Below are 105,861 nucleotides of genomic sequence, written 5' to 3' on the forward strand. Positions count from 1 at the left end.
TGCAATATTAAGGCGTCCAGGTGATGGTTTGACAAACACAGCTTCCCTGTGCATTTGTCTGACAGGCCTACCATACGTATGGGCCCAAGGCAAAAGAGAAGACAAATGTCATTCAGAGGGATGGGGAAAGGTTACAGGGAAGCTAAAAGCTCAGTGCTGTTAATTTGCTCCCTGGGGTTCAAAGAGTGGGTTAGCAAACTCTGGAGATGGTTCCAAAATACCAAATCCTAGAATTGAATGTAGACATTTATGAAGGAAGGCTTACAAAATACATAAGGAGGATTGGAGGAATATTATATAGAACATTTTTGAGTAATAAAAAAATATATATAGTGAAGACGAACTACCTGATGTTTTATTTCTTTGGGGAGACAGTGGCTTTGGAGTTTGCCCTGAAATCGAAATGTGGACAGTTCAAGTTCCGGCTTTCAGTCTCGTTGTGTCCTTGGGCAAGACACTTTATCAACATTGTGTACTTCCTGTATGGTGGTCAGAGGGTCCGGTGGCGCCATTGCATGGCAGCCTCGCTTCTGTTAGTGAGTTCCAGGGCAGCTGTGGCTACAATGTAGTTTGCCATCATCGGTGTGTGCATGAATGGGTGACATACTGATTATAATGTAAAGACCTTTGTTTAAGTCTCCTGACTTGAAAAAGGGCTATATAAGTAGCGGGCCATTTACCATTTTAATTGCTTTCCTTCACACAGTCATCAAAAATGATGACCATCCTTACATTCTTGCCCAAAAGGTATATGACCTAAAGAACACAAAAAATAAATAAATTAAAATAGGAGTTTATTGTATCTTTTCTGCATTATATATTTACTTGTCAAATATTGTATGAGGTTTAATGGTTGTTGGTTTTTTTTGTAATATTTATCTCTCTTGTACTTAGTCTTACTCAATTACCAAAAATTTTTTCTACAAGTGGAACTTTGTTGCAAATCCAGAGAGAGGAAGCATTCAGGGCATCCAACAGACTGCATCATATTCAACAGCATTTATTTGTCATGTTGGTTTTTGACCGACATGCAGAATCACATGGAGGATCAGTAAATCTTTAAGCTTTATTTACAAAAGCAACAAGAATCTGGAGGCGGAGAAGAAGACTAGACAGGTTTGATCTCAGAGACGTGAATTTTACTGACCGCTCCACGTAAGAAATTGGCAGGTTTCAGACCCGTCTGCAATGCCCAATGAGGTGTTTTACAGAGGTAACTGCAATGTCCTACAGATCATTAGAAGAGGAAAAGTGACAATTACGTGCATATTTAACCAATGGAACTGAGTATGCCACGATGATGGGTGTGAAAAGAGCCAGCAGAGGGATGCCTCAAGCTCCTGGTTCATGCGTCCAGATTGATCATTTGTTTGGGGATGAAAACCTCAACTAAGAGCAGCCTTGGCCTCCCTAAGAATTACACAACTCCTTCCAGACCCAGGAGATAAATTGCAGTCCCCTGTCCGACACAATTTCAAAAGGAATTCTGTGAAGGCGAAAACCATGCTTAGTTTGGAGCTGAGCTGTCTCAAGCGAGGATGGAAGTCGATGAAGAGGGATGAGGTGGCATGCTTTGGAGAAGCTGTCAATTACAGTGAGGAGGATGGTGGTGAAACCCTGTGGTAGTCAAGTAATGAAATCCAAGGCAATATGAGAGCACAGATTTTTAGGGATAGGTGGTGGTTGAAGAAGACCACGGGGAAGCTGGTGACTAGCATTTTGAGGGCTCATACTGGACAGAGTAGAACATAACTTTTAACATCCTTATATATTGCAGGCCACTAAAAGCCGGGTACAACCAATCTGCATCAGTTCCTGTAGATCTGGCCTGGAAGAGTCAGAAGTTTGCGAATGATCTCAAAGACGAGATTGGGGAAGAAATCAATTATTTCCTTGTTTTGCCCAAGTTATCTCTCATGTTCTCCTTTCCACTCGCTAGTCCATCCAAGGATTGAAAAAAAAAGCTTCCTTTAATACTTCAGGATTCCAGACTGAGGGTGCTAGAGGTCTAAACTCAATTGCAAAGTCTGATAATGGCTGCTTTTCCTGTTTTAATTCCACATCTTAAGGGAAATGTTAAAAACTGACTTAATTTAAAGATAAACTGGTCAAAGTAAAATTGTAAGTGAAAATCAACCCTAAATCTCGCTTCAGCCCACTAGAGGGCTCAACCTCGAAGTAATCTGATTACTAACGAGATTTTATCCTTATCAAACAAAAAAGACCTGGGTGTCACAAGCTCAGAATTTAGGACCAAATATTCAAGGCAAGACAGACATGGGGAGATTCAAAACATTTACTTAAACAAACAGAACAGAAGCAAACTGTGGATCTACGGATCTGTAGAGGCTGTGTGGTGAGGCGGGGCACCAACTATCACTAACACTCTGGCTGAGGGAGAAACACAGGTAAGTGACCACAATATTCTGACAGAAGATGATTATCCATGTGAGTCACTTACTTACCTGGTTTAACAGTTCAGTTCATCCTCTTGAGTGAGGCAGGATCCAGCCGATGGACTGCCAAACAAGATTTGGCGGGAGCCGCCCAGAGTTAACCAGATCTTGCAGCCCCAGTGAACAGACAGGAAGGCATCCAAGCCTGGTCAGGCAAAGAGCTCAGAACAGTACGGTTCTGCAATCCAGGAGTCGGTAGCACGGTCAGGGGTTCCGTTCAAAAACTGGAACAGACAGATCCAGGGTTCCAGGAATCCACAGAGCATTCAGGTAGATTCAGGATTCCATGTGTCCAACAACGAGTTCAGGCAGAAACGTTCCGATGAAAAACAGGTAGGCTCAGTAGTTGAGAGGCAGAACAAAACACAACACCAGAGAACCATGGAACTTTAAAGTAGCTCCCTCCCCTGAGCCAAAACAGGAACGGAGCACGCTCAGTGGATAAGAGTCAGTACTACAGAACATTAGACTAGCTCCCACCACCAAGCCAAAACAGGAACAGGGCGTGCTCAGCAGACAACAGCCAGAACACGATCAGCAAACACCAAGACGAGAACAAAAAAAACCTCTCTAACCACTGGCCTCCAAGAACGATCTCCAGAACCATGGAAATAAGCCATGATCTCTAACTAAAACTCAAACAAACATACTTGAACTCAAATGAACAACATCATTCATCTGGCCCGGATAGCTGAGCTGAGCCGTATATAAAGCAGCAATTGCAGGTGGATAAGATAAGTGATGATTAACAACCGGAAGAGTTAGGCAGGTGAGTAAAATGAACAATTAGGTCAGGTACCAGGGCTGCGAGCATGACAGTGGGGGATCGACTGAAAACTAGTGAACATTGGAAAAGGAATACATGACATCTTCCAATTTCACCCGTATTAGCCTCAAGTGTGGGGAAATTGGAAAAAGGAAAATGAGAATTTTTGGTACGAGTTAGTTTATGAATAGTGGTTGTGCCGGCTGTTAAGGGAGTAGATCCTTCGGGAGTGGTTCTGTTAAGAAGTTCCTGAAACATTTCTGCAAACAACTCAATCTGCTGATCTGAACGTCTTTTCTGTGCAGCCTAATAGTGGATTAACTGATTGAAGTGATGAAGTAATTCATGTCCAGTGTAAGGATCCAAAGGAGATTCTGCTGGATCCGACTGGCTGGATGATTCTACCATGTTGGTTTGTAGTTTTTTCAACCCACATACAGAATCACATATAGTACCAGTAAATTTTAACATTTTATTAACAATAGCAGCAAGAATCTGGAAGCGGAGAACTGCAGAAAGTCCATTGAACTTTCTGGTTTGCTTGAGTTGAGAAAGCAGACTGACCAGGAAGGAGTTGGTTGATGACAACTGATGACTGGTTAACTTGCTTATTTGAGAGATGAAGAGGAGGTAGCATGGATCTGTAGGGATTTGATTCACCGGCTGTGCAGACTGTACCCCAGAGGTGGAGAAGATTGTGAATGAGATATGAGAGTGTTTGCACTTTCAAAATACATTGTGCTTGAGAGTGGGCAGGTGATGAAGACTGAGAACCGCTGCACACAGGTAAGATCTTGTCCATAAAGATTGGAGATGAGCCCACATTAAGAGATACGTAGAAAGAAACATTTCAACAAGAAGGATATTGCTGGTTTAGGTCTTTGGCTGGAATAACATCAGGGGTATTCATCAGGAAAAAAGAGATGATCCTTCACTGCCTAATATACACGCTAGTCATCTTGATTGAGAGATGTTCTCTGGAGGGCAGAAACATTGCTTTCATGGTCGGCCTATCCACCAGCAAAGATCCTCTCTGTGACAGGAAGCTCACTCACACCAGAGACACTAACATTTATAATCTAAGTGACCAAAACAATAGATGTTGTCCATCTTATTCACTTTTAGCTGTGTTAATAATCTAAACTTTGGGAGTCAAATGAACCACAATGTCAAGTTACCCTAAAGATATAAAAAGGAACACAAAACAAAACATATTTATATATCAAAGAGCTGATGTAAAATAAGATAATTTAAGTTTATAAGTTTGGAATAATCGCACAGCTGTAATATGGTCATGGGTTTTCAGTAAACTACAGTGAAACTAATTACCCATTAATTTAAGTATACAGATAGTGCTACTCCTTCCCAGGATTAAATGGCCACTCAGAAATTACTTACAGATTACCAATGACTCTTCTAGCTCACAAAATAACCAGGAACAAGATCTACAGGTGTTTATGCTTCACTAGCATTATTTAATGTCAATACCGTCAATATCATTGAATGACTAAGAAAACATATTTTTAGGCTAACAAGACAAATGCCCAACTTAACATAACAGCTATTTTTCTGCTTCACAACTTAGAGAGCTTTTTGTTGCTGATGGAGCCATGAATACTGGCCCAAGAGAAAATATATGAAGTATAAATAATAATAAAAACTTTCTTTAGAAAATAAGTTGATATGCACTTATGAGATTTCAGGTAAGGAAAACTTTACTAAATATCATAAAAAGTTTAGGTCCTCTGTAGAGAAACTTCTCTTCTTGAAACACAGAGTTAATTTTGAAAAGAAATACAAGCTACTATAATTAAATATGCAACCGACTGTTTTAATTAAAACCAAAGAATTAATCAGTCACTTACTGCTTTTAAAGGATATAAATACTCAGTTGCGTCCTTCTGCGGATGTATGCAGCGCTAACCCATCCAGACGGCGTGTCTGACTTTCAACATGCCTCACCTCCTCATCTCGCTGAGGTCACCTCGTTTGTATCGCAAGCGCAGCAGTCACATTGTGCTTCAATGCAGACAGATTGCTTATAATAACTGTTGGAGACCTTTCATTTTTCCCTGTCAGCATTCTGCTAGATAATTTTGGCACCCTTTTAGGGATTCTGCTCCCATCCTAATGAGAGGATAAAAATAAACAAGCTATAGTTGTTGCAAGTACTATATTCGGATAGCATAATCCTATTTAACAAGTCAGAGTAAACTGGACCTCTGCCATGATGTGGGATGTAGCAATTTTCACCATTTCTAAAACAAGAAATGACTCAGAGCCAGGCTTTTAGAGCACTAGGTTTTGCTAAAGGGATGAAACGCCACTTCTGAAATTTCATTACAAAAGACCTAGAAAAAAAATGCCTGGTCAATTCATGTCCAATACGTTTATTTTTAGTTTTTTATTGACCGTTAAAGCAACAGATTGCATTATCATTGTGTTTTCATTTTCTATATAGCTGTCTAAAAATAAATTTCAAGATCTGCAGAAGGAAAGTGTATTGATTCCTGCGGTGGCCGAGAGATGTGCTGGAATTTTCTCGTTTGCCAAGGCTATACATATGGTCATATAATGCTGTGAAATACCTTAAGAGCATTAGAAACATTTTAATATCAAACCAAATCAAGACAACCATAGTAAGAGCATTTTTTAAATTATATTCACTAAATATGGATGAAAGGTATATAATCAAATCCTGCCTCTTATAAAATCTGATATCTTAAACATCTCAAAATGACCAAATTGTTTCCAAAACTAAAGCAATTCAAGAAAGATGATGAACTTAGTCACATCAATCTAGCAGACTCAATCTTTTAGACTTCTATACAGGGGCCAATTTTAGATCAGTTTTTGCTGATCAGTTTTTCAGTGTAATACTGAATCAATTTCCTATGATGCTCACAGAAGAGACCATAACTGATCCATCACTTAGACTAATTTAGTATTCTGCCTTTACAATTTACGTTAACGATTATTTAGAAATTAAAGTTAGCTTTGAGCTTCAGTCCTATGAAGGTTACGTCACAGTCTTCCCGTTAAGAGTTAAGAGTCTGCAACCTTGGCTTTGAGGCTTGCTTAATATACTAAGTGGTGTGCTCCTGCCCCGTTTTTGTTTGTTTGGGTTTTTTGGGTTTTTTTATTCTTTTGTTCTGTGGGTGCCCCCATGAAAAACATTGGCCCCACTCTGGCCCTCCTTGTAAATTTCGTTTAGCGCTCCCACTGGTCCCCAGTAAACCACAGTGAGTGGCATCATCCAATAGGGAAAATAAAATGTGGAAAAGCAGTGATCCTTCCCTACAGGGACTCGCTTTTCAAAATTATTTCAAGAGTCTATAAATGACTCATTCAGAAAATCATCTAAAGCACTACAGCACTTGCCTCAAATAAGGTCAGAGTTTATGACATGAAAAATCAACAAGAAAACAGTTTTAGACAGTTGAGAGTTCCAAGACTAAACTCCCTAAAGATCTAAAAGAACAAACAGGCACATGTGATCTTTTTGAATAGGTACCTTACTGACCCTAAGACTTTTGGAAACGTGTGCGGACTGACACCTTGAAAGTTGAACTGTTTTGGAAGGCATATATCCCGTTATATCACAGTAGGGATCAAACATGGGGATGTAAGTGTGATTGTCTGGGTTTTCTTTTTTCTTCAAGGCCATAAAATAGGAACTATTATTTTTTTTCTCTACCAGACAATCCTTAATATTCTGCCATTAAATTGTCCTCCAAGCTCAAGCACACTTGGGTTATGCATAATGTTGCGCCAATGCCATTTTTTGGCCTCGATACCCGATACCTGGCTGTGCAGTATCGGCCGATACCGATACCATAATAATGTAAAATAATGGCCATCATGGCTTTGTCAAGCTGCTGCCTAACAATACTGGTATCGGTATCGGTGCAACACTAGTTATGCACCAGGATGAATCAAACAACACCAACAAGCTCAATTAACAATTCAAATGAAGTGCATCTAACAGTTTATTCTAAATGTTAAAAAAATCTGACTTACAAAAAAAATAAACATGTAAAAAAGCATCAGAAAAGTATAAAATCATAAAAAATGCAGTTAGATAAATACAGCACAATGCAAGCAGCTACTGTAGGGAGTTCTGAGAAAGTGGAATTAGGGATGTGGAATTAGCCTGAAGATTTGAGATTGCTTAGACATTCATCCTGGCTTCGACTGGTGGTTTCTGACTGTTAGCTGTACACTTTCGTATATGGCAATAGTATACTAACCTTGCACTGCAAGCTGGATTGTCGTGAAATCTTAGTTTTCAGTCTCACCACAAATCCATCTTGAAAGATTCCCGCTAATACGTGCTTCTCATAACAACCAGCGGGTCGGACCAATGACATGCCTGCAGTGCTTTTTTGGGTTGGACATGTAGGAATGATGACAGTCAGAAGGGCATGCCTGGGCATTACAAACATGGCTACGCTGCAGGACTCACCTGTCGATACCACAATTGACTCGGTTTTAGCTAAACTTTGTGCATTTGTAGATGGGAAAGGTGTCCGTGCTTTTCTTTCCGATATTCAGATTTACCTGCTTAGGATTCGCTGCTTTGATTGGTTGAAATAGTATTATGGAAGGTGGGTACTAGCTGACACGTCACCCAATCAGCTTGAAGTATTGTGCTAAATGTCACTCCTTTTCACGGACAGACTGATTTTTTTTAAGATTATCTGCCTCATGTGCTACTGTCAAGAACTAGTGATAGTTTTAACAAATGTAAAAAAATCCTTTTTATTCTCAACTGTTTCCCAACGGCACCTTAAAAAAAAAACCCAAAAGAGATCAAACAAGCTAAACAGAGCAGATAACAAAGGTTTATGAGAGTTGAGGGCTCACATCGCATAAAATTAGTACTAATAAGGAATGTGGTATATGAGAATTAATTACTTTTTAACCTGTTGTGGTAGGTAAAATCCCTCTTCCTTTATCTTTAAGTTTTTTTTTTTTTTACAAATGATCACAAAGGCTTGATAACAGCTTCTGCCACTTAAGGTGGTAAAATCAAGGGTCAAGGGGGCAATTACTTTTTCACATGTGGTCAGATTATGTTATGGATACTTTATTCCAATCTATAAATGAAATAATAGTCTTAAAACTGCATTTTTCCCAATAGTCAGGTTATCTTTGATTGAAAATAAAATTAGTCAGAAATATTAAGTGTGACAACAAAGCAAAAACAGAGGAAATCGTTGAGAGGGGTAAATATTTTCTCACAGCACTGTAGTCAATGTTTGGCATCAAGAACTTTGCACTGCCTACTCCCTCCACTTCTCATTTGTTCTAAACTCTTTGATTTTTCATTAAAAGGAGAAATAATATGTGTCAGTTGGTTTTTTGTATGAAATCCAGATACTCTAAGACATTAGGCAGAGTCAAGAGATTAGGTAAATTAATCAAGTGATGAAAGTTTGAGAAAAGAGTGGTACAAAAAGGTGATGTATGGAAAGAGAATACAAAGCATTGTGGGGTGAGATAGAGAGGAGTGGGGTGAATTAATCACCAGAGGATGAAGGACAGAGGTTGAAGGAGTAAAGTAATGTAGGCTCTGCCATGAGTAAGATGGACATTTAAAAAACATTGGCATAGATCAATACACACAAGGCTATCATTGTGGATAAGATCTATCCATTACTGTCTTCAGACTGGAAAGCATTTCATTCTGCTTTCCGATTAAAACAACTCTCGCTGCTCAATCAAACATATCTGTCCCTTTAAAAGATGTTTTAGAAACAATATCCAACCAAGCCTTCTTTGAGGGAATGAATGCTAAGTGTTATCCTCTACACATTACAATATTTAAAAATTGGGTTCATTTAGGGCCAGGGAAGAAGGGAAAATGTAAAATATATTGCAATTTTTGTGGGGGGCCTTATTTTTTTTATTTTATATTCTCCTTTTATGTATCTAATATTTCTAATTTAGCACCGTCCAGGAAAGTGACACAAGAAGCCATAAATTCTCTTCTAATTCCAAATAATTCCGATTACATGGACGAGTAGTTTTCAATCAGAAAGATAATCTGGATGATAGATGGTGGGATAATTGGCTGTCTCTGCCACGTAAATATTGTGTCGTTCTATTAATCTTACCGAATGAAGTGTCAAGCTGTCACTCATTCGTCAAACTGAATTAGGAAATATAACGAATAAATAAATGCACGCGGTTGGCAGAGGAAACCTGTGTTTGGGTGTGTGTGTGTAAATGTGTGTGCGTATGTTTGAGTTTCTTTCTGGAAGAGAGGGAAAGGCGGATGAGAAGAGATAGGAAAAGGCAGCCGCTGTGGTCCTGAGTAAATGGGGGAGACAGGAATGGACAGGGAGGGAGAGGAGTGGGCGGCAACTGAGAGGAGCTAAAAGGCAAAGATGTTTAAAGTAAAACACTGTAGAGAAGGAACAACTGTTCCAAATCTTTATCCACAACTTAAAAAATCAACAATAGAACAACCCACTTTAGAACTCACATTGCTGGGATAAAGTAATTAACCTCATAATTAAACGAGCCATCCTTAGCTATAACAGCTAACATCAGGATTTGCGATAATTGAAGATGAGTCTTTACTATCAACAGTGCTTGGCATAAAAAAAAAAATCTTAAATTCAGCCACTATGGGGGGTTTGATACTATGTGGACATATTATAACCTGTGTAATATTACCATGCATTATGACAAACATGGACATAATTTTGTGTATGTGTGGCAATGCATTGATTTTCTTGTGGGCGCAGAGTAGATGCAGATACTTTTTGCCAATCTTGTGCCAGTTCATAATTAAAAATAACAAGCTCAAAGTTAATTTCAAACGCATGAAAATGAACTAGCTCACATTCATAGTTCACTTTTTCCAAAAATGAACTAATTTCACACACCTATAAATAAACTTGTTCAAGTTCATTTGGTAAATTAAGCCACAATCCTACACAATAGAACCTCGTATTTCACCATTTTAAATATGGCGTTTCTCTCTTCCTGTAGGATTTGTTATGTTCCTTATTCAGTTGCAGATATTCCCCAAAATAGCTTGGATGTTTTACCTCAATGGCTCCCCTTAAATTTGAAGTGGACGTGGCTGACATATGGACTTCTTTGTTAAGTCCCGATGCGCACAGTTTGCACAAAATTTCAGAATCTTCCTTTGTTAGTTCATAAAACTTTGCTTAGCACTCTGCAACACTGGCATCAGAAATACCAGGAGCAGAGTAGAGTAGAAAGAGAGCACATACAGTTCATACAAATTCATACAGCATTCTTGCACAACATTGCTTATAGGGAAGTGGTCCCAATGAGAATAAATTCTCCTCTTATGTTTTTGGTTCGGGTTTTTGTTGTTTTTTTATTAACTGGTGGTTCGGTTTAGGACTAAGGTGTACAGTAAATTAAAGCCTCTAACCTAAACTAAAGCTTTCCCACCAAAATCCCGGGTTTTTGGAAACCTAGTTGACCCGCTAACAATCAGCTTTTGGCTATTTTCCTATTTGAGAGAAAAGCCGAGTCTAATTTGCTTTGTGGAGACTTTTCCCTACCAATGCGTGTCTGACACACCGTGACTGGCAAGGTTTGTTGATGTTCGTATGTTGCGTTCAATGGTGTCACATAATTTAATAGGTAGACCTGATGTTCCTACAGCATTCCAATCAGAGCCAAGGCGATTTTAATATGGGTCGTTGCCGAGTCGTTTGACCAGGTTGACTCATGGGACGCCGAAATGGACTCAGACTGCCACCTAGTGGCTATAGTAGTCACATGTTTTTCACGCAATTCGTGAAACACGGGGAGCGTGAGTGAAGTGTCCATTTCCAACCAGCGCCCACTGTATGGTAAGGGTTAGGCTAAGGGGGCCTGTGCATGTGTTGTCCTGTTCTGGGACTTATAGAAAACCATATGGTGGGTCTGGTTGCCAAAAGGTGTTGGGTGAGATTTGCCATTCAATACATTTAAATTCACAAATACCATATTGATACCAAAGGGAAATTAGATATTGCAGTAAATCATAGGGATTCTTTCAACATGTTGTTATAAGTGCTGATTGGCAGGAAGGAGCTTCCGTAGCGCTCTGCCTTGCAGCAGATCTGGAGAAGCCTTTGGCTAAAGACACTCTGTTGGTGTTTAACATTCCTTTAAAGAAAAGGTTTTACATAATGTTCTTCATTTCATGAACATTTATTTTTTGTGAAATCAGTTCCAGAATTTCAAGAAGAGCTCCTAGAACAGACAGTCTTCTCCATCAGCTTGTGGATGTTGCTGTTATTCCAACAGTTGATCACACTCTTCACAAAAGGTTTATAGAAGATATGAAACAACTTACTACAAAGGCATAAGGACCTAAGCTTTCTTAAAGCTGGGCATACACTGTGCGATTTTTTTGCCCTTTTCGGGACAACTTTCCAGTCGTGCGAGAATATTTAAATCGGGCCGACTTTTAGCCTGATTATGCGTTGTGCATCGTATAGTGTAGTGTACAGGGGGTAACGAAGGGCGATAAGCCACTGACAACCACCTCCTGATCAGGAATTGTGAGTTCGGGAGAAAATCAGTTGGCCGTTGTGGGCAAGTCCCTCAGTGCACATGCGCAAACAGGGATTCTTCCTCTCAGATGAAAATACAGAAGTATGGTAGGGGTCAAGTGAAATGGAGTTCGTTCTGTAAAATTTATAGACCGTAGTAGCCACGTTTGCTCCGCCATGTCTTTGTCCAAATACGTTGCCCTTTATTTTAAGGGCTTTCAGCACACAAATTTGCACAAATTGCCAAGGCAGCGTGCTTCACTCTAGTTAGCTTAATTTTCCTCTTCTACTCGTTTGGCTTCCAGATAGACGAGTCCAAGTAGCACCCTCTCACCGCAGAGCTGAGTCCAAGGTAGTTTTTAGATGTACAGTGTGAACAGGTAGATTGCATCAGAGCGTTGGGTTTCACAGTGTGAGAACATACTACATCGTGAGCCGTAAACTTTTAAACTCTGTGGTTTCATCATACAGTGTGAGCTGTAGCTGAGTGCAACCATTGAAAAAAATCATACAGTGTATGCCTGGCTTAAGAAATGCAGTCTGCTCTGTCCCTTCTTGTAGAGAGCTTCCATTGCATCTTCGGTCAAGTTGGTTGTTCAGGTGAACACCAAGGTATTTATACGCCTCCACTTCTTCTACTATGATGTTATTCAGATTCATCTTGTTCCAGTTTTGTTCTGAAGTCTACAACCATCTGAATTGTTTTATTGACATTCAATATCAGATGATTGTTTCCACACCATGCCACAAAGCTGTTCACCAGCTCACTGTACTCAGATTTTTGTCCATCTTTGATGCACCCAATGACTGCAGTCATTCAAGTACTTCTGCAGGTTTGTCTTGGACTGTAAGTTTGAGGTGTAAAAAATAAAAAATAATTGGTGCGAGTACCATCCCCTGAGATTCTCCTGTGCTGCTGACTTCCTGGTTTGACAGTTGACTCTTTAGTCTCACTGACTGGCTGACTTAACTCTGTTTTTCAGGTAGTCTGAAATGGTTTTGAAATTGTTGATGCCTCCACCTGACTGTTCTGGAGTTTCAGAAAAAGTAACTGTGCTAAAGGGACTAGAGCAGGGGTATCAGCGAGGTCCGAAAAAAGAAAATCAACAACCACTAATGGTCCGGAGACATTTCTAATTAATGAGGTGTTTATGCCTCCATATTATACATTGACTTTTTTAATAAAAATGTTTCCTTATTAAAATGTAAAGTATTTTTTTTTTAAGTAGAGAACAACAATCTTTCAGTTTGGTATATAGACAATTTCCTGATTCACATATTTTATAAAACACCTGAACTGACCGTTTGTTATTTTTTTCTTTTTTTTATGGCTTAATGAGAGCAGTGGTCGTTACGCTGCCCTGCAAGGCAAACCTGAGTTTGAATGGAGACAAAGCCATTCTCAAGCACATATCAAGGTGCTCATTTGTAAGCCTGGATTTATGTTTATTTTTGATTATAGTCATAGTGGGGAATCCTGCTTCACAGCAGTAGGTTGAGCCAAACATAATCAAAATGTGCAGGGTCATCTTTGAGCACGCCATTTCACTTTTCTTTCACCAGTTCACCGCAGTTCTTCCAGCAGTTTACACTTTTTTTCACATCGACTTCTCCTTCTTTCTCATTGCCGGCTTGCCACACGCTGGCCTGATGTGTGTAAAAGTAGCCAGCAGCAGCAACCCTGACTGACACAGCTCATTGGCTAGTTAGTATCACGTGTAGCTGTCGTTGGACAACATGCAGTAATTCATAAATGTTTTAAATCAAGTTGGGTCCGAATTAGGCAGCAGTTGGATTCACAGTGTTGTCTGCCTTGTCCAAATAAAAGTGGGTTTGTTGAAGCAGGTGTATGATGGCATCTTCAACTCCAACTCCACAGCAATAAGCAAACTGCAAGGGGTCCTTATATCTGCTTGTTTGCTTGCTTGGGAGGACAAACAAAACACTTTCCAGGAATTTCATGATGTGGGATGTCAGGACAGCAGATCTATAATAATTGAGGACTGTTGACTGAGTTTTTTTGGGGGGGATGAGAGCAGGCAGGGGGTTTTTACATCACTACAATATGTGTGAACAACTGAGGTAAAACTTAAATATTCGTCCCTAAACATTATTTATTTTAATGATTTCATAGGACAACAGATCTTTCCCAGTGGGGCCTACAAAGTGGACAGCCCAGAATTAAAAAGAAAAAATGATGCCGGGTGGAGCAAGGCAAAAACACTTGGTATAAAAAAGACTCCATTTCATATCCATGTACTAAAACCACAATGTATGGTTTAATAATCTGTTGCAGTCAATGGTGAGAAAATTCTCGGAACTCATCATGACGTGAGCAAATTGTATGTTATTACAGAAAACCATGCACCACACTCTATTTGGGCCAGATGACTCATTAAATGTGACCACATTTAAACCAAGCAAAATTAAAAGACCTTTCACTTATAGATATTTTTTTGAGTTACAGATCAAACCTTAACCAACCAGGTACCTGGTTGGTTAAGGTTTGATCACACATTGTGTGCCATCTAAGAAATCAATCACCTAATTATTATTTAAAATCAATTAATCAGAAATGAATAAATTTTCCAAAAGTTAAAAAATAAAGATAATGACTGAAAAAAAAAAAAAAAAACGGGTAAAAAATAATAACAGTAATGAAGTTCATTTAAAAAAAATATAAAATAGTAGTGTCTACTGTATGCACACACATTTAAGCAGCACATTTCATGCAAATTTCTGTGGTGCTACTTTCTGTGCTGATATGTGAGAGAGAATGGAACTAAATCTCTGACCTTTGGATTACCAGATATATTTCTTTTTTTGCAAAATTATTCATTTTTTTATAATGAACTAAATATAAAAAAGGAAGTCAAATGGGAATTTAATCAAGGTAATTAATATAAAAAGACACCATTTTAAGAGGTGATAAATATCTTATCTACTCTTAAACCTTTGGGACAGAGGGATAAAAAAAAATCCAGCAATGACATCCTTCTAATTTAATTCGTAAAGACCATAATTAACGACCTGCAGGCTGCAGAAGACCCCATTTAAGACTGTGGGCAGAAAGGACCTCAGCTGTAAGAGTAAAAAAAGGAACTTTTTATTGAATTCCAAGTTAAATCGGAAATATCAGTTATTTCAGAGAAAAGGTCAACTCTCATAGAGTTTCTCGGAAATTTTAAATATGGCCGCTGAAAGAGCATACCTGGCATAATGTGGTCCTCTAATTTTTTCTGGTTAATTAATGAAACCATCGTGAATTTGCAAAAGCAAACAAAGAGCCAAGCTCTCCTAAATCATCAGTGCCCTTCGATGTGGTTATTACCAGGCGGCAGGTGAACCCCGGCCTTGACGCATGACAGATTAGATCTTCCCACAGGATGGGCCGTCCATTTATCTGCCTGATAAACTCAGAGCCTCTCTCTATTTTCAATCATCAGAGAGGAAATGAGATCAAGAATCTAATGACGCCAACAACCCTCACACAGATGACTGCATAAAACAATGCTCCCGATCTTGGGTAGCTCTGCTTATGAGCAGAGAAAAAAGGCTCCTATTGTGATCTGTGAGGAAGCGATTATTTACGATATATCAGATAACAGGGAGCTTTCTTTATTTGAAAGAGGAATTTCATAATGTCTGTCTCTATTCTGCCCACTCCAGTGTGTCGCCGTTAAATCACATCACAGGGTTCTTGCTGTTCCACAGAGGTCCGGGCCAGTTATCCGACAGCCTCCTGTTCCCCTGTCAAAAATTTACAGGTGCAGGGCTTGTGCTTCCCCCTGCAGCCCTGCTTGCGGGTCACCCCCTCCCCTACTGTCCCTGACATGCATAGCAAGCATCCTGGCCCTCGTAAAACTGACATCTTCACTAAACTATGCTAACAAGGCCGCAGTGATTTGTATATGCATGCCTGCTGGTATGTGAAATGGTGGCCTGGGTGTAGGTGTGGGGGGGGGTCAGTGGTGGGATCTAAGGAGAGCAAACTCAAAGCATCTGCCATCAGACTGTTCACCTATGTAAAGACTAACCTTATATGGATTAACAAAAATACGTAGATTAGAGTTCATGGGGTTTAATGTGTCAGGAAGGCGAGGTCCAGTGAGCCGCTCCCTGATATCTTTCTGCAGGGATTTATAGACTTCAGCCTGAATGGCTGTACAGGTGCAGAACAGAGACAACCCTGCTCTGCTAATGCAATATATTACAGAGCAACAAACCTCAACCAGGGTGTCAACAAAAACAGACACTATTATTTAAGGGTGTTATTTTTAAAGGTTCAAAGCTTGAATCCCAGGGTGGTATAAAAAGAAAAATAGAGAAAAAAATGTATGATGTAAAATAAACAAGGTAAAAAATATCTATTCAGTAAACATTTATATAAATATTTAAGTATGAATACTTGTTTTTGTTCCCATATTCCTTTGATTTGCTTTGAATGAATCGTGTGCTGCAACAGCTCCAATTCTGATTATTAACTGTATTTCTTCTAGAAAATATCATATATATGTATTATTTTTATACAAAAATGTAATATAAACATTGCAGTAATTTGTAATATAAAAGGAATGCATACATCACAGGTAAATGACACAGTGCATTTCAAATCATCCAAGCCAAATAGGAGAGAGGTCAACCTTTGAAGTTGCATAAAGAACCTTAAAAAATCAGGGTTAGACAGTATTAATATCAAAATTCACATTTTTGATTTTCTGAATTATTGTAAACTCAGTTAACTAGAGTATACGATTTTTAATGCTCCAAGCAAGTTTCTGTATCTGTATTGATTTAAGAAATGTTAAATAGTCTGAATTCCTTAAGGTGGCAATCTTATACAGTAGTAGTAAAACTTGGATGTTTCTAAGAAAGACAGGGTAAAGTTAAGTAAAAAGATCAACCTTGCATTTTAAAATCATGAATGATGAAAAAAAAACGCCCCTTCTTTATGAAAAAAAAAAATTATTGACCCTGCACAAATAAGTGGGTATAGACCATGGATAATTGAGGCATTTTTGCTAGCACATGTTTTTTTGTTTTAAAGCCTTAGTGTGTCAGGTTGTGTGGGGTTTTTTAAGAGGACCCAAATGTAGAGTCGTAGAGGCACTTATTGTTGCTTGCAAAGTTTAATAAAAAAATGTTTTTTTTTAAACTTAGTCCAGAACTGAGAGATGAAAAATCTCAAGAACCAAAAAGCTGAAAAATAATGACAACGATGCAGCAAAGAGTTGCTGAACAGGAGGTATATATATAGGAGACAGAAACAATGGGAGGACTAATTAGCTGATAGGGAGCAGGTGTTGACAGAAGTAACTAGAAGGAGTTAAGGGAAAGGAGAGTGGCACAAGGGGGCAACATACTGTAGATTAACTTAAAAAAATAAAACACAGCTTAAATAAAAAACAAAATGGAAAAGAAACCAATGATCAAGAAAAAAACAGAATAACATAAATCAAAGTGTAACTAAGAACCTAAAAAGAAATAAACAGAAATCCACAAAGGGCACAATCATGACACAAATTATATAAATAAAGACAGATAAAATGTTGAATGTGAAATATTTATTTTATTAGCTATTAACTGACAAATTTAGCCTTTTCAAATGCTTCTTTATTAAGGTTTCGGGAAATCTTACCTTAAATTGATTTAAGTTAGCATGTTGGACTTGAGTAAATTCCTGATAAATATCACATTTTGGCCTTAAACACAATGAGTTAAGAATGAAAATGAAAAAAAAAAAAAACTGCATTAAAATGTTTGTTAGTACAGTTTAGAAGTCAAACGTAAAATGTTTGCCAAAGGGAAAAAGAAACAATACGTTTTATTTATTTGAGTCTTAAGTGCATCAGAAGGCAGTGTCACTGAGAGCAGTTTTGTATTTAGAAAGGGCCGAGGGGATCCATTGTTTTATGGAGCCATGCATTTACATTCAAAGCACTCAAATTATATGTAGCAAGATGGGTGGACTTTTCCACACAGGTGACTCCAATGCTAAGGGTTTTGATGACTGATGGAGTATGTTATGATGAGAAAAATAAGCAAAAAAAATTCAATATTGTTTTCTCAGTTTTTAACTTCACAGAAATAACCCATGCAAATTTGAAAAATTAAAAACACAAGTAAGAATGTAAAGGTAAATCTCCAAAGTAATGCAAAGACGCTGGGGGAGTGTCTCCTAAAGCCACTAAAACCACACCTAAGCGCTATTCCATTTCACTGAAACAGTTAAATATTATATTTCCTTTCTGGGTTTTGATACAAGGAGATCTGTGGAAGCTTCTCCCAAACACCAGATGTCATTTAGATGTTTTTTTAGGCTAAATCTGGTTGGGCCATCATAGCCTTTATCCAGTCCAGAAATAGTTGTTGAAAATTAGGCTTTTTTTTGTTTGGTCAGAGTTTGTCCCACGTTAGTCCAATAGCAGACGATGAAAACTGGGTTTTCAATTTTTTACCTTCACTTTTCAACCAAATGTAGATGCTGTCACCTATTCTATGTCTTTTCAACCAATCTTTGTTGGTTCATTGGGGAAACAGAGGAGAGTTGCCCTGCTTTCTGTTTGCAGACATGGACTACGGTTGCTCACTAACTGTTCGTAGAAGATGGTAAACTTAGAGGAATCGCTGCTCAATATGTTGTCACCAAAGTTTTCAACAAGACAGAAAAAAGTAGCCAGTTAATCACTTTTTTGCAAATAAAGTCTCTAGAGGGATGTGAAAATGTGCTAAATATGGCTGCTGAGCAGGCAACAACTCATTGGTAGCCTTGCTGTTGGCTTTTATCCTGCTAGAGCAGTAGGGGGTGGGCCGATGCTGAAGACAAGTGCATGACAACAAACTGTTGCACACCCCCAGAAATCCAAATTTTATTCTATTACCAAAGTGCAATTGTAAAAGATTGGGAGACTTTTTACACACGTAGAACAACACATTTATGACATAAGAAAATTCTTAAATGATATATTTTTTTATTGCAACAGTCAATAATGCTGCAAAGCATTTTTTTCCAAATATCACACTGCTCTTGCTTTGTTAAATGTAAATGAAATGTATCCGCTTGTCCGTACAATCATGTTCCTACAGCCCCCCCCTCTTTGCTTCGAATCAGCTGGCAGTGACTAAGTAGAAGTGCACACAAGAGCGCCTGATCTCCCTACGAGTGGGGCTGTCAGCAGCACCCTGAGTGGGCTGTGTGGAACTCCTGTCGGACAGTGTCAAATTTCCACAGTACAGACTGAGGCCTTCTTGTCCTGCTCATAGCCGTAGCTCAATGGGGCCTTTGATGGGCCACCCGAGGCCTTTCATCACGCACCCTGGCACAGAGCGCGGAGACCAGGGGGTGGGTGCCACACAACACCTGGCAGGTATGCAAACCCACGTGCCTGACACAAAACAAAAGCTACACTGTGAGGCATTTATTGGAAATTAATTTCCTCTCCCTCATCTTTTCACACTCATAACAGCCCAAACAGGAAGGAACAGGAGGAGCAGGGGCAGGACTCGGTCAAGACAAATCAAGAGGTGGAGGGTTTGTGGGTATTTAATGAAAATACAGGTGCATATTGATCTATAAGTTTATGATTAAAACCCAGTTCATATAAATAACTCAGGCGTTATTGCATACATCTAGATTCACTTCAAATGTCGCAAAGTGGTATATTTCAGCTGCTCTGTTAATTTTAATGAGAACCACTTATAGCTCATGAAAGCCTAAGTTTGTTTTTTGTTTTATTTTAGGACTATATAACTCCAATAGAAAATCTGGTCTACTTAAAAGCACAGCAATGTAGTGGACATTGCCTTTGTCCCTTCTGATGTTCTTACGAATATTTGTCAGGTGCCTTTATTTTGTTTTCCTTAATCTTAATTTTCCTTAACCTTTAGCTTGAGTTTTGAGTCTAGTATTTTACATCTACTTACTGATCTAGGTGGGGTACAATTGGTTGTCAATAAAATGCCGTGATTCTGTGGTGATTAAACAAGGTTTTGCTCCCTTTGCCAGCCTGGGCAGGTTCTGAGTCCTGCAAAAAAAAAAAAAAAAAAAAACAGCATCTTTGTAAAGCTTGTCAGGAGTAGGGAGGCTTGGTATACTCAACTTTTAACCTTTTCAACAAAGTAGACCAGCAGCAGATGACTTTGCTCCAGAAACCTCATACTGGACCTCCAGCTTTTCCTGTCTTCCTCCTCCAGACTCTGGGACCTCAATTTGCAGATAAAATGCAGAATTTATTTTTATTTTAAAAGGGATTTAGCTGAGTAACACATTCCAGCTACACTCAGGGTAGGAGGTGTTAGATGTCTTAAATTATAAACTGACAAGCCACAAATTAAATTAAACTTCATATCCTGGAATCATCTGTGTGTGGTGTCCCTCCTGTTGCAATGCAAACCTTGTCCATCCCATAAGTGTATAAGTGTGCTTTTCCTCCCTTTGTCAAATTGAGATTTTTTTTACATGATTCTGCAAATAATACATTTTTTATCTTAAAGACTTTTTTATTTTCCCATGTTATATTCTAATTTGTGCAAGAAACTAAAATCATCCAAATGAAGTGAAATCTACACCTGAAATATATTACTATGTAATGAATTTTACCTCACTTTACCCTTTTCTAATAAATTGTTTTAAATACACCCATAGTTGTAATAAAAATAGCCTAAAATAGCAGCTATTGACAGCAAGAATAAAACGAGGTGAATATAAGATGACTGTATGTGATTCAGTCTTTATCTTACTTGGCCTTCCCCTGTTCCCATACACCTGCACTATGCACTCCACCTCACCTGTACCCTTCCACTTTTTTCCCCCCTATCCTGTCCCTTGGATCATCCTCTTCCTCCCTTATCTGCAGTTCAAAGTGTGTTGACTGAATTATCTCCAGCCAGTCAGAGAGAAAGGAAGCAACTGTCGACAGCTCTCAGTGAGCGGTAGAAAACTTTTCCCTGTCAGCTGGTTGGTTAACTGCTCTTTACCATCTAATCCTGAGGCAAAGGGTTGAGAACATTGACATCTTCACATGAACAAACGGGTTCAGTGTTTTCTGAGGGACAGAGCGGTGTCATGAGATATTGGATGCTCAAAGCCAGAGAGGAAGTCAAGGTTTCAGGTTTGAGTGGCCACAGAGAGCGGTTGAGCAAAGTGTTGAGAGGACCGGCATGTTGGCCAGGTACGCAGGAGGACAGAGGGAGGATTTTACTGACGTCTAAGCACCTGCATTCCCCAATATAAGGAATCTGCTGCCATATTACTCCCATAATCACATCTACCCAAGAGACTTTAAATTCAAACATCAGCATAAACGTTTTACCACCAAATGACCTGGCCCTTAACTGCAGCATGGCCTGCTGGATTCAGTTGATTTAAAGAAGCCCAAGTCGGCCACTTCCACTCAGATGTCCCCTCTGGCCCCCTCGTCTGTCTTGGTTCTCTGGCACACAAGGTCATCCCTTAGCCAGTCATGACACTCCAATTAAGGCGACTGATAGACACAGCTAATTGGCTGGATTTATAACCTTCTTTTATTATGCTTTATGAGGAAGGCAAGTGGAGGGCATTACCATTTATAGGCCCTAGGCTCAATGCTGGATCACTGTCATCCACGACTGTCCGGCCCCGAATACTGCAGCAAAAGAGCCTCGGCTGGGACTGTTAGGTGTCCCTTTACCCTTTGCAGATTTTTTTTTCTGTCATGTTAAAACAAGATTCTTCATACATACACTGTGTGGTTATTGATTGTATTGTCAAGGAAGCTGACCAGGGTCCTGTGTGCTATGGGCCCCAGTCCATCTGTGGACAATGCAGTCAGTTACACCTCAGTGCTCCGTCTAATAAAGAACAGGCAGATTGATGTCACCAGTATGGTTGAACTCTACCTAACACTCATCAACACCACGTTCGCACATGAACACGCACACACACACCTACACACGTACATGTGCGAGGCGGGACAGCCATGAAACATGAAATCAATTTTATGTCTTCACCTAGAAAAGAAATGAAAGAGCTGTGATGTGAGTTGATAAAAATATTATATATTATATAGACTGGCAAATTACTTGGGCAATTATCAGACAATCCCTCATGTAGCCAACAATTTGTATCACTAGTTTTTAAGTTCAGGGAAAAAAAAAATGCAAAGCCCTTACATTTTTTCAGAGTGAACCCCACTGGAAACCAGAGTGGAATTTTTAAGGCCTGATCAGCCTTGACTGGTAATTGGCCAGCTGGAAGCCTATGAATTTATTCAATAAGGGAGAGCACTATACAATGGCATTACTAACACTCCTAGGTGTGAGTGCAAATACAAAAAAAAGTCAGAATCATTGCATTAAAGATTTGTAAAACATGTAAATCAGGAATAGCCAAAAAAATTGTGATCAATGCATAAATATATGTTTTAGAACGTTTTCAACTCAACATAAAGATGTTGTGTTTGACTGTAATATATAACATTTTGGAGGTTATTTATAAAATAAAATTCATTTTCAAACCCACAATCCATATAATGGGAGAGATAAATTCCATCTGTTATGTTCTCTATGTCTTACATTTGAGAATTTTGATTGCTATGTGAATGAAAAGCTCTGGGGATACACTGGTTTTAGTGCCTGGTGGCGTTTTAGAAACACTCCACCAGAAGCAGCTGGTATTTGTAGCTCCTGACTGACAGTGCATTGAGTCAGAATCTTTATCTAAATTATGGAAAATAATAGAGTTCTGGTGGTTAAACTCCTCTCTTTTAGGAGGAAGTAAGCTCCCTCACCTGAGCATTCAGCTGTGCTCAAGCCTCTTCCAACTTCGCTACGCAGCAACAGCAGGGCGAGTGATTACTGCTGCGCAGCCAGCCAAAACACAAAAATCAATAAACAATCTCAATGTTTCTGAGGGCTTTTCGTCTGACTTAATAAATTTCTCAATCCACTTTTATGACTTCATTTTGCTTTAACGTCTTCTTCATGTGCATCTTTTGCTGATCAATTAGGGAATAGAGTGCCCCCTCTGTCATGACATCTGCCCTCCATCCGCTGCCACAAAATACTTACACACATGCTGACGCACATACCAAAGCACTGATGAGGATCAGGAGTGCATTTGACTTACGTATAATTAGATCACGTTTTTAAACACTGTTTAAATACCTTACCAGACCTGTCTCTCATTAATTACAGTTATATGTAAATCCCTTCTTTGTCCCACGATAGTGGAAATTTGTTTTCTGTATTTTGACCCATCCCCTTGGGTAGAGGTGGGTTGCCATTGTGTGGCACCCGGGGAGCAATCAGGGGTTAAGGGTTTTGCTAAGAAAGTGTAGGATGTGGGGATCAAACCGGTACTTTCAACCTTCTCAGAGCACAAATGCAATGCTATAACCACTAGGCCAGCATGTGTTCACACATGTTCATCTAAACAAAAAGCCTAATATGGGCAAAGGCATTTTTCCACTCATCCATATGTTTTTTTAAGGCAATTTAATCGTTAAAAAATAGCTATAATCTATAAAGTGTTACTTTGGTTTAAACTTTATCTAATCTGAAAATGACAAAAGTGAAAAAGAGATGGCAGTCCCTCACAAAAGATTTTAATATCTTGATAGTTTTCATTCCATATAAACAAGTGCCCAATGCTTACATTGCAGAGGCAAAGACACACACAGACACATATACATATACTTTGCTGTTTTTGGACAATTTGAAAAGGAGGGTTTCATTCACAATAATGCAGATCTTAGCATACCTTTGTTTAAAGAGTATAGTAAGTTGTGGAGATATTGTTGTATTGAACAGTCTTTTATTTTTTACTGTTTTTCTAATTTGACCCAGTCAAATGCAGGACATTTTCACTTCTGTCCCACATTTTTCACATCTGTCCCACAATTCTAATTGTGGGACAGAACTGAATAATGCAGCACTACCCCAAATCTGGTCACCCTCTATGCCATGCTTCCTTGATTTGTGTGAAATGTCTCCCACACTGATTCTGTAGAGTCTCAGATCCATAAAAATGACTTTGCAACCAAGATATGGTGAAAATAAATTCTTCTTCCTGTGTGTTCCTGAAGTTGTTTGGATGGAGCATGATCTTTTACATTTTGACATCTTTAGCCTTCTTAATTTTAAGATTTTTTTTTTTAGTGATTCATTATTTTGTAAATCATGAATTGATTCCATCATTCACCCATGCACACACACACTAACACACTGATGGCGGCAAGCTACACTATATTGCCAAAAGTATTTGCTCACCCATCCAAATTATTGGAATCAGGTGTTCCAATCACTTCCATGGCCACAGGTGTATAAATTCAAGCACCTAGGCATGCAGACTGTTTTTACAAACATTTGTGAAAGAATGGGTCGCTCTCAGGAGCTCAGTGAATTCCAGCGTGGAACTGTGATAGGATGCCACCTGTGCAACAAATCCAGTCGTGAAATTTCCTCGCTCCTAAATATTCCACAGTCAACTGTCAGCTGTATTATAAGAAAATGGAAGTGTTTGGGAACGACAGCAACTCAGCCACGAAGTGGTAGGCCACGTAAACTGACGGAGCGGGGTCAGCGGATGCTGAAGCGCATAGTGCGAAGAGGTCGCCAACTTTCTGCAGAGTCAATCACTACAGACCTCCAAACTTCATGTGGCCTTCAGATTAGCTCAAGAACAGTGCGCAGAGAGCTTCATGGAATGGGTTTCCATGGTCGAGCAGCTGCATCCAAGCCATACATCACCAAGTGCAATGCAAAGCGTCGGATGCGGTGGTGTAAAGCACGCCGCCACTGGACTCTAGAGCAGTGGAGACGCGTTCTCTGGAGTGACGAATCGCGCTTCTCCATCTGGCAATCTGATGGACGGGTCTGGGTTTGGCGGTTGCCAGGAGAACGGTACTTGTCTGACTGCATTGTGCCAAGTGTAAAGTTTGGTGGAGGGGGGATTATGGTGTGGGGTTGTTTTTCAGGAGCTGGGCTTGGCCCCTTAGTTCCAGTGAAAGGAACTCTGAATGCTTCAGCATACCAAGACATTTTGGACAATTCCATGCTCCCAACTTTGTGGGAACAGTTTGGAGCTGGCCCCTTCCTCTTCCAACATGACTGTGCACCAGTGCACAAAGCAAGGTCCATAAAGACATGGATGACAGAGTCTGGTGTGGATGAACTTGACTGGCCTGCACAGAGTCCTGACCTCAACCCGATAGAACACCTTTGGGATGAATTAGAGCGGAGACTGAGAGCCAGGCCTTCTCGTCCAACATCAGTGTGCGACCTCACAAATGCGCTTCTGGAAGAATGGTCCAAAATTCCCATAAACACACTCCTAAACCTTGTGGACAGCCTTCCCAGAAGAGTTGAAGCTGTTCTAGCTGCAAAGGGTGGACCGACGTCATATTGAACCCTATGGATTAGGAACGGGATGTCACTTAAGCTCATATGTGAGTCAAGGCAGGTGAGCAAATACTTTTGGCAATATAGTCTACATTGTAGACACAGCTGCCATGGGGCTCACTGACAGAAACGAGACTGCCATACACTGGCACCACCAGGCCTTTTATCTATTAAAAGAGGAACAGAAAGTGCATAAAAGTTGTTGTGGGTCTCATAGCATCTGCTGATATTGCACTTGTTACCATAATGGGTACAACTAAACCTTGGTAGCCTGGAAGTAGATGTTACTTCACCCAATCAGCTCAAAAGGTTCTGCTGAAAATCCCAAATTTCCTTAAACACATTTAGTAGGAGCTGTTCCAGTTTAACAACATGTAGAACTAAACCTGAGGGCTAGACAATAGTATTCTGGCTCGCCAGGTTACACCTGAAAGGCCACTGGAGACACTACACTGTTGCTATATTTAAACAGTCTGCTCTATCGTTTGGAATTTGATCGCAGATTACCTTGGACAAGCACACTGTAAATTCTAAGCCACGTTTAGCCCTCTATATTAAACATCGGGGGAACCAGAAATATGTCTGATCAGGTAAAGTCTGGGATACACTGTGCAACATTTTCAATTTTTGTTCTCAGCCCCAACTTTCAAAATCGCTTTCAAAATCAGTTCAAAAGTTCAAACTTGCGATGTGTGTCCTCACAATATACAAAGCAATGCTCGGATGCAATCTGACTATTCACACAGTACATCCTCAAAGACTGAACAATCCTGACATCAAACACAGAGAATAGAAATGGCTAGTAATAGAAGAAGAAGAAACTTCCTTTTTACTTTGCCATGAATAATAGGAAAATCTCTGAGGAAAGAGTTCTTGGCTGGTTGTATCAGAGCTTCAACATGCGATTTACTGGTAAGGCGCAACAAAAATACCAAACAGGTTTAATTTACTTGAGACCCACAATTTCTGATCAGGAGCTAGTTATGAGGTGCCAATCGCCTCTCGTGACCCCCTTGTATACAGCATGATGCATAACACATGATTTGGCCAAGAGTCAGCCCAATCCCCAAACTTGTCGCACGACTGGAAAATTGTCTCAGAAATGACCAAACACACACTGTAAGCTGGGCTTAAGTATCATATCTGTTTTAACTTTTAGCTTAGTTAGTTCTTGTGTTTAAGAGAAGCTGCAAAGTGGCGCTGTAGCTCCCATTACTCATTGAGTGACCAGATGTGACCCTCTCGAATTACATAGCTGAGTTTAAGGGAAAGGCAATTCACATGGCACATTGATGCACACCAAGTGCTGTATATTGTCCTGAAAAATCCTTTAATACATTTTAAATTAAACAAATATGTTTGTCAAAAATTACACAGAGATTCATTAATTAAGTATAGGAATATTTAGGGGTTTAATTGTAACTAAAGTTCAAAAGATGCACCACGGCTGGACTGTCAGAACAGAGATGATGACAGCAGTGTCTTTCTCTCCATCAGCTCCTGCTGTGATAGCCTCTAATGCTGGTACTATGGGGATGACAGGTGAGTGTTGCCAAATCTCCTGGTCTGTGACTAGAAGCTCCTGGAGAATTTCACGCACACCCCTTTCTTGTCTCCCATTGATTCTGCCACTTCCCATTATTGTCAATCAGAGCGTCATCGTCTCTGAGGGGGGTAGCTGTATGGCGAACGATTGTCAGGGCAGTGGGGTGCGGAGAGAAGCGTGCAGGATGCCTGCCAGAAAGCCAATATACCAGCACGGGGGCCACCAGGGGCCCCTCTCCAGAGGCTGCCTGGGCAGGATGCCCCACGTACAAGCAAGACCTTTTTGCTTAGCAACACAGAGTGCACAGGACTGAGAAGCAGGGAGACAGATGAAACCTCTTGACAAAAGGAACAGCTAAATCTGAAAACATAGTTTCCGAAGGCTGTCAGCCAAAAAGCAATGCTGCTCTCTCAGATGTGACAGCCTAGTTAGAAAAATGACATAATAACAATGACAGGACAAATGGAACAGCGGAGAAGCATTGTTCTCGGGGTTAAGGAGGGTCTTGGAGCTTACTGTGTAGCATCGCTGACCCTTTTTGGGTCATAGTTGTGTTGCTTTGCAGGCGTTTTGGTAAAGCAAGGCAACCATGCAGCAGCTATAAGCCCTGGAGATTGATGGGAGCGGTCCCCTCCCTCCCTGCACTGTAAAAGATTATCCGCTCACCCGCTGGAAACAAAGCTGTGATGGAAATTCGTCTCGCATCATCAGCAGCAAAATATCTACACAGCATAGCGGGAGTCTCTCATTTTTCATGGGCTATATATTAAATAAAAAAGGGCATTAAAGAAATGGTGAGGGAGGCTGTGTGAGCGATAGTGCTAGTTAGTATTTTTTTCTAAATGGGCCACTTGAATCAGGGAGATTATAAGGTTTTTATTGGCTGTCAGAAAACACAACTTTCTGCGTACTTCACCCGCTGAAGCTCATAATGCTCTGATTAGAATGCCAGCAGAAATGAAAAGGAATGGCTCAGCTCTGAAGGCTCGGAGAGAGGCAGCAGGACAAGCCCTGGAATCTGCCCCCCCTCAAATACACAGGGGAATACAAGACGACCAACACGCAAGCCAATAAAGCACAGAGCGAACGAACAAGCTCCTCGAGAGCTCCTGTCAGAATATATAGAGCCGGTTTCACAGTCGGATCTAGTGTCGCAGACCGGGTCTGGCTCTATTCTCAACCGGATACATGAGACACATCAGGCAGAGCGTTATCTCCCACTAAGTGAATATTGCATTCAGCTGATATGTGATATTTGAATTTCCCATTAAGGGGAGAAAATGTGTCAGAGTGAAAAAGCTCAGTGATGCTTGCTCGTTTCGCAGGAAGCGGCGAACGGACACCTTGCTATGAAGTTGCAGCGTGTCACAGTGATGATAAGGATTAAATGATGGCAGGGGGCACGTGAGAAAACTGATTGCTGTTACTCACAGGGTCACCTACACAGAAGCCTTTGAGACAGTTTGAAGACTAACCATCATTTACTAGGAACTCAACCTGCTCAGCCCAATCACTCTAATCTTCTTCAGTGCCATGAAAGTGTTTTCAGACCTCACCAGTATGGCAATAGACTGAAATCGGTCATTGTATCAACTCAAAAGCATCCGTGTCTGCCAGTTTGTTCATACTGAGCTTTCAATTTCAAGCAGTGTAAGGAAAGCGAGAGAGTCCAACATCAAACTACCAAACATGACAGAGCTGGCTCTTTCTGACGAGAGGAAGTCATTGATTTTTCCTCCATTTCACCATTAATCTGGTAGAGAAGAGGTGGCTCTGGGTGCTCAGACAGTTGATGATGTGATTTGTAACTGTGGACCACCAGCGAGCGGAGAGAATTGCTCCTGACTCTCAACACAAGGCAAAGTGACTATTGCGGTCCTCAGCATTCAGCTGGAAGATTAACAGCAGGGAATCGACTGATAATCTCCAGCGGCCGAGTTGAGTATTTTCTCTGTCAGCCTCACTGCAGCCACGAGCCAAGATTTGTATTCGCCAAGACCACAGTCACTTATCTGAGAAACTTCTTTTAGAACCACAGCTAAAAAATCTATCTTTAATTGAGGGTTTTTAATTATGTGGTGGAGATAAAACAGGGAGATATGTAAAGAAATTAGATTACGTTATACATTCTTGTTGAAATGATGTATATTTCTAAATACTGTAATGCTTACGCAGACTAATCCTACTGTGAGAATCTCTGCCCTGCCAATGCTTGACGTGAACACACCATACCCGCTGTAAATCATGGTGGCAGAAGCATCATGATGTGGGGATGTTATGTTACTAGTCTGAGTGGATTGGAAACCTGAACACTGAGATTGCAGTGGAGTATCTCCTTCCAGCAGAACATGCTCTAGCAAACTGCTTTAATACAACACAAACTGTTTCTGGAACACAAATCAGGTTTTTATTAAACACATTCAGTAGGAACTGTTTTAAAAATATATATGATTTTAGTCAACACTGACAAATGTAAAGGTTTAGAATTATTAGACTTTCAGCAGCCATTGGCAACGCTGATCACACCATCTCAACTTTCTGGAGTTGTTTTAAAGTTTTCTGCCAATCTAATCTATAAAAATTAGAAGAAATAAAGAATATCTTTGATCCCATTTATGCAGGTAACAATCTATACTGCTCCGTACTGCTCTATACTGTCACAATTACTCGAGTTAAAAGAGTGAAGGACTGACTGAAAAGTTAATTTAGTTAAGATCAAGCATCTAATTATTGCAATAGATGGCTTGCCTCCCCTGATCAATCAACAAACTAATCATTTTAGTTCTACAGTCAAGTCAGACAAAAGGAATCTTTTTTTTATATATGTGATCTTAAAGTTACTTTAAAGAACGAGCTAAATATTGCCAAACTAAGAAAGAAGGTGTCAAACAGGACCATGAGATAGTGATTTATGCAAAAGTGCTTGATTTCCTTCAGTCAGCCCAAAACTGCAGTAGAATCTTAACTGAAACAAGGAGATTGGGCTCAGATACTTGCATGTCAAGTATTTCTACACCAGTTGGCTGTTCATTTTGAATCCTTTGTTGCTTTCAGGGCTCTGCACACTCAAGATCCTTCCTATATTATTAAACTGTAAAAAACAAATCGTTCAACTCAAGCCCACTGGTCTGCCCTAAAACCAAAATTTACTGCCATTTCTAAGGACCAGATATACTTTTCTTTTTTCTTGTTTACTTTCAAACTGCAGACTTTGGACTGTGTAGGTTGTCTTTTCATTTATTTTTGTTTTAGTTGTTTTAATTCTTGGTTTATTTCATAACCATTATAGTTTTTTATTTATTGACTGTGCAATATTCTGTGCAATATGCTGAATGTGCAATATATGTGAATAGAATAGTCATACCACTACCTCACCGTTGTTCCTCATCTACTACACTTTAACTTTAAAGTAAATCCACCTGTATATAAGCCATCCGGATTGTACATATTTTTATTTTTTATTTTTATTTTGTTTTTTTCATTGTGTGTGATACATGTACACTTGCACCTTAATCCTTATTTATCTTGATATACTGTATATACCTGTATATACTGTATATATATTGTTTATTCTTAATGCACCTTTTTCCTCCTTGTTTGCACCTTCTTTAACTTCTATGCCAAAATGTGACGAGTGAATTTTTCCGCTGTGAGATCAGTAAAGCTCATCTTATCTTATCTTAACCAGCTAAATGCATTCTTTTTCACACTTGTTTTCTTAAGATCTTTTAAAAATGTCTGCAGTTCTTTGTATTTTGCTTTTTTCCCCATTAGGTTTTCAAATGTATTCTTCCTTTAATAAACACTTAACTTTTGAATTTAATCATTGAAAGGTGGTATGTAAATAGATTAGATTACTCATCATATTTGATGCAGTATCTCTAACAAAGTCAGAGCTATATTGGAATGGCCCAATCGAACTGAATTTGCTTGAATGGGCTAGTTAAAACCAATAAAGGACCATTTGCAAGCCTTAAAAACTGCATTGCATTTAAGCGAAAACTTGTTCTACTAAGTAGTACTATGACCAGCATATGTATACCTGTTCACTTCATATGCACAGCTTTTGGTTGCATAAATCCCCTTTGTAATAAAATATGAAAGGGTCAAAGAGCTAAAAATAATTTTGCACTTTGTTGAGCGTGTTTCATACACAACCATGTAGCTATTTACACAGTTCGAAAAACATATTTATGTCACTGATCAAATTAACAAAACATTAATCATCATTCCAAACCCTTCACATCACCAAAACTAATTTATTACACACAAATTCATTGCATTTAAAAATTCATAAATACTGACATTTATTATACAAAAATCATAATACTTCTGAAGCTGTCAAGCTTCCAAAACATTTAAAATACACGAATAACTTTGTTTTAACTAGAACCTTTCAAAACAATTTTATATGGCTGTACAAAGTTCACTGATGATTATGGAACCAACAAATTCAATTGTTCTACATTAGATCTATGTGATGAAACCAGGAAGGCAGCAACTACATAAATTGGTCAATACTGACTTCTACAATTGTAAAATGTCTTTTAGGTGTCGTAATAGGGCGCAGGTGCTCTCTGAAGGATTAGTAATCCTCTTTAGATAGTTTGCAAAGCAATTAGGCATACCTCCATAAAGATAGCAGCCTTAAGAGATAAGATGCAATTTGCACAACTTTTCAAAAGTGATAGCTGCCTTGGAGCCGTGATATCACAAAGATTTTCTTAAATCCCTGTAATGGCATAAAAGAGTATTAAGTAATGTATCTCCAATGCAATCTATCCTGTAATTCCATTAATACATTTAACGACCTTGTACCTAAATCCTCATTTTTTAGGTTTAAAATGATCACATCATAAACACAAGACATTTTGTGTACATTGCAAACAGCTTAGATACATTAAGTCAGTGATAATACATACATTTTATCTAACAAGGCAAGTATATAATTACAAATAACTACATTAGCTGCCAAGAAACAATAGTATAATGAGAAAAAGAATTACTAGAAAGAGGGGAAAAATGAATCCACACCAGCTTGGATGTTCTCTTTCAAAGCCTGTTTAACCCAACTGAATTTTGTCTAAAATCCAAAGGGACTTTAACAAAGTTGACACCATGAAACGGCTATAGGGAACCAGAGGGATGTTTCTGCATACAATTTTATGATGAGTACACATTAGCCTAAATAGTAGGAACAAACACCGCTAACAAGAAAGAAGCTAAAAAGCAAATTTTCCTTTGACCTACGACCCGTGTCACATAGAGCTTTTACTCTACACACATAGATGAGTTTCCAGCAGAGTTTTTGACAGCATTGTTGCTGCTCTTCCTCATGAGCTCTAAAACCTATCAGTGGACAACAGAAACTGCCGGGCTGGGCCAGACCAACCAGGCATCACTCATTCATTTACCTCCTAGGTGCCTTTGTCAGGTGATTGCTGCCAGAAAAAGGAAAACAGATCAATACATCTCCCATGGGTCTGACAGGTAATCTTTACCTGGGATGAAATATGAGTGCAACCAGCCTGCCGGATTCCTTAACTGTAACAGAACAATTGACTAGCTCCACAGATGCCATTCCCCTATTTCCAGGCCATTGTAAATTAATTTTGAGGTATAAGGTCTGGGCGAGGTCTCATTATGCTGATTGCTTATTATTCCATAGCAGGTGTTCTTTTCCTGCTGCTGACTGATTTACATTTAGAACTGATGCACCTACTGCTCATTTCCGCTGCAGGAACTGGGGCATTTTTAAGAAATAATTATTTGGCCCACTTTGTCTTTTCCTATGCAGGAAACACATACCACATCAGACTACCTAGGTTGAAATCTGCGCCAGAAAAAATGTACCTAGGAGGGGAAGTTGCAATTTTGGATGAACTCTGATCTATTGGTTCAGCTTTGCAAATCAAATTATAGAACGAGAGTTTGTGTATTTTAACCCAAAGTGCATACATTTAATTATTATCACAAAATCAGATGACCTAGTGATGTTTTAGACCCCACTGTAGTTAAGTACACAACTAACAGCCTTGATAGCCATAATTGTAACATTTACATGAATTATGTACATTAATGCCAAGACATTCCTTCTGCTGCTGCATTTTTGTAATTAAAATCAGCAAAATCTGTACAAACACAGCACTGATTCCAGATTTTTTCTTCACTTGCAAAGGCTCCAAACACCATGAAAAGGTCAAACTAAAGCAGATTTTGCAGATTCCTAGTCCAAAGACGAACAAGTGAGAGGAAAAGAGTGAAAGTAAAGGAAATCAAAAACTCCTGTTTTCAGGAATATAGCTAAAATGGTTGAGGATTACATTGCAACAGATTTTAACTTGACCAGAATCATCACTACTCTTATGGAAAGTTGCATCTGCCACAAATTTCAAATGAAATGGGCACTGATTCACTGTGAGTATAGGAAAGGGATGGACGAGATCTAGTCAACTTGACTAGAAGGCTTTCAAACCGAGTTGATTATATCACAGGGGTTACCCTCCAATACAAAAACAAAATCACATTGAAGAGGAAATTCATACATTTTCATCCATGCTCAAAGCTTTAAAGTTTCAAACATGATTGTACACAATTATGGAGGGTTGACCATGTTTAAATTTGTATATGTAAAAGTGGTTTTAATAGGTCTACCTGATCTACCGCTCACACTGAAATTGGACATCAAGGCTTCTGTCAAAACATTGATTTTTATTCAGTTATGTGTCAATGCTGCAATATTCAACGTGAGTGAAAACCTTTAAATGTGGCTTTAAAAAAGAAAACTAATTCCGTTTGCTTATCATCCAGATTATGAAGGGTTTCAACTGATAAAACTTTGGATATAGATCAAAGTTCTTTCTATGAAGGCTGTTTTCTATTATTAGTGTTTACCCTGGTAGTTTGAGTTGCCCCCTGTTCCTGCAAAGGAAAACGTGAAAAAATATCAGACTTGTATCGTTGATGTGAAAAGGAAGGAACCAGAAGTGGCTGTGAGGGTTAGAAAGATCTGAACGCTGACGGATTTCTATGCAGCATGTCTTGCGCTAGACATCCATTTAAAATAGTGTGCCCACACAGCATTTATAAATGTCATCCCACCCCAGCATGATCACATAAATCCTTCTCACATCCACTACTGCAGACATATAACTCACATTAATTAGCAAATCTAATTTTATTAAATGCAATTAATTCTTCTCTTTAAAAATGCTTTACAGTTTCTGAAGACATGTCATGCAGCTGTTGTGTTTATCGGTAAATTTTTATTATGATTAAAAATGTGATTTACTTTTGTTAAAAAAAAAAGCATGTAGTAAACCAAATCCCTTAGACTTGCTTCAACAAAATAAGTTGTTTGCATCTATGACAAGCAATTCATCAGTAACTGGAATCTTTGCTGGTAACCCAGGAAAAGATGTGGTTAATACCTTAGAATCAATTTAGATACAATTGCAGCAGAATTATATCACTGGAAATGTAGGGAAAATTCAACCTTAAATTTAAGTTCTCTTATGTAAAGAGGGGAAAAAATGTGTTTATTGGCAGTGTCATAGATACTTTTGTAATATATAAAATAAATGTAATGAGAGCTTTTTAGATTTAAACTATTTTTAGTAACTCCATATCAGTAATCCATGACTTTGTTTATTTTTGGTATAAATATCATATTTCACAAATGTCAATATCTTTTAGCGCCTGTGGTGCGCTCTACACAGGGACTCATATTACTCTCTTTTTTTTTTCTCTAATCTTTTATTTTTTACCTTTTTGTGTATCTGAATGCAACACTGAGGGGACTAATGGAAGAGCAGTGAAGTGTTGTTCTGGGGAGACTTTGTCTGTTAGACCATCACAAAAAAAAATGAAATGGGTTAAATTTAACTGGGATTCAAAATGAAGATTTGAACTGAGACCAAGTGGCCTGTTGCAAGGCAAAGACAGCGACTCTGCTTGTATGATCGCGTGTCTTGGAGCCATTTCTTGGATGTTCTTTGAGACACTAAAATGTCGTAAAATAGATAACAGCCTATTTATGTACTATCTGGTTATTGGATGCAGTGAGAAGGCCTTTTTTGTAAGTACCACATCTTCACTTATTTTGGCCAGAACAATGTATTTTGTCAGATGATGCCAAGATTTTGTATTTTAGTAACAAACACTTCATCTGGGTATAAAATACGTGAAAAAAAAATTCTTGGCAAATTAAACATTGCAGAGCATCTGTGATTATGTGGGCCTCTTTCCTTTTTAAAGAGGCTGAGAACCATGTTAAGATGAAAGACATTGTCCACAGGGTTGTTAAATACATGTACATTATAAAGCGTTATTTTTATTATTTTAAAGCGTTTGCCCCAAGTGATCTCTTCTCATGGAAAGTACCAGGGAGAGAAAGCTTCAAAGTATAAACACAGAGCTTTCCATAACAGCTTAGGGTGTTTTAATCATGACGAAGCTCTTTGAACAAAGAGCAAAATGTCTTCAAGTCAGAGTTTAAGTCCTTCTTTAAACCTTACTAATTTAGGGATATCAACACAGACATCATTAATTGGACACAAAATCTAAATTTTCGAATGCTATCTTAGTACTGAGACTGATGAAAAGCCTGTAGCCTGGGCTAAAGAGAAAGTAGCAGAAGGGCGGCTTAGTACTATATATCGAATGGGAGAGATTGTGCAGAGAAAATCCAAGAGAGCCCTCTTTCTGTACGATCCAACTTTGTAAAATGTTTGAAACTGACTGTTGCTAAAAGCTGCAACACAAAGTTTGGACACAGCTTTTCCTGCTGAATATATGTACTTAAATTAGAGGGTAGAGGTTTCTACATTTGTCATGTGACATAGTGCTACTGCACTAAAATTAATAAAAAAAAACTGAAGTGTTTTATATCCTTTTTAGGCATATTCATCAACTTAAAATCCTACTTATTTGCTTTTTTATTGTTATTTCCTTGGTTTACTCCATATGCTGCCATTGATATTTTAAAATGCATCCAAATAGTGATAGCACTGGGATATTATATAGCCAAAGGGGTTGTGAAAATACTAAATATAACTCTCTTTCTTTCCATCTCCAGTTCCTCTTTGCTGGAATCCATCAAGCTCTAAATGCAACTCAGCCAGCGCTGCAAAGAAAAAATCGGATTTTTCAAACAGACATGCTGCCAGCCTTAAACTTTAAATCCGTTTGGGGATATTTGAATATAGAAGGTAACCTGAAGAGAACAGAGGCGGCCCTCGGAGGACCGTGACTACGCTCCCTCTGTGTTGTGCTAATGAGCACCTTTGTAGCAACAGTAGCTTTTCAAATCCATGCTAATAGGAGGCCTGTACTTTGTGTGGCTCGCCAGCGGTGGTCGCCTCTCTTAACCCTCCAACAGCATGTGGCAGCTAAACATTGTGATGTTCATCTGCCTCAGAGCTAGCTGCTCTACAGCCATTGTTAGTTGCCTTAAAGTGAAGCAGGCGCCCCCTGGCCATTGAGCCTCAACTGGCTACACTTTTCAAAGTTCCTGCTGACAAGTGCTGTGCTATGGGAGTGGACATAATTACTGGATTATGCAGTGGCGGGTGGCCTGGAGCCTCGGTGTGGAAACAAGAAGAGCAGGAAAGTCTTGAGTCAAACGAGGACCCACTTGAAGCTGCCATGTTCCTTAAGGAGATGGTGGAGGGCTTAACAGGGCTTGATTGCATTAACATTTGTCATGCTTAATATACTACCTGGAATGGCTGAATCGAGCAGGAACATTCTGATTTGAAGACTAATGATGTGCTTTGTATTTTTTCATTCTTTACTGTAAAGTTTGTGGAGGAGAAAGGGGTTGTAGTTATTTCATTCTCAGGCACAATAGCTTTAAGGATTAGATGAGTCTTTCAAACTTTCTTCAAGTGTCCTCATGGTTTCTCTGGAGTAAACATGAACTCGCAGGCTTAGTAGAAGTAGGAGACCCGGGTATAGTTGGTCCTACTGTTTCTTCGTTTGGTGGGTTACTGAACGAACCTTCTTTCGCTCCTTCGTTCTGGTGATCATTATGAAATGGGTTGTTAGCTGTAACGACAGACAAGGAACATAAAACAAAAAGGTTATTCAGAAAAAATAATGTTAAAAAATGAAAAAACAATTAAATATGGATGCATTAGTAAATAATAATAGCGATGAAAGGTGAGATTTAACTGAATTTAGTTGAACAATTAAAGAAAAAGGCTTAAAACTGTGGTTCATATAGATTCAAAATGTGCAAAGTGTATCTGTATACTTTGATGATTTTGGTTTACAGTAAATAAGAACACAAACTTCTGCAGCTCAGAAACATAAAATCTATCTTTACACTTATTCAAGAAAATATTTTAAACACAGTAATGCCAGGCTAGGTTAGGTGTTCAGTTTTCTAGCCTATCAAGCTCGATAAGACCATGATCACTAAAGCAGCTTTCACTACTTCAGGAGTGTGGGAAGGTGGCATGTCCTGCTGGAGGATAAAATCAGCATCTCCATAAAACTTATCACCAAAATAATAAAGTTTATTCAAATTCATAATAGACAGCTATACTGACTTCAGAATTTATAAAAAGCAGTGAACCAACACTAACAGAAGACAGGGTATCCCAAATTATCAATGACATTGGATTTTATGTCCCACTGCTCCTCCTCAGGCTCTGGACCTTTCTGATTTCTGACAGTATCTTAACACCTGAGATGCAAAAGTTGTACCCCATCTCCTTGTGTTGTTTACAGTGGATCTCCCTCCAACGGTAGAATTGGTAGAATTGGTCACTGGGTTCACGTTACACCTGTAACTTGCCCAACTTTTTTCTTCCACTTAAAATTCTAAAAACATAATTCTAGATCTAAATAAATGTCACTCTTTGTTTACTCTCCTTGTGCATGGTATCAACAGCTGTGTTTCCATCTAAATGCAATGCAAATTTTGAGCAACCTTTTAGATAGTCGAGGAAAGAAAATTAGAGCGAATTAACAAGGCAATGTCATCATATGGCTGTAATAAACTGAAAGTGGAGTTATGTAATAAACGTTTTTTGTTTATAAAAGCTTGATTGCATATTTATTGTGTAAGGAATTTGAATGAGATATGGGTTTTATTTGAATTACCAAAATAAATTAACATTTTGATGATATTCTGTTTTTTAAATGCACCTTAAAATCTCCCCTTTGTCCCACTTGAATTAAAATGTTAAAAACTCACGGATAACTGCTTTGAATATGTTGACATAAAACTAAGCCAATCCTCTTCTAATAAGTTAAATATTAATGAGATTTTGTTCATGTGAGTCAAATCCAATTTGGCCCCATTTGACTCATGGACACGGATATTAAAAAGGCCATTTTCTTTTCTTTTTTGCTTTTTTTTTGCTTTTTAAGCCTTACAAGTTATGTAAACTGTATGTTTTTAGCACCAGTCTTTATACTCTATGTCTCGCTGCCATCTTCTCTTTAACCTTTTACCCTATTTGGTTTGGAAACATTAGAAATAGAGCGGTGCTTATTTTGAGGAACAAAGAACAATTGCACTGCCTAACCTGCATCCCTTTAATTTTTAAAATAAAGTTTTGATAAATAAACCTTTCCAGGTTCTAACCTAAAAAAGTTAGCTGCAGTCACACACCACATTTTCCAGGCAGCTCCACAGCAGGGGACAAGGCAACTAGAAGTGACATTGTGGCTGTGGGCTGTCTCACAGGATTAGGCATTACAGCATTCACCGGTATGTGCTTTAGTTCTTTTCCCTTATATCTGCTTGTGCCTTTTTCCAGATGACTTCTTCTCCAAACTGATCCGGCGGGCAAGATAATTGATTAATATTTCTTGAGGGAACGATGACTAACCGCTGCTGAGGTCCAACCCAAACACTCTGGGTTAAACATAGTCAAAGGGGCTTGATCAAAATTCAGGAGTTTTCATATTTGACAGATACAAAGAAACGACAGGGAACATTAGTTTGAGTGCATTAGCATGTGCAAGGTGCACCACATACCAACAAAACTCCAATGTGAAGGTCAGAGCCAGGACGAGACAATGCAGTCACGGTTAACAACAACAAACGTTCTTGAAATTAAAGAGCTTTTAATGAGTTTAAATATATCTAAGTTTTGGAGTGGGCCTAATTTTTCATACTTTTCTACTTTATTTTTAATAAACACTGACATATTGAATTTTGTGCTATGTTTAGTACATAAGGTTCGATTTAAATAATTTTGAAACAAACATGCACAATACATCAACTAGTAGTTGTAATAACAACAGCAATGTCTTTGTAATAAGAAAGGATTGCTTGGTTGCTAAATAATGCTTTGTATACAAATTCAGCATATAAATAATAATTTAGCCTGTGCGACTTTCACTGCTTTGTTAAGCATACTTGCACTTTATTTTCAGTGGCTCAGATGCTACAGCTCACAAAATGCAAATGAGACATCATGATAAAGAAAGGTATGAAAGAGTCAGAAAAGGAAAGAATATCAAAATCGATGTATGTAATACTATAATAAGCACTTATAATTACCTAACATCTTAACATCATTTAATCATTTTTAATGCCTGAGCCTGGGATGCTTTCATTTTACCAGGATTATAAATTTTCTGAGAAAAATATATAATTTCATATTAAGATAAAATTTCAAATCAAAAATCAGAATAATGCATTTTAAATTATAATTTTTTTTTATTGTTACATTTTATTATTGTTACTTTTTTTTTATTGTTACATATTATTACACTGTCACAAGTACAGAGCAACGAAATGAACTCTCTGCATTTAACCCATCCCCTGGGGGAGCAGTGGGCTGCCAATGTGCGGCGTCCGAGGAGCAGTGTGGGGTTAAGGGTCTTGCTCAGGGACCCAGAGTGGCAGTCTGTGGGAGTGGGGCTTGAACTCAGAACTTCTGGATTCCATTAAAAAAGTGCAATGCCATAACCTCTAGGCCACCACTCTCCTATTAAGTTATCCTGGAGGAAATTGTCAATAAACACTTATTGTAAAGTTAAAGCTATGGAATTAAAATATGTATTGCTGAAGAACTAATTGAAATAAATAAAGCCTTATGAATATTAAATCATATAAAAATTTAAGTTAATGGTTGTTCTGTGCACTGAACTGGTCGTCGAGGCATCTGATGAAATTGCAATATTTCTGTAAAGTGTTTGTGCTGGGCTCTGATCAGCATGGCTAAAAGAGGAGCAAGCATGTATTGGATAATTTCATAGCATTTAAGGTACAATACATATTTTAAAGTATATGTATAAAATACTTTAATATATCATGGCACAGCAAATCATTTTAATCTAATCTGGTTTTATTTCAACAATAGTTAAAATATATCTATAAAAAAATTGGAAAACCCTAATTCTGCCTACTTTGCAAATAATTTTTACATTTTTCCTGAAATGTTTAAATTGGACATTATTTGTCATTCTCAAGGGTTTCTAAAGGTCTGTTAAACATTTCCTTTAGACTTTTTCAGGCATCGTTGTTGCCTGCCTTGTATCAAACCATGACAGCATAGAAGATGCTCTACTGAAAGGAAAATCAAAGACAAGTCATTGAGAAATCAGGCCTGAAAAATGACCTGGTGCACACAAATAGTTCTGTATCTTATCATGTCTTGACACAGGTTGTTAAAGACAAAACACACAACTTGCATACAACTCTGCAAGTTCCGATGCCTTTTCTTTCCTGGCACACTACACACAGCAGCATTTTTGAGAGAATTTGTATCAGAAAGTCCTGCAGCATAAACAAGCAGGGTAGTAAAAGTTAATGTGAAGGTGCTGCTCTAACTAAGTCAAAGAAGATTGCTGTTTTATTCTGTTTTCTGTACTCTGGTGCTCTTACCATGGGTAAACACACTGTTTATTGAAATGTGTTATTGAAATGGCATAGGGCTTTGAAAATGATGTTTTATGGCATATTTTTTTGCCATGTTTTTATTCTGAACATGTATTATATCAAGTTTACAGAGGCAACACATTTACCTCACCAAGTGTATCAAGTTCACATTTAATATCAGGTATTTACTAAGTTTCCTTTTGTGTGTAGACATACTATTATATTAGTTACTGTAGGTATTTCTGGAGTCAGTTTAATTTAGGATTTAATCACAAGAGGCGAACTGAAAAAATAGCATCCAACTTGAAAACCAGCATCGTTCTTCCATTTCATGACGATGGGCTGCTTTCTTTGTTTTGATATATAACAAAAAAATATATCCTAAATAAACTTAAGGTTATGGAAGCAAATTAACAAAATATGAATAAAAACATTGAGGTTATGAGAAAGACTATAATGTACTGTACACAATCTAATATAATATCTTATATATAATATAAAATTAACATTATTATATGTATTTATATGATAAATTAAGAAGAAGACTGAGAAATTTGTCGCACTAGTGAAGAAATAGCAACACTTGCAATCAAGCAGTTTTATACCAAGGTCAGTAAAGAAATTAGAATACAACGATTCTCTGACAGAGGGAGAATTACAGTACATACATTTACTGTGGGTGATAATGGGAAGTTGAATGGAACCACCTCACCATCTTAATAAGCTCTTATGAGATGCTCTCTAAAAACAATCATTACAGGCCTTCCTGGAGCGCTGCCTCTCCCCCTGTTTATTAATCAGCTAATTACACATTGACAGTAATGGGGCTGCTGATTCCCACACTTAAATGAACAGGGTTGAATGGCTCTTTAATGATTAGCCTTTGTGTTTCTCTCTCTCTCTTCTGCCCCCACTCATGAACACACACAGACTGCTCTTTTTACAAATGCAGAAATAAGATGTTCAAATCAGACCTCCCGGCACACAAGTGAGTCAAGAAGCACCTGACAGAACAGGCTGCTTAAAACAAATATGTCTCCATAAAGTCAAACAGAAAACAATGTTTATGCAAAGCGAGCTGTTAAGCGGGGCCTGTATATCAACCTGCATTGATTTCTGTGTAAAGCTTACCCTACAGCAACATCAACCTGCTCAGCCCCCCTCAAAAACACCTAAAAGTTTGGTGAAGGAGCGCAGACAGGTGCAGGTGGAAACCAAATATATTGGGGTGGGGGTTGAAGGACAAGAGCAGGTTTCGGAGTGGAGCTTGAGAGGGCAAAATAGTGCGGTGGGCTGCATTTCTGTCAGCACAAGTGATGGCTGAGTGCTGGCGTTATTTGTCTTGTGCTGCCACGCAGCCCTCGCACTAGGCTGGGCATTAATGAGAAGGGGCTGGACCACCGGGCAAGAACGCAGCGGGCCCCCGGCGCAGGTGATCTGTCATGCTGCCTTTGAGTTTGGGGGAAGGAGACACATGAAGACAGAGGTGAGAGGAAAGGTGGTCTCACCCATGCTGAGGGCTGGCTTAAACCTGGACCCCAACATTGTACTAACCTATCAACATAGCAAACAGTGTGATGGACTATGACTTCATTAGACAAAGGCCATCAGCAAGCTGCATCATGAAGTGTTTATTTCGTCATATAATGAACAAAGATAATCTATAAAGTATGAAACTTAAATAAATCAAAACGCATTTGTCACTGCTCTTCAAAGTGAAAAACTAATTCCAAAATCCACTACTTTGAAACTGAATGAGTTAAACAAGAAGGTCTCCTAATCAACCAGATTACAGTCTCTTCACTAGAAATACAACAATATTGGATTCAAGGTGAGAAACAAAAGTAGAGGGAAGTAGAGGGAAGAAGACAATTAATTCTATGCCTTAAAAAATATTTTAGAAGAAAGTCATTAGCCAGACCATGAAGTGACTGTGGGTGTTGACTGACAGCATGAAATGTAGCGGGTAAGAAAAAAACTTTTTTTCCCAGAAAAATCTGCATTATTTTCTCTTTCAGTATCTGAGCAAATAGATTCGAGAACATTTTTTAGAGATAGGTCAAACCTGGACAAGCACTGCATAGATACTAAACATGAAGTACTTTAATTATGGTGGTTTTGAAAAATGGAAACACTGAAATGTAGGAGATTAAAAGAGCAACCCTGGTAGCAACTGGATTAGAAACTGCAATAATAAATCTGAATCGGAAAATATATATATATTTTTTTTTAAATATTTTTTGTTGCGGGCTGCTCGGTGGAGCAATAGCCTTGCAGCAAGAAGGTTCCGGGTTCAATTCCCTGCCACGGGTCTTTCTACATGGAGTTTGCATGTTCTCCATGAGCATGCTTCCTCCCACAGTCCAAACACATGACTGTTAGGTTAGTTGGCTTCTCTAAATTCTCCTTCAGTGTGAGTGTGTGCGTGAATGGTTGGTTGTTCTGTTTGTCTCTGTGTTACCCGGCAATGGACTGGCAACTTGTCCAGGGTGTACCCCACCTCTCGCCCGTAGACAGCTGGAAATAGGCACCAGCACCCTTCGCGACCCCAGCAGGGATAAGCGTGATGAAAATGGATGGATAGTTTTTGTTGTGAGAGGTAATTTTCCAGGCAAAACGAGCTAACTGTTAATGCTTTAAAAACCAGTCCATCCCGAGCTAGGTCTTAAGCAGTGATGGGACTAACGGCGTTGAAAGTAAAGGCGTTACTAACGCCGTTACCTTGTTTTAGTAACGAGTAATCTAACTAATTACTTTGACTGTAACTATAACGCAGTTACCATTGCAGACACCCCGTTACTGCGCGTTACTCAGGTCGCACAATGAACCTTTCTTCATGATAGGACTCGTGCGCAGGTGCGTGAAGCTGACACCCCACCCACGTCAAAAAACTCTGCAAATTGACTGAATGGTTAGTGCAACGTTAGTGCAGATTTGTGCAGAAAAAAATATTGTTTGTGCTACTTTTGTTTAAGAGATATTAAAGATTATTTTTTAGGTCATCCAGTGGTGCGCGCCTTGTCATGAGAGAGGGGAGGATGAGAATGGCTGATGTATAGTGAGATTCCGTCTGTCAGTTGGGTAGGTGGGTGTTTCTGCTGCTGGGTGTTAACGTACAGCACACACAGAGAGATGGAGAGTGAGGATGACTCCAGCAGCAAAACAGCGTTTTCCACATGGAAATGCCTGTCTTACGTCGAGCTGCGTTTCCCCACCACACAACGGTTCCCTCTGCATCTCCGCACAGCGCAGGCGGCAAGAGTCACCGCGCAAGCGACAGGAAACGCGCATGCTCGCTAAAGGCGCGCAACAGTCGCCCTGTGCTCGCGCCACAGGAGAACTATGCAGAGCGTGAACGATCAAATGAAAGGGAGAAATCTGGATGGATGGATGGATGGATGGATGCTCTGACTTTTCAACCTACTGTATTTTTTATTTTAAACATTATTTGATGGCCTTTGTGGCAGGGATGGAGATCCATATTTTATGTCACACACAGAGTATACATCTAGATAGATAGATAGATAGATAGATAGATAGATAGATAGATAGATAGATAGATAGATAGATAGATAGATAGATAGATAGATAGATAGATAGATAGATAGATAGATAGATAGATAGATAGATAGATAGATAGATAGATAGATAGATAGATAGATAGATAGATAGATAGATAGATAGATAGATAGATAGATAGATGTTGCAGTATCTATAACAACCCAAACACACACGATTTCAGAATTAGACATCCCCAGTTATTAATTTCATATACTCACCAGATCTGAATGCCCTGTTAAAAAACTTCACATCTCGTTCCCCCCTGATGTCATTTACGTTGAGTTACAAGAAATGCAAAACTCTCTGCATGTTCTTGTCTTTGTCGTCCGCTCTATTCAGCTGGCTTTAGAAACACACGGCGAGAAGGTGGGGGCTGGGTGGTGAGGTTTACGGGGGCGAGAAACGCAAAAGTAAAGCAATAGTTACTTTTACTAGTAACTAGTTACTTTTATTGTGGAGTAACTCAGCTAGTAACTCAGTTACTTTTTGGGAGAAGTAACTAGTAACTATAACTAATTACTTTTTCAAAGTAACGTGCCCAACACTGGTCTTAAGATTGCCATTAGTATCTGAAACAGGGGAGGCTTGTGTTAATTAAATCAAGACATAACGTCCTGCTTTAACAAATAATGAAACACATGAAAACAACATTCCTACAACAGGTAAAAATAGCTCTTGTGAAGCACTCTGAAATAATCAACTCCACAAACTATAGCCTCTTTCGCACTGAAAATAGCGGGTTAACGTGTGTTTTTGAAACATGGGTCGAGCCACTGACAATCTGCATTTGGCTCCCTTCTGGCAAAAAAAGCTGGGTCTAAAGGGCTGGTTATACTCCCCGCAGCAGTGTGTGGCAGGGAGCTTGACGCAGACATTTTTGATTTATGCTCAATTTTGAAGCGTGGTCTGCGCTATACGCTGTGGGTCAAGATACGGCTGAGGCAGTGCTACTCCATGTTTATCGAATGTAAACAGAGTTGTTTGGCTTGATCAGATCTGGTTAGATCAGAAGTGACTTTCGCGGTGTGTTGACGTCCGTATGTTGCCTTCAATGGCCGAACAGAGCCAAGGCGATTTTAACGTGGGTCACTTGCCGAGTCTTTTGACCCGGACACAGATACGAGTCAATGAGCTCTTCCCACTGCCACTAAAAGCTAATTTTTCCCGGGTTTAAACGGGTTTTCGGCCAGTGGGAAAGGGGTATCAGACAAGAGTTAAGCAGAATGCAACTGTTCTGTCTGAATGATTGCTTTTTCCTCTCTGGTCTGAGTCTGATGAAGAAAACCTCCCCTCTATCTGCCCGGTGTCAGATAGAGGGGAGCAGCCAGCTTCATGACCCACCCCCGGACTGACCGCCCCTGCTTCATAGACTCTATAAGAGGCTTAACCTAAATGGAAGTGACAGATTTTTGCGTTATCCAATCAGGGCCCTACTTTCTCACTGGTTGCTTCAATGCCAAGAGGGATTTCTCACAGACCGAGCATAGCATATAGCGTCCTGCTACTCCAGAGGAGCAGAGATAGTTTTGTGAACAGGTTTAACAGCTTAATAATGTTCAACATACTCATGAAATTAAGCACATTTTAGTGCACACTTCATTCGGTTTATTGACTACATTTAACAAGGCTATTTTACAAAATTTAAAAGGTATCTTTAGCCTCCCTAAAGGCTGATATATATTCAGAAACCAGGTGGTCTGCGTGTGTGTCACAGTGAACGTGAATGTGCCCCCGCCCCTTCCGCAGACACTCTAGTCCACCTTGCCAAAATTGTAGGTGACCGCAGACAGTGCCGCAGACAGGAGGCGAGAAGAGCGAGGTGTGCGAGAACGCTGAGACCCTTTTTCCACCTTGGAGCCGCTCTTTTTTGCCCTCATGTCCCTCTGTTGTCGGACAAACTTGCCCCCACTTCCTCACCCCCTCTGCTGTATCTCGACCCACAGCTAGTTCGTGATTGTTCCTTTTGCATTGTGGCGTGGAATAACATAGCGCAGACCACACTTCAATATTGGGCATAAATCAAAAATATCTGTGACAAGCCTACTGCGACACACTGCTGCGGGAGGATAACCAGCCCTTATTATTCAATTTGAAATCACCGCTCATCTAAGGCCACAGTTCTTGGAAAATATCGCTCCACATTTCCTTTTCCTTTATGAATGAATTAAAAACCTAAATCTTTACTTTATAAATTGAAATTCAAATTAAAGAGATTCCTATTAATGGTCTTGTGTTGAGCGCATATAATAGTATGCACTGATAAGCAAGTTATGCATCTAGAAATAAGACCATTATTATTCTTGTTGGCTGTGTTCTCAATAATCAGTGGAAATAAATATAACTAATGTAAGTCACAAACCTGATTGCAAAAAGCAAGATATATTCATGATAATATAGGCCCTTTAAATAGTTGTAGGAAAGAAGGAGAACCAAGGAATTGTTTGGAATATCTGGATTGGCAGAAAGAAAAGTAGAAGCTCTCCAATTTAAAGCTGAGAAATGGAGTGGTCATCTAATCCAAATAGATACCTGGCCTGATAAGTTCTTGTGTTTTGTTGTTTTTTTTTTTTGTTTCTTTTTTAGGGACCAGGTTTAGCAGTGTTGTGAAGGTGCTAAGAGAGTAAAGAAAGAAGACAAAGCAACAGCTGGGTACCGCCTGAGTAATTCCCCATAGAGCCACGGAGGATAACTCCAGACACAGTCCATTTTCACTCCTGATTACCTGGTTTTAGATCCAGCCACTAACATATACAACAATCCACTTCCTCTGGCTAATCCAAAGACTCAGCTGTCGTGTTCACTAAGAGTAATACGCTGTTCTTTCTACTGAAAGCAGACAACAATCTTTCGATGCAAACAGGATGTCTACCGGGAAACGACTTCACTCAGTAAATCACAGAATCTGATTTGCCTCTGTGCACATTTATGTCAGAGTGGCAGCAAACCAAAATTCCAGCGAGTAGAGTGTGAAAGCTTGTCAGAGTAAGTGTGCATCTCCTGAAGGTCCTGTGATTACTGAGCAGAGACATGGTGCAGGGGGCTGCCGGGGTAAAGATTTATACAGAGCAGTTGCAGCTGCAGAAACTGACATTGGATGACATGGGGTGCATGATAAATCATTGTGGGCAGGGGGCACTAGACTCAAGAAACAGAAAATCAGTCCAAACAGGGTCGAACAGGATCTGTCGCTGAATGACTCTCTTTTTTTATCATCCCCTCACACATAGATAGCGCTAAATATGGAAATCTAAGACATTTAGATTCAAAATTTGTGAATTTGTGCAGAGGTTCCAAAAGAAATATACAGAATTCCTAAAAAAAAACAAAAAACGTAAAGGTGCTTAACATTAAGAAATATTCAATATCTACTGTTTGTAGTAAACTGTAGTTTAAATGTAAACAAGCTGCTTCTGTGAGTATGAGAGGTCTTTGGGGGCCAGGGGTGAATCTTTTTTTCACTATTATGGGAAGCGGTTCAGCCCTGGTAAGGTGAAGGACGGAATTGCCAGCTGTTCCATCACTCAGCGCAATAAATGGATCCAATCTGTATCCAAGTAAAGCATTGGCTGTTTTTAAATTCCACCTCTTTTATCCACATGAATGATGGACCCCAGTACAGAGCCCTGTGCAGCAATATTAATATACATCACAGGTCCGCACCCCTCAGTAAATCAGGGAACCACCAGCATTCGTTATTTAAATGACAAACTGCAGCTGCAAGAGTGGTGAACAGAGAAGAAAAGGTGGACAAACCAATTCAGATTTCAATCCACTGAAGACACACGGTTCAGAGGCATCAGGCTGATGAAAAAAGGCAGCTTGACTGGTGTAACACACACCCAGCGCAGACAGCTTGGTGTCTTCTAAAACTCTGTATAACTCCAATTATCACTTCTCTATGCTAATCTGCTCTTATTTGGTATCAGTTCAATTTAATTCAGTTTATTTACATAGCGCTAATTCACAACATCTCAACCATAGAACCATAAACCATCTATCTTTAAATGCTTCTAAGTTGAAAGTGAAAGAATTTCAAGCAGCCTCAATGATCTGTAATTGTTTTACTTGATGTGTTCTTTTTTGTTTTTTTATGTACCTGCTATTATTTTTATGTATTTATGTTTCTTATGTAACTTTGCTGCCTCTTGGCAAGGACTGCCTTGAAAAAGAGGTGTTTCATCTCAATGGGATTTTTTTCCTGGTTAAATAAAAAAAAATAATAAAGTGCAGTGTATTATACTGGGATTTAATAGAAAGATTAAATCACAAAGTAGCACATAATTGTGAAAAGAAGAAAAAGAGCATGCTATAATGTTTCAAAAATAGTTTCCTTAACAATTTGTGAACTGTATTAGTTTTCAGCTCACCCCTAAATAAAGTCCACAGCCAGAAATTCCCTTAGTTCTTATCCACTATTTCTTTCTCACCTCCATTTCCATCTCTGTGTCCGTTGTGAAAGATTTTTCTCCCTAAATAATTTTCAATAAAGTGGAACCTCATGGCAACAACCATAATGGTCTGCTTGTGAAAGCAAATGTGTTGGATTGTCATCTAGCTCTAGGACATTGATTCCCAGAGAAATATTGGCAAAACAGGACATAAAAAATTGCCTTTAAAATATGTGTAATTAATGAATAACACCAAACTGTGGACAATTTAATCTAATTTTTTTAAAGAACATTAGTGAAGAACAGCAGAATGAGGACAAAAGAAAACCCATATACAGTCATGCCCAGGTTACCTGGTTAAGCCTTTCAAAATTGTCTTGTTTTGCTTTCTTTTTTCTTGAACTTTATTTCCTGCCTTCACTTCTTGAACACACTCCCAGCTGCATTTGTCCTCTGAAAAACCCTATTGTTGTCAACTTCTGGCTTAAGATCTTAATGTCTCTGTTGTGTGTTTTGATATTTATAACTCACCCCTGCAAGCTCATCTTTCAGTCTGTTCAAGTGTTTAGCCTAACCTTGCCCTCAAGTAATTTTTAACCAGCTTGTACCGTAGTTTGAACTGATTTTTGCATCAGTTCTGGATTCGATTTTTGTTTACTATCCCTTTGACTGAAGGATTATTAGTTTTGCATTGAATGCTAACAACACATTTGTAATAGTTTATTGGACCAAATCCTTGCAATTTTAGGAAAATCCAATCTGTGACAGAATATATCATGACAAGGCAGCCGAATCGTTAATTATGGTGGTAGCAGTATCATGCTGAGGGATTTTTTGTCTTTAGGAGGAGGCTTCTCAGAGTCCATGGGAGGATGGATGGACGAAAAGCTCTTACAGGCCGCAGAAGACTTGGGACTGAAGAGAAGGTTCCCTTTGCCCTAGGGTCTAAAGCCAAAACATATAACGTATTTTCACGACTATAAGGCGCACTTAAATGTCTTTTTTCCCCTCAAAATGTGCGGTGCGCCCTTTGGTGCGGTGCGCCCTATGTGTGTTGTAACTGCGACTTTTGAGACCACCTCATTGAGGAGATGATGGAAGAGTGGCTGAATGTAAGGAGACCAGGTGTTTTTTTTCCACTCATCACCATTAATCTGTGACTCCATGCGTGCCCATCTCACAGCTGATGTGAAAAACATGGTGAAACAAATTAAAGCTGTGCTCGCTGTTATTCAACCGCTCGACATCGGTGTGAACCGGACCCAGCAGGTGCAGCGTGTTTACATGCAAAGTCAATGGTTGACGCGCGTATAGGCGCAGCAAAAGGTCCCGCAGCGCGTTTTGAGCAGCAGGCGCTGCGCGGGAGCGTTTAAGCATCTGCCAACGCGCTGCTGCTGCTCGAGATGGAAAAATTGAAGTTTTGCTGCTGGACGCGCCGCATCAACCAATCAGAGAAGCTGATCTGGGAGCTGACAGCAAGACAGACACAGCACTCTGATGACATATGATATTAAGGCAAATGAAAAAGGCTGGATGGATGAGGAGATGATGAAAGCGTGGCTGAGGCAGGTGTATGTGAGGAGACCAGGTGTTTTTTTTCCAAGCATCACCATCGCTGTTAATCTGTGACTGCGTGCCCATCTCACAGCCGATGTGAAAAAAAAGGTGAATCAAATGAACGCTGTTATCCCGGGGGGTCTGACAAAGGAGCTTCAACCGCTCGACATCGGTGTGAACCAGCCGTTCAAAGTAAGGCTGCGAGCGGCGTGGGAGCGATGGATGACAGACGGAGACCACAGTTTCACGATAAGTGGAAGGCAGCACCGGGCAAGTTACGCCACCGTTAGCGGATGGATTGTAGATGCTTGGACTAACGTGTCTGCTGGAACTGTTGTTCGAGCTTTCGCAAAAGCCGGCATCATTTCTGAGGAGCCGCGCGGCACGGAAAGTGACTCTGACAGCGAGAAGAAGGGGAAATTGGCATGTCTGATTTAGCGCAGCTGTTTAATTCAGAAACAGAGGATGATGACTTTGATGGGTTTGATTAATACTTTGTAATAAATACATGAATAAAGCACAATCATACTCAGTTTTGCTCCCGCTCTATTTTTCTACCTGAAAACTTAATTCAACAGCAGCCTCTGGGCGGGTCTCCTCCGGTTTCACCGCGGTGGCTGGCAGGTGTTTTTCATCTAAATAATCTAAATCTTGCAGCTATACTTGCTGTGATCAGTGGGAATAAAGTAGTTTTAATATGTTTTTAAGTGAGAAAGTCCACCTGAAAACGTAATCATTGCAGTCAGTTCATCCAGATTATCATCGTGCCTATACTATTTCTGTCGGAGCCGCTCAGACCCCCACATACCAGCGGTGCGCCGACAGTAGAAATCCCTTCAACAGCAGCCTCTAGGCCGGGTAGCCTCCGGGTTCACCACGGTGGCTGGCAGGTGTTTTTCATCTAAATAATTTAAACTGCAGGCACCAGGATACCGGCAATGAAAGCGAACATATTCCGTCGGCAGGTTTCAGGAGTTTAATTTAATTTAGAAGTGATCACAGCGCTCTGTTATCTGCGATGTGTCTGTCTCACGGCCAGCTCCCAGGTTTGATTAATACTTTGTAATAAATACATGAATAAAGCACAGTCATACTCAGTTTTGCTCCCGCTGTATTTTTAAATACGCAGTAGAGCTATTTAAAGGTAGTAGAGGACATGTACCTGTATATAAAAAACGCGCCCTATAGTCCGGTGCGCCTTATGTGTGTGTTAAATACAGAAATGGCACACATAACTGAGAGTGCGCCTTTTAGTGCGGTGCGCCTTATGGTCGTGAAAATACGGTAGCCAGAGCTACACGGATGGGTTCATGCAATCTTTATAGTAAAAATAATTTGCACAAGAAACAAAACAAAAATAATAAATTTGCAATACATAATGGTATATAAAGAAGTTTTGTTATTACGTAATTCTTCCTATGTAATTCTAATTCACAGAACTAGTTGCTAATGCCTTAAAATTAAAAGTTAAAATACATTAGAGATCAAAAATTATTTAAAAAAAATATATTACAAACTGTATTAAGAATTTATTTAAAAACAAGTTTATTTTAAACTGTGTCCTTGTCATATTTTTAAGTCTTAGTTGGGAAGCTTTGTGAATATAGTTGCTTCAGACTGTGAATATATTCAAAATGCAGACAGTAAAGGTTTGTTTCTGCTGCATAAAAAGGAACCAAAAAGGAATTTTTTTTCCAGTAGCTTGTAAAAAGGCATTGTGCTGTCACAAATGTCAGTTTCATATTTCCCCCCACTACCACTGTTTTATTGATACGAGCCTATAATACCACTCAAGTAGATTGTGTAGTTAATATGCTGACTTTTATCTTGCAAAAAGACCATGCTTTGACTGGGTGTGTCTAACAATGACGATACGATGTGAAGCAAAAAAAAAAACAGACAATGAAACACGGGACTAGTGTGGAGTTGTGAAGCTGTTGATAGCCTGGGATTTTGGCTCACACAGTTCAGTTTTGCATGTATAACTGAATTATAGTGTGTTTTTGTTTTCAAACACAGTTTGTACTTATTTTACATGAAGATACACTACACTTTTAAAGACTTCTAACTTCCTTAAAGTTAATGATTTGGATGGATGGATGGATGGACGGACGGATATTTAAATTTAGTAATGCCTTGTAACCATGCATTTTGTCATACGTTTGGATTATGTAATAAATTCAACCTTGTAAAATGTAATAGGTTTATAGACGCATTTTTTCATAATTGTGTACAAGTCCATAAATACATTTTCTTTACCTTTCTAGCTCATTGTTACATTTCTCTTGGGTTTCAAGAGGTGCATAGTTGTTTTTCCTAAATAAAAGTAGAGATTTTTCCATCTATACAGAAATTAACCTTCCACTTATGTGAACAATTGAAATGTCTAAACCTGGAAGCATGAAGGCTTAATTTCGTGCTGAAATTTTTTCTCCTGTAGGGTAATTTGTCAATAAGAACTTGATCTAAAAAACCTTTGTGGAATATTCTGCTATTATTGTTTTTACAGCTCAGCTTGTTCTGGAAGTCAGTGCACTGAAAAGAGCTGCTTATGCGATGTTTCTACCTTGGAAATGAAGGCAAATAAGCAACAAAACTATTGGTTATTAAATATAATTTTAAATAAATAAATCAACATTTTTGATTGGGATGCACACAAAAAATAGTTTAAGATTGATAAATAAACAATGCGACACATTACCATTTTTGAAACAGAGGAACCATTTCACCTGTTTGTAAATCTCTGCTGTAACCAGACTCTACAATGCGACCCTACAACGGCAATAACTTGTGCAATGTGCAATTAGTTTAACCCTGTGCAATAACCTGTTCCTTTACATATGACACCCAGTGCAATAGTTGTAAAAATAAATACCCATCTATTTAAATACCCATGTAAATACCCTGTGCAACAACCATGTATAATAATCCTGCTTTTTAAAAAAAAGAAACACTTCTGCTGTCATATTTATCACAAGTCTGAATTTCTTAATTACTTCCTGAAATGGCATTATAAGGAAAGAGGAACAACATGCTTCTTTAACTCCTGTAACTTCTACAAAAGTAAATCATTAACCCATTGAGCTGCTATTTAATGGAAATATATTAAATAAATCCAAAGTTTAGTTCAAAGAGTTGTAAACATTTAAATTGCCATTCCAGCATAAAAAAAAACTAGTCCAAGTTGCTTAACAACAAAATAACACCTGTTTTATAATAAACAATACCTTCTTCAACATCTTTAAGTCGTGGTTTCAAATTAGTGCAGATGTGTCAGTGTGTGGAGGCTGTTACCTGATGTTGTGATGAATACAGCTTCTGCTTCTTTCTTCCTTCGCACGTCTGCTGAGCACAACATTCCTGGAACGAAATTAATCTGCCTGGAGCACCGAAGACAGAAAAGAAAACATCACCCAAATGATGAAATCATTTTACATAAGTCAATAAAAATCCAGCACCGCACATTTGCAAACACATTTACTTTACTTTTAGACATGAATTTTGTCATGTTAACATTTTTCTTCATTAATACATTGTTTTCCACTGCTGAATATTTTAATGAGTAGAAAATGCTGATTCAGAGCCATTTTTATGTTCACTTAAACACAAAGTCCTGTGTGCTTGTTAGGTCTCAATAGCATTGAATTGCAGAGATGTATATTTAAGATCAAGGAATGCTGCTTTATCTGAAGGGGAGGGGGGTAAAGTGGTTTTTGAAGTGAAAAGACCAAAGGGTTTAGGTTTAAATTAGTAATTATGCTGTCTTTCACTTTATTTAACATTATATAGTCCTTTGCAAAAGTTTTAACAGCTGATAACTTTTTGTACTTTTTCTGCAGGCCAAGACTCCATTTTCCATATTGTTGCAAAGGTGATCAAAAGATCCATCTACCTTCAACTGATCTTCTACATATGGTCCTAACCAGGAATAATGCTCATCGTGCAGATTTAAGTCACAGTAATCTTTAAGTTTTTATTTTTGAAGCATACTAGGTACATTAGTAATAGTTAAAAAACAACAGATTAGGGAAAAGTTTAGATGTTGAGGTCAAAATTTTACATACAAGGTAAAATTTGTTCATACATCATAAATATTTTTATCATCTTGTCCTTTAGCAATTTACAGTACCAGTTGCATTTTTTTTTTATTTTCATTTTATGTCCCCAAAATCCTTTTGGCATAAAATCTCTTTTCATACATTTAAATTCAAACTGGTTGGTTTTATGGGATGGACTAGATGGTAAAGCCTGGCTATTGTTACTCAAGGGAATGTCCCCTGGGAGGAGACAAAAAAGGATAGCCATATCAAGGGGTGGAGCTGAAATGGCTATCAGCTGTGGCCAGCATATCAACAACCTGGAAGTGCATAGCATTATGTAACCAAAATGGCCTCAGGTCATAACTTCTATAAATCTTTAATATTTTTGAGGATATAAATTCTTTCTAAAAATTCAAATAAGCCAACTTCTAGCTCTAAAGATCTTTTAAGGTGTGTTTGGGATAATTTTTTTACAAAATAAAATTCAATATATCAGCCTCTCTGTTGATTTCAGGTGAATTATAGAGTTTGAGGTTTATTATTCCAGTGACATGTGAAATTTTAAATACTACTCACAACTAAACAGCTCAAAAGCATGATGATGATGATGCTACCATCATTGACACTTGATGTATGCTACAGCATCCGTCCAAAAATACCATCACCTTGTTAAGCAAAAAGAATTGGCTCAACTTACTGAATTGCTAATTTTAAAAGGGGTACGAGTATTTGTATGTATATTCTAAAGAAACTGAGTAGGTCATCTGGACGGGTTCCTCTTTGTTTAAATGTTTTTTCTCCTCTCTGAGAAACTCCTTACTGAACATTGTTTGGATTTTTTTTTACATAAATTATCAAGAAGGATCAGAACATTTCTATGTATAATTTTGGCAGTGTGTGGATTAACAAAAAACATTAAACAAAATCAAAGTTAAGAACCCAGTTCTTTTTAAAACACATTACAAAATACATAATCAAACAAGAAGAGCACTCCGAGAGCTCAGACCTCCGCCAAGCAACAAATTTTGCCCCATTTTGTGACTCACACCTATAGCTTAAACTCACACTTCATCTGGATCATTACCAAATGCTTTGCTCTCACCTTCTTCATTCACTCTGCTTTCTTATTTTCCTCACTACAGTATATTGAGTATTTTTCATAAATTAAAAAAGTCAGACATTAAGAAAGTGTTGCATACTGAACATTTCAGTAAATCTTTAAGACAGCATCTTAAAATAGCAGAGAACCGCAAAGAGAAAACCTCATTTTTAGGAACAAGCTACGTAAAGCTTCACATCCCTTACAGACACATGCACCAGAGAGGTCCTGTAAGGCCAGCCTTTTAACTGGCAGACTGTCCGGTGACCTCAACTCCCATAAATCACATGACGGGTGTGCAGGCGCTGGGTGTTGAGAGCTGTTCAGGGCATCCTTTGAGCGAAGTCCCTATGTTGTATAATCAATAGATATAAAAATAAATGGCCTGACCGTTATTCTCTGCCTGCTACCTTTCTCTAATAAAATCCCAGTAATGCATATTTCATTTACTTTTATACTTATTGATTACCTGTACTCCAGTTAGTAAATCACGCGCCTATCGATCCCTCAATCGTACCTCTGTCGGACAGCACATAACCAGCCATTTGCGGCTCTGATAAAGAGCTCAGACATTGAACTCCTCACAGTAAATCTTTGCAAACTAACTTTTTAATTCCAAAATCGATCCACATTTAAACGTTGCATTATTTCACAAGGCACGCCTGCGGCATTAAATGTAATACCGTGATGCATTTGGCCTTAATGTATGGAGAGCCATCCCTCTATCTCTTTCCCTACTGCATTGAGGCAGAGACATGCAGCAGGCCAGGAGCCTGAAGGGAGGAAAGGGTCCTATCCTGCCCCAGAGTGATGGAAGACAAAGCCATTTGTAGCCATCTGAAGCCAATTGAGGTGCTCAAAAATATCGTAATCAAACTTGAGAATACTTTAAATTGGATCATTAAGCTGAGGAAAATAATACAGATTAGTTCAGTAAAAATGCACAACTTTTAATCAGCAGTACACAGGTGTCAGTAGTTGTAGAAAAATAAAAAATGTGTGGCATTATTATTATTTAACATCTGTTACTTAATCAGTTTTCTAAAACTTAACAGATGTCTCCACCTAAATTTACTGAAACTGTGATGAGAAAGCAGACAGTGACTTTGAAGCTCTATGGACCAAAAACGGGGGCCAACAACAGCTAAACGCAATCAAAGGCACAAGGACACCGAGCAAATTGTGCCCAAGATAGATTTCTTTCAGGTCATATAAGACACTTTTAAAACACAATGAAGTCCCTCAGGGTGCAGAGTTAAAACAGCATTGACACAGGGTCAGCTGTAATTTTGGAGCACACATACAAAAGCAAATATATCAATTAGAAATGATAAATCAAAAGAGGAGGGAGAAGCCACAGTTAGAAAAATGACCATCTATTTTCATTAGTGTTCATGCTGCTTCAGTTGTGAGCAGGATCTTAAGATTAATAGAGGAATTCAAATGAATCAGAAAGGATTAGGCTCTCCAGGGAGTATAATCAATTGCTCCAAATCAATAATCAATAGGCCACTCACACCAATATACTAACTGCTGACACTGTGATCTCACAGTTAAAATGAAAACTGGGAAGGGAGTAGTGTAATGCTATGATTTATCTCACAGCACAAGTGTCATTTAGGAATAAAATAATCAATAGAGAAGCTCCAGTGGGAGGTGGTTATGCATTTTAAAGTGACCGTCTAAATTGTAGTTAAATCCTACAAAATGCTCTGTCTGTATATAAATAGATTTAATGATGATTAGGAGGGAAATGTTGTACTTTTTTTAATCAAAAATAACTTTGCATTACTTAACAATACTACAACAGAATATGCCAGCTTAAAGTACTACTCCTTAATTTCCCAGAATTTGGTGCCATACAGCAGACCTGCTGGCAAACACCCCACAACATGAAACTGCCACACTAAGCTTAATATCTAAGAATAACTGTTAGTGCTATTAGATTTTAGTCATAAAAGGACAGTGTCTAGCTAATTTGGCTTTTTATTAGCAAAAAAACAAGTACTTTCATAAATGCATATTTTGCCAAAACCTAATAAAATCACAGATTAAACATTTTGTATCCAGCATTCCAATGACAGATACTAAGTTGCAGTACCATCTTTGATTATAACAGCTGAAAGGGGACAAAACTTAGTGGCTTTAATCATTATATGCATATGAACATTTGTTATAAATGAAGGAACATAAAACAAGAAAAGGCGACCTGAAATTATTCTACTTGTCATTTTCTGTTGAAATGGAGGATCATCGATATTCACTGCCAAGGCAGAGGGAAGAGAAAGTAACCGAGAAAAGAAAAGAAAGTAACTACCTGAAGAAAAGAGAGTCTGAATCGACGTAACTTTTACCTGGTGGAGATAAATCATGAGGAAGCAAGATTTTAAGACGGATGCTGAGGTTACAGGCTTTCGACTGGACAGGTAAGGTAATTGAGTAAAATTAAATTTATTTTGGTGTTATGTAATAATTAAAGGGGAACACTGTTTTTTTACATTGGGCCCTTGATTTTAAGTTATTACATCATGTTCTACTCACCCATATGAGTTTTGTATCATTTGGAGCCGTTTTTAAGATATTCGGTTAGGTTATATCCAAGTAACGTCTTTCTATGGGCAATGACTTGAAGGCAAAAACTAAACTGTTCATAATTTATTATTTATGGTACGCCAGCATTCATAACATGTAGACGAATCACTGTCCCACAGACATCCGCGGTTATATTTTTTATATTTATATTTTTTTTTAAACAAAGCGGAGTGTGTATGACGTCATCCGCGCGCGCCGGCTACCATTCATTCATCCTGTCTGCTGAACTGCTGCTAGTTTTACTCACATGCCTGGAAGATGTCTAGTGCTACAACCACAGATGATCTCGCTCTCGAAATGGAATTGAACGATTCAGATTAGCTAGCCGAATGAATATAACGGGTAGAGCTTAGCCGTCTGTGGCCCGGGCTGCCCTTTGACAACTCCAGTCCGGCGCACCGCTATATGGGTGAGTAGAACATGATGTAATAATGTAAAATCAAGGGCCCAATGTAAAAAAAATCGGCGTTCCCATTTAAGGCAATGCAGTCCAGCAATCTGTTCTCCTGGCAGATACTGCCAGTTTGTTTGGTGTTCTATACTGGACGAACTCAGACGCAACAGTTATTAATTGCTGTTACTCTTCACAGAATAAAACCAGCAGACAACGTTATTTTAGCTGTATTTTTAAGAGATTTTCAATATGTGGGTTGCATGGTGATGCAGTTTGTAGCACTGCTGCCTTACAGCAAGAAGGTTCTTAGTTCAATTCCCAACATAGGGTCTTGGTCTTTCTTCATGGAGTTGGCATGTTCACCCTATGCATGCATGGGTTCTTTCCGTGTACTGCGGCTTCCTCCAGCAGTTCATAAATAGAAATAGACTGTTGACTGTTGGAGTGTACCCCATCTTTCGCCCATAGACTGCTCGAACCTGAACCATAAGCAGACGAAGATGGATGTGAGGACTTTCCATGTATCTTAAGATTTATATAAGCAGAACTGTTTAGGGTGATGGTGGTTGGTGTCTTCCACCTAACCAGAACAAATAGACCAGTGGCAGCCGGCCAATAGAGGGTGCTATGGTGCCGCCCCACCCACCCAAAGACCCTGATTAAGACATAGAAAAAAAAATTATAATTGACTCTTAAATTTAAATTTAAAAAATTAAGAAATATATGTATTTTATATGTGCAAGATAAATATTTAATCTTTATTGACTAGTAAAGCGTCATTCCATTTTTCTCCAGGATTGGTGACGTATTTCCGCCCTGGGGCACAAATATTTTTGTCCATAGACTCTTGTTACAAGTTGTACATGCTCCGGAGAGCTTCGCCCCGAGGTGACAGGCAGTGTATTTGCTCACCATCTCCCGCCATAGCGCAGACTTTTTGCACGTGATTGACAGGTTGAGTCACAGGATTTGGAGATGCATTGGAGAGAGAAAGAAATGGCGTAAGAAACATCCCTTTCCTAGATCTGGTTTAGCAAGAAAGCTTGGCTAACTGCATGTAGCGGAGCTAACACTTTTTTCTGCTTTCCCTGCCGCTTTTTCAAACTTCAGGATCTGACCGAGCATGGATAAAGACAGGTAGGACTGATTTAAAGAACACTGTTTTGAATAAAAACCCCCCTGGAGAAAACTCCACCAGCCGCCACTGCATACAATCACAATATAATACAGTTATGTTTGTTGTTGTATAGTGAAAAAAATTTCAAAATGTGTCATTAGTTTTGCACGGTATTGTGTTATAATAAAACAGATCTCTTAAAATGTGTTAGGCAGGCAGAACTGCAGACACAAGCAGACATTTCTGTTTGCATGTAATTGTTTGGGATGAACTTGAATGACCCAGTCAGGTCGTAAGCACAAGCTAGCCATATCACTGGAGAGTGGATTTGAACAGCTTGGGGAGAAGGATTCAGCTCGTGCCGTCCAACGAAACACATCAGAAGCCTCTCTCGTCAATCCCCACCCTCTCTCTCCCTCACTCATTTGGGAGTATGATTTATACTTTTTGAAGTGAAGGGTCTTGAATCCCACTATAAAGGAATTAAGAGATCTCCCCTGAGTCCGTCATTCAAATGAGAGCAAGGCAGGGATATGAGGGCTTTTTTAATAGGAGAAATTAGTATTCACAATGCCTTAAAGTGGAATCTTAAGGAACCTTTCAGGTGGAGAAGAAAAGGCCAGTTTAGAAAAGAAAGCCCTAAGAAGTCGGGGGCTTTTCATAGCAGTCGTGTTTTTGCCCCTCATCAAGGAGAGCTAAGGCGCTCTGTGAAATAGCCCAAGAGAGTGGGGAGGAGAAGATGTGTGTGTGTGGGGCTGCATGTGTGTGTTAAACAAAAATTAAGAATGCACCATAAATAGGCAGAGTGGAAACAACACAATGAGAAGTCCCACAGTCTCCAGGCCAAGAGAGCTGCTCAGTTCCTCAGCAGCTCCACATGCAGAATCAACTGTTCCAGGGAAGACTGGGAGCGACAAGACGCTTTGACAAACATCTTTTCGATTTCTGTAATGCTTCTTTTTTTTTTAGCCAACCCAGAAATGGTAGAATTTAAATCAACATTAAGACAACAAAGCATTCTCTATTTGTGGAATCTGACCTTGAAAACTAGTTGAGCTGAATTTGAGCAATACTTCAGTCACTTACTTTCATTTGTGTATAGCTCACTTACAAGCTTTATTTTTTTATTTACAAACACATTTATAAATGGTCCAAAAACTATAAATACTTACACAACATTAAAAAAATCTCTGTTTTTTGCCATTCACAGCTAAAAACATACAAAAAAAATGTTCCCATTAGTTAAATGTCTTAGAAGTTGTAATAATATATTTTTTCACATCACAACCAAAATCATCTATATAATTACTACATTTTAATGAAACAGACTAACATCAAGCATTGTATTATTGTGAATGTCCTGTTTTAAAAGGAATATTCCCAAAACCATGTTTTTCCCAACCATGGGTCACTTACACATTAAGGAAAGGTGCATACAGCATTTTCTGTTTGGACAATTATAATCATATATCTAAAACCATGTTTTCCACTACAAAGTCAGCATCAAATAATAAAACTAGACTTCATGGGACTTTCTTTCAACAGTATTTTTTTTTTGTTATTAGGATTATTTTCTCTAACAGGCAGACTTTTGAACAGAAGAATTAATGCTTACCCAAAAAACAGATTCTGAAATGAATACCATTTACCCTTTGGTTGCTAAAAGGTACTTTGTTTGTCCAGTGAATAAACCCAATATGTTTGTAATGTCAGAAAGAAAAGGAAATAACATTTAAAGGGGTATGAATGGTATATATATATATATATATATATATATATATATATATATATATATATATATATATATATATATATACTGTATATATATATATATATATATATATATATATATATATATATATATATATATATATATATATATATATATATATATATATATATATATATGCAGATATTTCTAAACTATATAGACAAGTTAATGTCTATATAGACAATTATAACCACAACAATGCTACATTAACTATCATGTTTTATTACTTACATGTTTCTGATGGCTGAGGGGGAACATCTGAGATGGGAGCTCTCTGACATCATCATGTCATTGGGACACATCTGTAATTGGCACAAAGGATTTAACTGGAAGTTTGAAACATTAAAGTTTTAACTAATAGAATCAAGGCAAATCTGTAAAAAGATAAAAATGTGATTTCCCAGCATACCTGGTTTCTGTCTTGCTTTCCAACAGGTGGTAGCCAAAATCTGAAATGAAACAGTGAGAGGTAAGGATCACACTGCAAAACCATATTCAGTATGATTTATTCCAGTGTCTTACTTTCTCTGGCTGTGATCTGCAGAGAAATGTCTGAGTCTTTCCACAAACACTGGTATGTTATTGTTCTACGCAGCAGAAGAAAACAGGAAAAAGAACAAAAACAAAGCTGTTACCACATTTTTCAGCTGCCTTACCATTAATAAAGACGGGTTTCTTTTACCTTTCTAGGAAGACGCCGCCTGTCCCGTCTGATGCAGCAGGCAGTGGAGCAAGGCAGTCGTTTAAGATGTGAATGAAACCCTGCAACAAATAAAAAGCACAAAACTTAATAAAATGAACATCCCTATAAAGATCACTATGGACTTTATTCATTATCTGAACAAAAATCAAAGTTTATTTTTCTGGTACCAATGTGAGAGTTTTTGCAACAACAAAAAAGTAGTTGAAGTTTTAGGCAAGCGTGCAAAATTGGAAGGAAGGAAGGAAGGAAGGAAGGAAGGAAGGAAGGAAGGAAGGAAGGAAGGAAGGAAGGAAGGAAGGAAGGAAGGAAGGAAGGAAGGAAGGAAGGAAGGAAGGAAGGAAGGAAGGAAGGAAGGAAGGAAGGAAGGATTTCATCATCAGGATTTCATTTTTTTTTTCTTTTACTTTTTTATTTACTTATTTACTTCAGACCAGGAAACTGTTGCATTTGTGACTTTCTCAAATTGTGCAGGAATGACGAGACTCACCTTAATAGTGTCAGATCTAGGGCTGAACAATTTTGGTGGAAACCCAAACTTTTGCCAAATTTTGAAACCAAAATTGTGATTGCAGTTTTATTTTTGGGTTTCATTGTCTTCATGACCTTGACAGAGTCCATTGTTCAGGGGCTTTACTGTTGCAGGGGAAAGTGTTTACTTCTGCTCGCAAGAAGCTAGCTGCAACTCTCTTTTCTCTTTTGTGGGGCTGCAAACCCGTTTTAAGTCATTTAATTCTACCTAAAGGATTGAAGTGATGTATTTGTCTTACTCCTTACATGTAATGAAAATTGCTTTATGTAAAATTGCCATTATATTGCAAATCCAATTAGTTGCCCAGTCCAGATCTGAACACCACAGAATCCTCACTTGTTTATATCTATAAAGAAAAAAGCTTACACTACCTCTGACAGAGCGTTGCGCAGGTAGGAGGAAATTGGAGGGTTGTCTGTCCTCCAGCGAAAGCGGGTTGTCAGAGTCCCAGTTGGGCAGAAGTCCAACTCCACAGTCCCCTTCAAAGAACCAGTCACTCTGCTCATCATCACCTGCAGACATGGATAGTGTGATCAGAAATGATACGAAAGTAAGAAAATCAGTGTGAGAAAATCAAAAACTGTCTTGAGCTTTGCAGTGAGCTGCACAGCACCAGACCACCCCAAACATTTAACTGATCTCAGACCTGTCACTCAGCATGGTGTCCACAGGAACCATGCCTCTCACAGTCAAGGTGTAGTGACAACTGTTAAATCAGAGGCCGCCTGGCCCCAGCGCGGCTAATGAGATTAGCAAAGGCTTCAGCGCTCATTAACACGACATGACAACGTCTTATTAGAGTCGCCTGGGTGCCCAGCAACCAGCCCATTGTAGCCAAATCTCTTTATACAGCCCCAGTATTTTCTTAGATTGGAGCGAAGGCCCTCTCATCTGACCACACTTTACAAACTTCCACAAAACTATATATGATAGGGAAGATTCATGTGTTATACCTTGTCTTCCTTCATCATTGGTGAACAGACCGGGGTCACTACTGCACGTGCTGCTGGTTTCCCTACAAAGGAGAGAGACAAGGGGAGAAAAAAATATAAGACCTGTTTTTATTTGTCACTTCAAGCAGGATCTCCTCTAGAGGTCGGTTTAAAGGCATCTGTACAGTGTAAATTAAGATTTCATATGCTTGTCTGAAATCAATATCTAAAATGCAGCATTGAGTAACAAAAAATGAAGAGCAGAGCAGGAGGTCGACATAAATAGAAATTACACAAAAAGGCAGAGCGCTGTGTTTCTGCCTCAATGCGATGGGAAACACAAAGGCATCAGGAGGGACTCTGATCGAAGCCACTGAGTGACATGAACAATCTAATTGAATATCCTCCGCTGTCAGCTTCAATCTAATCTGGCCTACGTTGTGGAGGATGACAGCACAGAGAAGCACAGTCCCCCTACCCGCCCTCCCTCTGGGTGTGCCCCTCACACACAGCAATCCCCAGACATGCCACCACTTCCATGAGGCAACTGGCTGACATCTGCTGTGTGGGCTGCTGTCGCTTACCATCCCGACCGCCCCGCTGCTGGTCCGCTCCACACCCTCCGGCAAACCCTTTACACTCCCTCCATGCCCTCTGTGGGCCTGAACCTCATTATTCTGACTCTCATTGTCTTCCTCACATTTCAGTGAATGATGGAGATTCTATTATATTTATCTCTCTTTCTCTTAGCAACATTATCTCTGGTATTTGGCTTCTTGTCATTAATTTTCATTTATTCCACCATAGAAGCTTAGCACTGCTTTGTTGTTACCATAACCCACATGACTGAGAATTTGTACAAGCATTTTCAATTATTGCTTGTTATGCTAAGGCTCCAGTTGAGCAATGAAACACTGTTGTGTCCATAACAGAACACTCCTTTGAGAACCAGAGAGGCATCAGTCAATATATTGTTGCTCGTTGATCTTTATTAGTATTTGTTTTACAAATGTTTTACTCATTGTATGCTGTTCATTAAAAAAGTAAGGTCCATCTATGATTAATATTTTTGGGATTATGATACAGAATGTCTTGCAGTTTGCTTCCTGTTTATCATCTCTGACCTTGCTTCCAAGACAAACCTGGAGGGTTCAATATGTGCTGATAGAGAGCTTTGCCATATTGCAGAGGCCTCTGTGTGACGTCAGGATAAGAAAACGCTCATACAAACGTTCCTTCTAGTCTATGGCCATATGGTCCCGCATCATCTCCCTAAACATCTAAGAGAAGCAGATGTGAGAGTGGAGACAGCCTCTCCAGGGAATCTAGAAGATGTCTGGCCTAACCCTGGACAGCCCCTTCACCCCCATCCAGCCTCTTTGACCCCGTCTCTCTAGACCGATTCCCCAGGAAGCTCCTCAGCTGGAAACATCTGCTGGCATTTGATGCACACCAAACATCAGCATCACTAGAGGACACAAGTTCGAACTTTTACAGTACCTAGCAGTACTGTGCTAAGCATCAGTAAGTTACGTGTTTCCTTTCCCAGTATTTTGGAGAAATGTTGTGACAAGTCTGGCAAACACGGGTAAAAACAATTAAACAAAGAGACTTATTAATTTTTTTTTTTTGAGGGCTTTAAGTACTGACTAATTTATATAATCTATAACTTACAAACCTATTATTTTAAAGATAAACTTATCTACTTACTCTTAAGTAGTCATCTGTGTCAAATAATGCAATGGAAGAAAATTTGTTGGAGTTTGCAAAACAATCAAATTTCAAATCGAATTTGAAAAACAAAACAAAAAAACTGGAGGGATTCAAGCTTTAGATCATCCTAGATAAAGAGATGGAGCTACCATGGATGGCTTGGAAAAGATTAAAAAAGCTTTTTTTGAGATATGATGGCTAAAGATGTCCCGATCCAGGTTTTTGCACTTCCGATCCGATATTGTTTTTGGACTTCCGATCCGATACCGATACTGGCCGATACCAGCCTATCCGAGCATGTATTTAAGTTTAAGTTAAAGTATTTAGCCTTAGTTGTAAGACTCATGTTGAAAAAGGTTTTAGTACTCTTGATAACATCTAGCCAGCTAAATCAGGTGAGATTGAATAAAACACAATGCTTGGTAACAACAAACTTACCTGTTTATTAAGAGATAAACACAAACTGGACAAAATTACGAATAGCAATCTAATATTGCACAGTGAACAGAAAAACTGTAAACAGTTAAAGGTGCAAGTATTACTGTAAGTTTTAATAAAAATGCAAAACAGTGGAATGGATTGTTTCAATCGGCGAAACTGGAAAATACGGACCGGATTTTTTTTTTAAACTGGATCGGCAGTCTGGATCGGCATTTTACATGCTTTCCCGATACGCATTTTTTTGCCAATATCGGCGTCCCGATCCGATACGTGGATCGGATCGGGACAAGCCTAATGATGGCCTAGTCAAAGTCTAAACCTAAGCCCAACTGAGAACATATGACGAGAGTTGAAAATGGATCTCCACAGAGGTATTCAGTCCAAAGTGACCAAGTTGGAAGTGAAGATTTCAGTCTCTCAATAAGCAAAGCAGGTAGTAATAAAGGTAAAAAAGGCTTAAAGGTGCGACTGCAGTGAAAAGTGGTTCCATGAGGTACCGACTCAAAGATGGGTGAGGACATACCCGCAGTTAAACAATTTGGAAACCACATATCACTTTCTTTCACTTCACAAATGTGATCTCCTTTCTGTTAGACTGGCAAATAAAATCCTAATGAAATCCAGTGAAGTTTATGGTTAAAAGGTGGCAAAAAAAAAAGGGATAAGTTCAAGGGTCATAAATACTTCATGAAGACACTGTATGTTCAAGGGAACAAGGGCAAAAACTCCATAGTTAGGGGAGATAAACTTCATACCCCATATGGCCCAATTGTTTCTACACAAGCTAAAGAGGAGAAGTCAAACACAGTATCCAGATGAGCACTAATCATTAGGATATAATCCTCAGCTCCTGGGAGAGGCAGACCGGTTTGCACAGAGATTACAGACGAGCCACCATTTATTGAGCCTTGGCTCTTTCTGCAAAGGAATAAAGGAGACGAGCAGTGGAGGGGAGTAAAGTGCTGATAACAATGGATCTGTGGGCTCTTCAAACAAGTTGCTGCAGCCCAAATCTGTGCCCTCTTCCATTGGTGTCTGATTATAAGGTTATCCCACCCTCCCTGAGCTGCAGTAATTGGATTAGTTTCAGAGATTTATGAAAATTAACTTCAGCAAACGCTGAACTGCCTCCTCAAAAACTCCTCATGGAGTTCTCAAAATCTAAATTACGACAGGAAAGAGCAAAGCGAGCTCTGAGAGGCTTTTTGGGGGGCGTTTCTTTGCAAGAAGTCAACATCAACAGAAGTGGCGCACAGCTGGAGACGGAGGCTGGGCCCTGGACGCTGCTACCCACAGGTTAGGACTGCTTGCTTGGCCAGCCTGGGTGCCAGGTGGCCTCAGTGCCAGCAGGCTGGGCCAGGTCTAATCAAGGATGTGGAGTCCAACTGGAGCCTTCAACATCTGCTCTCCTCGCACTCGGCTGGCTGAAGGCAAAGCTCTACTCAGTGTGCACATAAGGAGAGTGACCTTGAGGAGGGGCACTTTTCAGCAGACCAAACACTCCAAATGGAAAAGGTTAACAGTTAGAAAGAGACCAAAGGAATCCACATGGTTCAACAATGGCATCCGTGTCTGACATTCAATGGACCACACAGCCTCAAAGCATAAATATTGCTGTTGTAACATTGTCAGCCCCTCATCCCTGCTGCCATTTTTTAATACCCCTTTGCCTCCATCAAGGCTTAACTGTTTGATTGTTCAGCCCTCACTACAGAGTGGCAGTCCACTGAGCAGCAATCAAGACTGTTGCAGTTGTGTAAGTGAGAAATGATTGACAGCACGCTTAGGTGCTCCCATTTATTTCTTCTCCTGGGCTGTTTTCTGTCAGAACGGCTATTGATTTTCCCATAAAGTAAGAAAACAAATACTGTTTAGGGGCTGGGGAGGTCAGCACAAATTAAACCTGAAGACATAAAGCTTTCTCTGCTCCATTAACAGTTACTTCAAGTGCATGCATGCTTTGGGTGAACAGATGGTGATGAGATCCACAAATAACAAGGGAAATACGTTTAAATACATACAGCTAGCAGATAACCTTCTGTTTAAATCATAATACACCAATACATAATAACATAAAAACTTTCTACACAGGGCCGTACAATGCAAATACTCACTAAGTCTGTTAAAAGTCTATATTCTAATGACAAAGGTGGACATCAACCAAGATCATCCACATCTCTGGACACATGCTTAGGGGTTATTCAAGTCTACTTTTAATCCTGGACCTTGGTTTTTTCCAGAATCTGCTTTGCAAAGACAACTCAATCCTTTGATTTACGTAGATTGCTTGATTTCAATGACATTTTAAACTTGCATTAAAGCTTCCATCTAAAATTCATGTATAGTTTTTTTTTTTATGAATAATTCTATAGACATAAGTCTGTACAACTTATACCAGCATCATGTCATAGACTGTATTTGTTTGTGTTCATGAAATGGGATGCCTGTTATCCAACTCCATCTCATTTTAGAGTTATATATTACCTTAAATAAAATAGCTACACATAAAATTAGAAAAGGTAAAATACGAGAGAAATCAGACAGATTTATGCTACTTTCTCTCTACATATCGATATGAGCACTGGCTCCTCTCTCCTTTTCTTCCCTTGCCTTAGCATAGAACACATTTTCTATATGGTTCAGATCTATGAGCTAATACACATTTTCTACATTTTTTAAAATATCCTTTAATTAGAATAAACTCATAATGCCATGTAGCTAAATAAGGTTCCCAGGCACCTGAAAGGGAAATGGACCCATACTAATATTGATGTGGGGACACAAGGATATAGCTTTGTGTTGACATCTTTAAGAATGGTTTACTTTTTTACCTTCCTTAACCATTTTCCTCTATGAGACTAGAAAGACAAAAGAGTCCTGGTTCAGCCTTGATGCTGATATTGCAGTCTAAGTCAAGTTAAATGAATACCTCATGAGCAAACATGGATTTGTAATAAAGTACCTAGAAACTATTATCAACAGAAAAAAATATTATTCAAATAATATTTAATAATTTGAATATGTTTTTCAAAATATGTAAATATTTAAATTATACATATTCCCCACAGTGTTTTTCTGCATGGATTCTGCATGTTGCTGCATGTGTGGGTTCTCTCTAGGTACTCCAGCATTCTCCCAACCTCCAAAAACATGACTTTTAGGTAGATTGACTTCTCAAATTATCCTTAGGTGTGAGTGTGTGTGAGAGGGTGCATGGTTGTGTGTCTCCATGTTGCCCTGTGATGGACTGGAAAGCCTTTCCAAAGTGTAACCTGCCTTTCTCCCACAGTCAGCATAAGAGAGGGACCAGCACCAACATTACAGATTAAGTTGGGGAAGACGGACGGATGGAATTATTGATAAGTTACAACTGATTTATAGGGATTGATAGGGGTGTCAATAAGTTTTCCCCATATGCTTTTGTTAAAACTTTATTGAAACTAAATTTGTTATATGACATAAAAAATAAATAAAAAGCTGGGCATTTTTGATCACACATTTTTTGTGAGCTGCTTTAAAACACAATAGACAGACAAATGCAGTGTTTTGGTATTTATCTGACTCTGTGAGAAACATTCTCATGTTTCAAGTTAAAAGTTGTGGGTTTAATTCCAGGTTTGTCATGTCAAATGTTGAGGGGGCACTGAACAGGTCACATAACCAAAGGCTGCCTATCAATTTGCATATCCTATCAATTTGCATATCCGACTATAAAAGTGTGAAAGCTAATGCAATGTAAATCTTTTCCAACCATGATAGTCACAAACGTTCAACACAAAAAGGTTCAAAATGTTCTGTAAAGGCATTCAGTGAAATCATAATAAATTTATTACCTTATAGGTCTTAAGCTGTTCATATCTGTTGCGGTTCTTCAGAAGCACAGTTAAACTAAAGGTCTTGCTTATTTCATAGATTTACTATATGCAGTGTAACAATCTGTTCAGTTTAATAGTTTAAAGTCCCTTGCTGCTAGACCTAAGATCCTCATTTAGGTTAGTGAAATGAAGTGTACACAGGAGAGTGCACTCTTGGGCTGTGGGACAAACAGAACTTTAATTACCCACCCAAAGTCAGGCAAATATTTCAAAACAAATCAATACCAGACCAAGTCACTTATGTATTTGTGGCAAAGTCTTTAAAACTTAATAATGAGCTGGGGATGCCTGAAGGCAGAAATGCCAAAGATTCCTCCCTCATAATCATCAGGTATAAAAGGATGAAGATTGTCATTCATTTTTAATGTCAATAATTCAAAACGGAGAATATTATTTTAGACTCGGAGGATCTACTGAATATTGATCATTTCATTGACTTTTGTATTGATCATTTTAAATGTAACTTGTTTATAATCTTTTTTCCACTGAATACAATGCCTCAAAACTCTTGAAATGTTTGTGGCACAGCCATCAAAATCTAAACATCAGTTTGTGTTTTAATTCTAATGATATGGTATTTATGAAAATGAACACAGATGTCTAAAGTTAAAAAAAAGCATAAATGGTTTGTAAACTTTTTCAAGTAAAAACTGGGGTGTCTGTTTGTATTCAATCCCACTGAAATAATAGGTTATATAAATATAATTTCTTGCAAATATGGAGTTAATAAGTTGGCTCAAAAGGTGGGAGCAAACTGCAAATACACAAAACATGCATGCGTACTGCAAACCAAAAATTTGCACACAAGCACCAAAACACATCCAAAAAGGGAAGAAAAAAAAACACTGCAAAAGAGAATTTTGCAATCAAAATGGAAAGTAAAGAGCAGCAAAGTGAATGTCCACTACAAATACAAAACCTGTCAGAAATACAAATGGGAGTAGCACATAACACACGCACCGATCTCTATTTATTCCCTGGATTGCTGATTGCCCGAAAAAACTGTAGCCACCATCCGCCATATTGGTACCGAATCCCACGGAGGGCGCAGTCAAAATGCCTATGTGTTAAGCATTTTGGTGCAAAAACAAGCAGTTTGCCGGCTCTGGCAAGACGTTTCACAAAAACAGTGGATGTGCTAACCAAGAAAATTCATATATACGCCGATGTATTCTATAGTATAGTATGTTGCTCAACATTATACTGGCTACCTCAGACTGACTTGAAGATATTGACTGAGTTAGCCATTGTGTCTAACATTAGAAAATAGAAAGTAGACTAATAAATATAAATAAAGAAATATACTGCATGTTATTTTGAAGGAACAAAACAACTCAAATATTTGACCCTCACACACACAAATAAATATATATATATATAGTATATCTATATAGTAGGGATGGAACGGTTTATGAAAACCGTCCAAACTGTTCGGTTCGACTTTCTCGGTTCGATTCGCGTGTGTTGTGTTCGGTTCATGCGCTGCTCCTTTTTCTCATAGTGAAGCGTCTCCAGAAGCAGAAGGTGGCGGTAATAAGTCCAAAGCCAACCACCGGTAGTAAACAAGAAGAAGAAGCGAAGCAGTGGAGTGCAGTGGTGTAGCAGAAAGAAATCAGTTGTTGTGGAGAATTGTGTGGGTATGGCGAGTGGAAAAGAACAGGAGTTGGAAGAAGCACCAGCAGCACTTTATAGGTCTGCTGTATGGGACCACTTTACATTCATGCTGCGTTCACACCGGATGCGGATGTAAGTTTACATGCAAAGTCAATGGTTGATGCGCGTCAAGGCGCAGCAAAAGGTCTCACAGCGCGATCTGAAGCAGCGTGTCGGGAGCGTTTAAGCATTTAACGCACCGCAAATGCGCTGCTGCTCAAGATGGAAAAAATTAACTTTTGCTGCTTGACGCGCCGCATCAACCAATCACAGAAGCTGATCTGGGAGCTGGCAGGGAGAGAGACACATCGCTGATGATATATAGCTCTATGATCACTCCTCTGAAACAGTTTTATTAACGCCTAAATTAACTTAAAATGCTGAAACCTGGTACAAGCAGCAAAAGGAAGCAGCAGACGTGTTTTTGCTGCTCCTGCTGCGTCCAGTGTGAATGTAGCATTAGAGTGACCTACGATGACGGTGGAAAGTTGTAGATAAAAGTGCAACAGTGTGCAAGCATTGTGCAACACGTTTTGTTTATGCTAACAGCAACATGACCAACATGTCCGGCTAACAATCAACATATACCGAACCGAACACCGTGACCATAAAACCGTGAACCGAACCGTGGATTTTGTGAACCATTCCACCACTAATATATATATATATATATATATATATATATATATATATATATATATATATATATATATATATATATATATATACCGTAAATTCTCTAATATTGGCCTGTATTCCATTAGCGGCCGGGACTCTAACATTGGCCGGTCTCGCTGTCAGAGGAGGTAAATAATGGCCGGTCTCTAATACAGGCCGGGGCTATAAACGTTTTTTCTGGGCATACCTCAACATTATACTTGTGGTAGTAACATACAAGTACCACAGCCCTGCGCTGCTGGACGACAGGCCCTGACTGCTGCCGTCTGCGCGAGGAAGAGAACAGACACGCAGCAGAACATGAGGAGGAGCGCGAGTGATGAGGAGATTAAAGTGAGAGATGAAGAGGAGGAGGAGACTGAGGAGGAGGATTAAACAGAATTGGAGGATTTTTTTTTCTTTTTTACTTCAAACCAAGCGAGACATGGTAACTGTACTTTTTCAATAAATGAACCTAGTGTTTTATAGGTTCAAATAGACACAAAATCTCATTTTTATTCATTACACTGGTAGTCTGTTTTGCTCAAATAGCAATAGAGGCCTGTCTCTAATTCTGGCCTCTTTCCAATAAAGGCCTGGACCGCGATGCACTTGAGTGAAATAAAGGCCCGGGCCTATATTAGAGGATTTACGGTATATATATATATATATATATATATATATATATATATATATATCATGCATGCACAATTTGCAAATAGAAAAATACTACAATATTAACAGACATGTACGTCTAATTCAATCTTTTAGTAAGATCTTGAAACTGTGTGTAATATGTAATTACCATAACAATGTCATCAGTACATGTCTATTAAATGTACATCAACTTAGCAATTTTGGCACACCTATATAATTATGCTCCATTAACACAATATTGTGGTGATGGATTTGTATATGTTATATTACGTGATTTTGAGACTTCATTGACTTCATGACTATGCAATTTGATGTGCCTATTTTTTTTTTTTATTATAAGTTAAAGTCATCTACTTATGCTATGAAACAGCAAGTGTGTGTCCAGGTGATGAATTTTTATCTTTATTTTAAGAGTTAAATCCCACTTGAATGAGAACATCATTGTTCTTTAATGCTGTTGCGCACATATTGTTTACATTGCGATCGGTCTAACTAGGGAGTACCAATATGGCGGCCAACTGGCTTCACTTAAACCCCGTACAACCAACCGGCATTCAGTGAAAAAATGGAGGTTGTTATAACACATGCTAATGCTAAAAAGCGCTGCAAGAGAGAAAAGCTGCAATCATTGGACATGGGTAGAAGCAAAGTGAATATGCACTAAAACTGTTGGAAAACACATGGATAAAGCTAAAAAATAAACACAAAAAAAATGCAAAGAGAAAATGCTGCAAGTAGCAAAAACAACTTCAGAAAAGCTGCAAACTAGCTCTAAAAACAAATGGGCTCCAGACCCCTAGGCGGAGTCTATAAAATAAAGAGTAAATAAAAAGAGGAGCTTATCTCGTCATATAAATTATTATGGTTTTATTACCAACCCAGAGAATCAGCCTCAAAACCCTTCATCTTTTCAAATTAGGTTAAAAAATACAGAAACTAAAACTCTTAAAATTGTTTCCTGAAAAAAAAAAAAAAAAGATTTTACATTACCCATCAGACATATTCTCATCTGGAGCATCTCTACGTTCCTTGGCCATCTGTCTTTTCCAACACTCCTTTCCCATCACTTTGCCTCCTTCAGCCTGTCTCTCGGCTGCTGTCCAACTGCTTGACCTTCTTCTAGATCCCGATAAACGTTGCAACTTAGAAGGCCTGTGCCTCTTCCTTCCGTCATGTAGCTTCTGCTGAAGTCTGATTGTCATGTTTGAATTCATACGCTTGACCTTCCTGCGCCTTCTGAGAGGCTGCCCTGGATTACTATCAGTGAAGGAATCAGACTCTGGCCAGGACGGATGTCTGGATCTGCCAGGGACCGTTGATCTGACAGGGGCCCTGGCAACATGAGGCCAGTGGTCGGCAGTGGCCATGTCGTCTGAATCACTGTAGTTTGCCACAGCTGTGGAAAAAGAGGAGGATAAGTTCTCTCTGTACTCTTTGGCCTCATCCATGCTAGATTCAGGCGCTTCGTTCCAGCGACGCCTGCAAGCCACAGGATAGATGGAGGACTCGTGAAGGCGTTTCCGACCTCTGCGGCGGCGAATCTGCCGTCGGTGCTGCAACGGACTCAGGACCATTTCCTCCCACAGCTCCCCTAATTTGGTCTGCTCTGAGGCTTGCTCCAGTGCAGACACCAAGTCCTGCACCAGCTCATCCATCATGATGCTTGAAACCGGGGGCACAAAAAGAGAAAGAGTTAAATTAACATTTAAGATGTGCAGCAATTTAGATGTTTTTACTTTCACATTATTTTTTCTACACTTACCAGAAACTAATACAAGCCTGTAACTTTTTTTTTTTTAATGAGCCAAACATTAACTTAATCATACTTAACTAAATGCCGCACAATATTAGAAAACACGTATTTAAATACCACATATTAAACCACTTGTGCAATCACTTCAGTCCCTGCCTCCAGCACTAAAAGATTTGACCCCTAGATGAACTATAAGGGGAACCACAGTAGAAATACTGTTTAAATGCTTTGCTCTCGTGTAAACATTTATTAATTTTTTTTATCATTTACCTTTTTTTCTATCTGTGAGAAAGTAAAAAAAATATATATATAAAATATTTTTGTTCTATCTCATTTTAGGATTCTAATCAAAGGGCAGGGGTGGTCTTACCATTAGGCAAACATAGGCAGTTGCCTAGGGCCCCGAGTTCCTGGGGTGCCCCATCAAACTCCTTTTACATGTATGGTTAATGCAGCTATTCTATTATTAATATAATAATGCTTTTATTCAGTGTCCACCACACTGGATCAGTCAATTTGCTGCACATTTTCAGAAAGGTCCAAGCACAGAAGCAACCCAGTTGCAAACAGACGGCCCAAAATTGAGACGAGAAGAGAAGAGAAGAGAGGAAAAGAAAAGAAAAGAATGATGAAAAGAAGCTGCCCTAGCGGTGCAGAAAAGTGGAGGAAGAAGGAGGAAAGTAGGAAGCTGTTTTCAAAGTTACCAAAAATGACTGACTTCGGCTTCTTCACTGCGGCAGCGGCAAACACCAGCAGCAGTAACACCCAATCAGCAGCAGTCTCAGATGTAACATTGGCACCTGAGAAGGAGGGTCCGTCGTGTGGAGATGAATTACTGGTGATTATAAGTATTTATTTATCTTATTGAAGATGGGTCATTTTAAAATAAGCTTTGAATTTTGTTTGTATTTGCTAGTCCAGCATCATCCATTCAGCTAGTAAGCAGTGCACTTCTGGAAGATGACCCAGCACTGTGGCCAAAGAAGCTGTCTGATCGAGCACGCTGCTCGATAGTACGGAGAGGACCACTCCAGGTGAAGGACAGGATCTTTCCAAAAAAAAGGAGACGGGCGCAGACTTACTTCCAGATATATTATTTCATTCAAATGATAAATGGAGAACAGATAAGCAGACCATGGATTGTCTACAGTGAAAAGAAGGACTGTGTTATTCACTTTTACCATCGCCTTTTTGGAGACACAGGAAGGAGCAATTAGCTTAGTGAGCTTATTGCTTGGGGAAAAAAATCTTTCATTCCTTTTGAGACAGCATGAAAAGTACAAAAAAGAGAGGAAAACAACAAGAAAAGGGACAAGAAGAGAGAAAAAAACATAGAATAAATAATGTATGTCTATTCTATTAAAATTTCTGTATCTGTATGATGGGTCTGTTTTATGTGTTGTCTTCTCAATTTAGAGGGCCCCCTGCCTGTCTTTGCCTAAGGCCCCAAATTTCCTAAATGCGCCCCTGTCAAAGGGAAATTGTTTTTTTTTTACCATTTCTGGTCATTTAATGGATGCATCTCTGATTCCATAAAAGACACACATACCTGTGCTAATATACCTTTAATGTGCTTCTGGCGCTGATATACTCGATTTTAAATCCCATTGGTTTCTCTTTAAGTCCACATGTGATTCCTTATTTTTGCAGACTTTCATAGATAACAGCTTAAACTAGGAGCTTCTCTCTTTAAATCGCGCCAGTGTAGAGAAGAGCACCTTCCCAGCCTCTAAGACAGGTTAGAAATGTTTTCATGAGCAGAGAAGCAGCCGATACTGCAGTGCAGCTTTGCAGCATCACTGCAGCAGAACAACAGCAGAGGCATGCTGTAGTAATCTGCATGCTCTGAGGTGTTGCATAACAGCTCACATGTGAGCTCAGCACAAGGACAGCCAAGCAGCTCCTAACCTGTCAGCACAACGAGCTGTTTATAGGCGCTTAAAGCGGTCAGAGTTACATAAACACCTTCTCTGTAGATCTGCTGTAAAACTAGAAACAATGAAACTCCAAAGGCTCTGAGGACTCACCAGTCGCAGCTTGACTTGTTTTGTTTTCAGCACTCAGCTGGGGAAACAGACGCACTTCCGCCCTGCAGTGCAACCAATCAGGTGGCCCCGCCTCGCCGTCACGTCATCCAAAACACGAGCGCAGTCTCCACAGATAGGAAGTCACATGTCAGCCTGCCAAAACCTAGATAAAAATTTAACTTCCGCTTCATGATCTTAATAGATTCATTCTGACTAATTATATGATCATTAAACTGTCCTTTTAGTGATGCATCATTGTTTCATTCATGTTTTGTTAGTTTTGAATGTTTCATTCACATCTGTATGTGCATCTAAGGAAATGTAAACATCACTTTTATTAAGGCAAGGCAAGGCAAGGCAAATTTATTTGTATAGCACAATTCAGTACAAAGACAATGCAAAGTGCTTTACATGATTAAAATATAGGAAAATAAAACAGAATCAAGGCAAGTAGGAAAAAAATAAAATATGCTCCCTGGGATACAGGGAGCCAATGTAAGGACTTTAGAACTGGAGTGATGTGCTCTACTTTCTTAGTCTTAGTGAGCATACATCTTAAAGACAGTGTAATAACACAAGGCTTTACCTTAAGTTTGATTATTGTGGTTTATAGCTTAAAAACCAAAATCATTTTGGACAAAACTATTTCAGCATATCAAATCCTTCCAGTATTGATAGCTTTTATTGAGAATATTTTGATAGGAAATGAGCAAAGGCAAGGGAGATATAGAGCAAGGGTCTCAAGGTGTCCAGTGTACTGCTACGGGGTGAGCTTCTATTTTACTTTTTTTTTTAATTCACAGTCTATTTTAAAGGTATAGTGGAGAAGTTTCACAAATATTCACCCTCTCTACTAAAAAAAAAATGCACATGCACAACCCTGTACCTGTACCCTGTATGAAGGCATGCACAAGCCTGTTTCTCCTCATGCACACACTGTTTAAAAGTTGCTCTTTGTATCGCTCATACAAGCTTGCCTTCCAAAAAAAGATTTGCAGTGTTTCATCTATGTCAGACTTACCACCGGTAAGTGAACATTGGGACAAGCACGTAGGACAGCCTTACATAAACATATCACCAGAATGATTGACACTTATGAGGACCACTCATTTTGATGATCCACCCAGAAAAAGGGCATCCTCCAATATACCTTTAAAGTATGGACCCGAAACTTTGTCGTAACTCCATTTTCATGCTGTAACTGCTGAGGTGCAAGAAAGCGAAGCTTTATTAATGAAATCATAATTTGCAAACTTTATTGTCTGGTATTATTTGTACAGTAAAATCTAAGAACTACTCTCTCCAAAATAGTAAAGGAAAAAACAAATCAGTAATTTCATCACAGCATAATTTTCAAAAAAGTTTATTAAAGGGGCCATAAGCAGTCATTCATCACTGTAGATAGGAAGAACTTAAATAGTGAAGAATTAATGGGATCTTTTTAGATGGCCTATGGTGTGACATCAAACACCATTGTTCTGTGTTGTTCTCCAGTGTCATATGTTTACCAACCAGTTCAGCCATGCATGCATGTAAACACAGAATTAAAAGTAGGCCATTTCTAGACAAACTGACCACCTATATGAAGTATTACGGTTGTACTTTCTCTCATAAAAATATCTTTAAATGTATTTTATGAAAATTGTAAGATACAGGTAACAAAATTTGTACATTCCTCTTCATCAGTTATGCTGATGAAGGTTCTCAGTCATCCAGGTCAAAGTCATTCCGTAAAAATTCAAAAAATATCCACTGGACTTGGTTTTCAAGATTTGAAGACGTTTCGCCACCTCTCCAGGAAGCTTTCTCAATTTGAATTGAGAAAGCTTCCTGGAGAGGTGGCGAAACGTCTTCAAATCTTGAAAACCAAGTCCAGTGGATATTTTTTGAATTTTTACGGAATCTTCATCAGTTACTGCCGCAGCTGCTGGAATAAAGTACTCCGTCGTCACCCAAATGACTCCTCACAAGCCCCAAGAAAGTAAAGCCCCAAGTAAATTTACTTGGGGGTGGAAGGGGTTGCAGTTGCAGTGGAGATAGAGGGAGGCGTCGCTTGTCACACATCTAGTTTTGGTTTACAGACAGCCCAACTTGTAGGTGGAATTTCACTTATTGCTGCTTTGAAATGTAAAAAGTGGAAAATATGTCTGTCTTCTTTTCATAACCTTAAAAAACTCTAGCAACAGATTACCTTCTGAAGTCAGCTACCTTGTACATTTATTTCCTTTGGTGTTGATTATTCTCAGAAAAAATGCAGTCATTAAAAAATTTTGAGAACATCAGTGAACAAATGGCACAAATACCAAAAAAACAGGTACAGGCAGTACAATACTATGATGTTCAGATCTTGGTCAAAGAGTAAAGAGAAAAGGAAGCCATCTTTGACAACAGACATCCACCTTCTTCTAAAAATCACAAATCAGCCTCGGCTGAAGGCCGATCTCACTGAGCCTGGTTGTGCTCGAGTTAAAAAGAAGCTTTCCTCATCACTGTCGCTGCATGCATGCTTGTTGTTTTGTGGTTGCCATTACCCGGATCACTGAGAATTAGCACAGGTAATATCTACACCTGCCAATATCCATATCTCACATAGCCCCCTTCATTCAGCTCATTTAAAAAAAGGAAACAATTTTGCACAATTACAAATCTACCAGGGCCTGATTGACTAACTTTGTACACTGACATGAGGGGCTATGGTGAACATTACTCACAGAAGCTTCTAAGAGGCTATAGTAACTCCTGGGGCTTGAATGCTAATGATATGTAGAGATGAAAATTAAGATTGAAAATCAGCATTCTAGTGGGGAAACATGGTAGTGGCAGAGTCATACTGTGGATATGCTGTTCTGAAATAGAAATAGGGAAGCTGGTAAAAGTTGTTGGGAAGATGGATATAAGTTAATGCAGGATAATCCTGAAGGAAAAGTTGTTACAGGCTGAAACATATATCTCTTCAGTAGGATGACTCAAAACACACAACCAGAGCCTCAGTGAAATGTCTTTAATAAAATCATTGTCATGGGTTAGCATTAAAGACAAATTCAAATTCTGGGTTGTCATTTTCTTTTTACCGTCACACTGATGTATTATTTCGTGCTGGTATATCATTAACCCATTTAAAATATAAGGAAGTTTGTCATTGCAATGTGACAAAATGAGAAGAGTACAAGTTGTGTACTTTACAAGGCAATGTAAAAAGTTGTTTAGTTACAGTAACTGCTGAGTATTTTCTGCTGATAATTTACCTTTAAAAACAATATTGGATTAAAATTTTCCTTTAGAGGTCAAGTCGGTAATGAAGAGTTGCTTCCAAAAGCCAATGCTGTTGCAGAATAAGGCAGAAAAGTCATTTGGCACTTCATTCATCTATCAGATGAAGACAGCCCAAATAATAAAAAAGAAAAGTCTGTGAAAACGAGTACAAAAGCCATTTAATCGTTCTCATCTTCTCTTAATAACTGCAAATTTCCCCCTGGGCCCAGGGGAGAGGGCCTCTCTGTGCTGCTGCCCCCTTATCTGCCTCCTCCACATTTCAGCAAGCCGAGCAGCTCAGGAAGTTCCTAGCTCCTGGCTTGTTCTCGTTCAGGGCCTGTGGGGAAGCTGGGCTCATGGGTCCACCATTGTTCTGGCCTGGGAGGAAAGCCCAGAGAGAATACGGAAAACCAAAGAGTGGGAATATTAAAAAAGAAAAAAAAAAAGAAAGAGCCACTACTTCATTAAGTGGAATCCTTTCACAAGCAAACATATCAGAAAGAGAGCCCCTTTCAGAGGCAGTAATTAGCAATTTGGAAACCTTTCCCCCTCAGGATATACTGTTTCAATTTAGTCAGCAGCTTTAGATACTTTGCCACTTAATATTCATTGTTTCTACCACCTTTCAAATTTCTCTATATACAATGTCTGGTCTTTCTGTAGTGATAAAATGCTTTATCTGACATGTAATTCTTCTCTTCAGTGAGCCAACCGTGAGGACAGTTAATCTGTATGAAATACTTTTAAAGAAATTATGAAAACTAAAGACAGACAAGCCTCACAAAGCAGAGCTGGTCCAGGATTTTATGAGCCCCATTTTCTTCAGGGACTCAGTCCCAATCACCAAAGCACTGCAGATTTTTAATTAATATTGTGAAATAATTTCACTAGAAAACATTTTCTGTGCAATTCTGGTCATTACAATTTTAACATGTAAAGTGTGTAAAATAGGAAATGATTGATATTTGAATTAATGTTATGTCAGATCTCAGGCTTAATCACTGCCTAACCTGTAGACTCTTTACATCATCTTAAAGGGACATACCAATATGAAGTGTTGCATTTGACGGTGAAGTTCTCATCATCAAGTTTTCATGAAGCTCAAACCCAGAAACGGTATTCAGCAGAATCACATAAGGATTTTGAGCTTTTCTAATCTGGGAAAAGTTTTTTTTGAGTTTGCATGATTTTTAGATACATGTCAGGTTTCCTTGCAAATAACATTTCCTATTAGTTCTAAAATCCCTGATAAAACAATGCTATCATTAATTACTTTCTTGTGTTTATACCATCCAGCCTTCTTCAAAGCTTTAACACCAAATGTTTCCTTACTGTTTATTAAGCCAAACCACATCCTATGCCTCCTGGGGGGAGCAGACTCACACTTATCTTTGCCTCCATAGAGCCTTTGTTTCAAAATCTCACCATTTCCATTCATTTCCAATCATCTTTGTCTAATAGGAATAATTGATTTTTGCCTTTTCTTCACAAATGAAAAACGCTTGTGATTAAACATTTTGTCTCTGAATCTAAATTCCAAGATCCCCATCAACACTTGAGAAAAATAGGCAACTCATTAAACCAAAAAAAGGGAGGGGGGGTAGCTAAGATGTGAAAAGAGAAGGCAAGAAATGAAATAATGAATGGAGTCCAAGAGAGCTATCTTTCCTGGGCAGAGCGCCACTAGGGATGCAAACTCTTCACCACCAGAAATGAGCTACCTATCTGTGAAAAGAGTGACTGCTCCATCCTATTTGATTTGGCTCTCCTATCATCTCTTAAGAAGATGTCAGCCTTGCTTCTTCTATTGCTCTGAGCCTTTATCAACCCGAAGACGATTTCCCTGCAAAATACGGTGAAAAAAAAATCAGGGAGAGAGAGCAAGAAGAGAGAGAGACACATTTCAGCGCCTTTCAAGGAGCAACACTAAAGAATAAGTGTTGTGCGATAAAGAGAGGGTTGTTAAATAGATCTGTCTATTTGTATGGTAATAATGATCGCTTAAGACTCAGCTCTCCGTGACTTGTAGAACAAGAAAATAAATCAGTATTCAGGTATTGTGTTAACATGACTCTCTGAACGACCTTGTAAAACTTTCATACAGTAAAAAATGACTTGGATTTCGATTTCTTTTTCTTTGTCTCCCACGTTCAGAGATGAGGGGTTTCCTCACCGAGAGGCAAAGTTGTACATCTACTACAGAAATATATGTAGGCCCTACATCAGACATGGTATCTCAAAACAAACAAAAAAACTAATACCTGGTGGCAAACCTGCAGTGTTGTTTTCCATTAAAACACACATACTTTTTTTTTTCAATTTTAGCAACTTTTAAGTCTTAAACCATAAACACAAGCCTGGCTTTTAAGAAGATTAGTGAAGTATTGGAGAATTTAAAAGCGGTGTTCCATGGTGGTGGCCGCATCATGCTGAGAAACTTTAGAAGTTTCAGAAGAAAGCCTGCATGTAAATTATTTTGTCAGACATAAACTTGAATAAATTATTCTATTTCTTAAAGAAAGTGAGATGCCCTTTTAGCGTTTCAACATGTTAGATCACAAGCACAGACCTTAGTGAGTTTTCATGGAAATAATTTAGTTTGATATAGAAAGTTGAAAGAAAATAACACATGATTTCAAAAATGTTTTGCTAATTTGAACTGGGAAATTCTGGTGTGTATTTGCTTCTATTCCTTTTACTGCAATACCCTTAAATACAAACCAACGTCACCCATTGCTAAACAATTGAAAATATTTGGTCTATTAACAAATGGCTCTTTAGAAGCGGAGGAGGATTTTAATTTGCTTTGCTGGCATTAAGTTGGACTTGTTCCCGGTGCATGATGGACTTCAACAGAGCTGCTCCCTGTCACCGGTCCTGTTCACAACCTTTATAGACAGGATTTCTTAGCGTAGCAAAGGGCCCAAACAGCTGATCCAGGAGTTTTTTGGGGGGAGACAGACAGTAAATGCTGTTATCGCTTCTGCAAAGCTGTTTGCATATGAAAAATACTAAGGGGTTAAACTTAAAAGGGTTTAAAAAAGCAGAGGAAATGGATTGTTATGTACAAGAAAAAGAGAGAGAGCTCTGATCATTATTGCTGCACTAAAACATTTTTTATGAACCATGCCAAAACAGTTTATAAATATACAAATTATCTAAAAAATGTCACAACCTGCCGACGAAAAATAAGTGATTGTATATTGTAGGGGTGGAACGGTTCACAAAATCCACGGTTCGGTTCGATTCACGGTTTCGTGGTCACGGTTTTCGGTTCGGTTCGATTCGGTATATGTTGATTGTTACACCGAAATCCCATAAAAATTTATGAAATTAATGAAAAAATCCCCCCAAAAATAATGGATTGTAAGAGGGCAGCAGACGGGAGCCACAGTGGAGGCTGTAGGCTTTGCGTTGAGCAGCTGGTCTGGAGCGCAGCGGGGCGGAGCGGGGATTGCTGAAGGAGTATGAGGGATTTCGGGGTTAGCATGACATGTTGGTCATGTTGCTGTTAGCATAGACAAAACGTGTTGCACAATGCTTGCACACTGTTGCACTTTTATCCACAACTTTCTTTCCGCCGTCATCGTAGGTCAATCTAAATGCAAAGTGGTCCCATACAGCAGACCTATAAAGTGCTGCTGGCGCGTCTTCCAACTCCTGTTCTTTCCCACTCGCCATTCCGACACAATTCTCCACAACAACTGATTTTTTTCCCTGCGACACCTGGCTAAGCTGCTTCGCTTCTTCTTCTTTTTGTTTACTACTGGTGGTTGGCTTTCGTCGCAGTACCGCCACCTTCTGCTCTGGAGTGTAAACGCTTCGCCTATGAGAAAAAGGAGCAGCTCATGAACCGAACGAAACACACGCGAATCGAACCGAGACAGTCGAACCGAACGGTTCGGACGGTTTTCATAAATCATCCCATCCCTAGTATATTGTGATTCTTGCAGTTTTTACCACTGACCTTAAAAACTCTTAACATTTCCTTCCAGCCACTACAAATAGCAGTGGGAAATCCCCCACAGGCTGGGCGCTTCAGAGAGCTTCCATTGGGATTCCCAGTGGTGCGGCCCACTGGGATGCTGGAGGTCTGGAGCTCCAGAAAAGAAGTGCATATTTTAGTAGGATCGTAATCCTGATGACCTGACCGCACAGATGATGTTTTGAGGTGGACATTCTTGCTTAAAAATGTGTTTAAACTACTTTTCCAACTCGTAAAGTAAATAAAGCCAAGCTGCTCTCTAACTACAGAACAGAGCAGATGAACAACCAGAACGGAGAGCATCCAGAGCATCGAAGCGTCAAAGCAACTTGACTAGCGTTTGACCCAACATCCAAATTTCGCCTTTAAAGGGTTTTTGATGCTCAGACCGCGTTCGGTGTGAACGCACCTTTAGAGACAGGGTGAGGAGCTTGTTCATCAGGGAGAGGCTCGCAGAAGAAATGCTTCTCCTCCACATCGAGAGGAGTCAGCTGAGGTGGCTCTTTCATCTTTTTTGGATGTCCCCCTGGGCGCCTCCCTCAGGAGGTGTTCAGGGCACGTCCCACCAGGAAGAGGCCCAATGGAAGACCCAGGACACGCTGGAGGGATTATGCCTAAGGGAGGTTCTGCTGAGACTACTGCGCCCACAACCTGGTGCTGAATCAAGCAAAATACAATGAGTACGAGTACAAACAAATGGCTCTATGTAATAAAAAAATGACAAAACTGTTGGGGCAGTTTAGTGCTCAGCAGACATATCTCTCCCTCGTAGAAAAGGAATCTCTCTAAAATTGATGGGAAGATGGGTGGAGCCAAACACAGAAAAACCCTGGAAACTGAGATAGCCAGAGCAACAAACAGAACTACAATGGAATGCTTTGTAATGGCCTAGTCAAAGTCCAGATCTACATCCACTTAAGAATCTGTTGAACCATTTGAAAATTGGTGTTTAAGAATTTTGCTCAGCAAATTCGTCAAAGTCCAGATCTGTAGAAGTTCAAAGCTGGTTGATACAAAATCCTTGAAGGACACTGCATTAAAATATGCCTCAACAAAGTATTCAGTCAAGAGGTAGAATAAAACCCACATCATAGTTTAATTTGTCTTTATGTGTATTTGTGTATTTAATTTGGCAAAGAACAAGCACAGGAATATTTTAGCTGTAACTGTAAAAATGTAAAAGACATTTGGAATTCTCAGTAGTGAGAACAAAGACAGCTCAAGTTATTGTATTACTGATTAATCTTATCTGTTAGCAAATCTGAGAAAGTCACACAAGAGAGAGTCTATATACTCAGAACATGTTTCTTGGTGTTGAAATGTTTTTTAAAAGAAGTCTAACAATTATTAACAGTTTTGTAAGGATTTGTTTATCTTGCTTTTTCACAATGAGAAACCCTTAGCACCTGACTCTGGGAGATTTTTGATTATGATTATTACTTTTTTATGTTGCTGTTTTCACATCCTCTAACCTAAATCTACGGAAGAAAATGATTACGACACACAGGAGAACCTAAGCGTGGTTGTAAATATAAGCAAGAAGAAAAATAAATTCCTTGTAATAGGTTAAATGATTCAAAAAGTGAATTTTCTCCTGTTCTTTGCAAAAACAGCTCAGTCAAATTAAAATGAATGCTCTATTCTAAACAATATTCTGTTTTGTTGCAGGTTTGCATTTGGATGCAGTTATGTACTTTGACTAGACCCTTCTAATGTATGCATGTTATTCTATTTTTGCCCTGGCTGTACATTATAATTAATGTGGTCTTATTTCAAGGTGAATCACAGTTCTCTCCTGATTTCCTTCAGGATTTTCATCTATCTATTTTTCCCATCCACTCTGACTACCTCCTGTGTCCCTTATGACAAAATCTCCACTGCCACCCATGGGCGTAGGTTTGCATAGGGACCATAGGGACATGTCCCTACCAAAATTTTAGCCCGACCTACTTGTCCCTACCAATAATTCTATGTGAATAACATGTTTATAATTTACAATACAGCGTTGTTGCAGCAGTCGCTTCTTTTTTCACAACTTGTATATTGAAGTCAATATTTTAAATGCTCAGTGTCAGTTCCTCTTATAGTTCCCACACCCATGTAAATGCAATAACTCTATTTGCAGTCCCTTAAATATGTTTTTTTTGCTTTGTTTTACAATACAGAGAATATCAGCATATCAGATTAAATAACATTAAGTAAGAGTGGGTTTTTACCTGTGTTTACCTCTGCATACTACTTATAGAAAACACTGGATAAATACACAAACAAAAGACATATTTAGACTATATTTGGTTAAAAAGGCACTTATTTACCTTCCATCTTAGTCACTGGTAAGTTCAAATGTAACCCTTTTCAAAGTTTAAGGTTGTCCCGATTTTACATTATTCCGAGCCACTGATGCTTCAAACATTGATAAACAGCATCTTGTGTGTGTAGTCCTTATAAAATTTGTATAAATACAGCAAAAAAAATGCTGTTTTCTCTTTAAACTAAATGCGCCCTGATGCTTACTTCAAGCATAAAAAAACAGGAGAATGCATAATGTGTAGGACCAATGACATCAGACCAATTCAACTTAAGACCAATAGTGTCCCTACCAAAGTTAAGATCAAACCTACTGCCGAGCCCTTGCTGCCATCACCCTGTTTCATTGAAGAAATAGTATTTTCAGTATGATAAGTGATGTTAGCTTTTCACCTCTTAGAGACAAACAGATGTAATGGACTGTATTAAGGGGTACCCAAGTAAAGGAGGCTGAAAACAAATGCATTATTTTTTTATTTTCAAGTTTATATTTGTATCTATCTACGGTGTTTAAATCTAATGTCTATCATTATCCTTCCACCCACTCTTATGCTCTATTTTGTGTTTGTCTATGTTATAAAATCCCATGAAAATACAGTGAGTGAAAGTTTTGCTTTTAGAAAGAGTATCAATACTTTTTCATTCATTAGAAGAACTTGTTACATTCCATTTGAATTAAAACGTCATCCTTTGCACGAATAAAATGATCAAAACTTCAAATATAATTTCAGAGTTTTTCAAGGAGTGTCTAAAGAGTCTTAACACATGGTAGAAAATCTGAACTGCATGCTCTTTGAATTCATCCTTTACAACAGCTTTGACAGGGAGGAGGAGGAGGCTGCAGACTACACGCCGCTCTTCAGACCCAGCCTGGAAAGCATTAGAGGCAGATTGATTAGTCTGCTCCACTTGGCTGATTAATCAGGACCTGTTAGGTGGAGACGAGGACCATTTATGGCTGATTATCGTCCCCTGAAAGCATAAGGAGCAATTCACAAAGGAACTTTTCCACCAGGAGAATTTCTCTGTCTTTATTTCAGTTTTGATAATCCCTGTTACATGTCTGGTTTTGTAAAGAAGACAGCAGTTTGATCATATTTTAGAGGAGTCGTGCTTGAAAGCCTTCAAAAGGCAGGTTAATGTAAACCAACTTCTTAATCAAGGGTTTAAATAAAGGGTTAAAAAAGGCTTTATTCACAAACTCGGTTTTTTAAATTTATTCACAAAATTGTGTTAAAATTTAACAAATAATGATTTAACATTATATTTAACACAAAATAATTTTCTTCACCAAATTGCTTCACCAAGTCACTTATTTCAAAGCAGATCTCTGATGATTAGGATATTCCTACCTTTGATAGAAAATTAAATAAATATTATATATAATTATATATAATTTATTATATAATATAATAAATATTAGCTCCCCATCTAACAATCTGAATTTAACATTCAGAGGAAGGAATAAAAAATGAATACAATGTACAATTTGTCAAAATCATTCAAATGATCCACAAAACTTATAGAATATTATATCCTTTGGACTTTGCAGTCAAAAGCAAAACTTTTTGTAAGGCTTGCATCAATGTGTGTCAATATAGCTGTTGTCAAACTAACAACAATTCAATAAGGATAATTTTATGAACAGTCAAACATGACAGTGGTCGTGTAATGGGGGGAAGCTTAAGGAAATGGACAGCTTGATGTAATGATAAATTCTGCTCTTTATCAGAGGATGCTTGGACATCGTTCACTTTTATTTAAGCTCAAGCACAGTTGAGTTAGGAAGCAGGAAGTTGATTAAATGCATACCAGCAAGTCCTCCTGAGAGTGGCCAAAAAAACACCAACAATGTTTTGAAGTGGGGTACTGAAAGTAAGAACATTTAATGGGGATCGACTGAGACAATTAAAATAAGATTTTTTTCAATTCCTTAACAAATAAAGCCATGATAAAAAAAAATATTATAAAATACATTTTTTTTTGTCATATCTATGTGATATATCCACTTGAGGAACTGAAACAGTGCAGCAAAAAAAAAAAAAAAAAAACTTTTTTTACAACAGTGTGGTACTGTAGGTTCTGCAACAGGAAGATAAATTAATGTAACATATTATGCAAACTTACTGTAACCTTTTAAATTCAAGTGAGTTCATAGTAATAATACTTTAAAATTTGAAAGTGAACTGTGTCAGTCTGAGGACCGCTGCAGTCACCCTTATCATTAACAGATTAGTTTCACGAAGCAGAACAAATTATTACATGCTTCTTTATATTTCTGCACCTTTTACTGCTGCAACAGACAAAACGATTTAAAGCTATCTATGTTACAGCTGATTTTAAAATAAATGTACTTTGTGGAAGATTTTGGATGCATTAGCCTGATGTTCTGTGCAGCCAAACGTCGTGCTATTGTTCAGGCTTGCAGCTTACGCTCAGCTGCAGTGTGGCCTTTCCAAGCCTGGTCACCCGTTTCCGTTTATCTGCTGGGATAACTATAAAAATCTATCATGAGGCAGGGGTGGGCTTCTTCGCTCAGCGCGGCCCGGCTGGCAGATTGAGAGCCCCCCGTAATGCACAAGTCTGTTTTTATTATTCCTGCTGAGAGAACACTATTTCATCAACTGCATGATTCCACAGAAGAGAGGAGATAGCCCCGGCTCGGCTATATTTCTTCCAATCAAACATTCCAAGGGGAAAAAATGAGTGGGTGCCATCAAATCCCAGAATAATGCTGCCAGATTTTATGTAAAAAGAAGGACTGATGGACAAATACAGGAAGGCAAGACAAGTTTAATGACGTGTGTTCAGGAGCTGAGATTGGAAAACTGACAGAGAAAAGCAGCCTCTTTGCTGGAATATAAATTGTTGTGCGCTGTAAAAAGGCTTTTATCTGGAGTGAATATGGGACGTAATACACAGGTCAGGGTTAAGTCATTTTCTCCGGCAAGTTAAGCGAATAATGAAGGCGAGCCCGCGCAGAGAGGAGCACTGCTACTGCCAGTTTGTCTTCATTTATTATGCCAAATCTCATGATTTTGGCGTTGGCGCGGTGAGTGCTCTGGCGCGCACCGGTGGACGACATATCGCTTAATTTACACAAGGTAATGAAAGCAGGGAATGGGAGGACAAAACAATTTACCTGCTGACACGGGAAGAAGTGATTTGCGAACACGAGGGGGAGGAGGGGTGAGTAGAGGAACCGGCTGGGGGGCCAGGGCCATGGGGTGAAAAAAGAGAGGGAAGGAGGGATGGAGGAAAGGGAAGGAAGCTGACAGAAAGGCAAATTGAGCTTTAGAGTTTGCTCCTGAGATGATGTTCAGGATGTTTCCAATGAGGGAACAGTAAACACTCTTTTGCTCTCTCCTTTCCCCCACACAAACAGACACAATCAAAAGGCGAAATTGACCTCAGATCTAGAGGGTCTGTGCTGACAAGGTCCTTATTTTACCTCTTCTATTCTCCACCAATCGTAATCACTTATCAGAAAGCCACTTGTGGGAGGCTGAGATGGGAGGCTTCACCCACGCTTTGGAGACGCCTTAGGCCACACAAACACCAGATGTTTGATTTCTGGCTTTTCAGAGAATATTAAAGGACATGTGTGTCAATGCTGGCACCTTTAACAAACATGTGGAAAAAGCCTTAAAAACAAACTTTTGGGCAAAAAGAAATATACAGCCTGGAATATGAACAGTGATGCATTCTAAGATTCTTTTTTCAAATATATCTAAGCTGTTTTTTCTTTTTCCATACATTACTCAGAGCCAGATTAATTATCATTAAACCAGACAACCTCTACATATCACACCAGGAAGTATTCAAAAGGTAGAAACAACACAGATATTGTTCAGCAGTATCTGGCTTTAGGATCTAAGAGCTTTAGCTTGAGAGTAATCATCTGAAAGTTTTGACAAGACAGATTATCCCATACTATTCAGGATCACAAACTACCATTATTAGCATCTACAAAATCCTGACATAGACAGTAAACTAGTACAAAGCTTTTATGGGGGGTTCCTGTTGTCGGTAAGTATGTGTTATGCTACATTCACACCTAATGCCATTTGAGCAGCAAAAAAGCGCCTGCTGCTTTGGGTTTTGATGCTTGTACATATTAAGGTCCAACGCGCCTCAAGAACAGCTTTGATGCTCCTTAAGCGCGTCCAATAAAGTGTGTCCAGATACGTGTGATGTTTCTGCTGCTCCTCTGTTCAATGGTCGAAAGCCGCATTGCTATATTTGCTGTTATAAGTGGGTAAAAAAAAGTTTTTTTATGTTTTTAAGTGAGAATGTCCACATGAAAACTTCATCTGTGCAGTCAGTTCATCAACATTACGATCCTGCCTTCAAATATTATTTCGCAGTCGGACCAGCATAAAACCGCTGTACACCGGGGGGGTGCTGTCACTGGAAATCCCCTTCAACAGCTGCCTCTGGTCTTTTCGCCTCATTTCCGCTACTGATCATGGTGGCTGGAAGGAGATGTTAGTGGTTTTCATGTAAGTAATCCAAACTGCAGGAGCCAGAATAATAAAAGCGAACATGTTTTGCCAGCAGGGTTCAATAATTTAAGTTAATTTAGGAATTCATAATCTGTTTCAGGGGAGTGATGATGGCGATCTTCATCAGCAGTGCTGTGTCTGTCTCCCTGCGAACCTCAGATCAGATTCCACCGGTCAGTTGTGTAAAGATGCGCTGCTCCTGCAGGTCCAATACCTTTGCAAAACAAATGTGTGGAGTTTCATAAACTGCAACAAAATTCAACTGGAACTGTGTGCCTTGTTCAGCTCTTTTTTTTTTTGTTCAGGCTGTTTGCACTAATTCATGTATGCTGGTTTGTTTCTGAAAAATGTGCATGACTTGGCTCTCATTCACTTTTGATACTCACCATTTTTTAATAGTATTTGACCATTAGGGTCAAAGCCACTAAATTAAAAGCTGATTCAGGACATATCATGCTACCTTTGCAATGATGTCATCATCTTGTTTTTTGTTTTTGTTTTTTTATATCTTGTTTTAATGTTTCATGAGACCCCTGAGTGGTATGGTAATTCTGAGCCATGTAAATAAAAAAACAGGACATGTCAAATGTTTAACTTTCAGTTTTGCTGAGGAGAGTGAATTTTCATCAACATCGACAAGCATAACAGACTGGAATTAAGTGATGTTATTTACAGTCTTTGCTGCAATATTGAACACATCTATGTTGAGTCTGTAGCAGTGGGTCACCTATCATGGCATCTCACAGTCTAGATATCGATGCTACAGAAAAAGCTGCAGCTCCAGAAGCATTTGCAACCAAATACTGGCCCACCAACATAAGATTTTAATGCAGATGGGCATGTTAAATTTGTTTGACATAAGATTGTCACTAAGTTGAGGCTTTTAAAACAACATACAGGAAAATGTCATCAAACCTTGCTAATTATATACAAAATGTTTGAAAATAAATTACTCATATGTTGGTGTTAATTTTGAGAGTCATCTATGCATTTTCCCACATTAAAAAAAATACATGTTTGGCAAAAACGATGTCTACCATTGTTTTAAAAATGTAATAGTGGGAGACCCTTTTAACATTTTATAAATACGATGATATAGAGATCGCTTTAACACCTGCATCTAATTATACTCTTGGTGGCATTAAAAATATTTACTGTATTCATCAGCAAAATAAAATAATATTGCTCATGTAGTGCTTTTGAAAAAATAGATGTTTTCTAGCCTTCAAGTTTCAGCTTTTGGTAACTTTCACTCATATGTCAAAAGGTTTGCACACCTCTGTCTGACATCAATTGAGTATTTTAGTAGCAGGGGTGCAAATGATAATGAGAAATGTGTAAAAAAATTTGTGAAAAAAATTATTCCAACCAAATCTGGATAATTTTTTCTAGATTCATCCGTGTAAAATATTTTGCTGCTGCATATTTTCTTTTCCTTTTACCAAAGATGCCCAAATGTTTGACAACCTTTTTTTTATTATTATTATTGTCGCTCACAATTTGAAATCATTAAGCATCAACAACCACTCATCTAATCTAAACTATTTTCTCTGTTGACGGATGCAGTCTGAAAGTAATCGACTGGCCGTTTGGCTAATGGCTTTTCAAACAAACAGGAAAGGGTCTGGCCTAGCCTCTGACAATATGACTGGAGCTCCACTGTAATTTTCCAATCACCATCCCTTCAAGCCAGGCCACTCCTTAGGGCAGTAAGATCAGATGGCCTTGGGTATTTTCCTTTGTAGGAGGCCAAACTCTATTTGTCTGCTCACAGGAACAAAAACAATCAGGCGGCTGAGAGGCACTGACTTTTTGGTCTCGCTGGAGACGGGCCAAAGACAGAACAGAAGGAGGAAAGGGGAGAGGGACAGAAAGCAGGTGATACAGATAACCGCATCCACCCCATCCCCCAACTCCTTCCCTCTCTGTCCTCCCGCTGCGGGTGGCTGCTTGGTTTTAGTGATGATGAACGGGAGACGCTGATCAGCACCAGGTCCCCACTGTCAGAGCACTACAGGATGAGACATAGAGAGGAAGTGTCACTCTCGGCAGGCCTGCTGGGCCAACCTGGACTCTGCTCAGTCCTGCTGCTTGTGTCTTCACAGTAAAACAAACACCATCACACCCACCCCTCCCTGAAAGAAGACACCAAAAGCAGCTATACTACTGCTAAGGTCTAGAAAAAAGAAGGAACCAGGCTGTTTAATATCTGGTGATTAGGTCAAAACTGACTTAATATATACCAATATTCAGCAAAGAAAGTGTTTCAGCTGCAACTGTAAATGGAGGGGGGGGCTGTCCTCTTTGGTCTGCGGGTTTTTCTACAGGCTTATTTCCCCTCACAATGAGAGGTGACAGTGAACAGTGGAACTCGTCAGTGTGAATAACACACAGTTACGGTTGGTGACACCCTCTGGTGGAGCACGACTCGCACACCCACATGCAGCGACTCACACACTGAGGCTCAAGATCCCCTGTGGTAGGCTCGCTCTCAACCTCAGTGCACTGCATTCCATTATGACTTAACTGGGGGCAAACTGGGCAACTGACGGGTTAAATTTGACACGTTTGTCTGTCCAATGAGCAGCGTACGGTACAGTGGAGTTGGAACATTCAGAACATAAAGTAAAGTGTATTGCAAAAGTATTGACAGCGTTTGTGAAGTTGAAAAATGTGTTAGAAAGTAATAACTGCAGTGTATTTAAATAAGGGTTTTATCATAGACCAAAACAAAAAAGTTATAATTGTGGTATAAAGGATATAAAGTTTTTCTTTCTATAAAGAAGGATTACAGAAGTGTGGTCTGCGTTTGTGTTTATCGCTGAGTCAATATTAGTTTTTCCTTCTGAAGAAAACAAACCCGACGACATGAAGTTGTCACCATGTTTCACTGTGAGGATGGTGCATTCGAGGTTTAGTGCAGTGTCAGTTTTCCACCACACAGGAGTTTACATGTAGGCTAATGATTTAAAACTTTGCTCTTATTTAAAACAACATTTTCTTTCAAATGTTTGCTGCAAGCGCTTCATGGTTGCAATTGGTAATATCGAAATATCTTTCACAATGAGAGGTTCTAGTATTGCAAAATTGTCAATGTTCAAGGGGCATCAACCTTTACAGCCTTAAAGGTTACACAACATAGGTCAATTAGGGCCAAAAATCTAAATTCTGAACAGGTTTTTAGAATGAGATCGAATAAACATTAATGCTGTCTAGTGTTATAGAGGTAAAAACCCAGGTGAGCTCAAATTACTGTGGCATAGTAAGTCTTTGCTGTCCCTCACTAATGTGTTCACTTCATGCAGTGTCCTTCAGCGGCACCTTAGAAAAGGAGCCCATAAGACAACCAGTGGACAGGTTTAATTTACCCACTTCTCTGTCCACTGCCCCATCAGCATATAGTATCACATAACTGCTAATGGGCTAATGGGAGGAAGGAGGGAGGGAGCGAGCGCAAGAGGAAGAAAGCGATAGTTAGGGAAATGGAGCTTGCGTTCATCCAAACATTTAATAACTTCTCCATTCTGAAGTGTTCACCTCTTAGGTGGGCTAATTGCATCATTTAAGTGGCCTGGAAGGGGTGGCCAGCATGGACGGTCCGTCTTACAGTGTCATCGTATAATTATGACTTATGCCGACGAGGCCTTGCAAGCTGGATGAAGTCAGCTCGCCATAAATTTTTATGATCACTCAGACAATACGAACATTGGAACTGCTGTGGGATTAGAAGAGAAGGGTTTGTGCAGAGGGAGAAAGGAGGAGAGCAGAGATAGGCTGGGAGAGGTAAAATGTGTGTGACATGTTTGAGAACAGCACATTTAGAGCGGGCAAGCTGCTTGATTGTGTGGGATCAGGTTCTGTGGTCACTGGGCTTCTGGCCTGTCAAAGGGCTAAACACCCGAGTATAGACTGATCCAATGGAAAAACAGCAGCTGCAACTGCAGGCCACCTGCTGACCTCATTCTATGAATAATACCTGGACAGAGTGGAAGAAAGACCAGTGCATCAGAGGGTTTTAGGTTAAAAATCCAGTTGAAAATATAGATGGGTACCACATCTGTCCTTTTTTAAAAGTTGTTAAAAAAAATAAAAAATTTGGCTTTAATAATTGATCATTAAAAAAACACAGATTTGGGAGTTTATAGAGTAAAGGGCTATATATATATATATATATATATATATATATATATATATATATATATATATATATATATATATATATATATATATATATATATATATATATATATATATATATATATATATATATATATATATATATAAAAACATTGTATATAAATCCTTAGTACTTAATCTCCAAAGTACGGAACAGACTTTTCTAGATTCATTTAAAAAAGAAATTGTGTTAGATTACGGAATACATTTTTTTTTTTTTAAACCTACACCACAGAGTAAGAAATATTGGTTATAAGATGCATGTGGCATCCTATCAAGAAATTCTACCTTTATGAGAAAAAAAAGGCGAAGCAAGCTTAAGAGAGGATGATCTGCCCTGCACTTAATATTAATGTTTGTTTGTGACTATCCTGTTTCCTGAAAGGCCAAACCCTGCGGTGGTGCGATTGAATGACAGAGATTACCTGTGTGGAAAGCCCCATGAGACAGCTGATTGATAATGCACAAAAAAAAAAGAAAAAAAATGTTTTTGTTTACCCACAGATCGGGGTTTGAGCAAGGTTTCGGTTTCTTGTTTTGCTTTTTCTTCTGAAACCAAACACGGATGGATGGGAGAGCCAGTTAGGTGGTTTGGGCCCGGAAGTTAATTGTAGCTCCATATGCACTGGCAGCACAACCTGCAGGTCATCCACATCATATTCTCCCTACCGAGGCTGTGTTGTCCTAGAGGGGATGTAACATGAAAACATAATCTCACACCACTACTTCATTCCTTCAGCAGCATTAGATTAGATTGAAACTTCCCTGCACACTTTCCTGGGGCTGTCAAATGAGCTGTCAGTCATGTGTCAGAGCCAGCCTCCACTCATCTGCCCTAATACATCACACAGCCTTTTATATGGATCAGTATGAGTGGGAATCTCTACACTCATGCCAGCAACTCTGAGGCTGAAACCTGGGAAATGATTGATAACTCCTCACAGTCCTGCTCATCTGTGTATTTGGTTGGAGAAAGTTCCCTGGTGAGCACAAACATGTGCACAGCGAAACCTTCTCATGTGTTTTAAGCACAGCTACATGCTATTAATGATGCAGACAAATGAATGTTTAAAAACAAGAGCTCAATAATAGTATGCCTCTTTTGCACTTTTCATTGCTGTCACTATAGCAGGCATCTGTTTTTCAAAAGTTGTTTTTCTTTGAAGTGCACAAGAGTAAATAGTAAATGAAGCACTTCATCACATTAGTTCACAAAGATTATCTTGAAACAAAAAAATTGGTAACTTCAAGTTACAACTAAGGACTTATAATTCTTAAAATTCTAATCAAGGTTTTTATTGCAAGAGGATATCTCTGACTATTTTGTGACAGAAATGCTGTCAAGTTCTGTCTTAGAGTGTTTCTTGAAAATACTTAAAAAACAATCAAATAAAATGTTAATAACTATATTTTAAATACCATATGTTGAATAAAGCATTTTGAGACCAAATCAATAACTTTCAAGTTTAGTTTACGACTAATCTTTCTTTCTGCAGACCTGTAGCCCAATACATGAAACAGAAAAAGGGGTGGCACAATCTTCAATGACGATGTTACCTGTGAGAGGGCCTACTAATGGCCTGCAGAGAAGACAAGATTACTATATACTAGATACGGTATACTCCACCCACACGTGTACTGAGGCCCCATATAGATCTTACTAGCTTAGACCGCAATGAGCTTCTTTCATAGGATATACCTTTTTAGATTAATTACAACCAGCAGAACCAGTGTGGCACCTTTTTAAATGCAAAGCTGGATCTCAAGCTTTTACTAAAAGCAGTCCTAATGGACCAGCATACCTATGACCTCAGTCCTACTTTATTCCATTGGTTTGTGCAGTGTCAACCCTATGCAATGGACCTGAAGCCATTATTTAAGCCAAATGATAGTGTAAATTAAGGCCAATGTTTTTATCCCATTTCCTACCCATGCATAGTCCATACCTAAATGCTGGTCCTGTGCTCCCATTCCTTCACCTTTGGCAGGGTCAACAGTAAGAACACTATCAAGGGCAGGAAAGGAGCTCCAGACTTCTGTGACGAATCTAGGAAGCCTTCAGCATTATGGACGTCATTACTTTGGAAATATGCACATGAATGATGCTGGTGAAATTTTCAATTGAGCCCTCTGGAGAAGACCTTCAAAAAGCAAAATAAAATACACAAATGTAACAAGCTACTGAAGCTTGTGCGTTATAAAACCCAATACATTTGAATTTGAGGACATTTGCATGTGTTAGAGAAGATGCATGCCATGAAATAATAATAATAACGTCTTTGTTTTTTACAGATCAATGTCCAACTTTTATGTAGATTACTACCTATGTATTTTATTGTTTGCACTAATTTTTAATGTTGTTGTTTTTATTATGTTGGCATTTTAAACCTTGCCCAGGGACTACAGTTGAAAATTAGCTACTTAGCTAACACTGGCTCATTTACAGAAATGTTTATTAATGTGCACTGTCCCTGTTCAAATAAACACATAAATAAAATAAAATAAAAATGGGCTGTGCCTATGAGGTCTGTCATGCAAAGGATTGTGGGCAAATGTATAGTGACGGATAGAAACAAAAATTGATGATAGAAAGTATCTTCCTTCCTGTCAACGCTATTCATGTAACACCTATAAAGGTGACTGTGGACACACTTCCACTGTGCCTTAAGTCTCCTTATTGATTTGAGGTACTCAGATTGAGCACACATCAGGAAGCTGGTTTAGGGGACAGATATGCTTTATTTATACAGCAAAGCAAAGAACTTCAATATTTTTTCATAAACGTCCACATGACCTATTTTTTAAGTGATAATGAGGTTTATCTATATAGATAATTTTATAAGTAGTATTTTATTAGTCTTTTATTAGTACATTCAAGCATAATGGCAATCTCAGTCACTAGTTTGTCAGCCCTGCTTTGCCATATCACAAAGATGTAAGCCTCCATTAATTCCACTACTATATTACAAATAACCATATCTTAGGCAACGCAGGCATAGATATTGAGACTTTCAGTTTGTAGATGATAATAACATACTTATGTATAATATATTACATTTCTGTCAGTAAATCCCTGTAATTATTACATAGTGGAACATTAAAATGCACGTCGGCCACCTGGGTAGGGATACAAAAACTATTTGTACATACATGTTTAAGTTCCTTTTCCATGCCTGACAATAAAGAAAAAAATTCATTTAAAATCTGTGATGAAAAAACTAATGATAATTCACTCATAAAAGGGATGTCATGGCATGAGTATTTGTTTCAGGTCAAAAGCTACTACTTCAGATGTCTGGTCTGAGATAACTGAGGGGGATCCTGTGCCTGTTTCTTCTTGGCATGCGGACCAAGCTAATGGGCACTTGGCACATCGACAGCTATCCATCCCAATCTCAGTTTTGCTAATCCAATTGAGGAAACCTACTTGGCATGATGGGGGCTCATCTGTCTGTACCGCTCATTAATAAAGCTCCTCAAACGGGCACATTCACATTCCTTGGGATCAGCTCAAAACTCAAGATCGAATTAGATTTACAGTATAATCACCTTTGAGATGCTTAATCGCTGAGCTATCTGGGGCAGCACATGAAAAAAACAAAAAAAACAATGACATCCTTTATTGAAAAAGCAACACGTTTAAAAAAAAAATCCTGATAAGTCTACATTTTAAAGCTCTTCTCATCTTCTTGGAATCATTTCCATCTTCCTGCTGCTGCATTTATGTCCAGGGATGATAATGTTTCTAATCTTGTTACGTTGTGCACAGAATTGTCTCCCATGTTAATGATGTACCAGCCCCCTCCGTGGTCCACAGAGATGCTTACTTTCAATTTGTGTACTGTCATCTCTGCCCCAAGAAATTGATGTTCCTTCTTTCTTTTAATCAAATCAAATAAAAAAGGGGGCTGGGGTCTACATAGGTTGAGCAACCAGCTTACATGTGCAATCTACATTACTCCTGTACAAAATCAGGTTTTTCAAATTAATACGCTCATATTTACATATCTAAATAAGCTAAATAAAAAAAAAACAATTATATATACAACATAATGAAAATATCAATTTTAGTACTTTTAACTTAGAATTAGACTGAAACTTGACAGCTAAATTGATTTTATTCGATAAGTTGTCATGTGTTTTTCCAGGTAAATAGATAAATTAATGTATAACAATTCTAGGAATCTCTTTGAAGTAGGTTTGCTCTAAGGAAAAACTGAAGCCAAAGTCTAAGAAATGAGAACGTTAAAAAAGATTCCCACACATTAGAAGGCAGGTGATTGGATTTCCCGTGTCCTGTATGGTGGGTGTTGTAGTTCCTGCAGCTGTGACATTATCAAGGTAACATAACCTGAAGGCTGCAGTGTTACGGCACAGGCCCCGCAAGGCCTGTCCTGCAGTTCCACATCGCTGCCTGCTTGGCTATTCATCCTGTGGACCCGGCAAATGAAATTATGGGAGGAAGAGCAAAGGACATTCTTCGGGAATTAATCCCATTTATGCCTAAACCTACTTCAGATTTTTATAGTGAGGCACTCCTCAGACGTAAGGTGCATTTACAATTAGACAAGGCCTTGGGAGGATAAAAAAAAATATTTTTCACTTGTTTTATTTGTTGATAGATTTTGTAGAAGAAAATGGTATTCTGGAAGACACAAAAATGAGAGGTTGTTTTCTAAGAACAACTAACATGCATAAAAATATTTTATAACCACATACCCTGCTGCATTTACCTGTGTTATAAAGGTTACCTGTAGATAAGCAAAACATGCAAATAAAAAAGAAATTCAGTCAGATTAAGACATCTGTGGATCAACTTAATCTTTATAGTGTATATATATATATATATATATATATATATATATATATATATATATATATATATATATATATATATATATTTAAAAATCTTAATTTTTTTTTTTAACATTTCATCTCATGAAATAAACCCTAAATCTACATATTAGGTAGCCTGTCCTCAGAAAAGAAAAACATAATACAAATCTATATATATATATATATATATACGTATATATATATATATATATATATATATATATATATATATATATATATATATATATATATATATATATATATATATATATATATATATATATATGATAAAATAAAACAAAGAAAAGCGTTACAACTGCTAAGATTACCATTTAGTCAATATGCTTAAAGATCATATTCAATCTCAAACTTAAAATTTACTAATCCCCTTAACTAACTAACTCCCTTGCAAAAGAGATTTTTAATCTCAATGGGTATTACCTGGTTAAATAAAGGATCAATAAAAAATAAAAATAAAAAAAATAAAAAATAAATAAAACTAATAAAGTGGAACTTCGTTCAGCTTAAATCTAGGTATGGGACACCAGCTGATATGAAATCATCTTTTTATTTTTACTTTTTTATTCAAGAAAGCTTGATTTGATTCCTCACTTTAAGAGCAAATTTTTCAATGATGTTTGTAGAAAGAAATTAAACAGATTTAACCCTAAATGTTGAACACTCTAATAAGAGCTATATTGAAACTTACCTCTGCACTAGGCGAATGAATAATTTTTCTTTTCTTTTTTTTTGCCTTGTATGCGTTTATTTCGAACAGCAGACTGACAGTGGACGCACCTGACACCAATTAGCGCAGTCAGTGAGCTCGACGCTCTGCAGATAAACACTGCCCCCTAGTGAGCACAATTAAACACAACGGTTGAAAATGTTGCTCTGCAGGTTTGATTCACTCATTACTATTAAACACATTAACTAACCTAAACTTTGAGGGCGCTATTACAACCTGGACAACACAAATGTTGTGATGGGGCAGTGGACAGAAAAAAAAGAAAAAAATATATATATATATATATTTATAATTTTATATAAAAAAAAATACAAAATATAGTTCTCTGTCCACTGCCCCATCAGCATATAGTATCACATAACTGCTAATGGGCTAATGGGAGGAAGGAGGGAGTACCACAAACCTACATAAAAGAATGAAAAAATTATAATAATATTTGTGTTGTCAGGAAAAACTGATGAATTTCCTAACATCTGGTCACATTTTTTGTTTTGTTTTGATCGTATACAAACTAAAATGTAACTACATACATTGCACTTTTATGCCATTATCATACTGTTGAATTTAGTTGATCATGTAAAGATGCATTTATGTGTCTACTACGCAGCAGTTCTGCTCTCTGAGCAAGCACATGGTGAAGGTTGAAAGGAATGACTTACTTTGAACAGGGATTGATTTGCCTTACAAGAAGTTTATGAATTGTCTAATTTTTAAAGAAACGCCTGTGGTATACATTTATAACGCCTTACACTACGCACATACAAATCTACACAGACAATCTATGGGAGTATTAGCACAAGAGTACTGCTGATTACAGCTTCTTCTGTCCTCATCAAGGCCAGCGCAGACCACAGGCAGATATTAAAGGCCCCTGACACACATCAACCTTCCCACCTTCTTTATGCCCACACGCTTTTTCTCACAGACACACATGTAAACACTGAAATGTGCACACACACTGCGACAGTCTCCTCAGGCAGGTCCCTGCCATTATCCTGTCCTCTACCCTAAACACGCAGTTTTAATTTCAAAGCTCTGATTAGCTGATGATTGCATGACAGCCGCCGACCAGGTTCCCTTTTCACCCGGCTCCCAGACTGCAACTCAATCATGCCCAATTAGTGGGTCCCCAAACACTCTCTCTTATTAGAGGACTCATAATCGACTCATTGTGTCCTGATTTGGCAAATAAATCACTCTGGAGGCTGCTGACTCCCTCCCCCCCCCGAGTCGCCTCCCCCATTTTTTTCTATCTCCACTACTTCCTCCATTCTGTCTTCCGCTGCCCACTCCCCTTCTTTTCCTTATCCAGAGGTTCAGTGACAACGTTTTCAGGCATGCTTTTCATTGAAGCTGACAGTTTGAGCAACGCCATACTCCTTTTTTTCCCCTCCCCATTCCCCCTGAAGAATGAAGAATAATTTAGCAGCTAAGGCTAGGCAGGCAGCATGCGGGTGTCCTTGTCCTACAAGGTTAAGAATCCATTCCATCTGAGCAAGAAAGGAGTGAATTAAAATAAATGATGGCCACATATTTATTGCAAGTTTGTAGATGAAGCAAAGTCAGTCCAGAGGACCACTGGGGCCCTGGCGGCCACTGGCCCAGAGTAGCAGAGGGACCCCCCCTATTAACTAGTTAGCAAAACTCAATGTGACATTACTTCTATAGTGCGTGTGTTTATACATCTCAGTAATTATCTCTGGGTGTGTTGGACACATAAGGGCAAATAGTAGAGTCTAAAAATACAAAACGATCAAGTGAAATGACTTTTTTACACAGTTTCAGATACAAGAATGTAGCCAGAATCTTAAGATAACAATAAATAACTGAAGGCCGTTGTCATGAACAAGGTTTTTGAGGATAAAGTTAACATTAGATAAGCTGCTGAACTGTTTCACAAGAGTGAAATATTTCAGTGGCACATGAACAGAAGCCTTGGAAAAAGTATTAATACCCCCTTTTACCCATATGCATTGAGTCCAGGTGCAGACTGTGAAGTGTTTTATGTGGATTTTATATGATGCATCAAGAGAATGCTGTGGGGGAAAGAACTGATTCTTAATTGTGTTTGGTTCAAGACTTTGACTAGGCCATTTTATGACTTGATCTAAACCTTAACATTTTAGCTCCTCCTGAATGGATATTTTTGTTCTTTTGCAGGATTTCTCTGTATTTTTTTTCTCATCTCTCCATCAAATCTAACGTAGAGTGGAGGAAAGGCATTCAGGGTGGTATGTTAGTTTTCCAACACACAAGCATTTCTACTACATATTTTCTGTTTTTTATTTATACACATCAGAAGCTCTTAGAGAACAGCTATATTTACACAAAGAAAGAATTACACAGATAAACTATTTATGTTCAGGTAACTATTGAGGAAATTTGGTAGCAATAGAATGTATTTAAGGGAAGCAAAGTAAAGCTGAATGGATGTATTTGCATGCCACATTTTTCAGACCATTATCTGTAAAGAAATATATGTTTTCCTTTGACTTCATACTGATGACATTGTTTTGAGAAATAAAATCCCAGTTAAATACCTTGAAATTTGTGATTGTAGTGTGAAAACTATTTGGGGATGTTCAAGAGGTATAGATGATTATCTAAAGCAATAAAGTTTGTTGACATCCTCAAGTCATACATCTTGAAGGGCTTGTGTTACATTTGAGTGGTAAACAGAGAAGTGTGTTTTCGGCTGAATTTCAGAGATACTGTGATAGGGATTTTAGTAAAACCCAGGTTTAATTTAAGCTCAATTTCGATGATTTCTGAAAGTTGTTCAAAGTAAGCTTTTTCCCCCCTAGTTTCTCCTTCTCCTTCACTCTAACAAGACATAAGAGTTTGGCGTTTGTGGTGAGTGGTCATTAGTCCGTGTTTACAAGCGTGAATGCCTGGCCAGCTGGCATGTGACGTTTGATGTGCTTTACTCTACCACTGTGAGACCCCTGCGGCAGAGTCGCCGATGGCCAGCAACCCTTTTTCACCAGGCGGGCCGTAGAGACCTCGTCAAGCCCTCAGCAGATGGAACCTCCAGCAGCTCCTGTCTCTCATCTACAAGCTAAGAAGAGGTGGAGCAAACACTGGAGGTGGGCCTGGCCCGGGCTCCCATCACAGATGCCAGCAGAAGGCTGAGAGCCCGACGAGGCCCTGCTGGGAGCGTACTGGGCCGGAACAGGTGCAGCCTCAGCCCCAGTATCCCCTCTGTCAGCACCTCGGTGGTGGAGCCTGTAGTCTCTTCCTGTCCTGACTCCTTCTCATTCACACACTGGTGAGGTGTTGAGGGACTACATCCAGCACCCCTCCCTCCATCCGACAACACATCCAGACACCAGAAATTACAAGCAGAGTTCAACAATAAGAGAGGTAATAAATGTTTCCTCCTCTGCCTTCTGCCTTCCCTTCTCAAGCAACAAAATTACAAAGAACCAAGTTCACGGCAGAGTTGACCCTCAGAGGGCAAACTACTGAGTTGTGTTGACTCAGGCGTTTTCCTCTGCTGGCCATGATAAGCTTCTCAACTGACCCCACCGCTTACAGAGGGGGGGCAACACACCCACTTTCCCATCAGCCACTATTTTATCGCCAGGAGCTACAAGACTAAAAGGTGCTGCTGTGTACCTGGCTCCAAGCGGCATCCTGCATGATGGAAAGATTTTTACAGCCGGGGTCGGGGAGGGAAGGGTGGGACACCACAGCCCAACAGGCCACCTTGACCTGTCCCTGAATAGAGGACCTTGGTGGATACTTTCAGATGTGCCCCCCCAGAGACCTGGTTACCCCAACTGTCTCTGAGTTATTATCATAATTTCCCAGGGAGGCACTGCAGAGTCTCTGGAGTAGAGCAGCGTCCGTGTTTTACAGAATGTTGTGTGTTTTATTGCCTTTAAGTCACTCATAGGCCAGAAGTAAAGGCTCACAATGATAAGAAAACCAGTCATGTGAAAAATGAAGGACCTTGCCTACAAGACAGAGAGGTGAAGAAGGGAAATAATGAAATACATGACAAATGTAGAGCCTGCCTGTATTTCATGTTCAAACCCCGCCGCCTTCCGACAAACCACCGCACTAAAATCATACGAAAGAAAAAGGAGAAGGTAAAACTTAGGGATTCAAATCTCACTGTTATTTTTTCCTGTTTCTGGGTGTAAATATGTGCCGTGCAGGAAAGTGGGGGAATTTGGTGGAACTGGAAGTCTTGTTGAGTCTTTGACGTATGTAAAACTTCATCTATGTCATCATGGGATGTACAGTGATGAAGGATTTTTTTTCTTGAGGATCAACTGACCCTTTAGCAATAAAAGTTCAATGCTGACTGAATACCACTACTTGTTAGAATAAAATGAGCTAAAATATCCTGAAAGTAGATCATGCTTTTGGTTTCACTTTACGCTACAAGGATTAGACAAGCTGTGGTGAACAAATCTTCACCAGTGCAGCCAGAGTGCCAGCATTTATAAAATTAACATTATTAGATTGTTGCAGTGGTACACTTTAGGCCGGAGATTTTGTAGACCTTTCAAAAAAATAAGAGTAAACAAAATAACCATTAAAATTAGCTGCAGACTAAAGTAGCTGGCAATCAAATGATTGTTACAGTGTCAAATGCATACGACAATGACACATTGAGCATCATTTAATGGGTAGTTAACATTATCTAAGCCACTAAGGCAGTGATCCCCAACCTGGGGTATGTGTACCCCTAGTGGTCCGCAGATGCATTGCAAGGGGTGCATGAAAATATTATATTAATTAGGTAATAAAATGAAACAGGGCTGTGGTCTGTTTTGCTATGTAAGGACCCAATTGAAAATTTAAACAAGCCTTTATCAACCAAAAAGTAAGTTTTTCTTATATGTTTTGAGTTCACCTTCAGCTCTGACACAAAGCTGAACAGACTGGATGTAGAGAATAGCCTGGGATCGGCTATCAAAGCTCATCAAAGCAGGTTAGGTGTCTTGATGAAAACAAAGTAAAACTAATTAAGTCAGTCCGACTATAATTTTTGTTTCGTATTTTGTTCCAAATTCATAAAGTTTAAATTTGATTAAAAGGGAGTTATTTAGAGGAGCCCCAGTTTTATAAATACTGGGATATAATATGATTTTATTTTGTAATTATTTTGATTCCTTGCTAACTTTCAGGGAACATATTTATGTTTTTTCTTATTTGAAATGGAAAGATTACAATACCTAAGAATGAATTGCTAAAGTTAAAAATGAAATAGTCTTTATTTTATAATCATTTTCATATGTTCCACTTATGGAAAATCATCAATAGTTCTGACTGGGGGGGGGGGGGGGGGGGGGGGGGGGGGGGCGGTGTAGTCATGGTAAGAAAAACTACGCAAAGGGGGACACAAGTCAAAAAAGGATGGGGAACACAGCTCCAAGCGATCGTCAAAATGACCTGTTTATTAAAAAAAAGATTATAGTTAGCTTGGATCTCCTTGTGCGTGTATGCAGCCTTTATTTCTTAATGATGACCACATGTATTGGTTATTTTTTGTAAATGTAAAGTGCACATAAAGATAACAGACACTGAAGAGGAGAAGCGGCACAATGTCCTAAAAGCCAGAAAAAAACTTCCACCCAAAACATCCTTCTGTGGAATAAGGCAATTCCGTATTGGAAAAACGTCAGACATTAAGCAGCTAAAAGTGCTACATCATGAAACGGACCCATGACAACAGGAGCAGCGACATTCAAGATATTTTATCTGATATTTCATGAGGAAATAGGTCTAATTTTAAGAAACTAACATGTCTAAAATACAAGATGAGTAACAACTCATCTCTGCAATCACTGAAATGTTAAGCACTGAGTACCTGCGCTTAGATTATTTTTTTGCCATAGTTAGGAAATGGTATAACAGAGGCACAAAGCTTGTATTCCCCCATACTGTGGTTTCCACTCTTCAGGTCCTGTCAGCTGTAAACTGCCCTTGCGGCTTTCAAAAGCTGCCATTTTTTAGCCATTTTATGTCAAACACCACCTGGGATATTCTGAAAAAAGGAATTGGATTGATAAAATATTAACTAAAGAAGAGAAGGCGGAAAAATAACTAAAATTACTCTT

At 38.8% G+C, this 105,861-nt stretch overlaps 1 protein-coding gene across 2 annotated transcripts; it reads right to left on the reverse strand.

Moving 5' to 3' along the window:
- Positions 1 to 30,915: 30,915 nt before the first annotated feature.
- Positions 30,916 to 76,067, reverse strand: LOC119787555 (G patch domain-containing protein 2-like). Of its 2 annotated transcripts, none has more exons than XM_038291497.1 (10): positions 75,979 to 76,067; positions 73,189 to 73,860; positions 63,224 to 63,285; positions 62,642 to 62,782; positions 61,721 to 61,800; positions 61,561 to 61,625; positions 61,448 to 61,487; positions 61,270 to 61,364; positions 53,320 to 53,405; positions 30,916 to 36,723 (listed from the first exon to the last, which is right to left on the reverse strand). In XM_038291497.1, exons 2-10 carry the CDS (start codon positions 73,854 to 73,856, stop codon positions 36,560 to 36,562), a joined length of 1,401 nt encoding a protein of 466 aa, XP_038147425.1. In that variant the 5' UTR covers positions 73,857 to 73,860; positions 75,979 to 76,067; the 3' UTR covers positions 30,916 to 36,559. The 2 variants fall into 2 exon arrangements, with proteins under 2 accessions (XP_038147425.1, XP_038147426.1); XM_038291498.1 differs by lacking the exon at positions 75,979 to 76,067 and adding an exon at positions 75,501 to 75,520.
- Between the last annotated feature and the right edge of the window lie 29,794 nt (positions 76,068 to 105,861).

This window comes from Cyprinodon tularosa, unplaced genomic scaffold (assembly GCF_016077235.1).
Source record: "Cyprinodon tularosa strain WSP-4 unplaced genomic scaffold, ASM1607723v1 ctg3, whole genome shotgun sequence".
Taxonomy (NCBI): domain Eukaryota; kingdom Metazoa; phylum Chordata; class Actinopteri; order Cyprinodontiformes; family Cyprinodontidae; genus Cyprinodon; species Cyprinodon tularosa.

Coding starts and splice junctions, on each gene's coding strand:
- LOC119787555 (XM_038291497.1), bottom strand. CDS start 73,856: ATGATGGATGAGCTGGTGCAGGACTTGGTGTCTGCACTGGAGCAAGCC. Junction 61,801..62,641: donor TGCGCAACGCTCTGTCAGAG/GTAGTGTAAGCT, acceptor TATTTGTTGCAG/GGTTTCATTCACATCTTAAA. Junction 61,626..61,720: donor GGCGGCGTCTTCCTAGAAAG/GTAAAAGAAACC, acceptor TCTGCTGCGTAG/AACAATAACATACCAGTGTT.